Genomic DNA, 121896 nt, shown 5'->3' on the forward strand with positions numbered 1-121896 from the left:
TTATTTATGCTCGAATACACCGAGCCTTCTTTGCGCGAGAACAAGACCTTTGTACCACAGACAAAGTCAGAATTACGCAAAAACAGCAGGCAGTTGCACATCAACTCGGACTTTCTTATGACGATATTTCCCTAACTACAGCAAATATGGATAGTAAACTTACATGAATCGATAGAGGAACATGTGCCCTTTCAGATAACACCAAGTTTGTCAGAATTGGATAAGTTTAAGATTATCTATTGTCGAATACACGGAACTTTCTTTGCGCGGGCACAGGTCCTGTATAGCACAGATAAACCAGAATTACGCAAAAATTGGAGAAGGTTGACAAGGATTGGGATATTCATTTGCAGATATTTCATGAAATAAGGCAGATATGGATATGAAACTTACAAGAATCGATAGGGGAACTTGTGTCCTTTGAGATAACACAAAGATTGCCAGAATTGGATAAGTTGTAGATTATTTATGCTCGAATGCACAGAGCCTTCTTTGCGCGGGAACAGGACCTCTGTACCACAAATAAGTCAGAATTACGCAAAAATTGCACGCAGTTGCACATCAACTCGGACATTCTTATAACAATATTTCCCTAACGACAGCAATCATGGATATGACACTAACATGAATCGATAGAGGAACATGTGCCCTTTCAGATAACACGAAGGTTGCCAGAATTAATTAGGTTTTAGTTTATTTATGCTCGAATACACGGAACCTTCTTTGCGCGGGTACAGGACCTGTATAGCATAGATAAAGTCAGAATTACGCAAAAATTGGAGAAGGTTGAAAAAACTGCGAGATTCATTTGCAGATATTTCATTAACTAAGGCAGATATGGATATGAAACTTACATGAATCGATAGAGGAACACGTGCCCTTTGAGATAAAACCTAGATTGCCAGAATTGGATACGTTGTAGACCATTTACAATCGAATACACGGAGCCTTCTTTGCGCAGGAACAGGACATGTGTACCACAGACAAAGTCAGAATTACGCAAAAATTGGAGAAGGTTGAAAAAACTGCGAGATTCATTTGAAGATATTTCATTAACTAAGGCAGATATGGATATGAAACTTACATGAACCGATAGCATAACATGTGCACTTTCAGTTAACAGTAAGGTTGCCTGAATTGGATAAGTTTTAGATTATTTATTCTTGAATACAAGGAGCCTTCTTTGCGCGGGAACAGGACATGTATACCACAGATAAGTCAGAATTACGCAAAAAAGGAGGCAGTTGCACATCAACTCGGACATTCGTGTGACGATATTTCCCTGACTACAGCAAATATTGATATCATACTTACATGAATAGATAGCAGAACATGTGCCCTTTCAGAAAACACCAAGTTTGCCAGAATTGGATAAGTTTTAGACTATTTATACTCGATTACCCGAAGCCTTCTTTGTGCAGAAACAGGACCTGTGTACCACTGATAAGTCAGAATTGCGAAAAAATAGCAGGCAGTTGCACATCAACTCGGACAATCTTATGACGATATTTCCTTAACAACAGCAAATATGGATATGAAACTTACATGAATCGATAGAGGAACATGTGCCATTTCAGATAACACCAAAGTTGCCATAATTGGATAAGTTTTAGACCATTTATACTCGAATACACAGAGTCTTCTTTGCGCGGGAACATGATCTGTGTACCACAGATAAGTCAGAATTACGCAAAAATTGGAGAAGATTGAAAAACGGCACCATTCATGTGCAGATATTTCATTAACTAAGGCAGATATGGATATGAAACTTACATGAATCGATAGGTGAACGTGTGCCCTTTGAGATAACACCACAATTGCCAGAATTGGATAAGTTTTAGACCTATTGTACTCCACTATATGGAGCCTTGTCTTTACAGTACCGGATTTGCATTGCGCAGACAAAGTTAAAATTACGCAAAAATAGCAGGCAGTTGCACATCAACTTTGACACTCTTATTACGATACTTCCCAAACTACAGCAAATATGCATATGAAATTGCCATAAATCGAAAGAGGAACATGTGTCCTTTGAGATAAAACCAAGATTCCCAGAATTGGATAGGTTTTAGATTATTTATGCTCGAATACACGGAGTTTTCTTTGCGTGGGAACAGGACATGTGTACCACATATAAGTCAGAATTACGCAAAAATTGGAGAAGGTTGATAACACTACGACATTCATGTGCATATATTTCATTAACTAAGGCAGATATGGATATGAAACTTACATGAATCGATAGGTGAACGTGTGCCCTTTGAGATAACACCAAGATTGACAGAATTGGATACGTTTTGGACCTATTCTACTCCAATATATGGAGCCTTGTCTTGACAGTACTGGATTTGCATTGCGAAGACAGGGTTAGAATTACGCAAAAATAGCAGGCAGTTGCACATCAACTCGGACATTCTTATGACGGTATTTCCCTAACTACAGCAAATATGGATATGAAACTTACATGAATAGATAGCGGAACATGTGCCCTTTGCGATAACACTAAGTTTGCCAGAATTGGATAAGTTTTAGACTATTTATACTCGATTACCTGAAGCCTTCTTTGTGCAGAAACAGGACCTGTGTACCACAGATATTTCAGAATTGCGCAAAAATAGCAGGCAGCTGCACATCAACTCGGACATTCTTATGACGATATTCCCCTAACTACAGCAAATATGGATATGAAACTTACATGAATCGATAGAGGATCCTGTGCCCTTTGTGATAACACCAGGATTGCCAGAATTGGATAAGTTGTAGACCATTTATACTCGAATACACAGAGTCTTCTTTGCGCGGGAACATGATCTGTGTACCACAGATAAGTCAGAATTACGCAAAAATTGGAGAAGGTTGAAAAACGGCACCATTCATGTGCAGATATTTCATTAACTAAGGCAGATATGGATATGAAACTTACATGAATCGATAGGTGAACGTGTGCCCTTTGAGATAACACCAAGATTGCCAGAATTGGATACGTTTTGGACCTATTCTACTCCAATATATGGAGCCTTGTCTTGACAGTACTGGATTTGCATTGCGAAGACAGGGTTAGAATTACGCAAAAATAGCAGGCAGTTGCACATCAACTTGGACATTCGTATGACAATATTTCCCTAACTACAGCAAATATGGATATGAAACTTACATGAATCGATAAAGGAACATGTGCCCTTTCAGTTACCACCAAGGTTTCCAGAATTGGATAAGTTTTGGATTATTTATGCTCAAATACACGGAGCCTTCTTTGCGCAGGAACAAGACCTGTGTAACACAGACAAAGTCAGAATTATGCAAAAATAGCAGGCAGTTGCACACCAACTCGGACATTCTTATGACGATATTTCTCTAATTTCAGCAAATATGGATATGAAACTTACATGAATCGATAGAGGATCTTGTGCCCTTTGTGATAATACCAGGATTGCCAGAATTGGATAAGTTGTAGACTATTTGTACTCCAATATATGGTGCCTTGTCTTGACAGTACCGGATTTGCATTGTGGAGACAAAATTTGAATCACGCAAAAATAGCAGGCAGTTGCACGTCAACTTGGACATTCTTATGACGATATTTCCCTAACTACAGCAATAATAGATATGAAACTTACATGAATAAATAGCAGAACATGTGCCCTTTCAGATAACGCCAAGGTTGTCAGAATTGAAAACGTTTTAGACTATTTATACTCGAATTCCCAGAGCCTTCTTTGTGCGGGAACAGGACATGTGTACCACAGATAAGTCAGAATTATGCAAAAATTGGAGAAGGTTGAAACAACTGTGACATTCATGTGCAGATATTTCATTAACTAAGGCAGATATGGATAAGAAACTTACATGACCCGATAGGTGAACGTGTGCCCTTTGATATACACAAGGGTTGCCAGACTTGCATACGTTTTAGACCTATTGTACTCCAATATATGGAGCCTTGTCTTGACAGTACTGGATTTGCATTGCGGAGATAAAGTTAGAATAACGCAAAAATAGTAGGCAGTTGCACATCAACTCGGACATTCTTATGACGATATTTCCCCAACTTTAGCAAATATGGATATGAAACTCATATAAATAGATACCGGAACATGGTCCCTTTCAGATAACACCAAGGTTGCCAGAATTGGATAAGTTTTAGATTATTTATGCTCGAATACACGGAGCCTTCTTTGCGCGGGCACAGGACCTGTACAGCACAGACAAAGTCGGAATTACGCAAAAATTAGAGAAGGTTGACAAGGATTAGGATATTCATTTGCAGATATTTCATTAACTAAGGCAGATATGGATATAAAACGTACATGAATAGATAGGGGAACTTGTGCCCTTTGAGATAACACCAAGATTGCCAGAATTGGATAAGCTGTAGTCCATTTGTTCTCCAATATATGGAGCCTTGTCTTGACAGTACTGCATTTCCATTGCGGAGACAAAGTTATAATAACGCAAAATTAGCAGGCAGTTGCACATCAACTTTGACATTCTAATGACGATATTTCCCTAACTACAGCAAATATGGATATGAAACTGACATGAATCAATAGAGTAACACGTGCCCTTTGAGGTTAAACCACGATTGCAAGAATTGGATAAGTTTTAGACCATTTATGCTCGAATACATGGAGCCTTCTTTGCACGGGAACAGGACCAGTGTACCACAGATAAGTCAGAATTGTGCAAAAATAGCAGGCAGTTGCACACCAACTCGGACATTCTTATGACGATATTTCCCTAACTACAGCAAATATGGATATGAAACTTACATGAATCGATAGAGGAACACGTGCCCTTTCAGATAAAACCAAGATTGCCAGAATTCGATAGGTTTTTTATGCTCGAATACACAGAGTCTTCTTTGCGCGGGCACAGAACCTGTATAGCACAGATAAAGTCGGAATTACGCAGAAATAGAAGAAGGTTGACAAGAATTGGGACATTCATTTGCAGATATTTCCCTAACTAAGGCAGATATGGATATGAAACTTACATGAATCGATAGAGTAACATGTGCTCTTTGAGATAAAACCAAGATTGCCAGAATTGGATAAGTTTAGACTATTTATACTCGAATAAACCGAGCATTCTTTGCGCAGGAACAGGACATGTGTACAACATTAAGTCAGAATTACGCAAAAATAGCAGGCAGTTGCACATCAACTCAGACATTCTTATGACGATATTTCCCTAACTACAGCAAATATGGATATGAAACTGACATGAATCAATAGACATTGTTATGACGATATTTCCCTAACTACAGCAATAATGGATGTTAATCTTACATGAATCGATTGAGGAACATGTGCCCGTTTAGATAACACCAAGGTGGTCAGAATTGGATAAGTGTAAGATTAATTTTGCTCGAATACACGGAGCCTTCTTTGCGCGGGCACAGGACCTGTATAGCACAGATAAAGTCAGAATTACGCAGAAATAGGAGAAGGTTGACAAGAATTGAGACATTTATTTGCAGATATTTCATTAATTAAGGCAGATATGGATATGAAACTTACATGAATCAATAGAGTAACATGGGCCCTTTGAGGTAAATCCAAGATTGCCAGAATTGGATAAGTTTTAGACCATTTGTACTCCAATATATGGAGCCTTATCTTGACAGTACTGGATTTGCATTGCGGAGACAAAGTCAGAATTACGCAAAAGTAGCAGGCAGTTGCACATGAACTCGGACATTCTTATGACAATATTTCCCTAGCTAGAGCAAATACGGATATGAAACTTACATGAATCAATAGAGTAACATGGGCCCTTTGAGGTAAATCCAAGATTGCCAGAATTGGATACGTTCTAGATTATCTTTACTCGAATACAAGGAACCTTCTTTGCCAGGGCACAGAACCTGTATAGCACAGATAAAGTCAGAATTACGCAGAAATAGGAGGTTGACAAGAATTGAGACATTTATTTGCAGATATTTCATTTATTAAGGCAGATATGGATATGAAACTTACATGAATCAATAGAGTAACATGGGCCCTTTGAGGTAAAACCAAGATTGCCAGAATTGGATAAGTGTTAGACCTATTGTACTCCAATATATGGAGCCTTGTCTTGACAATACTGGATTTGCATTGCGGAGACAAAGTTAGAATTTCGCAAAAGTTGCAGGCAGTTGCACATCAACTAGGACATTCTTATGACTATATTTCCCTAACAACAGCAAATATGGATATGAAACCTACATGAATCGATAGCAGAACATGTGCCCTTTCAGTTAACACCAAGTCTGTTCGCATCGGATGTGTTTTAGACTATTTATGCTCGAATACACGGAGCCTTCTTTGGGCGGGAACGGGACCTGTATAGCACAGACAAAGTCATAATTACCCAAAAACAGAAGTTTGAAAAGAACTGGGACATTATTTTGCAGATAATTTCCTAACTACAGCAGATAAGGATATGAATTTTACATGAATCGATAGAAGAACATGTGCCCTTTCAGATAACACCGAGTTTGTTCGAATCGGATGTGTTTTAGACTATTTATGCTCGAATACACAGAGCCTTCTTTGGGCGGGAACAGGACCTGCATAGCACAAAGTCTGAGTGAAAGTCAGAATTCAGAAAGAATTGTCCGTTAGATGATAGCTGAAACATTGAAGTCAACTACATCAAGTCCTTGACTGATGTAGTTCTTCACACAGACGAAGCACTGACGACAAAAACCCCTTACAATATGTGCAAATTGAGTCGCTTGAACGTACTGTCTCGAGTCGAGTAGGGTCATTACACCAAAACATCGGGTCGAGTCAAGTATTTAGTTCCAATCACTTTGAGTCCCAAATAATTTGGAACAGCAAAATCTTCGAAAATAAATATCGAGTGTCCAGAATTATGTAAAATGGTTGACACAGGCTTCGATTTTTAATACATTCATCTGGAAAACGTCACACAATACATTCTAATTATTTTGACTCGAATCATTACGACTCTGCTCAACCACCGATGTAGAATATACATAATACACCGCTTGAAATAAAACTACGCTGGCCCTCAAATTGCGGTGTAAAATCTCGATAGTAAGTTACTGGAACAACATAATTCAACTGATTAAAAACACATTACGTATTGCTGGTGTCAAACTGTGACTAAAATACCGAGATCTAGATATCCGAGACCAAACCCGACACTGATACAAGCAAAAACTGGTCTCGAAACCGGTCATAGACCTACATTACTAAAAACTATCATACGACTGGCCTCTTCGTTCCATTATCTGTTATTTAGAGGGTACAATATATATAGGCCGCATTTATTACATTATTGGTCAGTATTACATTATTTATTAGCCGTAACATAACCCAGGATGGGATACATTTTGGTACGACTTTTCCAGATAAAGAATTTGAGGGATTTTTTTTAATACTGAAAGTGAAGGTTATGCACCACGATGCATAAAAATCACTGTTTGCCCACACACATCTGCAGTTCGTGAGGCGGCGGCAGCCGCCATTTTGATGCTTGTGCGTTCATTTTCAGCAATAAACAGCCCTCAGAAATGTCGAACAACAATAACTATTAAATGACAACACAACCATAAAGCTAACCCCCAAACTGCTTAACAGTTGATGAGAGTAGCCTACTATATCTAGGATATAGTTATGTATTTATTAGGTTTAGTTCTTACCTGTCCTTCTGAAGCCTTATTTTCTTGTCTGGGTAGATTTAGTTTCCTTGCCGCATTGAAATTGTGAACGGTTGGTGCGGTCTTGCTGTCTTGTGTGCATCCCGGTGTTCTGGCTTTGAAGTACGAGTTTTTCACAGCGCCACTTTCGTTCATATATAAATGATGAACACCGCAACTACTTCAAGGGAATGGTACCAAAATGTACCTCATTTAACATCAATGCTGGACACGACTAGATCCCGTGCGGTAGGGAGCTGTCGCTACCACGAGTTTAATGCTTACACGGTCGACGTGGCGGTTACGGCAGTGATGGATACTCGCACGAGCGGCACAGTTGAACTTGTGCGATGCGCTGGACAGCATGCATGCAGGCAAGCCCACAACTCATAACCCCAGCCACTTGCAGTCATGTCAAACGAAACCCGGTACCGGTTCTCTTGAATTCATTGGCCAATACATATCTCTTACCAGGTAGGTTCTTCGCTTTACGTGTCTGCTTTTGCTTGTACATGTATTGTATTTTGCAAGTAAGGACCAGTTCATGCTTGGTAGTAGAAGAGAGCCGTCAAAGTTGAGAGGGGTGAGTACGCGTACGCGTGCGAGGCTTGTTCTTCAAAGGAACTCTAGCAAGAAATGGCGCGTGCTAGTCATGTCAATCACTGTTGCTCCTGCAAAATTGAATTCCATTCCCATTCCGAGAGTATTAAAGAATTTAGGGAATCGGTGCATTGAAAAGACTCTCCAGCTAATACTTGAAGAATTTTAGGATACTGTTGAACAAAAAGACGGTTGGCCCCAGATTGTGCATATTTTAAGCTAAAAAAACGCCGAGAACACTAGCTTTCGCAGAAGACATATGAACGAGTAGATTGTGTTTCCAAGGAATAATTGGCGTAATGAAATGAAGTTTAAAAATGATCGTACGCAAAGACACCCCATTTACATGGACGAATTGGTGCATTTATATGGACTGTTTGATGTAGCCTATATAGTGCTGTGTGATTGACTAAGTTTCTGGCAATAATTAGATGCATTTTATTAGTTGATATCGACTACCATCAGATTTTTGTCACGAAATCTCAGACTGAAAACTCAAAAGTGTTGTAGCTTAATTAAGTTTTGTAAAGTGAAAGAAAAGTCAGACGAAGCGAGCTTTTAAGCAGCCCTTCCTTGCTAATATCAGGTTAATTCAATATTTAATAATATTTCTGACCCTCACACTATTGACGTAAGCCTACTCGATTGCAGGACATACATTGCACCGCTAGGGGTATACATGTAGCCTACTAAAGATCAATCACATTGCTTTTACGTAACCTGGTTATTTAACGGGAATTGATCATTGTTACCCATGTCATGACTAACGTGGCAGCTTTTCTTCGCAATTATCAAAAAATAAATCGTCATTTGGGGCGGTCAGTCCTACTGCGAGAATGCTCAGAGAACAAAACTGTTCCCCAAGAGGTTCTTGCCCTTGCGACCCTAAAGTGTTTTATAGCACACGAACAGATAAAAAACTGTGAAACTTAGATGTCATTCTTGGCAAATGACCATGGCCGTCTGCATGAAATTCACCAGGACCTTCATCCGGTTCAAACTGGGACAGTTCAGTAACTTTATTATACGATCCAGTGTTGGTAAACGTTGTCGCTGGAAAAGCAGTTTCGCAAGTCGCTCTAACTCTTCAACCTGCAGTAAGTCTTTGAATGCACAGCGCTCATGCCCGCAGGCGCGTTTGCCCTGAAATCGTTACAGTCGTATAATTGCGCAGCCATAGTGTGACGTCATCAAAACAGGCGTCTATTTGATGCCCCGACGACTTTTTTTTCAGTTTGCCTGGTATGAAGGAGGACTTCAACTCAACAGCATTTTGGTTTTTATCTCTAATAGATAATGAAATGTAAATTTCATAAAAAATGAAAATTGTAAATTATCTATGTGATTCATCTTCATAATCCCAAAATTGACCTATCATTGTTTGCGAGGTAGCCACATCCCTTAGATAAACTCATGGATTTTTTATATATTTGTTTATAAATGTAATTTATTATAAATAATATTACAATTACATGAATAAATAAAATTTTATATTAAAAATTTGTCTGTCTCTCTCATTTGTGTCATTATTGATTTGGGTGTCCTACGTGTGCCTTTTCTATCCTCGGTACTGTAACGATACACCTACCACGCCCTTTAACTCGAGCGGCTAAGCAAAGAACGTGCGAGCAGTAGAGGCCGTCCGTTTTGAGAAAATACATCTCGGTGGTCCGCAGACTAGATTCAGGAGGGGGGGTAACATGAGAGGTAGATGACAACAGCAGTGATGATGTCTAGACAAATAAATTACCAGTAACAAAAGTTTAATTAGACTCACTTACAATCACTGTACAATGCATGGACCCGGTTTGCACCTCCCGCACAATGAAGGTGCTAGACGAACAAACATTCCAGAACACTCGCACTGATGCGCGCTTCCTGCACGAACTGCAAAGCGATCTGTCTTAGATGGTGCGCCGGTGCCTACTACATCCAGGGAGCATCTGCCCCGCACGCTCTGCGTGCGGCTGTACATGCATGCGCATGGCGCTCTAGGGTCACGACACTCTAGCTGTAATCTATGTATTCGGTACAGTACCTTACGTGTGTTACGTATGTAATTTGGGATTTTATCGTCCAAATTGACTTCCATTGTGGGTTGACTAGTAATTTGCAATTTCATTAATCTTTCTTAGAAATTAGGTGCTCTAACTTTAATCAGAAGCTAGGTGTAATAGCTAGGGACAAGGGAAGGGAGTAATTAAGTTCTCCAGATTAATGCAACGACAGATTTTACAAGCTCATATACGACAATATTTCACTAGCTGTGTTGACACGTTTTTACCACCGCCTGAACGGATAATTGCCTGAACGGTGGAAGTAAACATGAAAGGGCCTAACACCACATTACAAGCAATCTCCTCTGCCAGTTTGTGGAGTTATGTTCGCATGCCACCTGTTCTTCATCGTTGCCAAAGGAGGATAAACCGTTCCATCGGTTATCAATAGTGAGTGTGTATCGAGGGGGGGGGGAGCAGACAGTGGGGGATGTATCTATGGCGAGCGGTAGGCCTACGGGTGGTTATTAAACATTTGTATCCTTGGGGAATTCTCATTGCTCTCACCTTGTAGCAGGGTAATTCCAGATTATAAGGTCTGTGTCCCGAAAAGTTTTGTAAGTTCAGGGTACATTTTCTAATTTCCAAGAGAGATGAATTCATGCAAATTACCTGCGGCCAATAGTAATAGTTCCAGTTATATTGCCACGTCAAAAAACAAAGGTCGGATGTAACGAGACAAAACTAATTCTTTTGGACCCCTAATTTCTAGAACCACAGATCGTGCAAATTTTAGGACCGCGGCTCTGAAATTTTTTAGTTCACTCCTTCTCCTGGAAAATCTTGGATTCGCCCCCGGGTATGTGAAATTTATTAGCATTATTTTTTTTTTAATTAATTAATTTTTTTGTGAGGAGAAATTTCTCTGGGAAGGATCCGGCAAGTTCCGACCATGGAGACCCAACAGGGCAAGATATGGGACCAGGCAAGATATGGGACGGAAGGGGACCCCCTCCCTTACCTGTCCACTCCTATACACACTAAAGACTATTGTTACCTAGCAAATCACCCCTATAAGTCTGTAACGAATTCCTGAGATTCCGATCAAACCGTGACCAACACAAAGGCGGGGGGGTCTCTCCGTCCCATATCTTGCTTTAAATGCTGACAGGTCAAGTTCTGCTCCTCCGTCCTTCGGCATGCTCGTTTCTATTGACGCCTTGGAGAACAAAGGCAGGCATTGCCAGGCAAGCTTTGTATTTGGCTCGGTAAAATGGCCGCGAGTGGATTTAATGATCTCTATAAGCTGATTATCCGTGCCAGGTCATGCTTGCACCTATGCTTGCACTGAGCCCGGCCGGCCGAGCCGAACTCTTTTCCTAATCGCCCCATAATGATAGCGCCCTCTGTAGTTTTTCAAGAACGTAAACATTGACCCATACCTTGGGCGCCGGGCGTGCGATGAGTTATAGAAATTGTCGAAATACAAGTATACGTACGTACGTAGGCCTACGTTGGAACTTTTGACTATTTAAAAATGTGCTGGAAAGAATACCGCTGACGTGTTGAGCGTGTGCTATCAATCATGACGTTATTGTTGATGTGAACCCCAGTGTTAAATTGTCACTCGTGTCGAAGGGGATGACAAAAGCCGTCCAAATTAGTGCGTAAACACGGTTGTGACGGTGTGAACACGATGACGATGGACTTGAAGGAGTAATTTCACCCGGCAGTACATGTGTACGCCTACAGATCGGTGATACACGGTGACGGTGTGAACACGATGACGATGGACTTGAAGGAGTAATTTCACCCGGCAGTACATGTGTACGCCTACAGATCGGTGATGTACAGTTAGATGCTCATTTGACATTGCCTAGCCGGTACATGTATATGTAAGCATAGAACAAGGACACAGTGGAGCCTGGAGGTAAAGTTGTTTATATATATTGTCTAACGTGTCAAGGCAGGCCTGGGTAGACAATTGTTACTTCCAGAATTTTTGAGGTTGTACATGTACCGGTATGCTGTCACCAGATTTTCACCATGTACCCACGTAACCAGTCATTCCGGGGTCGTTTTGTAGAGTGGCAGGGTATTCTGCAATTTATTCTCATGAGGGAATAGGCCTACATGGAATAAGAGTTCCATATATGGATGCCAGTATTTCCGGTTTCGAGTCAACTCGGACCCAAACCAACTCGGACCCATGCCAACTCGGACCCATGCCAACTCGGACCCACGACCAACTCGGACCCATGTCAACTCGGCCCCAATACTAACCCGGACCCACGACCAAGTCGGACCCATAACCAACTCGGACCCAATACTAACTCGGACCCACGACCAACTCGGACCCGCCCTGAGTCAACTCGGACCCAACCCCAGGAGCGTGATTAACTTGTTAAAAATTTTTATTTTGTCCTTTTTTACATTTTAGCATTTGGTAAATGACACTTTTGCACTGCATGCTGCCAAGCTGTAACGTCCTCTCACGTTATGCAGGGAGACAGTGGCACAGGTTTCCCAGAATTTCTCCGTTTTCCAGATCCAGATCACCAGCAGAAATCGAATCAACTTTCACCAAACAGCCCCAAAGTTTTTGTTGCAATAAAAAGCCACAGATAGGCCCTTCTGATGTACATAAGAGATGCTGCATACGTACAACAGATACTGCAGATATGCATCAATGTCATGAACATTGACCTTGTACAGTGTCTAATGGTGTTATCCCCCACCTCACTTTTCAATTTTTTTTGCCTGGCAAGTCTTACACCTTGCCCCATTCCCCCCCCCACCCCAATACCGGCAAGATTTAGGCAGATGGAGGAATTCATCCATACAGGCCTTAACTGACTGTCCAAATAACGCAAATAGGTTGGTAATTTCGAATAACACTGACAAATCAAATCATTTTAAAATAAAAATGTGGAATATTTCCTATTGGCTTAAACTTGGAGACGGTTTTGAAGCATCGTATGTCTGCTCGCGAGCTCATTATTAATATTTTGTGATCCCACGGTTTCCTATTTTCTACAATAAGACGTGCCATAATCACGAGGGGTCATAGAATTATTTATACAAATCCCGAATTTGGGATTGATAAATTCCGGTTCAGAGTATTTCTTTCACAAAGAGCCCCACAATGTGGGCCTATTTTGGATAGAGGCAAGTGGCTACATTCATATGAGCGCATAGTTTTACTACTATTGGGGGGTATCTTCAGGAAAAGGCGAATAAAAAAGTTCATAAAATTGAAACGAAAAGTGACCGATCTGTCCATAATCTTGAATTTCCGGTCTACGGGCGCGTATTTGGTGTGATGCAACCATAAGACTCAATGGGTCCGAGTTGACTCGAGGTGGGTCCGAAACGGCGTGGGTCCGAGTTGGCATGGGTCCGAGTTGGAATGGGTCCGAGTTGGTTTGGGTCCGAGTTGACCTGATCCCGTATTTCCTACAGTCTGACAGTGAGCTATAGTTTTATTAGGTATCAGAAAGCTAAAACTTCCAGGAAAGGTCAATTTAGGAGAGAAAAAGCCAAGTCGTTTACCGAGAAAAAACTTACAACTTTTCATACCAGTCTCATAGAGTTTGTGCATAGGGTGTCAAACTCTTTCCAATTACTTAGAGTTCCATATTGTTGGACCATCCCTAGTAAGCTTAAAAACTGGCCATGGAGATGTGTGTTTAATTGAAGGAGGAATTTTTTTTTTCAAAGAAATGGGGTACATTACCAGGGGAACAAGCTTACAATGCTCGGTAAAATTGTCGGTGTTTATGGTGCCAGAAAATTATGGCCAACATGGCCAACCACATGGTCTGATATGGAATTTGTGACCCACACGTACTGGAAACTGTCAGATTGTCAAGCAATGTCAGCGGTAGACACTAGTCAGGTGCTGGTAAATGACATGTAAATAGAATAAAGCTAAGAGAGCAACGGGTACATGTACATGTACATGGGGATGTCATAGATGTACCACAACCCAACTACAGCATCAGTTCCAACCATGACCATCCCCTCTGCAGTGCTCCAGTTGGGTAACCCAACTTTAGTTAGGAAGTATTCGCCGCAGGGCACTCGCCTCACACCACAGAGATGTGGTAATTGTGTCCGGTCAACACAAAATTCAGAGGCCATGGAGACGATTATCTAACTCCTCCCAGGGAAAAAATGCTGCTGTTGTTGCTATTGTTACAAATTGGCTGTTGTACATCTGATCTGTGTTACTGATTTTCAAACATGACAAACCGATCGCTGCAAAGGAAGAAGCAGCTGTTATGGAGTGGTTTTTAGACTACAATTTAGACAATTACAATTACATGTAAACTACATGTATGTCACATTGATGGTGCAGCTGAGGCATTTAATAGTCAGATGCATTCTCCCAAGCCAGTCTTAAAGCATGTTTAAGACTGGCCAAGCACATACACGTACATGTTCCCTTCAAGCTCATTCACAGGGACAAAATAATTTAGTACAAAAATGTATGTACATGTATGTGGTTGAGTAGGCAATTTTTAGCTCCTTTTTCATTAAAAAAACTAACATCTGGATACTGGTAATGTATGATACCAGCAGTACAATGTACATGTACCCTTAACACTTCAGCTCATCTGTACATTTGCTGCTGCAAAGTGCTCCTTTAAACTTGAATTTAGCACTAGAAACTAACACTGATCAGGTAATTGATCACACAGGAATGCCTGACTGAGATTCCTTGCATTGCTGATATTGACTAGGGGGTTGCACAGTGATGGCATATCAATTATCGATATCACTAGGGCTGTCAAGAGCTGGAGCAATGTCTTCTAGATGTAGGCCTACTTTCATCTTATCAGTCAGTCCTACTGCTGTACATGTGACACAGCATCTACTGAAAGATCAGAGTAGACCTCTACATGACACACATACATGTACGCTTTGTGTACACCCTGTACACGTACTTTGTATTTTGGATTTCAGTAAAGTGATAATTTTTTATCTCATTCTGCAAACAGAATCAGGATTTTATAGAATGACTTGCTCTGTTTAACAAAGGGGAGCTTATTCCAAACATTTATAATTTTACAAAAAATGAGACTAAAGTTATCAAAACACATCTGATTTTGCAAAAATGATTTCTATAAGGGAAATTTGATTCAAAATGTGGGAACTTTTGGGACATTGAAAGTGGTCTCACAACTTTTCTTCCTTTGTAGGCCTACATGTACATGAAAAAAAATTGTACCAGTGTGTGTATGAACATTGCATTCATGTGTACATGTACATGTACTTGTACATGTATACATGTATCCGGTACAAGGTTCATGTGCTTCCAAGTGCAAAATACCGGTATTTCATTTTGAGGGTTTGTTCTGTCACAGGAAGATTGCAGTGAGTGCATGTCTTTGAGTCGTGCGTTGAATACTACATGTAATTTGCAAATTTGTCAAACACTTTTAAAAAGGAAAACCAACCTTGGGCTGAAGAAAAGATCACAGATGAGTACTATCAAAGCAGATGATGGAGTGATGACTGAATGTGTCTGTTAACAAGTTTTGTGAGCATTTTTGAATGCAGCAACATGGCAGCAGGAGCACTTAAATTCTCAATGGTTATTTACAAAGAATCATGTACTTGTATGTATAGTACATGTACATTATGTGCTAGAATAAAATAACAGTATGGATACCATTTAAGGTAAAGATGATAAAAGTTCAAAGTCTATTCGTACATGTACCTCCATCTCTACATGTACTTCTTTCATTTGAGCAAAGAGTGAGAATACCAGAGTGTGTACTCATCACCCTGGATGGATATTCTCTCCCTCTGATGAAGTGCCAAGTGTGAAATTGGAATGTTCCTAATAATAACAAGCAAAAGGGTGATTGACACTTTTAATGTGGAGAATGATTGCCCCAAGCAGGCGTGGGAAGTCATGTGCTGACACATGCCACAACAGCCATGTACATGTACAGTTGGCACATGCACATGTACATGTACGGTATGCATCTTGCACATGGTGTCCTGTGGCGCTGAGGGTTTTCTTACGTTGTTGTTCAGTAGGCAGGTGTAGTTTTACTTCATCAGCTACATGTATGTATGTATGTAAGTGCCCAGGTTTGGTTTCATTCATGTGCTAGCCAAGTTGCACATGTGCAGTTGTTTCATGAACAGATTGCATGATACGGGTACATGTACATGAATTTATTTTTCTTTCTGAGTTCTATGATGACATACATTCTCAGTTACTGAATGCTGAGCAAGCTTCAAGCTGTGAGCGGTTCAGTTGAATAACACGAATACCGTACACGTATTTCTCAAAGCCAAAAACCCCACGGGACACATTTTAGATGAAAATGATTCTGACAAGCTGCGACAAGTTTTTGACTTGAAATGTTGCTTAAGTGATGACATGCTGGTACATTTTAGCTGAACCAAAACGTGCTCGGATTACCACTATGTGGGTTAAACCTGTTGTTTTGGTGCATTGCTGACAATGATCCATCTCATCTTTCCCCTACAGGATGTGTGTGTATGGCTGCAGATTGATAGGATCCAGGCAGCACTGTTCAATGGCGTGTCTTCATGCATATATTGTAGTGAAGACTAAATTTTTATGTGCATTATTCATATTCTCTGTGTATTGCATTTCATTTCACCAAACCAGGTGATGAAAGACATCAAGAATCTGCAGTTTCTGATGGGGATCACTTGCAAAGAGGAAGTGCAGCTTGTGAAGCCAAGTCTACACGTAGTTTGAACCATGATGTCTCACCAAGGTTGCTGCCCATTTGTTTGCTGCTGATTGCCGGTGCGTGGAAATCTCCCATAAGAAACTACCAGTAAGCTTTTTTGGAATTAAATTGCATTTCACTTGTGCGATCAGTTTTACCAAGTGAGTCGATGAGGGAAAATACCTGATTGGTATTATGGAGAAGGACAATGCAACTCGATTAGGGTCTGTAGAAGACTTCATTGCGGGGATCAAGTCCTATTACAATAACCCAGAGCTAAGTGATGTGATTATCCGCGTGGATGGCAGCGTCTTCCATTGCCACAAGTTCTTCCTGGCGTCATCCAGTGATGTTTTCCAGACCATGCTGACAGGGTCCCAGTGGGTGGACTCCCAGCAGCAAGAAATCATCCTGGAGGAGAGCCCTGAGTGTACTGCCGTGTTCGGTGAGTTCCTGAGGTACCTGTACTGTGGGCAGGTGACGGTGGACATGCGGACCATCATGCCCATCTTCACGCTGGCCGACAAGTACAACATCCACCGGCTGCGCTGCCAGTGCGAGCGATACATGACGGAGCAGATCGGGCAGGGCAATGTGCACGGCGCCCTGGACTGGCTGTCCTTCGCCGAGACCTACAGCCTGGACCAGCTGGTGACCCACTGCTACGAGGTCATCGCCTGTAACCTACCCAAGATCCTGGAGCTGGAATCCTGGCTGGGCTTATCCGTGGACCAGATGTGCCGGCTCCTGGACAACCCCCAGCTAGTGGTGGCCGACGAGTACACCCTCTTCAAGGCCATTGAGCGGTGGCTGGTGCACGACCTGCAGAAGGGCGGTATAACGGCCAACCTCCGGCGGGTCCTGCCCTTCATCCGCTTTGCCCAGATGACCTCAGAGCAAATCCTCACCATCGAGAAGTCAGAGTTTGGCCAGATCTACGACAAGCAGATCAAGGACTATATACTGGACGGTTACAAGTTTCACGCTCTGGCCGGGACAGGGAACATGTCGGAGCTGTTCTCGGCTGAACGCTACCTGGCCCGGCTCTACCTAGCCCCACCGCATTGCCATGTCCTGTACGTTCACCCAACCAGCACGGTCATGGCCAATGCCATGACCCAGGGTTACCGGCCGAAGAGCGGCTCCCCATGGTACCTCCTCTTGATGCAGAACTCCAAAGCAGATGCTGTGGCGGCCGCTAGCAGCAGCAGTGCCACCAGTGATGTCACCAGCGAGCGGGGCATGCTGACCAATGTCACATACAAGCTGCAAGCGCCCAACACCGACATTGGGAAGTCCTTCAGGCTCGCCATATCAGCGTATGACGGAAACGATAGATTCCTGAATGCCGTCACAAAGAGTGGACTTGTCTATAAGCCGGACGGGCCCACCGCCAATGTGCACTGGAGCTTGACAACTAACGTCACCACCATCCACTCCCAGGCATTCTTAGACAAGAAAGGAGGCAAAATCAAACTCGGCGTAGTCATTCAAGTGTTCCAAGCTTGATCAAATTTGATTCGGGTGTCAACTTAAAAATTCCTAAGGGTGTGCATTAGGTCTGGGTAAATGGTTTTTGTTTACAGATTATACATGTACGAATGTTTTAATTTAATCAGGTCAGCAGTTATGTGCTAAAATGTACCAGTAAAATACTGCACACCACCAGAATTGTAAACATCAAGGACGTGAGCTTGCCTTGCACCAAATTACATACATACATGTATACGTACTTCCTGCATGTACATGTATGTAAATCTGGCCATAAAGAACTACTCTAGTATCCAAACCAGGCTAACGTTTACTTCCTCAGTGCTTAATTAGCATAAATGCACTGTCACTATACGTACCGGTATATTGGCCAAAAATTGCCTGTGGCTTCTGTGCACATGGAGGTACAGGTACTCCTTCATGTGACAATTGAGAGATATTCGCTCTTTGCACGCTGCAGCCAGAGCCTCAAAATGGCAGCTTATACAATCACATCAACGCAGCTTTTTTAAATATTGTCCAATCGCATGGTATGCATGTACGCATGCAAAATTACTAAGCATACACAGGATTCACTGAACCAGGTATATTTAATGTGTAAAGCTGCCAGATCGAGGCTCTGCATGCCTGTGGTGGCAGCATGCAAAGAGCAAATTGCAGTCATTTGAATGCACTGTTCTTAGACAGTACAGGTTTGTGCACATTCAAATGAAAATTAGGTTTGCCATGCTTATAAATATGTGAATAGGCTTGACAGCACCATGCATACGTGAGCACATCAGTTGAGTAGCTTTGTATCGGTATCATCCAGTCTGCAAGCACAGTGTACTATGTAAATTTAGAGGCAATAAATTACTGGTACATAAGATACATGTACTGTGTAAACAAACCTTTCAAAAAATCCTTTAAGTAGAACACTTTGCCACCGTACCAATTAATGATGGAGACTGTTTTTTGCACATGAGCCTGCCAAAAATCCCACAGTTAAATTCTAAATATTGCAACAGTCATTTGAACCACTTGGCAGAATTTCAGAGAATACAGTATGTATGTATATGTACGTGTAACTGCGGAATCCCTTTTATAAGTAGCTTCATTGAACCGTATCTTTGTGAGTGAGCTACTCAGTACTTACTGGATTCTAAAACTCTAAAATTACATGAACATTTGTACATGTAGGTTAGGTGGGGGAGGGGGCGTAATCCCAAGTGAAGGTCTGTGCCCTTACATGTGCATGTATATGTACATGTAGGTGCCCCCCCTCCCCATTTGGAATGTGGAACCTCTGTACAATGTACAAGCCACAGTTCCTTGGCTTCAGGTGTGCCTCTCCCCCAAAAAGGTGTGTTGCCCTGGGTGTCCCCTAGAAATTCCACCCTAAATGTCACTGTCTATCCCCATTATGTAAAAAAGTATCAGAACATTATAGACACTAAGAGTATGCGTAAAGGCACATGTATGAGTTACCCTGTGAATAAAGAACAGTATAAATTTACATACAGGTAAAATGATTGTCAAAAATACGTTATAAACTTCAAGTTGCTCCATTTTGTTCAGAACAGTGTCTTTGTGATGAATGTATAATGTGTACTGTACGTGTATGTGCTGGAACTCAAGACTGTGTAAACACATTCACAGTACATGTGGCAGCGTACCATAAATTATGTCTGGTTTACATATTCATGTTCTATTCAGCATACGGTATGTAGTTACGCTACTCATTATTCAAGAATTCCTGGATGTCAGGGATATCGGCCATTCCAAACTAGGGCGCATTCCATTAAATACGCATGTACATATATACATGTACAGAGTATGTGAATGTGCTCAGTGTTTGCAAACAAATTACAGTTAAAACTGTAAAAGATTATAAACCACACTACATGTAGATCTTAAATGGGTAAAGCAAGCCAGTTGTACGGTAAACTTTTTTTGGAGTTCTTTGAAACTGTGTACGGTACATATGTACATGTATACATGTACATGTATGTTGTTACAGCTACATGTACACGTATATGCTTTATACGTGTCATGAATACGTGTACGGTACATTACGTGTTAATGTAATCACATGAAAGTACATGTACATGGATAATTTAAATGTTTCAAAATGTTCCCCCATATTTGTGGTTGTCAGAGTGCATGCAGTTGAATTCAACTTGCAAAAGTGTATGTGAACATTGAATCTTGGCATTTTCATAAAGTTTGAAAACCTACAATGCAGTTGCAGAAAATGACTTTGAAAGGTGAAAGTTGTGTGCATGGAAGCTAGAGTGGAGTCTGCATGTTTACCTCAATACAGAGTTGCCAGTGAAATTACATGGTGTGTTAAACTTTGGTTCATATTGTTTGAACTCGTTAGATTTCCCATACAGTTTAAGTGTATCAAGAACAAAAGTTGTACAATGTGAACAAGACTGAAAGTTAAGGATGCAACATGGAATAAAAGAGTATAAACAGATCGCTTTTTGCTCCAGGAATTGTGCTTTTGTTGCAAGTTACTATGCAAACTTACAAGTTCCAAGTTGCCAGACTGCGTTTGAGTTTAGTAAAGGCCTTAAATGGGATCGATCTACATGTACTACCGGTATCTAGCATAATTTACACTGTACATGTATGTACAAAATTGCCAATTCCTCAATGTTTTTCACACTGATGTCCCTTTTTATCAGATTGCAAAATGAAGTGATGCGCATCAAAACAACCCAGGGTAGTTTTCTCTTTCAACCTGCATGTACTGGTGAATGTATGTACCAGTATACATGTATATACATATATAAATGTGAGCTTAAATAAGAGCACTGAAAGCAATGCTGTCTCAAGACCAAATAATTTGATGGGGATTTGAAGAAGTATGGTACATGTGTAGATGTATGAAAGTTTTGAAGTATTGGCTTTCATATGATGTTATTACAGCGAGTGTGTTTGTGGATATGATCACTTTATATTTGCCAAGGACAACAATGGTTTCCCCTTCCTTTAATAAGGTTTGTGTTCAAGACTTTCAGCTTTGCTATGGATAAACCAATTTCCTTGTTCAACTTCCCCAATATTCAAGTACTGTAATGGTCACACAAAAAAGTAAGTCTTGTGATGAAACTTTGGTATTCCATGTTGTTTTAGGCTTCTGTACATGTGCTGCCTACTTCATTGTTTAAAAGCTGGCTTACATGTACATTTATTTCAATGTTATTTCCTTAAAAAAGGAAGGGTATCAGGATTGGTGGAAATATATCCAGCATCTTTATCTTTTTTTGGATTTCTGTCATCTGTTACACATTTGGGTACATACATGTATACGTTTACATGTACAACCCTTACATTTGTGGATGATTATAAAAATCAGAAATTTATTGAGTGGCCTTGATGGCCAATATTCTGTAGAATGTTAAACACAAGCATACTTCCGGCAGATGTTAACAGTGCGGGTACATGTACCATACATGTACATACAAATTACGCACGGACAACAGACCACCCTCATGGATCTATAAATGTCAATTCTAAATGTTAACTCCAACACCAGGGTGACATTGGAAGAAAATGAAATATCCGCGAAATAATCACCAAAGACTTTGATCATGTCACCAAAGCTGTGTAGGATCTATGTTCGCTTCAAGGCATTCCTTCAAACACCCATTTCTTATGTTCGATATTAAGGTTACATGTAAACACACCCTAAAAGTAAACTCAGGATTTTCCAAATATCAAAATGGATTTCTTGAACACTCCTGAAATCAGGAAAAAAACCTGACAAATCTCATCCCTGCGACATTCCTAAATCTTTTGGAGGATTGGGGACTTTTAAAGGTTAAATTGGGTCTTACGTGGGATACCGGTACAAGATACAGTCATTTGCAAAATTTAGGATCAACCACATAAAATGCGTTAACCTGAAGAAAAACCAAACTTAAACCAATCAACCATGGCAACTTAAGTTTATTTTCAATGTGCAACCTTAGTATCTTGGTTAAACAGCTATTCGACTACATTTCCAAGGTGTGAAATGTTAATTAACAGTCCAATATTGAGTGTGCCCGCCTTTATTTCTGATTACTTGTAGACTGGCTTTTTTAATTTGTTTCCCCATGCTGCCTTACAGACAAGATGTCATACAAGACCTGCCTTTGCAAAATATCTTTCAAATGAATATGTACATGTACCAGTAAGTAAAAACATGTTAAGTAATCATTCAACGAGACAATATAATGCAGGCCAGTGGCAGAAATACCAATAAAATTCCAGGTGGTCTGAAACTTTTGCAAATGACTGTATATAATGTGTTTGGTAGAAAGAATCCAAACTCAAAATGATAACAATCGCCCTTTGCACATACACTTATTCAAGTAGATAATTTTATTTGAAATTCAGCGCCAGAAAGTAGACCAATCATAATTGTACAGCAGGGTACATAACATTTCCATTTGCAGACATGTTTACAGAACGTCCAGGGGCCGACTCATCCGCTACACTTGTTTTACATAATAAAAAAAATGTTGCGGCATATACAACGTGTGTACGTTGTGTGCAAATCATTATAGGCCATTCTAGCACGGTGGCATGCAAAATGTCTGCAGGACAAATATAACATTCTGCTTTTTTGCAAGGATGGATTTGCGCCAGGGAGATGTTAATTAATTTAAGATTTTTTTGTCCTGCCCGACGTGTATTATAACACTTTATACCAAGTGTTGCCCCCGAAGGCTTATAAAAAAAACCACAGGCGTAGTCGGGTGGGACTCGAACCCACGACTTCCTGCTTACTAGTGCAGACGTCTTAACTACTCGACCACCGAGCTTGCCAGCTTGTCAGCAGGCTGGTTTGAGTCAGATGTTGCAGCGGGTACCGTGAACAACTACGTTGGACAGGGCAAAAAAAATCCTAAATTAATAAACTATTCTACTTGTTGAACACATGGGCATCATTGGGGCCAAGCACTCATCAGCAGCAACCTTGAAACTGTAAATGGTGCCGGTATTTAACCAAATTTTAGACTCTCGTTCCCTGTCCTTTTCTTCTGCGCAAAGTTTGTTGAGATGGTTAACTGAGGAGGCAGGGGAAACCTGAGACCAACGTACATGTAGTTCTACGTAGAACTACGAAATATGGTATGTTAGCAATGGCTGTGTCCAAATCCCTTGGCTACGGCTGGCGCTAGTCTATGGGAAATGGCTCCTGACTAGCCGCTAAGAACTTTTAGCGGCTTCCATTTGTGTGTACTCGTGATGTCTAGCCATTACCAAGGGATTTGAAAATAGCCTTTGAGGCCCAACGTCCACTGAGATCTTCAACTTTACTGTCGATGAGAACGTGCCGGTGATGCACAGAGTCCCTGCTGCATTGAATGGAAATGCGAAACAACTCGCTGTAGTGTCGTCTGTGCTCAAGAAGTTGCTGCTGCGTTGAGAACGATTCATATACGCACTGAAACAGCAACCAATTGCCACTGATGGTGCTTTCGATACCATGCCTGGCTATCTGCAGCTGCTGTCAGAAGGAAGCAAGTCTAATCGAGGAAAATGTTCGTTAAAGTTAGTCAGTTTTGATCAAAAAGCTTGCTGTCGGAGGATGGTACATGTAGGGCAGTGTCGTCTTGTCGGATCACCCAAGGCTGGTCATGACATAGGCGTAACATCAGTCACGAACCAACTGCTAGGCAACCAACAGCCCTTGACTGAAACAGGGTTGTACATGTATGTGGTAATAACACAGTGGTGGAAGGAAAAGGACACGTAGGATGACATGCGTCAAAAGCATATCCTAAATATTTATGTTTTATTCAATCAAAAACATCACATTCACATTGGAGAAACATGACATGGAAAGTTGAAAATTGGACTGCAGAAGAGTTGATGGAATAAAGTACAAATATTTAGGATATGCAAATCACATTGTTGTATGTGTCCTTTTCCATCTGTACCTAACACAGCAGAAGCATCAGGAACCAAGACTAGCATATGCACGGCTTCTCATTTATCGACCATGTACAAAGCCTGACTGTAGTGTCAGATGTGGTCACTGAAGGTAAGGCAACTTATACTGCCACTCCACATAATCTTTAATCACTACAAAAATAAGAGTCTTTATAACCATGTAAATACATTAACAAGCAAGAAAAATGTTCAATTACAAATACATAAAAACCTTACATCCGAACACAAAGAATGAAACAACATCTAAATACACTCCTTGAAGCACAAAACCCTTTGACTATTAATGTTATTAGCACATTTTATGCACAATAAATGCATCCAGGAAACAGGCACCAGGAAAAAGATCACAGTCTTGTTAATGAGCTTAGATTGATCTGCAAGATCTAAGTAATGACGTATTAAATAATGACAAGGCTGTAACTGTTAAATTTATACATAATTTTTAACAACCTAAAAGATATATCCAAAAAAAAAGGAAAAAACCCTACAGTATTTAAGAATGGCTGCTGACTGCACAAACTACAGTACACACTTCTTCCACCGGGTGTATTCCCCACGATGGCACTTGACACAACGTTCAGTATCTGCCTTAAGAAAATGCCTTGCCCAATGCACATGTACCAGTAGCAAGGGAATCCCTGGATGGGAGGACAGCCATACTTTCTAGAGGTTTTCATTAGGCCAATGTAATGTAATGGGCAACCATCCGATTCACTCCATTTATTAGTCCTGGTTGTATACACCTTTTTTGTTTTGCCTACAATATTGTATGTACAGCCAAAGTGTACAAAATTTCTTTCTCTTTTTTTTTCCCAATGAAGTGCAATTTTGTCTCATTTAGGGTATTGGGGAGTAATTTTTATTTGGATTATTATCTAGCATTTTGATAGGTGTGTGAGATGTTTAACACTTTCTGATTTATTTTTGCTATCTGTTGTACACAGCAGCAGTTCTAATGCTTAACCATTACAAGAGACAGTCCTGAGGTACAGTGATCACATGTCCAAATTAATTCATTTCAAGTCAGCCAACCATTAATATGTACCTTAACCATAACACTCCTCGGTCTCCAACAGGTGAAGGATTGAGGAGGGTTAGGGTTAATAAACTATACAATGGTTGAATAAATCCTTGTCATCTGACAGGTGGATTGTTGATCACGTGCCAAGAATTACGAGTACTTGTCTGATGCACAGCGCACGGCCAGCCTGTAAGAATGGAATGATCCATTCTGCCAATACATGGACCGCTTCATCTGGCTGACTAGAACATTTCATATGTAACTGAATGAAATTATTCCCATCAGTGCATAACCATGATTTATAGAGCACTCCAAAAGCAAGAACTAAGGCAGAGCGGACAACTGCAAGAGCAAGGAATCTGCACATAATGCAACCCTTTTCCAGTACCATGAATAACACTGTTAACTTTAACAAAATGAGTACAACCAGGGACCGCTTTGATCTGTAAGACATCGGTCATAAGAGCGCAACAGATAAAGGCATATGGGGCTTGATTCAATCACACCTGCTTTTGCTTCGAGTAACCAGATTACCGTGCACTGCGTTGCAAACCCCATGCGGTGTGCATTGCTTTGTGACTGGTGCTATGCTCATTTTTTTTGCTTTCCTTGCTACTGCTGTGCAACATCCTCCAACACTAGTTCTTGCTATGGCACCAAAAAGACAGGAAAGGGGGCCAGTAAGTTACAGTGTACAATCACATTAGCATGCATCCCCTGATGATGTCACCTCTTGAGCACTCTACAACCTGTTCTTTGAGTCAGCTTGGAGGCTGTTTGTTATTGGACTGGAGCCAGAGCATAATTTCTGTTTTGAAATAAAAATCAATTCCCATCTCAATGTTAAAACTGCTATTAGAAATTTCGTTCCATCTACACATATTTTTGACTGCAAAAGGGGATAACCTCTTTGAAAGAGGGTAAAGTGCAGAAATGTTTCATTCATACTACAGTCTCCCTCCCTACTCATGAGGGGTCAAATGTTTTTTGGGGTGTTGACAACCGTTGAAACACCTGCAGAAATCAGGGATGCCGGTCAAGTTTTTGTCCAGAGCCTGATAAGGGGGTAGGGAAGCCTCAACTTACATACATGTACACAAACCTTGTCCGAGGCCTGATATTGGCCCAACATTTTAAATAAGAGTCTGAATTCAGGCTTTTGCGTGAGGACTGGCATCCCTGAGAAATCGATAACCTTTGGAGAAACATGCCAAGGTGACTGCCCCCCCCCTTAACCTGTTTTTTGTGTCTTATGCTGTTTGGTATTAACCAACATGTCATTGCACAATATATAATAAACAGCTTAATGTTTTGTGATTACATACTGTACAGCTGTCATGGCTGTACAGCTGAGGGTTCAATCGAAATGTGAGACAATACCCATTATTTTTTACATTACAGCAACTCATACATATTTACAAAGCTAGGCTTAAGGCTGGAAGGGGAGGGATCTTCAAAACTTAATTCATCATAAACAGCAAGGTCATTCCATACAGTTTCAGAACTACATGCACAAACAATTGTCCACAACTTTTCTTTTACGTACATGTGTGCCATGTGATGTCAGACAAAAAAGCAAAGTGAATACATGTAATTCCGTGAATTCTGCCTTCCCATTGGAAAACATGCATCCGGCATCAAACAATGACAAAGAAAACAAGCAAGTCTGGACACAAACTGTACACAAAAATTACTTAAGCTGAAAATGTTCTGCATCTCAAGAGCACAAACTCTCTTAACTAGACTTCCATTTCAGAAGGGCTGTTCCAATGAATCTGTGTGCTTTTCAAGACACAAGCCATCCACAAGTCTTACGCTAAGGGCGGGAATTTATGTTTAATAAATTTTTGAAAACTTTCCCATACAGTTTAAGCATTTTAGCCAACGCGTTACAGAGGCTGCCGCTGCCGATCTCGATGTTTTCATATTGCATACTGTACATGTACAGTGTAGTTAAATGATGCACATGGTCCCACCAATTTAAAAATGCAGATTGATGCTGAGGCGTTTAAAACAAGTTATGTTTTATTGTTTTAGAATCCACTTTTTTTCTCAGAAAGTACCAGATGCCAAACAGGAAAAGTGTTCCGAGAATCATATTACATTTAACAGGCATCGTTTACAATAAAAATGAATGCTACACTGAATCAATCAAAACATCAAACCTCTAAAAGGGGCGGTTCTGTTTAAATGCTTGGGAAAATCTGTAAACAGATTTGAAACTTGTTTTGTTCGAACGTTTAACCGTGTAAACATCCCATCCTTATCCTACACACAATAGTGCAAAAAACACTAGGCAGGTCAATATACATGTAGTAACTATCACCAAGGAAGTTGTGCTGTCACAGCAAAACAAGGGCCCCAGGCTTTCATTTTTTTTTGGGGGGGGGATCAATTAACCATTCCCTTTTTGGTTAACAGTTCAATCAATCACGTGGCAGTTTTTTTCCATCCAAATAACATGCGAGGCTTTATGAACTACAACCAAGTGGTCTGTCTTGAGGAATTTCTTATGTGTCCTCAAAAGTCATGTCATGTCATTCACTTCTGGTTTTCTACTTCAACCTATTTCTGTATTCACATTGCAGCTTTTGCAGGAGAATGTTTGAGTTTTCGATCAACCCAAAGATCAATTAAACCAACTCCAGCAACATCCAGCAACTATTCAAACATAAACTGATTCATTTCCTTGTGGTCCTAACCAAAACATCAAAACAATGTGAAAATAAATTCTTAAATCTGGTCGTAATTTACCACGACATATTTAAAAACAACAAAACCTCATCCCACTGTTCACACGCTGCCTTTTTTCATTGCTGTCGCAATGACAAACTGTACAAGTGAAATTCAAACAAAGGAATTATACATCCATTTTACGAGGCCTAGCTCAGTGAAACATCTAAAAGTTCCTAAGCCATCTAAAAAACCAAACCCAACCTATCCCCAAAGAAATGTGCATGGCAAATGTGCAGTGGAAACTCAACGCCTCATCCAACTTCAGGTTCACGTGATATATTGTTTCTGATGAACTTTTCATAATTCACTGCTTTGAAGATTGTACAAGACGAAAACTTTTTACAGTACTTCATGTGCTTTTTTTTTGGGAAAATGAGAGATGCGAAAGGCATCCATTTGGCTAATCGTGTGTCTGACAAAAAAATTATCAGCAATGCACGTCACGTACTGCCGTCAATAATGAAACACATTTTAAGTTTACCACTGCGGCACAATGTATACTCTATCTACTTTGACCAGTAAGAAGAAAGGTCCCTCTTGCAGGGAAAAATGGAATCTATTCACAAACTTTCTACAAATTCCTCTGGGCCTGTTGGCTACTTATGTCCTTTTTACTTAAATCACAGGCAAAACTGGTTCCTGGGTGAATCTTACCCCCGAACTAAACTAAAGTATAGTCTGACTCGAGAGTGTTGAATTAATAAAGCATTCTCTGCCCACCAAAAGAAAGAGAAAATCAAACACGACTGAACCTTGTTGGTGGGATCAAGCTTGACCACAGCGGATCACCAACCCAGAAGCGATTTAATCCACTTTCACTACGCTGTAGATTTTGCTGACGAACCAGAAACAGGAAAAGAAGCCCACAGCTCCTGCAAGAACACATGGAACAGGAGGAGGAAATGTTCAGCCTGTTTTGCTACATGTACATCCTTCCAATACACTTCCATATTTCCCTCTTGAACACTGCCGTATACTTTGAAACACCGCTGCCGAGGAGGTCGGCAGCGGGCTGCAAGGCCGGCAAGGCCAAGCTAGCACTATAAAGCCAACACTACAATGCCCAACCCCTTCCCTTTTGTTCAGGGAACCCTGCTGAACCAGACAAAAACCAACAACAGGAAACGGGTGAAGCCTGCTGAGCCCAACAGAATCCAACAGCTTGAACATAAGGCTTTCCGTTTGCGTCGATAAAAACCCACAGAATGTGACCACTCTTGGATATTGTTGGGTTTAGTGTGGTTAAGGTAAACAATCAAATGGTACCCTCCAATTCACTCCATTTGCGGATACGGTAAAAGGTATGGTGAAGCCAGACGGAATGAATGATGGCTTGATAAAACAAGTTGGGTCGGCTGCACGATGTACTCTCAATGAGACTGTCAGGTTTTAATACCTGGAACGCTAGAAAATGTAGGGCCAATTGCATGTAGTCCTGGGCTGCAATGCAGGTAGAATTGGGGGAAAAAACACTCACCGGTGAACAAGAAGAACAAGAGGACCATGATGGTAGTGTAGCCGAAGTACAAGATGGTGCTGGTCGTTCCCTGGATGGTCAACTTGGACACGAAGTAGTGCAGACAGTAGATGAACAGGTAGACGGCAGTGAAGCCACTGGTCAGGAAAGAGCGCCACCACCAGTGATAGTCCTGTAGGGGAGAGAACGCACGTTACTTGAATCTGCCCTTAAGCACTTGAGTCTGAATGACAGTGGCCTCTGATAGACCACCCCCCCCACCGACTTACAAAACAGCTCTCAAATAATGGGTTGGATAAGAGCCAGCTCTGAGTTCGAAACCTTTGACCCTAAAAGAGCAGAGGGGGGCAGCATCCTCCCCCCAGCCCCGACATTTTTTCCAATATCACCACAGTGCATTTTTTCCAGGAGTTGAGCATTTAGGAGTTTTAGAGTAATTCTTTGCAGTCATTTTGATACCAGTTTTGCAAAAATTGAACTGTTCTTGCGCTGCGTGCATTTTTCCAAAACAGGTCAGCAAAATATGTATACTTTTTCCACAGTGATGCTCAATGCATATGGGCCGGCAAACGTGGAGACTTGAATTTCAAATAACTGCAACAACAATCTTTGTAATGATAAGGAGTGCTTTTACATACATGTACATGCAAAGTTTAGAAAAAAATCAAGTGTGGCGCAGCTGAGTTCTAAGAGGGGGCAGAATCCCCCACCTCAGCTGTGAGATGGGCCAAAGTAACCCGGCTCTTTTAGGGTTAAAAGATTCTCGGACAATGTTAGGTAATGGCAACCCTACACATTTTCATTAGGGTGCAAACCCTGAGAGATGCATCAGTGCAATAACATGAGTTGCTCTTTCTAGTGCATACTGCAACACAATATGGGCGTTACCCAAGAGTTTGCAACACGTTGACCAATCACACTGCGCAAAATCTGTCAAAACAATGCACGTTTCGAAAGGGTTGAAAGATTTTGTGCCTAGTGATTGGTCAGCATGTTGCAAACTCTTGGAGGCACACTGTTGTAGAACTCCCATGTTACTGAAAACAAAGACTCAAGACTCATTTTCATGGACCAGATAACAAATATCAGTACTGGTATTTTCATCCTACATGTGCATGTAAACCCTAAACATCTCTGATAAGGTCTGCAAACTTGGGTAAACAATGGAACCTGCCCACTCAGTCTACTTTTGGTCTGCAAGGTCAAAGACTAAACTTTCAGTTCCTCTGCCGCAGTGCTGAGTCCTTCCATAAATCCCTTTACAAGCCCAGCCAAATGCATGTGCACATCAAGCTGAAGATTGGGTGGTGCCACCACAGTTAGGGTATCCAATCGGATTAGTCTACAAAAAATGTGCTTATACAATGACACATGGTGTACTCGCACATTACATTTAAAAGTACATCATCTGGAATATACACCAAATTATTTCAATATCCCCAACAAATAAACACATGAATTCAACATGTCTGCACCCAGGAGGCATGACAGCTACTCCAGGGAATGACTAGTAAGTATTCGAGTTCTTATGTAGCTCTGTGATTTCTCAGCATTTCTCTACACTAGGAGCAACTCACCTCCGCACACAGGTGGAAATAGCACAGCAGGATGGTGGCCTCCGAACAGGTGATCACCAGGATGATGGCCACAAAGAATAAGAAACCAAACATATAGTAGAACTGATGGGACCTGAAGGAGGGAAGCAAATCACCACAGATGACAGCAGTGGCTCAACTACTCAACTACTTCCCCTATGGCTGACCTGATGTCTACGGGAGTGGATGACAGCAGTCATCAAGAAAAATCTTGAAAAGGACCCGGCATCTTGTCTTGCTCAAGAAAAATCTACCCGGCAGCAAGTGGTTAATATCTTTTTACAAACAATTGCATACATTCAAGTTTATTATTCAGATTTCGAGGGCACGCACTGCTACTCACCAGATGCTGTTGAGGATGAAGAACAGCTGGATGAAGATGCAGCCAAAGGGCAAGACTCCGCCCATCACGATGCCGGGAAGGGGGCGGGTGTAGAACGACTGTTCAGGGATCTGACGGGGAATCTGATTGGTGCGCACAGGGAACTCAATCGGCTGCAGAAAAAAAGAAGCGAGCCAATCAGGTCGAATGTATCAAATGAAATAACGTTCCAGTGGCAAACTCCCGTTCAGGCGTGAGGTCAAAATACAAACGCTTTTGAAAGCGTTTAACGCTTTGTAAACGCTAAGCCCCACCGACGGTCAACATCGAACAGACGAACGCTTCGGCAAGGCTCGCTAAACCGTTGCGGTCGAGTACACCGGGCACTCTGCAGCTTCCAGTAAACAATGGACAGCTCATCGCACAACCGCATCATAATAGACTTCTGCGGTCTGGTGGATGAGTCATAACAATAGCTCTTTACTTTGCAGCCTCGCAGGAGGATTTAGATCGGCAGACTGTTTTAATTTCCTGATAAAACATGTGCATTGAGTACTTGTGTTGCGCTGTCGGTTTCCAGACCAGTCTTGTCAGGACTCGATACCCTGTAATCTTGATATTTTGTCTCAGTATCGTGAGTCAAATACACACCTAACTGTATACCTGCAAAATCGATTATACTAACTCGAAATAGTATTTACCTGAATCATACATGACGTAGTGTTCTGTTCGCCAACATGTAGTTATAGATCAAACCTCCTTTTTTTGACCGTGTGCAAAAGCTGGGACTGAGCATTGCGCACTAGCAGGTTTTCATGTGTAGGATCGAGGAAGACACATACGCGACCTACGCGCATTCCACTTCGCGGCTGCATCTGCATGCACGATTTAAGGATACACGTTTGTCCTTGAAGTCAGGAGTACATACATGCACGTTGCAATATGTTTTATACGTACAATTCTTTTGTACTCTTTGTATACTTTTTGGCTGCACAAAATTCATGTTGGAAAACAAACATGTCGGGTTTTATACTCTGGTGTTTGACTTTATTATTAAACTTTAATGCACAGTACATTAAAACAATAAACTCAATTCAATCTAGTGCTGCAGGCGAACTGCCGAACCGAGGCGAAAATCATCAAACAAGGCACTTTCAAACCGAACCAATCTGTTCGGTTTGGATGTACGGCTTTAAGAAGGCATTTCACTTATGGCACACGGGAATACAGACAAGAAAACTTTGTAAAAAACAAACACAATGAAAAATGGATAACGAGTTGTACAGCGTGGTCCACACGTGCGTGAACATACCGAAACTTACAACCCCCCGCATCATGAGATGGTTGTAAAAAGCATGTGGTGAGAATCACTCAGAAATCAACCAAGAACATGCAACGTATGGCATTGTTGCTGCATAACATTTTTAAATTCTCCCTACATCCCATCGTGCTCATGTATATTCAGATTTATTATTATTATTATTATACTTGCCAATCTCCGATAGCTGCACCCATACGTTCCATACTAGGGTAATGACGTTCCATATTAGGCCAATTGTCTCATAAATGATTGTGCAAAACAAATTTTGATTGGATACTGATCACAGTCGGACTTGTGCTCGATCCAAGGCATCCCCGGATGAAAATTTTACCAAGCAGTTCAGTGCACGCTGTGCTTCAGCGCAGCATGCGAGGAAGTTTTTGTTCACGCGGTGGCCTAACTTGCCTTACATTTGACCATTAAGTGTTTGATCGTAGTGCGAATGCGTTGTAGTGGAATTTCGCCAGATCTCAAAAAACAAAATGCTGTTATCCCTCCAAAAGAGGCTGATGGAAAATCGCCCCCTTGGTCAAGTGCACGCCGTTCTTGGAAAGGTTCCTCCTCAAATATCCAACGAAAGCCATTTTCCTAGTTGAATCTATTTCGCCAAAATAACCAAAAACACAATTCGCTCGAAATTTGTTTTTTAATCTTGTATTCTGTACTGAAGGAGAGAAGTCTTATTTGAGCAGGCTGTTTTTTCTATTTGCACATATTTTACTATTGTTTTGTTGAGTCAAGCGTGGTCCGAACACAACCATCTCTGGTTGGCAAAACACGGTCAGAAACTGTCACCCCTCCAGCGGTAACTTTATATGGAATGTACTCGTAAACAAACTCTTGGGAAACAGTTCAGAAAAAAAATGTATTCAAATCAAAGTTGCTCGTGGATAGGGAGAGATGGGACTATATAGGCCTATGCGGCACGATCCTAGCAAACCTTTCGATGTCTCACTGTGCATTGTACGTGTACATGTCCGACCCCCAACCGATCCGAAGTTCGGCACAAATTTTCCAAGCCTCGTCTGAATCGAACCAAACCTTGACACATACTTGCAGCGCTATTTGATGCAGAGTTTGACTATTTTTATTACCTTCAAAGAATATGGTACACCTGACTGAAGTCCAAAATAAATTCATAGTGTGTCTATGTGGATATTTCCTTTCAGAGACGATAGATCAGTTGGTAAAATGAGGCAACCGTGTCTGGCATTTCCCGTCACTCCCGTATAAACATATTTATTTTCCAGTCTAAAAAATGCTGAAAGACGAACAATGATATTGTGGCGATGTCTTTTCGTCATGAAGTACCCACCCAAAACATTTCCGAAGCTAGAGAAATGTCTGTAGCCTAGAATGCAGTTGATTTTGCATCTCTATCACAAGGTGTTAACCACTAATCCTTACGGCCAGCCAAGGAGGGCTGACCGGACCCACTGAAATTCTCCTTGAATGGGATCTATTGTTCACAACTACGGCTGTGTGAGTCACAAACTCCATTGTTGTCAGGGTTGCTTGTGAAGATAGACAGTCCAGGCAGACGACTCTTTTCAAACCGTTGAACTGTCCCACACCAAAACACGAACGGAACGGAATGAAGGGGGATTAACACCAACTGTTGAACTGTTTCTAAACCGTTTGTATTTTGACCTCACGCCTTATTCAGTTGGACTCATTTTTTCTAAGAAGAGAAAAACGCTCACCCTCTTCTTGAAGCCAAAGTAAGCCCCCAGGAACACCAGGGGCACAGAGATGCCGAACCACAAGGCTAGTAGAGCCACCAGTGTGGAGAATGGTATGGCCGCCGAGCTGTGCTTGGTCCAGAGCAGGAGGTTCAAGATGAAGAAGATGCCAAAGACGATGCCCGGGATCAGGAAGCAGGTCAACAGCAGGTTGGACTTCCACTTCTCACCGCCGAAGGCTGATCCAGGAAGGAAACGGGATCGGAAAAAAGAGAAAAAAAAAGGGGAGGGGAAGAGGGGAAAGTGACAGTAATGGTGCATCTCATAATTATTAAATGTTTCCTCAGTTTGGGAAAGTTCCAGTTGGAATGCAGTGAATTCCCAGTGAACATCATCAATATTCAATGTCAACAGAATGATTCTCAAAGTGGGAAGGGGGTAGTTGTGAGCCCAATCAGGCATCAACCAATGATAGACCAATCCATTAAGCCCCATCCCCAAGCTGGGATTCTGAGGCTGGTTGGTGTCAGGATAACTAACCAACTGCATCTTCTTACACTTCTGCTGAGTTTCTGGCTACAATAAGGTGGAGTATACAGGGCAAAGAACTCTAAGACTTTCCTAGGCAAACCAAAGCCAATTTCATATATCAGAGCAGGTGTTTTTCTGTATAGAGTGCAGACTGAGATCCACAGGGCATACTCACTCTTGTACATCCTGGCTGAGATGTAGCCCGCCGGTGTGCCAAGACTGACAAAGAGGACGATGACACACGTCATGAGGGAACCACGGTTGGCCGGGGACAGGAACCCAAGGCAGGCAAACACTATGTAATGGACAGACAGAAACAGCGACAAATTCATTATGTCAGAATAGTATAAATTACACACTCTTTGTGAGGGTTTTGAGGCAAATTTGTAGAATGAAGGTTCAAAACCAGGTCATGGGATTGCAACCTCACACCGGTGAATGGAATTCTTGTTACCTACCCAAAGTGATGAAGGTCATGCAGAATATCTGTGACCCTGACCCCAGCAGCACTGACAGCAGCATGCCCTTGCGTGGTGCTCGGAAGACGTCCCCATGCACCAGCTTCCAGCCAAACTCCTCTTGGGCCTCCTCCTGAGTTGAACAACGGTCATATTAATGGCGGTTAGACTTCGTGCATATTATCTTCAAGCCCGAAATGGTGGCAAATGAGAAACCAATATTGGTTGAGGACAGGGAGGCCTTGAAAAGGGGGCCTACTATCTTCAGTGTCCCAAGCACAATCTTCTTTGAAACTTGGTATGAACGTAAAGATATTCACTTTGAAGTTTCAATTTAACCACTTGCTGCTGGGTGCCTTTGGAAATGCAGTGTCTAAAACTGGGCAATTTTCAATATCTTCGGTTTTCAAAAATCTTCAAAAATTCATATCTATTTTTTTTCCCCGAAGGCTTAATCCCATCGAGTGACTGTCTGGTGGCTACTCTAATCTGACAGAGAACATCTATTGATGCCCGGGTATTTCAGCCAAGCCTGCCGCCTTGTAAAAAGAGCCCAGATTGTGTGGTGTAACATAAGTGTCTTTTTGTTCCCGAAACTGGCACAGTGCACGGCTGGCGTCTTTTCAATACGGGCCAGATTAGCGTGCAGCGGCACTGAACATGTACATGTATCGCCCATCACTGGAGTGCTGGAGCGCTTTTGTCCCCAGTGGTAATCTGCTTGAGCTGAATGCCACAAACAGTGGTATCATCTTTCAAAACAATGACGAATTTCCTCCGCTATTAACATCTGAAAAAATGTTGGCAATTCCCAGCAGCTTGGTCTTTTGTTCTGAGTATGATATTTTGTTACAAGGCCAAGCTCTTTCATCCAATTTCGGGCACTCGGGCTATGCGTCCAAACCCAAGGTACCCAAAATGGGCTCCCTGGCAGCAAGTGGTTAATCTGATGTACATGTAGCATTCTGTTGCTACGGTCATTTATGATTTGCCTCTTCAAGTGTGCTGGCCAGCGTCCATTGGGCACAATTTCTCACTGACCTGTCTCAGAAATATGACAGTAAAAGACAGCACTGAAAAAACACCCGTAGGTTTGACACACACACAAATGCATTGGGGCAATAGTGGAGCAAATGTCACAGGAAATCTGCTCCCAGTTCTTTTAGGAATTCCTATTACTTTCTGTTTTGCACTGTTGTACCGGTAATGACAACATTCTAAAAGAATTACTTCAGAGTTCCCCCCCAAAAAAGACCCCCACATGTGCCCAGGTATTGTGACTGTACACAAACTTGTAATTATACAAATGGGTCTTTCTATAAATTAAGGTTCCAATTTTTTTTTTATATCCCTGTCACATTCGACATATGTTTTGTAAGTTCAAAACACATTCTCTAATTTCCAAAAGTGATGAAGTAATGCAATTAACCTGCACGACAAATCGATAATAGTTTGAAATCAATTTCAGTGACATTTCTATGTCAGATGACACAGGTCAGGTGTAACAGGGACACAAAACTGTCACAATGTCACCCCGAATTTATCAAATGACCCAAACACAAGGCAGTGGCACACAGGGACTTAGACAGGTGAGTAGTTCAGGTTTCAAGTTCATTTTCCATACCATATATAAGTTACATGTATACATGTAATATAGAAGTTAAATGCGACTTGGGGGGGCTTTTACGAATGCAAATGTGGGGAATTTCATGTCTGTTCAACTTACCGTGTCCATCTGGTTGTAGCGAGCGATGTCCTTGTGCAGTGTGCGCAGCATGATCATGGCCACCATACCAGAGAGGAACAGGACGATCACCAGCGAGTTCATGATACTGTGGCAAGGGGAAAGCACAATCAGACAATTATATCTGTGGGTATGAAGAACATACAATAGGAATGCTGCCTCCGACATCATCTGCAGAATTACCACAAATTCATATCTGTGATCCATTTCTGTGTAAAGTATGGCCTTCCTGTACAGAACAAAATGGAGTGTCAAATGGCCTCTGGTGTTTTCTCACAATTTGTCATTGATATGAATACCTTTGAAAAAAGCATTAAAGTACTGCAAAGGTACGCCTTGAAAAGCTGAAGATGGATTAAAAATTTATTCATTTCACTTTAAACGGGAATTCTGCACAGAACAAAATGAGACTGTTTATATTTAGAGCATATAAACTTCCGTCTGGAACCCTAAGAAATTTTATAGCACCATCTAGCAAGTGGGCATTCTCGTTCAGTGTGGCGTCATGGATTGACTGGGATGCTTGAGACTTCGAGTGCTTCCATGTACGCAATGCCTTCGATTCTTCTAGTGGGGTGGTATTGTTATTGTGGTAAGTCAGCATCATATAACAGGCATACATGTATATGAGGGCATGCAGTATAGCTTCTCATGAACAGTTTCCATAACTGATCATTGTTGTAAATCAGCCGTAACAGTCCTAATCAAATATCTGGAAGATGGAGGACTACGGGAATTACTCCAGAGTTTTCTAAATTCCCCCCTCCACAGAGGGAGGGACGGGGAATTGGCTTAAAGAGTGATCTCCTTACCTGAACCACTGGATGTTGGAGTGAGGCATAGATTCCAAGATGTAGTCCCACCTAGACGCCCATCGTGTTGTGGAGTTGGACTGAGGAAGGAGTGAAAATGGACAGTGACTTGCTGTGGAATGGTTAACTCTAAGAAAGCTACGAGGGGGCCCTAAACATTTTCTTCCAATGTCGCACCAATGCTTATTTTTCATGACCCACGCTTTAAGGACTTTTTTCAGGAACTCTTTGTGGTCATTTCAACACCATTTTTTGTGAAACTTGAGCCTGCTGTTCTCACGCAGCGTCGATCTGTTCGAGTCAGCTGATTAATTTTGGATTTTTGCCCTGCCCGACGTGTATTATAACTCAGTGTTTGCCCCGAAGGCTTGTGAGAATAACACAAGCGTACCCGGGTGGGACTCGAACCCACGACCTGCTGCCTACTAGTGCAGACATCTTCATCACTCAGCCACCGCGCTTGCTGGTGTTAGCTGGCTGGTTCAAGTCAGATGTAGCAGCGGGTACCGTGACAAACTATTTCCAAGGATGGATTTGCACCAGGGAGATTTTACAATGTAATTAATATTGGATTTTTGCCCTGCCCAACGTGTTTAATCAGTGTTTGCCCCCAAAAGCCTTCAAACACTGAGTATACAGTGTTATAATACACATCGGGCAGGGTAAAATCCCACATTAATTAACATCTCCCTGGCACAAATCCACAACTGTAGCCTTGAACTTCAAAAGACTGTCACAACAAACGCCACACTTCAGGTTGAGTTGAAACTTCACATTTATAGTGACAAGGAATGCATTAACAAGTTTTGAAAAAAATGAAGCAGGCATGGGACAGCAGAGTTCTTGCAGGGGCTGACACGATATCGTCCAAAATAACACTACTCATCTAGGGTGGAAGTTCATTTGTAAACAACTCTCAGCTGTTGCAGTGTTAATTTCTCCCCTTGTAAATAGAAAACCTCCTCGATAAAAAAACCTACAGCCAGGTTATTTGCTGGCACTGCGTGAGGTTCAAAAACAGAATGCATAACTCTGCTCACAGGTGGCTTGGATGTTAGGCCCACATGAAAAGTGCTGAACGGACTTCAGGGAGTAATGTGATCAAGAACAGCTTACCACAAAGTGAATGGCATAGCTGTAGCTGACAGAGATGGATTCCTTCAGTTCAGCCGGGATGGCCATGGGAAACCCGGTTTGACTCTCGCTTGGGGTGATCTGGCATTTCCCACCAGTTTTCTTGTGGTTGAGGCTGACAAAAAAATTGAATAATCAGATAGATGAAAGACAAAACAGTAACTGAATCTGACATGATACAACACTTGCAAGAAAAGTCTCAGGGGATACGCTGGATGTTCTTATGCCTTGTGAATTTCAAAGAGCTTTTGTTTGTGCCTGTTTTTGTGTTTTTGCTTTTCCTTTTGGAATAGGAACCAGCGTAATCTTTCCTGCATGTCACATCTGATTTTTAGCTGTAACTCAAGGATAATTTGATTTCATTTTGTGATTCTACCTCGCAGTGAGGACTGCCTGAAATGTGAAACATGAAAGGTGATTGACATATAAAAAAAATACATAACTATTCATTTTTGTGTTGTGTTTTCACCTTTTTGTGCATACATATGTAAGTTTTGGCCCCAAATCCTCATACCAAAACATTTCTGGGGCGGGCTGTGACACAAATTTTTAATATAGACCCTAGTTCGGAATGGGTGCATGCATCTGACTGAAAATCGCTATACCGAACGACTGCTATATCGAACATTGTGCATTTTCTTTATAACAACATTCCACTATATACATGTACATGTATGCAATGAGTTCTATGGAGAATCTATGCAATGCTTTCCATCTTACTTTAACCTTTGAAAATACATGTACACTACTGTTCTTCAACTGTCCTTATTTTCAATTTGTGTTTCTTAAATACAGGTAGCTTTGGCATCCTTTTTATTGTTATGCTGAGGCAAATTTGTAATGTCCTCTCAGGGAGAGATTCTCTATGTTACTTTTAGTGCACAAAAACTGATAGGATTATTGATATTTTGCTGTCCATAACCCTAACACCCCCTAACCAGTCAAACTTAAAGGTGTTTGAATTCGTGGAATTAGGTTCTGGGAACTTGCTATAATATGGAGTTGGATTTTGACCTTATAGGTACTGTGGGCCTGCACATACCCTGTTGAGTTTTGACTCAACGGGTACGGTGGCCCTCTCACTTTTTACCATCAAGAATTTCAAATGAGTACTGTATTTTTAAAGATTATGTAATGATAGAAAGCTTCCCACTGAAATGATAAGTATGTAATATGTAAAAAATTATCATAAGAAGGACAATCTTCCTTGTTTCTGACCACAATGATCCCAGCAGCCGGGGATGGATATGCAACATGATGGTGTGTGAGTTTGTTTGAATAGGTACTGCCTGTCAATACTCTTTGTACTGTGCAACGGGCCTGCTGTATCCAATCAAACAAAATCACACAGATATCCCTGTTGGACTCTGGATGATTGGGTACTGTTGCAGCAAGAGTACTGTTGGAGTCTGTGTGATTGGGTACTTTTGCAGCAAGAGTACTGTTGGCGTCTGTGTGATTGGGTACTGTAAGTTAGGAGTTTTGATTTCAAGGTGTTGGAGTTTGGTTTGGGACAGATACCAACAGCAGCCCTTGGACATTTAGGGTTAATGTCCTCTTAGGCAATTCAAGATTGTATACATGTACGAGCATGGTAACAAGCCACAAATGTTTTACAGGGTTCCTGCACCTACATGTACAGTAAAGGACAATTAAATTCCAGGACTTTTCCAAGACTTTTCCATGACCAAATTATAAAAGTCCACGACCTAATAATGCAATTTCTTGAACTATTCAGACTTTTAAAGTTGCAAATAAAAATGCATTTATTTCTGACAATAGAAATCATACAGTGTTTGAACAATTCCATGACTTTTCCATGAGTTTATTCATATTTTCCAAACTTCCCTGCCTTTTCGAGGCCTGGAAAATGAAAACAACTTCCCATGACTTTTTTATGACTTTCCAGGCTGCAGGAACCCTGTATCAATGTGCAAATGTTGGGTTCTCAATGTGTACAGAAAAGCACAAGGCGAACAGCACCCTCCCTCAAAGACCAGTAAAATATGGGCATTTTTAAATGTGCAACCAAAAAAATTCATTTTTGTTCAACACAATCAAGTGCAAACGGATGTCAAGGACCGGTAATTTTCACATTCGGCAAGCGCTAGTCTTTCTTTCCACTCCCTACCTGTACGGCTCAATTTTGATGGAGACAATACGAGCAAACTCTGGGTTCTCAGCCATGGTGTGATACGTGATGGTGAAGTTGATGTGGTTGAACAAATAGTAGGTATCTTTCTGGTCGAAGCTGGCCTGCAACACGTACATCAAACAAATAATAGATGGGTCAGGGTCTGCTAAGAAACAGGGGTTGACCCATTTGTGACAATACGGTCACGGATAGTGTTAATCTTGAACTGCTATAAAAAGACAACCTTTGTAGCATTTCATCAGACACTTTGATTTGTCTGTATGTCGTTCATAGATGATCTTCTTACTGAGAAAACTGAATGTCTAGATTTAATGTGACACTGCGACTTATGTGGACATGAAACGATTCAAGTAGACACACATATCAACCACTTCCTGCCGGGGGATTCCGGATCCGGACACGTATGCTTTGTATTCGTGGCCGGGGTCTCCGAACTCGGACAAAAGGAACAGGGCCTTGTAACAAAAGACTGTACTCAGAACAAAAGACCAGGCTGCTGGGCATTACCGATATTTTTTCACTCTCAACGGTGGAGATAATCCAGCCTTATTTTGAAACAGTATACCATGGTTTGCGGAATAGAGCGAGCAGATTGCCATTGGGGACAAAAGCGCTCCACCACCGCAGCGATGAGCCACACAGCACCGCTGCATGCTAATCTGGCCCCTATTGAAAAGAGGTCAGCGGCACACTGAGCCAGGTTTGTGAACAAAAGAAACTTACATAACACCGCACAATCTTGTCTCTTTTTTGCAGGCCTGGCTGAATACATGTACTCAGGCATCAATTGATTTTGTCTGTCAGACTAGAGTCCTTCAGTCTTCACGTGTTTGTAAGTGTCCAGTGAATGAAGATAGGAATTTTTAAAGAATTTTGAAAACAGACAAAAATTATAATTATCCCGGACCAGCATCATCAACATTGATAACTGCCCCCAGCAGCAAGTGGTTAACTCTTGCTGCCAGGTGTAATTTGAAGTTGCATGACATAAAACCAGGAGATTTTCAAGATTTTCCATTTTCAAAATTCTTTAAAAAATCGTGACTTGATTTACTGGATGTTTACACCCACAGGAACGACTGTTCGGTGGCTACTCTAATCTAACAGACAACATCTATTGATGTCAAAGTATTTCAGCCAGGCCTGCCGCCTTGTAAAAAGAGCCCAGATTGTGCGGTGTTATATATACATGTACATATAAGTTTTTTTTATTCCCCAAACTGGTACAGTGCGCGGCTGGTGTCTTTTCAATAGGGGCCAGATTAGCGTGCAGCAGTATTGTATCGTTTATCACTGGAGCACTCGAACACCTTTGCTCCCGGTGGTAATCCGCTCACAAACATTTTTATAATCTTTCAAAACAATGATGGATTTCCTCCTCTATTGACAACTGAACAAATGTTAGCAATTACCAGCAGCTCAGCCTTTTGTTCCGATTACAGTCTTCTGTTACAAGGCCTAGCTCTTTTGTCCGGTTTCAGACTCCCCGGCTTCATGTATAAAGCCTGTTTGCCTGAAACCGGGCTCCTCAGCAGAAGGTGGTTAAGGGTATTCAAATTTAGATTACAGTCATTTAAACACCATCACCATCGGGTAGTTAAAATTGTTCTGTATTCTTTATATTCACTTGAGGAAAGTACCGCCTCATATTTTTTGATAGAGTTAGCACAGTTTGAGGTGATCTTCTATGCTAGTCAGAATCCTTTGAAGCCTTCCGTGTGCTTCACATTGACTAAGAGGTCTGATAATTCTACAAACGGAAATGTTTGAAATGTTCAAACCCTTTGAAAACCCTTCAGTGTTAGGGTTTCAAAGGGTGAAATTGACGCTGTCAACAATTTACAGCTCGGAGTACATGTACATGTAGATGGGCTTTTGATCATGGATACTCACATCGATAACGCAGGCATCTTTGTGCACGCCCTGCTTGTCAACATAGCAACCGACCGGGAACCCTGGGGAGCAATACTTCTGGTCTCCCTCCACTTGATAGCACCAGGTCACCGGCATGTTGTCAATAATCCTAAAAACAAGCAATAAGCAAATCAACTTTTACCACCTTTGAAAAATGCTTACAGCCACTGTGACATACTGTATATGACTGCATGTAGAGAGGCTGATAAAAAAAATCGCATTGCATACATACACATGTGTGTAGGTGCTAGATGTAAACGACCGAACACATTGCACAGTATTCAACGGCCATGCACCGGTACAACGCACTCAAGCCGATGTCCCATAAAATCTTTACCCTCATCATGCTCGTACTCGTAGTCCATTCATGGACACTGCCTACTGCATGCAAATCTACATATGTAAAGATGCCTCAAAGTGCAATCTGACGCTTCTTGTGTGAGGAGCACAATGATACGCTACACCATTCACTATGTTCAAAGCGCTTGCAGCATCGACCCCATTCCTTCATCAACGTGGCAGTTGTGGCAGTATATGATGAAAGCACCTGCGACAGGAACGATATTACTCATGTGACGTCGTGTCACAAGGGGAATTGGGCGACACTTCGGTTTTCACTTCGACACTAGTCCCCATCACCTATTCACTTTAAGATACTACATGTACATGTACATGTAGTTGACAGGGCCATCGCGGAACCAGTCTATGTGTAATGTGCGCCATGTGCTGCAACCTGGTATGACAGAAAAACTACAATCAAAGGTTCTTTTTTAAGCCAATCATGTCAGCGGGCAGCGGGGAGGAAAAGCCAAAAGTAATTGAAAAGGCCACCTTTGAAGTAAAGTCACATGTGGAGTTATCTCAAGTCAAATTTCACTGAAGTTCAACTACATTTTACCACAAGTGTGACTTTTTCAGAACAAGTCATGTACAACTGGCTGTCTGCCCGGTTAACTCTTCTTTTAGTTTACAAGTACCCCAGTATTATATGTACTACATGTGTATTTTATTATGTCAACGTTTTGTCCTACTTCGTATTTACTTGTTTATTTTTTGTTAGCGTCATTTGTTTCAACTGTTCTCAGATGGTTACTAGATCCAGGAATTTACTCTACCGGTACACATACATGTATGTCAATATAATCATATTACATGAAAGAAGCAGAATCATTGATTTTGCCAATGTGTTAATGTGCTCATATCAATGTGTTTGTGTCTGACATGTGGAGTGACTTATGCATGAGAAAAAGCAGTGGTCATTTAACAAAATTTTGCAAAAAGCCCACTGAATCAGTCTCATTTTGCCAGTAAAAGAAAGCAACTGAAAAGCTCAGGAAATGCTCCCGAATGCACAAGAGAGCATGTAAGGTTCAAAATTTCCGGGGCCATTAAGCAACCCTGAACCCCACGCCATGGCTTCGCAATTGTCAGTGAACCATGACAAATGCCCCACACATTTTGGAAAATCCTGGGGAGAACCCCGTTTACATGTATGTACATTACCAGTATGCCTATTATATTAACATTTGAGACAGTCCCCATACGTGTGTATGTACATGTACATTTACGGTAGCTGTATATGAATACAACAAAGCAGTTGTAAACAAATCAAGTGAACCGGAACATTTTTAACCATTCCTTATCCGCATCCATTGCCGCATTTCACTCCACTACAACTTCAATGCATCCTCTCCCATAGGGACTCAATGCACAGAAAATGTGCACAATGAACAGCGCCTCAGTAGGACTAATGATTGGGAAACCATTTGGCAAAGGAATGCAAGCAAAATTTCAGAACTTGAAAAGGCTAGCCTGTTTCAGTTCTCCACTTTTAAATGGGAATAATAGATAGAAAGATTCGCAAAATACTGGTACTTTTCAGAAATTAAACCTTAACCATTAACAGAGCATCGTACCAGAATAATTCTTAGGGGAAAATACTCAATGGAATTGACAAATATAACAGTTCTCTCAAAATGTACAGATTTCTTGGGATTTCACACAACCAAATTGCAAACATTGCAAAGCATTTTTACAATCCAACACTGCCACATTTCGACCGGTCACTTTTCTTGGGTCATCACGGAAAAAGTAATAATATGATCCCTTTATGTAAATGAGCATACACTGTGACAAATTTCATAAACGATAATTTCACATTTCAGAAAAGAAGGACATTGTATCAGGTTGATATAACCTTATTCAATCGATTTCTGACTAACCCACGTTGAAACAGCCACTCATGTGTACATGTACATGGAAATGAAAGCAGAGTTTTTTAAAACTGACTATTAAAGGGCAAAACAATCACCCTTGCTGGATATACAAACTGAAATCCACTGAAAAAGCACAATGCAAATCCATGTATAAAGTACATGTACATGAGCAGCTTTGTACAGCACAATTTTGCACATCATAATGTGTACACACTTTACATACATGTACATGTACATGTCCATGTCTGCATGCACATGTACATGTAGATACATGTACATGTACATGTATGTACATGTACATTTCAAAAACGTGGAGGCTACATGTACATGTACACCGTACACGTGTACACTTTCCAGAGGATCACCTGTATGAAATCGCCTGATCAATACTTCAAAAGCATGTATTTGTTCTTAAAGGCACACAGATGTTTGTGCACAACAGGTGGTAAAATGGCAAAATGGCTCTAAATGCTGGACTGCTTGGCCTGAACGTGTACTGGTACATGTACACTGTACCTATGACATACCGGGTTTGTAATGCATACGGTAGAAAGTGTACATGTACTTGCATGTGCATGTACATGTACATATACACACGAGTGCTTGCGCACTGCACCATCATGGAAGGAAGGCTACTGTTTGCGTGTGATTTGAATGAATAGACACTTTGTACTTTCATAATCATTCAATTCACATTGTGAAAGCACCCTATACGTGTAGCAGTGAAAAACTTCATAATCTGCTTCCTAACAGCACAACATCTACATGTACATAAATTTCGTGGCTGCAAAACCCAAGTCTGAATTAAACAGAATAGCGTACCAGGAATGTTCTGCTACATGTACCGCACGAAGCAAGGCTTGTCAAGCTAAAAGGTTTCTGCAGGCCTTAACCACAACATTTTGACTGACAAAGTCAGTTTTACTCGCAAAGAACCAATGCTGCCCTGGTCTGTGGGTACTGGATTACCTACATGTACATGTAGCATGTAAAGATGGCCATGTAGACTGGCCACGGTGTGCATCCATGTGGGCAGATACAAAATCAGTGAATCAGAAGCAGTGGATTTGGGCCTTAAAATAAATTCAGGAAAATGCAAAATACAAACAAGAACAAAAGTTCAGCTTTCGCGGCTTTACTTGAAAAATCGTCAGGGGTTTGATCATTTCAATGTTTGCACGGTGTAATGAAAATCTTAACAGCACATTAGCAGACACAGTGATGGCTATGTCAGACGTGTTTTCTCGGATTTCGCTCGATGTGAAGGGCATCACAGCCAACTTGGCCATTCGGAGGGCACTGAGTATCGCAGCAATGCCCACTCATGGGCACTGTTAGGGAGAAGGCCTGTCTCTGTGTGTAATGGAATGATCCTGCATACAAATGTTCTGCTACACCACATGTACCCAGCTTCTGAAATATTCCCCAATGTCTACTGAACTTTTTTAATTGCATTCTACGTGTTCGTATTTTCTTTGTTCTATACTGAAAAATTAATCACTTAATGCAATACAAGGACAACATGCAATTGTACATGTACATGTACACAGGTTAAAAAGGGAACCTCAGGGTACACACAGACGCGACCCTGCATATTGTACGTGTACATATGGCTAACTATTTTGTCTGAATTTGCCCCTTACTTCCAAGTGGGTGATACTCACCAGTGCTGCTGGTAGTTCAGCAGGATGGCCTTCCGGAGGAAGTTCAACTTGTCCACTTGCTCCTTGACCTTGGGGTCATACGTCTTCTCACACACCGTTATGCAATCGTTGGATTCGCCGAAGGTGAAATTGTATGGTGATTGATCAATGCGCTCCCCGAAAACCACCTGGCCCAGGTTCTCGGCGGGACGCACGTCTGCCAATTTTGGCACCTGGCAGAAATCAAATCTGAAAGTGGAAAATAAACGCACTCATGTACATACTAACCCTTCTCACTCAATTTTCATGAATGATTACGAGTGACACACGTAATGAGTATGACCTCTGATTTTTTGTTTTTCTGAAACTGCCTTTACACTGTACAAAAGGACTATTACATGTACCGGTACATGTAGTTGCTCTCCATCAAGACCAGCCATTTGTGGACTGGGAAGGATACACATATTCACAGACAAGTAAATCAATGTTTATTACCCAGTCTGTGTCTCAACAAAACTATTCCACTGAACAATGAGATTTTTAAAATAAATCTGTGAATGCGACTGCATTCTTATACAAAGAGGGCAGGGTTTTCTGAAGTGCAGAACCATAACTTTACAAGGCACAATGTAAGTTTTACATAAGATGCATGTACGTGTATAAAATTTGCAGCTTTAAGTTGTGCTTATCCTTAATTTGCTGAGGCTAGGCGAAAAACTCTGCAAATGCAGTCAAAACTCATGATTAAAAGAAATTTACCTGTCATACTCGAAAGGGATGACACTCTCTACCGTGTCCAGCCGATTGACGTACATCTCAATTAAGCTCTAATAGGCAAAAATGAGGACATGACAACAGTTCTAATTAATCTGAATGGCATTGACCATCAACAGGGTCGCAGCTAGAAACATTGACCAGCACTGGTGTAGTATCAGTGGTACAAAATTCAGCAGCGCATGCATGTGGACTGAGTAACAACATGTATGTATGTCCATGTTTTTCGGTGAAAAAATTACTACTGTCCAGTGTTTTCTGAGGAATTTTTCCACTGTAAAAACTTCTAAACTGCCATTTACGCCCGCACAAGTGTCGCTACAAATAAATTTTGAATGGGAACTTTTGCAATCAGATGGCTGGGCCAGTTGTAGGTCACCCCATCCTATTACCGCTTTGCCCCTAATGATCACTTCGCCAATCACCCCATCTGCACTTCCACTTTGTCATTTAGAACAAAAGACCTTACCATCATTATTGGAATCTCTGATTTTCCCTTAAAAGTGAAGCCGAATTATAAATGTTTTGTCCTAGTATCAGCTCGACAAGAGGGAGCATTTGACTTTACACAGCTTGTTTAGTAAAAGTAGGAACCTATGAATGATCAATAGGGTGGTAGGCCTGGGTAAGCGTAGTCATGGGCATGGTTGGGGCAAAACGACATAAAGGAAAGTACATGTAGCTGGGGTGAACACGGTGAAGTAAAAACGGAGTAAGGGTTATGGTTTGGATTGAGCGCCATAATGTCCAGTAGCTGTGATCACTTCAAAACTGTACATCAGACACTGCGGCACTCAGGAATCAGTTGTCGGCAAGCATGTGCCAACACAGCATGCTTTTTGTGAATGGTCCGCAAGGCCGGCGCACTGTGACGTCATCTCCAGGACATTAATATACAGTTTACATCGCTGTTTGAACAAGATGGTGACTTTGAGCTCGACAACAGGAGCATTTCCAATTTGAAGTGGACATTTTCTCTTTCCTTTCCAAATGTGAGTAAACCTTACCATCATTATTGGAATTTCTGATTCTCCCTTAACCTAAGCTGGATGCATTACACAGTTTCAGGACCATGAATTTGGTGAATTTGGAAGATTTTGATTTGGGGTACGAGCTACACTGTATGGGGCAAGCGCGGACATCTGGGAGTTTCACAAAATTGCAGGTAGCAACGACACCGCTCCGATGAAAACAACTGCTACAAGTGCGCGTGTACTTACTGACCAAAGAAAACATGGTGTAACCTGAACCTCGGACTGGTTGGTACGTGTGTACATCGCCATGGTTCCTGTTTTCACCGGTGCGGTATCTACCATTTTGTGAGAATCCCAGATGTCTGTGCTGCCCCATTCTGAGCTACATGTACATGTACATGTATGTTGAGTAAATAAATTGATGGGATGGTAAGCTTATGGAAGCTACAATGTACATGTACTTGGACTCTACCATGACCATGACCAAATGTCCAAATGTTAAAAAAGCCATGTCCAAATGTTAAAAAAGGTGATTTGTAGTGTCCAAGTTACTCGGACTAGAACTAAATGATGTACATGTAGGCTAGCCCAGGTTGGACGTCGTCTACATTGCATTGCAACTAATGTCCAGGGTATAAACGTCCTCCTACAATGCAAATATTTTTTCAACATTTTTTTCTCACATTTTTATCCCAAATTCCATAAATGCTGTGTTGAAATTACTAAATTCCTCCACGGACAACATATTTTGGGGAAAAATTAGCACAACTCTCCATTTTCCATCGTGAACGACCTATGTTCGTCTAGTACACGTGCTTGCACATGCACAAAATGTACAGTAACCGAACGCCCTTTATGCATGCACAGAAGAGCTGTGGGCATCAAGAAGTGGCAGACAAGGCCGTGTCCGAAATGGACTTCCAAAGCTATGGCTAGGTCTGTTGTCTGGGCATCTCCATGCATTTCCTATAGAGCGAAGATCTTTAACTGACAGAATGTGGGCCAAGCACAGAGGCCACTTCAAACATGTGCACATATGCTACCAGATGAACATAGATCATTCACAAATTTCGTACTGTTGGACGACTTATATACCGTGGACGTTAGTCACAATGCAATGTAGATGGCGTCCAACCTAGGCTAATGTAGGCCTATCATTAGGCGGGTATCGGTCACTTGGCCCAATTTCCACTTCAGCCCATTACCACTTCGCCCCATCAATTATCGTTCATTCCGTCCTTAGTAACAGAGGCATAGGCCTAGGTGCAACAAGTACATGTAAAAACACTGACGTTTGAGTACCCATATAACGATCGGAGAATCCAACTTGCAAAGACCAAAACAATGCTTCTGATTTCCTGACTGACCCAAATTTTTTTGGTGAGACCCTAAATGTTTTACTGGCAAGTTAGAAAAAAAACGTTCTCTTCGCATTTTGTTGTCGTTGTGGTAAAAACATGTGCGCAAAGTGCTGGTTCCCGCCGCACTGCACCCATGTAAGAGAATGCGTGATGGAGTATGGCAACCCATCTATTCGTGCCGCGGCGACTGTACATGCACATACATGTACACGATCACACGCATCGAAAAAACATCGATGTTGCAAGATTTCTTCATGTTAATTCTTAGTATTTTGTCCATGTGTGTGTTTTCTGTGTTGATCAGTTTAATTTTAGGTTGTTTTGCTCGTACTCGAAGCGAGCATGTGACACTGAAATGGGGCGAAGTGACTGTAATTAGGCCTAGACAATCAAATATGACAATGCATGTCTGATCATGACCACCATGACCACTGATGCTGACGTGGCTGATGACAATACATTACACTTAAAGAAATCAAAACGTGAATCAAAGGCCTACACTGTGCACTACACACCTTACACTGACTATCCAAAGCATTCTCTGAGGTTTTGTATCTACTTTCAACATCCTTTTTGCAGAAGCTGACGGGTGCCATGCCCGGGAGGTAGAAAGCAGAGGCCCACCCAGTAAGACCAACCAACATCACGGCAACGAAGAATCCACGCATCACGTATCCACCTGCTGAAGTTCCTGACATTTTAGACCTTTTTACTGAGACAAATGAAAAATATAACCGCAACTTGATGATAATGGACAGTGACTGAAATTTTGCGTGAAAAATCACATAAAAATATCTGCACGAAATACGCTATAGCTAATAGTATAGGCCTACACAGCATGTACCGGTACACTGGTGCAAGTTGAAAGTTACAACCTAGACCTAGCCACGCTGGCAATAACGCAATGAACAGAGCGCTGGCGGTTACTCACTGTCCAGTGTATACCAAAACATGTACATGTACGATGCACGTTTTTACATGTACATGTACAGTACATGCACATCGCATGTACATGTACGTTGCGTCTTGCAACATGTACAGTGCATGTTTGTAGCTCGACGAAAGCAATGTACATCTCAGACGGTAGCTAGAAGGCGTTAAACAGCTGCGAAGCTTGTGGCAACTGAAAGTTTATAAATAACAATCATTAAAGAAAAATATCAGAAGTACTCCAGTTTCTTTCATATTGACGATACAATTTGATTCTAGTTATTTCTAGTTTTGTTAGATACATATATCCTTCCAATTATCGTTCTCTGTGCAAGTGGCAGACTAGACTGGAGACCTTTCCCTAAACCGGAGCGCTGTGATATGCTGCGCTGGCAAGTATGGTGTACTCTTTACTGTGGTGTTCTATTCCCGCCAAATTAGCGTGGCGTCGTGCCATCGCCCCAACGGCACGACGCGACGGCACGACGCGCCGGCACGGTGAGACATTAACAACAAATAGCACGACACGACGGCACGACGGCACAACGCGACGAAATTAGCTTAGCATGAACTCAATGAGAAAGGAGGCGACGGCACGACGTCGTGCCGTCGCGTCGTGGCGTCGGAGGAACGGTACGACGCGACGCCAAAATGGCAGGAATAGAACACCATACATACCATTGTGCGTTGCGTCGTATGGTGTTCTATTCCCGTCGTGCCGTCGCCTCCTTTCTCATTGAGTTCATGCTAAGCTAATTTCGTCGCGTCGTGCCGTCGCGTCGTGTCGTTGGGGCGATGGCACGACGCGACGCTAATTTGGCGGGAATAGAACACCATACGATGGTACGACGCGACGGGTGACGGAAGGGCGACGTTTAGGCGGGAAAAATGAAACATGGAAAATACCTGAGACAACACGACGCGACGGGCGACGACACGACGTGACGCGACGCGTCGTGTGTGTACAAACGTAATGGCAAGAAGGCAACGGTTCGATCTGACGGCACGACGCAAGGGAGCCGTCGTGCCGTCGCGTCGCCCAGTGGTTGCGTCGCCAGGAGGGAGGCAAGGGAGAGAGAGAAATGTCTGTCGTAAATAGTACACCATACCATAGCGTCGTACGTTGTGTCGTGCATCGCGTCGCCTATTACGTCGCCTGAAGCACGACGCGACGCACGACACGACACACGACGCGACGCGTCGTGTGCTGTCGCCCTTTGCTTCATGGTGTTTATTGAGGGCGCTTTTACTGTTTTCTTTCATTTCTGTCCCCGTGGTTGCAAAGTACATGTGATTTACTCTTTAGTGTTGATTTGTTCTTGTTTTTATCTCATCCATTCCTCGATTACGAATAATTTCTGTCATGTTTTATTAAGAAAAAGAAAAAACAGCAAAAAGAAAATCGGCATATGTAGCAACTGCCCTCATATATATGCGGAAGCCCAGAATTCGTCACTCTTTAAACCCAGCCAATGATTTCTTTTTAATACCGTCGATGCAGTTCCCATTTGTGGTAGATTTGTAATCTTATAGATACCGGTTCCCCATGGTCCATCCCGGTAATTTCTAAGTAGTACTCCCAATTCCTCAGACAAATTGTCTACAACCGTATGACCGCAAGTTTGACCACGGGTTTAAGATGTTACAACCGAGCCTGCTCTATAATACCCTCAGAATATTCCGTTTTAGTCTTCCTTCAGGTCAGTCAACCTCGTTACCTTCATCAGCACCACACTTTCAATGATGTTAGTCGATGTTTCTAGATAAAACATTATACAGATGCTATTATCATTGTGGCCATGTCTTTTTTTCAACTCTGTTTGGCCGCACACATGTATAATTTCTCCTCTGACCCACATCTTACATTAGCAAGCACGTTATAATGAGTGATTTATTGTATCTTAGAACAGGTTTTGAAACATTGTAGCGGACATAATAGGAGGATCATGACACCTGCTTACATTATTTATTTGTTTACTAGTTTACGCCTTTTATTATCAGCTAACCAGTGAGAATTAATTCGTTTCCGGTTATTATAGTGAACAGTTTTCGCACGGTGTACGAAAATACAAATACCCTCACGTTAGAGAAAGCATCTTTTTGATAATGAGAAAAAAACAGAAAAACCTTGTGAAATAGCAATGAAAATAGATAAAGGGCGTCGCTAGAAGACGATCTATTGAAGTTGGGGACGACTTGGCTTGTCTTGACTTGGCAAGTAGCTGTAGAGTTTGCAGTAGAAAGGCTTGCAGTAAACAGAGCTCGAATGGATGGCGAAGATGTGTGGGCTAGGCCTATATGATGTTTAGGGTTCAAGTACACAGTCTTTCCTTCCCCTTGACTAAATCAGGTTTCGGAACGGAATTCATGTGGCTCTGGTCCAAGCCACCCACTGTCCAGCAACGTATGCATGTGTGGTTCAATAGGCTTGCACTGGTAATGTTTTTGCCTAGAGCAGGACAGGGACGAATTTGCAAGTATGGCAGGTTCGATAGAGGGAGAAATCACAGAGAGACAACAGAACAGTTCTGTTAATTAAGTCCAGTACCCAAGTGAAGTGGAAGGTCACTGGCTAGGGAAATTATCAGCTACTTCTCAAGGACTCTTGTTGCAAGTTCTGCTACCAACTGCCCACACACACTGTCAAGCAACCCACACAAATTGTATGACCTAATTCTGGGGGAGTTAGGATTTCCAAAAGTAGGGAAACAAAATCAATTCTATTACATAAGTATTAGGAAGATAAAAACTAGAGCAGGAAAAGTTAAAACAACGTTGTGGCTCATGTTATTTATTTCCTGGAGACAAGGCTGATAGTTGGTAGTGACGCTCTTTCTAATTACATTTGATTAGAAAAACAAACAAACCTTTTCTTCAACAACTCACTCTTAATGAAAACACAAAGTTAGAAAGTAACCTTGAAAAAGAACAATAACAGAAACAAGACCTGCTACCTCTTCGCTCTAATTGTACGCTACCGCCATAGGCATGCAGAGCCTCGATCTGGCAGCTTTTTTCGTGTATGTTGGTGAGTAATTTTGGGCATGATGTTGTTAGTTCTTCTACCATCAATACTATACGATTTGATACTATACGATATTTCAACAGCTGTCAGTTCAAGGCTCTGCATGCCCATGGCGGCACTGTACAAAGAGCGAATACCATGTACTAGGTGAATGCAATCCACTATTTAAGTGACAATTTCTGGTCAGCTCATTAGCATTAAAAGTAGCAGCCCAGCATTTTTCTGAAAAAAAGGGGGATTGTTAGCATTAAAAGTAGCAGCCCAGCATTTTTCTGAAAAAAAGGGATTGTTTGGCCCCTGAAATGGTGAAAATGTGTAAATCGTTGCCAGGATAAACTGCCTAGGTCCTTGAGCTATCCTATGAGAGCAGAATGGCTAAAAACTACAGCTGAAAAATGGTCCTCAGTGCCCAAGAAGGTTGAGGGTTGCCACTTGAAAAATTACTGCAATCAGACTTCGGGAAAATTACTTTTCGAGGGCTGATTTTGTTTAGTGGGAATAATTAAAAATGTAATTGGGTAACCCACAAATTTAAAAAAATTGAAAGGAAATCGAAAGATTAGGGACCAGACATTAATTTCATTTGTGTTTCAGCAATCTCAAGGAAGTTGGTATCCTTGTTATTGGGCCCCGAACAGTGCCGATTTTACACTCTTTTCAATGGATCTTAAATTAGTGGACTGTACCGTACTATGCAAGTACGGGGGCGAAAATGAAAAAAAAAAAACAGTAAAGGCGCCCTCTATGAACACCAAGAAGCAAAGGGCGACACGACAAACGACGACGGTCTCGTCGTGCGTCATGTCGTGCGTTGCATCGTGCTTCAGTCGACGTAACAGGCGACGCGATGCACTACACAACGTACGACGCGACGCACGACGGTACGACGCGACGGGCAAGGGAAGGGGCAACGTTTAGGTGTCAATAAATGCAACATGGAAAGGACCTAAGGCAGCAAGACGCGACGGGCGACGGGCGACGGCACGACGCGACACACGACGCAAGGGAGCCGTCATGCCGTCGCGTCGTCTGGTTGCGTCGCCTGGATGGAGGCAAGAGAGTGAGAGAAATGTTTACGGTAAATAGTACACCATATGATCAATAGAGGGCGTTTTTTTCCCTACGGAGGTTCCTTTGGTTGGGACTGAACTTCGGTGAGTTACGAACGAGTAGGAAATGCACGTGTCACGGTTGCATCGCTGGCAACAAAATAAACACTCCCGACGAACGTGGCTCTAGCTTTTCAACAGATGAGGGGCACTTTTGCTCAGGGCGGATAGCCACGCTATATTTTTTTATTGGCCTTGCGCTAGAACATAAGTCCTACCTAAAATAGTACAGTAAAACCATGCACAAGGGCCGCCCTGCCCTATGACCTATACTGATTGAATTTTTTTATTTTTAGTGAACAACAAACCTCACAGTGGAAGCCACGACTCTCACAAGTCTGCAGCCTCTGGTGATGGTTGTTTGAAATGCTAGAGTTTATTACCTTGTCTCTCAGCTGTGAATTCAGTGGCGTATCAAAACAGGGGTGGGGGAGTCTCCTCAAACAGATTTTAAAAAAATAATGCTTCATGGGTGAAGTAAGTAATGGACATAATCAAAATAGCACCAAAACCCTACAAAAACAACACCATTTGATGTTGTCCCCCCCATCATAACCAATGAGCCTGAAACTGCATGAGTCGCTTTTGAATTTGCCCCCCTCCCACACACACCCAAAGCTGGATACGCTGCTGTGTGAATTCATTTTTTCGGGAATCTTATTTACGCAAGAACTGGGCCTACAAGTAGGTAGTTGGGTACGTCGTATCAGTGCTGTCTTGATTAGGTGATATTTGTTCCATACATCTTCCACTGCTTTTTTTTTCAAATCGGAGCTGGCTAAAGGCTGCAGTTAGTTCATCTTCCTAGTGGACCGGTCCTCTCTTCTCCTCCTCAACCCCTACACAAAATGGGTCCCTTGGAATTTATCCAAACCCGACCGGGTAATAGACGATAATTTGGCTAATGTCGTTATGAAGGAGTAATCACGTGGCTTCGTGTTCTTGTGTAGCAGAATAGGCCTATGTGTGCCGTAAATAAATACAGAAAAGAAAACAGTTTGTTTTGCAAAACATAATAAATTGATGTCTATCATGTCTTTTAATGCATGAACTCCGCTTCTGAACTCACAGCAAACTAAAACACTCACACAAAACGAACAATGAACACGATAAAAGCATCTTTGCAGTAGCGTCTGATGCTCGAACAATGGTTACACTGGATTGTTTTGGCTGAGATGCAGTTTTCTTCCTCACAAGAGATAATTAGCATTAGCACAAATCAAAGCATTCTAAATCAAAAGGCCGTGGAAAGCACGGTGGACGCAAGGGGCATTTCGAACATGATTGTTAACATTACATGGATCTTTTAAGGACTTCAAAACACTTTAGAATTAGTATAGCTCAATGAGTAATTGACAGTAATTTAGTAGACAAATCATTAACAATTGCATGAATTTGAAAAGCCCTTTTGAATACGATTTTCAGTTACCGAGACATTTCATTTAAATCATTAATCATTATGACGTCATTACGCTATAAAAACGGAGGCTGCAAAAGTTTGGCCATTGTCATTTCTTTCGTTAAGTAACCCATGAAATGATTAAAGCAAGTGTTAGGCCTAACTGAGATGTTATTTGACAGTAAAATCTTGTATTCAAGATTTAAATCTAGATTAAATTGACGTATGATAAAATTAAACGGAGGGTAATATCAGGAAAATTTATTAAAGTCAATAATGAAGTCCCTCACTGCAAACTCCAAATGGTCCCATTATATATATCACACAGCAATTTAACAGAATTTCAGTTTCATATACTAAAGGATTTAGGTTGATTCCAAACAACGATTATGGATAGCTTGTCTGCTACTTTTGAAAATAGACTTCATAATTACCTCCTTACACAAGGATAAAATCCTACATGCTTTTATTACTCTGAAACAGTGAGAGTGAAATAAGACGCGTTACATGTAGAAAATAAAGCAGGAGAAAGCAGACTTCGGCTAGGATACGGATGGCATCAACAGCAGCGCAGTCGTCATAGTGGACCAATAGCCTCAGGCATATTGTCGTGGAGGACTGTCCCGTGCCGATCCCCACGAAGACGGTTGTTCCAAACTTCCAATCTTCTAGACAATGGTCTTAAAGACATAACCTCCATCAAACCTCGGGCCACTCTAACCCACATAGCTGAAAATGAAACATAAACACAGTTCTTATAACTTTGGCCATGGTTCGTGAAACAAATCGTTGGGTGTTTCATAACTTGTACATTACTGGAAAATAGTAAAATGGATGGCCCCGAATTAATACTGTTTATTAATTAATTAACCGATGAAATCAATACCAAATAGAAATGTAATGCATACGGAGTCTATGAAGGGGGGGGGGTACACGGTCCATGTTACGTTCCCTAAAAATTACAATTTTAAGTATGTGTCCTTGCTCTATGTTAGAGTAAATGGTCAGTGGCGTATCCAGCGGGGACAGGGTGGCAACTTGCTTTCCCCCACCGATGGATATTATTTGATTTATCTATTTTTGCACAAAGGATAATTCATAGGTGAGCATGAACAAAAGTAATCGGTGCATTTATTTATCGAAATAACAGGACCAAAAACTTAAGAACACAATGCCAGGAAATAAAAGCAAGGATAACGGAACCGTGAATAGGCTTTGGCCTTTCTTTCCCCCAAAGCTGGTTACGCCGCGGGAAACATTTTACGTCTTTTGTACATGTATTTCACAAGTGTCAGGGCTCACCCTGAGCAGCCATGTACCGGGCGGTAACGATAGCATGTGCTGCAGTTAGCTGAATCAAGTTTTCCATCGCAGCAATGGTCCCAAGGCCAGACATCATATCGCAAATGCTTGTACCAGCCAAACCAGCCATAGTGCGGGCTGTAACGGTCGGGGGTTCCTCCTCCAGGGGGAGTAGTGATGAGGTCCCCAAAGGCATCGTAACAGCACTGTTGGCCTGATCCGCTAGATGTAGCACTGACAGACCTGAAGCAGGCATCGGCGCCAGGGTGGTATTTAGCCATATTAGACACGTTTGGATCGGACTCTTCAAATTCCTCATCACTTCTTGCCTGTCTCACAGAGCAAGGGCATGGACCCAAACCTGATGGTGTATCTCGTAGCTTATCGAGGTAATCAGAGCATTTGCAAGAAACCAAGGCCAGAAGGGCAAAGGCCTAGAAAGCCACCGGCCACAGATTCTTCATTTTCTGTGGATGAAATAAACAATAAAATTATTTCATAATATTTTATCAGTTGGCCCCCTTTTTCTTTCAAACTCTGCATACGACAGGGGCGAAGTTCACGGGGGAGAAACTGGGATCCGTCGAGAGCTCTTCTTTATACGGAGCTCTGGAAGTGTCATCTGACTTGTGAGAACAGTGCTCGGTTATCCCTATCGCCCACCGGGGGAAGGACAAATGCATTATGATCAAAACTTACGCGTGCATATGACACGACGTGTGCCCTGAATGTACATGACTAGGACTGACCGCAGGTATTGCTCTGCGCTTAGGAATTTTGACGTATTTTCCTCGACAGGATTCTGTGACAGGCATCTGTCCTTCTGAGTGCCCGAATTTTACAAAAGGCGTTGGGAGACGAGCGAACAGTCTGGTCACTGAATATGACCTGACTGAAATAGTCTTATTGGTCCTGTGAAGAAGGTGAAGTGCTGAACAGACATCGAGAAGAGTTAAAAGCTGAGGACAGAAGAATCTATTCTCACAAACATTGGAGACATCTTGGGAATAATGTACATCTTGCACTGGTAATGAAAAGAGACGCCCTCATAGTTTTAAAATTGCCTTTACGCAAAACATGGCAGCACTTAACCACTTATGATGTATAACCCTGAAAGGGAATATTCAGTATTTCTATCACTGCATACCTGGTGGAATAGCGAGATGTATGGGCTTACCTTTTGTTTCGTCCTTCGTCCTTACACAGCAGTGACAGAGTGACTGAGAATCAGACAGCTTTGCCAGCTTTTATATAAGTCAAAGCTGACGGACGACAAACCCTCTGTTTAAATATGCAACTCGTGTGCAACAGGTGTTTCACTGGCGCACGGGGGGAGGGACATGTGAACGTGATTTAATTTTACAAGAGTAGTAGGGATTAGCCGGCTCCTTCTCCACTCTCTTTCCTCCTCTTCGCCGGGGTTGGTACAGACGTCCCAGGTCAAAGGTCAGGGTAAGTGAAGTGGAAAATCCCCGTGCTTCTACTGCACAAACAACCTCCGCTTTCAAACAAAAAGGGACCTCTCTTTCCCAACCGCCCGGCCTAACTCATGACTTCTACCTTCTCTCTGCAATGAAACTCTGAGAAAAAATGAGATTTCTTTTGGAGATCTGTAAAAAAAAACAGAAATGGAAAACAGAAAACATATTTTACCAATAAATTTAAAAAAGCTTTGGCTGAACGAAACGTCAATTTCCACTTTTGCAAAGACGTGACAGCGGGCCGTAGCTTATTAGACTGCTAAAATTGCAAAAACTGCCGCGATTCAAAGTTTATTGGTTCATGTGAAGATTGCTTCAATGTCGATTATTGTTTTGATTGCATAGATTGTTTTGACTGCACATATTGCCAATTTTGCGATAGCTGCCTTGTGACGAGTGCCAACTATGTGTTGAGTGCTTTGGTTCAGTTTCCTCTCCAAATCCTAGTCACATGTATGTTTTAGTCAAGGTATTTAAACAGCAGGCGTGGTTCGGGGGGGTTGGACTTTAGCCCCTGCCGACTCCCCCCCCCAAAAAAATGGCTCAAGAACAGCGCCTGTTCATTGGTGCAGGTCCGGCGTTTATATTACACAGTGTAATGGGGTGTTAAATGGTATGCTTGTAGCCTGACATTTATTATTACAGAAGGTTCTGTTGATCGTTAATCGACCGAACACACATTTTACCCCACGGTGCTGCATGCGTGCAAGTCTCAGCTTCCCAGATTCCTTTAAGATCAGAGGTCACGTAAAATGACAATCTAATAAACTGTTATAAGAACATATCGTCTGGTCCCTCGATTCAATGACAGACGGATTTAAGTTTCTCTTCCGTCCTTTATACTGCTCAGTTCGAGACAAATTACTATCAAACCACATGATTATCATACAATTCATCTGCAACAGGTGTTTCAGTGGTTTGTCCAACGGAGGGGAGACATGTGTACGTGATTCTGTAATTTTTTTTTCAAGCCTTTTATGTATGTCTCAACCCCCAGGTGGGCTCAGAGTTGTTTTCCTGACTTCTGTGTAATTGCGGGTCTTGAAACCGAGACTGGCAGCGCAAATTCATGGCGCAGGAACTGTGGAGTAAAACGCACAGTTTAGTAAGTCCCACTGTACTTTCCCTGCCATTAATTAGACTTCTTTAGCAAAGTTCTAGGCTACATGCAGTTACCGGTAGTATGATTGTATTGTGTAATACAATCGGGACTTACATATATACCAATAAGCGACAGAAACTTTCTGTTGAACAGACCGGCTTCCTATTCGCTCTTTGTACGCTACCGCCATTAGGCATACAGAGCCTCGATCTGGCAGCTTTTTCCATGTATGTTAGTAAGTAATTTTGGGCATGATGCTGCGTTAGTTCTTCTACCATCTATATACTCTACAATTGGACAATATTTCAAAAGCTGTCAGTTCAAGGCTCTGCATGCCCATGGCGGCAGTGTACAAAGAGCATATACGTGTACTGGGTGCATGCAATCCACTATTCAAGTGAGAATTTCTGGTCAGCTCATTAGCATTAAAAGTAGCAGCCCATCATTTTTCTGAAAAAAGGGAGATTTTTGGGCCACTGAATTGGTGAGATTGTGTAAATCGTTGCCAAGATCAACTGCCTGGATCTTTGAGCTATCCTATGTGAGTAGAGTGGCTAAAAACTACAACTGAAAAATAGTCCCAAGTGCCCAAGAAGGTTGAGGGTTGCCACTTGAAAATCGCTGCAATCAGACTTTGGAAAAGTCACTTTTCGGAGGTAATTTTGTTTTGTGGGAATTATTAAAAATGTAATTGGTTAGCCCACGATAAATTGAAAGGAAATCAAAAGATTAGGGGCCAGACAATAATTTTATTTTTGTAGATTTTACACTATTTTCAGTGGGGCTTGAATTAGTGGACTGTACTCTACTATCCAAGTACCGGGGGCGGAAATGAAAGAAAACAGTAAAGGCGCCCTCTATAAACAACAAGAAACAAAGGGCGACAGCACACGACGCGTTGTGTCGTGCGTCGTGTCGTGCGTCACGTCATGCTTCAGGCGACGTAATAGGCGATTCGATGCACGACACGACGTACGACGCGACGCACGACGGTACGACGCGACGGGTGACGGAAGGGGCGAGGTTTAGGCGGCAAAAAATGCAACATGGAAAGGACATAAAGTAGCACGACGCGACGGGCGACGGCACGACGCGACGAGTCGTGTGTGTACAAAAGTAATGGCAAGAAGGCGACGGTTCGACCCAACGGCACGACGCATGGGAGCCGTCGTGCCATCGCGTTGAGTAGTTGCGTCGCCAGGAGGGAGGCCAGACAGAGAGAGAGAAATGTTTGTAGTAAATAGTACACCATAGGATCAGTAGAGGGCGTTATTTTCTGGCTACGGAAGTTCCTTTGGTACATGGTCGGGACTGAACTTCGGTTGGTTACGAACGAGTAGGAAATGCACGTGTCACGATTGCATCGCCAGCAATAAAATAAACACTCCCGACCAACGCGGCTCTAGCTTTTCAACAGATGAGGGGCACTTTTGCTCAGGGCGGATAGCCACGCTATATTTTTTCATTGGTCTTGCCTCAGAACATAGGTCTTACCTAAAATAGTACAGTAAAACCATGCACTAAGGCCGCCCTGCCCTATGACCTATACCGATTGGATTTTTTTTTTTTTTAGCAACAAACCTCACAGTGGAAGCCACGACTCTCACAAGTCCCCAGCCTCTGGTAGTGGTTGTTTGAAATGCAAGAATCGATTACCTTGTCTCTCAGCTGTGAATTCAGTGGCGTTTCAAAACAGGGGTGGGGGAGTCTCCTCAAACAGATTTTTTAAAAACAATGCTTCATGAGTGAAGTAAGTAATGGGCATAATCAAAATAGCACCCAAACCCTACAAAAACAACACCATTTGATGTTGTCCCCCCCATCATAACCAATGAGCCTGAAACTGCATGAGTCGCTTTTGAATTTGCCCCCCTCCCACACACACCCAAAGCTGGATACGCTGCTGTGTGAATTCATTTTTTCGGGAATCTTATTTACGCAAGAACTGGGCCTACAAGTAGGTAGTTGGGTACGTCAAAACGGGGGTGGGGGAGTCTCCTCAAACAGATTTAAAAAAAAAAATAACGCTTCATGAGTGAATGGGAAAGAAAGTAAGTAATGGGCATAATCAAAATACCACCAAAACCCTACAAAAACAACACAAATTTTCTGTCCCCCCATCTTAATCAATGAGCCTGACACTGCATGAGTCGCTTTTGAATTCCCCCCCCCAACACACCCAAAGCTGGATACGCTGCTGTGTGAATTCATTTTTTCGGAAATCTTATTTGCTCAAGAGGTGGGCCTACATAACATAGATAGTTGGGTACGTCGTATCAGTGCTGTCTTGATTAGGTGATATTTGTTCCATACATCTTCCACTGCTTTTTTTTTCAAATCGGAGCTGGCTAAAGGCTGCAGCTAGTTCATCTTCCTAGTGGACCGGTCCTCTCTTCTCCTCCTCAACCCCTCCACAAAACGGGTCCCTTGGAATTTATCCAAACCCGACCGGGTAATAGACGATAATTTGGCTAATGTCGTTATGAAGGAGTAGTCACGTGACTTCGTGTTCTTGTGTCACAGAATACGCGTGCAGTAAACAAATACAGAAAAGAAAACAGTTTTTTTTTGCACAACAGACAAACTGACGTCTATCATGTCTTTTAATGCATAAACTCCGCTTCTGAACTCACATTGGCATTAGCGTAAATCAAAGCGTTCTAAATCAAAAGGCCGTGGGAAGTGCGGCGGACGCAAGGGGCATTGCGAACATGATTGTAAACATTACATGGACTTCAAAACACTTTAATATTAATATAGCTCTATAAGTAATTGACAGTAATTTAGTAGACAAATCATTAACAATGTATGAATTTGAAAAGCCCTTTGGAATACGATTTTCAGTTAACGAGACATTTCATTGAAATCATTAATCATTATGACGTCATTATGTTATAAAACGGAGGCTGCAAAAGTTTGGCCATTGCCATTACTTTCGTTAAGTAACCCATGAAATAATTAAAGCAAGTGTTAATTGAGATGGTATTCGACAGTAGAATCTTGTATTCAAGATTTAAATCTAGATTAAATTGACTTATGATAAAATTAAACGGAGGGTAACATCAGGAAAACTTATGAAAGTCAATAATGAAGTCCGTCACTGCAAACTCCAAATGGTCCCATAATATATCACACAGCAATTTAATAGAATTTCAGTTTCATGTACTAAAGGATTTAGGTTGATTGCAAAACAACGATTATGGATAGCTTGTCTGCTACTTTTGAAAATAGACTTCATAATTACCTCCTTACACAAGGATGAAATCCTACATGCTTTTATTACTCTGAAACAGTGAGAGTGAAATAAGACGCGTTACATGTAGAAAATGAAGCAGGAGAAAGCAGACTTCAGCTAGGATACGGATGGCATCAACAGCAGCGCAGTCGTCATAATGGACCAATAGCTTCAGACCTATTGTAGTGGAGGAGGACTGTCCCGTGCCGATCCCCACGAAGACGGTTGTTCCGAACTTCCAATCTTGTAGACAATGAGCTAAGAGACATAACCTCCATCAACCTCGGGCCACTCTAACCCACATAGCTGAAAATGAAACACAAACACAGTTCTTATAACTTTGGCCATGGTTCGTGAAACAAATCGTTGGGTGTTTCATAACTTGTACATTACTGGAAAATAGTAAAATGGATGGCCCCGAATTAATACTGTTTATTAATTAATTAACCGATGAAATCAATACCAAATAGGAATGTAATGCATACGGAGTCTATGAAGGGGGGGGGGGTACACGGTCCATGTTACGTTCCCTAAAAATGATAATTTTTAAGTATGTGCCCTTGCTCTATGTTTCAGAGTAAATGGTCAGTGGCGTATCCAGCGGGGACAGGGGGGCAACTTGCTTTCCCTCACCGATGGATATTATTTATCTATTTTTGCACAAAAGATAATTCATATGTGAGTATGAACGAAAGTAATCGGTGCATTTATTTATCGAAATAACACGAACCAAAAACTTAAGAACACAATGCCAGGAAATAAAAGCAAGGATAACGGAACCGTGAATAGGCTTTGGCCTTTCTTTCCCCCAAAGCTGGTTACGCCGCGGGAAACATTTTACGTCTTTTGTACATGTATTTCACAAGTGTCAGGACTCACCCTGAGCAGCCGTATACCGGGCGGTAACGATAGTATACGGTGCAGTTAGCTGAATCAAGTTTTCCATCGCAGCAATGGTCCCAAGGCCAGACATCATACCGCAAATGCTTGTACCAGCCAAACAAGCCATAGTGCGGGCTGTAACGGTCGGGGGTTCCTCCTCCAGGGGGAGTAGTGATGAGGTCCCCAGAGGCATCGTAACAGCACTGTTGGCCTGATCCGCTAGATGTAGCACTGACAGACCTGAAGCAGGCATCGGCGCCAGGGTGGTATTTAGCCATATTAGACACGTTTGGATCGGACTCTTCAAATTCCTCATCACTTCTTGCCTGTGTCACAGAGCAAGGGCATGGACCCAAACCTGATGGTGTATCTCGTAGCTCATCGAGGTATTCAGAGCACCTGCAAGAAACCAAGGCCAGAAGGGCAAAGGCCAAGAAAAGCACCGGCCACAGATTCTTCATTTTCTGTGGATGAAATAAACAATAAAATTATTTCATAATATTTTATCAGTTGGCCCCTTTCCTTTTCTTTCAAGCTCTGCATACGACAGGGGCGAAGTTCACGGGGGAGAAACTGGGATCCGTCGAGAGCTCTTCTTTATGCGGAGCTCTGGAAGTGTCATCCGACTTGTGAGAACAGTCAATGCTCGGTTATCCCTATCGCCCACCGGGGGGGGGAGGACAAATGCATTATGATCAAAACTTACGCGTGCATATGACACGACGTGTGCCCTGAATGTACATGACTAGGATTGATCGCAGGTATTGCTCTGCGCCTAGGAATTTTGACGTATTTTCCTCGACAAGATTCTGTGACAGGCATCTGTCCTTCTGAGTGCCCGAATTTTACAAAAGGCGTTGGGAGACGAGCGAACAGTCTGGTCACTGAATATGACCTGACTGAAATAGTCTTATTGGTCCTGTGAAGAAGGTGAAGTGCTGAACAGACATCGAGAAGAGTTAAAAGCTGAGGACAGAAGAATCTATTCTCACAAACATTGGAGACGTTCTGGGAATAATGCCCATCTTGCACTGGTGATGAAGAGAGACGCCCCCATAGTTTTAAAATTGCCTTTACGCAAAACATGGCAGCACTTAACCACTGACGATGTATAACCCTGAAAGGGAACATTTGGTATTTCTATCAATGCATACCTGGTGGAATAGCGAAGGTGTATGGGCTTACCTGTTGTTTCGTCCTTCGTCCTTGCACAGCAGTGACACACTGACTGAGAATCAGACAGCTTTGCCAGCTTTTATATAAGTCAAAGCTGACGGACGACAAACCCTCTGTTTAAATATGCAATTCGTGTGCAACAGGTGTTTTACTGGCGCACGGGGGGAGGGACATGTGAACGTGATTTAATTTTACAAGAGTAGTAGGGATGAGCCGGCTCCTTCTCCACTCTCTTTCTTCCTCTTCGCCGGGGTTGGTACAGACGTCGCAGGTCAAAGGTCAAGGTAAGTGAAGTGGAAAATCCCCGTGCTTCTACTGCACAAACAACCTCCGCTTTCAAACAAAAAGGGACCTCTCTTTCCCAACCGCCCGGCCTAACTCATGACTTCTACCTTCTCTCTGCAATGAAACTCTGAGAAAAAAATGAGATTTATTTTGGACATCTGTAACAAACCAGAAATGGAAAACACTGAAGATTCGGGGAAAAATGAAAAAAGATATTTTAGAAACTAATATAAAAACAGACATGGAAAACAGAAAACATATTTTACCAATAAATTTAAAAAAGCTTTGGCTGAACGAAACGTCAATTTCCACTTTTGCAAAGACGTGACAGCGGGCCGTAACTTATTAGACTGCTAAAATTGCAAAAACTGCCACGATTCAAAGTTTATTGGTTCATGTGAAGATTGCTTCAATGTCGATTATTGTTTTGATTGCACAGATTGTTTTGACTGCACATATTGCCAATTTTGCGATAGCTGTCATAATTGTGACGAGTGCCAACTATATGTGTTGAGTGCTTTGGTTCAGTTTCCTCTCCAAATCCTAGTCACATGTTTGTTTTATTCAAGGTATTTAAACAGCAGGCGTGGTTCAGGGGGGGGTGTTGGACCTTAGCCCCTCCAAATTTTGTCCAGCCGACTCCCCCCCCCAAAAAAAAATGGCTCAAGAACAGCGCCTCTTCATTGGTGCCGGTCTGGCGTTTATATTACACAGTGTAATGAGGTGTTTAATGGCATGCTTGTAGCGTGACATTTATTATTACAGAAGGTTCTGTTAATCGTTAATCGACCGAACACACATTTTACCCCACGGTGCTGCATGCGTGCAAGTCTCAGCTTCCCAGATTCCTTTAAGATCAGAGGTCACATAAAATGACAATCTAATAAACTGTTATAAGAACATATCGTCTGGTCCCTCGATTCAATGGCAGACGGATTTAAGTTTCTCTTCCGTCCTTTATACTGCTCAGTTCGAGACAAATTACTATCAAACCACATGATTATCATACAATTCATCTGCAACAGGTGTTTCAGTGGTTTGTCCAACGGAGGGGAGACACGTGTACGTGATTCTGTATTTTTTTCAAGCCTTTCATGTCTGTCTCAAACCCCCAGGTGGGCTCAGAGTTGTTTTCCTCGCTTCTGTGTAATTGTGGGTCTTGAAACAGAGCCAAGAAACCAAGACTTGCAGCGCAAAACTGTGGAGTAAAACGCACAGTTTAGTAGATCCCACTGTACTTTCCCTGCCATTAAAAATAATGAGACTTCTTCAGCAAAGTTCTAGGCTGCAGTTACCGGTAGTATGATTGTATTGTGTAATACAGTCGCCGCGGGACTTACGTCTATACCAATAAACGACAGAAACAGACCTGCTACCTACTCGCTCTTTGTACGCTACCGCCATTAGGCATGCAGAGCCTCGATCTGGCAGCTTTTTCCGTGTATGTTAGTAAGTAATTTTGAGCATGATGCTGCGTTAGTTCTTCTACCATCTATACTCTACAATTGGACAATATTTCAAAAGCTGTCAGTTCAAGGCTCTGCATGCCCATGGCGGCAGTGTACAAAGAGCAAATACCGTGTACTGGGTGCATACAATCAACTATTCAAGTGAGAATTTCTGTTCAGCTCATTAGCATTAAAAGTAGCAGCCCAGCATTTTTCTGAAAAAAGGGGATTGTTTGACCCCTGAAATGGTGAAAATGTGTAAATCGTTGCCAGGATCAACTGCCTAGGTCTTTGAGCTATCCTATGAGAGCAGAATGGCTAAAAACTACAGCTGAAAAAATGGTCCTAAGTGCCCAAGAAGGTTGAGTTTTGCCACTTGAAAAATTGCTGCAATCAGACTTCGGAAAAATCACTTTTCGAGGGCTGATTTTGTTTAGTGGGAATAATTAAAAAATGTAATTGGGTACCCACAAAAAATTGAAAGGAAATCGGAAGATTGGGGACCAGACAATAATTTCATTTGTGTTTCAGCAATCTCAAGGAAGTTGGCATCCTTGTTATTGGGCCCTGAACAGTGCCGATTTTACACTGTTTTCAATGGAGCTTGAATTAGTGGACTGTACCGTACTATGCAAGTACGGGGGCGGAAATGAGAGAAAACAGTAAAGGCGCCCTCTATGAACACCCAGAAGCAAAGGGCGACAGCACACGACGCGTCGCATCGTGCGTCGTGTCGTGCGTTGCGTCGTGCCTTAGTCGACGTAATAGGCGACGCGATGCATGACACGACGTATGACGCGATGCACGACGGTACGACGCGACGGGTGACGGAAGGGGCGACGTTTAGGCGGCAATAAATGCAACATGGAAAGGACCTAAGGCAGCACGACGCGACGGGCGACGGCACGACGCGACGCACAACGCGACGCGTCGTGTGTGTACAAAAGTAATGGCAAGAAGGCGACGGTGTGACCCGACGGCACGACGCAAGGGAGCCGTCGTGCCGCCGCATCCTTTGGTTGTGTCGCCTGGAGGGAGGCAAGAGAGAGAGAGAGAGAGAGATAAATGTTTGTCGTAAATAGTACACCATAGGATCAATAGAGGGCGTTATTTTTTTTAGTTACGGAGGTGCTTTTGATCGGGACTAAACTTCGGTGGGTTGCGAACGAGTAGGAAATGCACGTGTCACGGTCGCATCGCTGGCAACAAAATAAATTTAAACACTCCCGACCAACGTGGCTCTAGGTTTTCAACAGACGAGGGGCGCTTTTGCTCAGGGCGGATAGCCACGGTTTGTTTTTTCATTGGCCTTGCACCAGAACATAAGTCCGACCTAAAATAGTACAGTAAAACCATGCACTAGGGCCGCCCTCCCCTATGACCTATACCGAATTTTTTTTTTATTTTTTATTTTTTGGGTGAACAACAAACTTCAAAGTGGAAGCCACGACTCTCACAAGTCCCCAGCCTCTGGTTTTGGTTGTTTGAAATGCAAGAATCGACAACCTTGTCTCTCAGCAGTGAATTCAGTGGCGTATTAAAACGGGGGTGGGGGAGTCTCCTCAAACAGATTATTAAAAAAAATGCTTCATGAGTGAAGTAAGTAATGGCCATATCAAAATAGAACCAAACCCTACAGAAACAACACCATTTGATGTCCCCCCATCTTAATCAATGAGCCTGAAACTGTATGAGTTTGGAATTTTGAATGAAATTGATTTTGAATTTGCACCCCCCCCCAAAAAAAAAAAACACCCAAAGCTGTGTACGCTGCTGTGTGAATTCATTTTTTCGGGAATCTTATTTACGCAAGAACTGGGCCTACAAGTAGGTAGTTGGGTACGTCGTATCAGTGCTGTCTTGATTAGGTGATATTTGTTCCATACATCTTCCACTGCTTTTTTTTTCAAATCGGAGCTGGCTAAAGGCTGCAGCTAGTTCATCTTCCTAGTGGACCGGTCCTCTCTTCTCCTCCTCAACCCCTACACAAAACGGGTCCCTTGGAATTTATCCAAACCCAACCGGGTAATAGACGATAATTTGGCTAATGTCGTTATGAAGGAGTAATCACGTGACTTCGTGTTCTTGTGTAGCAGAATACGCGTGCAGTAAATAAATACAGAAAAGAAAACAGTTTGTTTTTTGCACAACAGATAAACTGACGTCTATCATGTCTTTTAATGCACGAACTCCGCTTCTGAACTCACAGCAAACTAAAACACTCACACAAAACGAATAATGAGCACGATAAAGCGTCTGATGCTCGAACAATGGTTACACTAGATTGTTTTGGCCGAGATGCAGTTTAGCATTAGGCATTAGCATAAATCAAAGCATTCTAAATCAAAAGGCCGTGCAAAGTACGGCGGACGCCAGAGGCATTTCGAACATGATTGTTAACATTACATAGATCTTTTAAGGACTTCAAAACACTTTAAAATTAAAATAGCTCTATAAGTAATTGACAGTAATTTAGTAGACAAATCATTAACAATGTATGAATTTGAAAAGCCCTTTGGAATACGATTTTCAGTTACCGAGACATTTCATTTAAATCATTAATCATTATGACGTCATTACGCTATAAAAACGAAGGCTGCAAAAGTTTGGCTATTGTCTTTTCTTTTGTTAAGTAACCCATGGAATAATTAAAGCAAGTGTTAATTGAGATGTTATTTGATAGTAAAATCTTGTATTCAAGATTTAAATCTAGATTAAATTGACTTATGATAAAATTAAACGGAGGTTAATATCAGGAAAATTTATAAAATTCAACAATGAAGTCCCTCAATGCAAACTCCAAATGGTCCCATTATATATCACACAGCAATTTAACAGAATTTCAGTTTCATATACTAAAGGATTTAGGTTGATTGCAAACAACGATGAGGCCTATGGATAGCTTGTCTGATACGTTTGAAAATAGACTTCATAATTACCTCCTTACAAAGATAAAATCCCACATGCTTTTATTACTCTTAAACAGTGAAAGTGAAATAAGACGCGTTACATGTACAAAATGAAGCAGGAGAAAGCAGACTTCAGCTAGGATACGGATGGCATCAACAGCAGCGCAGTCGTCATAATGGACCAATAGCTTCAGACCTATTGTAGTGGAGGAGGACTGTCCCGTGCCAATCCCCACGAAGACGGTTGTTCCGAACTTCCAATCTTGTAGACAATGAGCTAAAAGACATAACCTCCATCAACCTCGGGCCACTCTAACCCACATAGCTGAAAATGAAACACAAACACAGTTCTTATAACTTTGGCCATGGTTCGTGAAACAAATCGTTGGGTGTTTCATAACTTGTACATTACTGGAAAATAGTAAAATGGATGGCCCCGAATTAATACTGTCAATTAATTAATTAATTAATTAACCGATGAAAACAATAACAAGTAGGAATGCAATGCATACGGAGTCTATGAAATGGGGGGGGTAGACGGCCCATGTTGCGTTCCCTAAAAATTACAATTTCAAGTATGTGTCCTTGCTCTATGTTTCAGAGTAAATGGTCAGTGGCGTATCCAGCGGGGAGAGGGGGCAACTTGCTTTCCCCCACCGATGGATATTATTTAATTTATTTTTTTTTGCACAAAGGATAATTCATATGTGAGCATGAACGAAAGTAATCGGTGCATTTATTTATCGAAATAACAGGACCAAAAACCTAAGAACACAATACCAGGAAATAAAAGCAAGGATAACGGAACCGTGAATAGGCTTTGGCCTTTTTTCCCCCAAAGCTGGTTACGCCGCGGGAAACATTTTACGTCTTTTGTACATGTATTTCACAAGTGTCAGGACTCACCCTGAGCAGCCATATACCGGGCGGTAACGATAGTATATGGTGCAGTTAGCTGAATCAAGTTTTCCATCGCAGCAATGGTCCCAAGGCCAGACATCATATCGCAAATGCTTGTACCAGCCAAACCAGCCATAGTGCGGGCTGTAACGGTCGGGGGTTCCTCCTCCAGGGGGAGTAGTGATGAGGTCCCCAGAGGCATCGTAACAGCACTGTTGGCCTGATCCGCTAGATGTAGCACTGACAGACCTGAAGCAGGCATCGGCGCCAGGGTGGTATTTAGCTATATTAGACACGACTGGATCGGACTCTTCAAGGTCCTCATCCCTTCTTGCCTGTGTCACATTGCAAGGGCATGGACCCAAACCTGATGGTGTATCTCGTAGCTCATCAAGGTAATCAGAGCACCTGCAAGAAACCAAGGCCAGAAGGGCAAAGGCCAAGAAAAGCACCGGCCACAGATTCTTCATTTTCTGTGGATGAAATAAACAATAAAATTATTTCATAATATTTTATCAGTTGGCCTCTTTCCTTTTCTTTCAAGCTCTGCATACGACAGGGGCGAAATTGACAGGGGAGAACCTGGGATCCGTCGAGAGCTCTTCTTTTTACGGAGCTCTGGAAGTGTCATCCGAATTGTGAGAACAGTCAATGCTCGGTTATCCCTATCGCTCACCGGGGAAGGACAAATGCATTATGGTCAAAACTTCCGCGTGCACATGACACGACGTGTGCTCTGAATGTACATGACTAGGACTGACCTCAGGTCTCGCTTAGCTCGCTTAAGCTCTGCGCTTAGGAATTTTGACGTATTTTCCTCGACAAGATTCTGTGACAGGCATCTGTCCTTTTGAGTGCCCGAATTTTACAAAAGGCATCGGGAGACGAGCGAACAGTCTGGTCTCTGAATATGACCTGACTGAAATAGTCTTATTGGTCCTGTGAAGAAGGTGAAGTGCTGAACAGACATCGAGAAGAGTTAAAAGCTGAGGACAGAAGAATCTATTCTCACAAACATTGGAGACGTTCTGGGAATAATGCACATCTTGCACTGGTGATGAAGAGAGACGCCCCCATAGTTTTAAAATTGCCTTTACGCAAAACATGGCAGCACTTAACCACTTATGATGTATAACCCTGAAAGGGAATATTCAGTATTTCTATCACTGCATACCTGGTGGAATAGCGAGATGTATGGGCTTACCTGTTGTTTCGTCCTTCGTCCTTGCACAGCAGTGACAGACTGACTGAGAATCAATCAGCTTTGCCAGCTTTTATATAAGTCAAAGCTAACGGACGACAAACCCTCTGTTTAAATATGGAATTCGTGTGCAACAGGTGTGTCACGGGCGCATGGGGGGAGGGGCATGTAAATGTGATTTAATATTACAAAAGTAGTAGGTATGAGCCGGTTCTAGCGCAACCCCCTTCTCCACTCCCTTTCCTCCTCTCCGCCGGGGTTGGTGCAGACTTCGCAGGTCAAAGGTCAAGGTAAGTGAAGTGGGAAATCCCCGTGCTTCTACTGCACAAACAACCTCTGCTCTCAAACAAAACAGGGACTTCCCCTCGCTTTCCCAACCGCCCGGCCTAACTCATGACTTCTACCTTCTCTCTGCACTGAAGCGCTGAGAAAAAATATTTTGGAGATCTGTAAAAAGACAGAAATGGAAAACACTGAATTTTGGGGGCAAAATGAAAAAAATATTTTTGAAACTAATATAAAAATAGACATAGGAAACAGAAAACTTATTTTACTAATAAATTTATAAAGGTTTTGGCTGAACGAAACGTCAATTACCACTTTTGCAAAGACGTTACAGCGGGCCGTAGCTTATTGGACTGCTTTAATTGCAAACACTGCCACGATTCAAAGTTTCATTCAAGGTTCATGTGAAGATTGTTTCAATGTCGATTATTGTTTTGATTGCACAGACTGTTTTGACCGCACATATTGCCAATTTTGCGATAGCTGTCAAAATTGTGACGAGTGCCAACTATGTGTCGAATGCTTTGATTGCTCTTCTTGCTATTGTTGTGTAAATTGTACAGACCTGCAACACCAAGAATTTTTAATATTTATTGACAACCGAAATGACGGCTATTATAAAACAAAAACTAACATTTATTACAGACGATGACTTTAAACCCAAAACAGATTTAGACAAGAGTTTGGAAAAATTAGGACTAATGATCGACGAAAACGCAAAGGTGGATCTAAACGGTGAAGAAGAGTCTGAAGAAGAGTACTACGAAGAAGAGGAAGCATCAAGGGTCCAAAGCGACTGGTCTCGGCAATATTGGAATGAATTTACGACTTTAATGGACGCCTTTAACGGGTTTGGAACTATCTGAAATGAACAGATTATTATTAAAACAATGACAGAACAAGAGATTTATCATCTAATCGGCTCTTTGCCTAAATGGCCAACCCGCCACCACGACCAGAAAAAAACATGCCAGCACTACACTGCCAGCACTACATATTAGAAATAGATGACAGATATGCATGCCGACATTGTGGTTTAGTATTTGGGTGGGTTCCTTCACACGCATACGTTCCTTCATACAAAAATATTATCAGCGTTACGTTTGGAAAAAACCACCACCACCAAAATCGAGAAAAACTTTAAAAGAGTTTAACGTTCAATTGGAGAATGGTAAAGCGGGCACCATAGAATATAAATTAAGCCGAGTTTTAGATGGTAACATCTCTAGAGGTAAACCGTTGAAGGCTTTAATTGCGGTACATAATCAAGACGTGACAAAAGAACCTACAGAATCTGTAAAATACTTAGTTCAAGTTTTGGATAAGCACTGGAAAAACGCCTTTAAAAAAATTAACTCTCGCTAAAAAAGATCTCCAAAAACATATAGATTGACCAAACAAGATTTTTTCAAAACGTATTTAATAAAATGGAGACTCAGAGGTTTACTTGACCAAAAGCGAGCAGACGTTTAAATTAGAAAAACAAATCGACAATTGAAAAAACGATAAACAAATAAAAGTCAGAAAAGTAAGCTTTCGCCTGGGTTACTTCAACATTACAAAATCCACCGAAATTGAAAGGCAAACTCAAATCAAAGGAAGCCCCGCAAAAAGAGCTTCTGATGGGCATAAGTCAAGGCGAGCGGCTAACCCTCTGGCACCTGATGCAACAATCAACATGGACGTTGTAAGATCAATTGGAGTGACCGTACCGTTTTCAGAATTAAAGACAGAAACTGTGGTTTTGCTTTACGACGTGATAAGAGGTTACATATGAGCTCATGAAGGGGGGACTTTAGAAGAATTCAGTGCCTCAATTAGTCAAAAAATAAATGACCTGGAGAATCAAATATAAACGTTAATAAATCGGCATGCACGGTTAAGATCAAGTTCAACACCGCCCGAAGCAAGAGACAAAGAGCAAGAGTATGCGTTAATGGGTCTCGAATTTTTATCCCAAGGCCAAGTCGATACTTACAAAGAAGCCCGCCGCATCGCTTTAGAATTTACTCAAGAAGGATTTTTAGGCAACGACAACGAAGAAAGAACGAGGACCATCAGAGCCGCTCAAACCGAACCCAGGCCCACTCTTTTTGTCATGGGTTCTGGTTCAAACGCTCTGGTGATGCATCGATTTCACAATAGAGAAACAGTCGCGGATTTTTTACAAGGTGGTGAACAGGGAAATGTAATTATTCCTCCGGGGTTTTAGAACATGGATTGGTTTGATTTTATTTTAAACGCCATTCCAGGTGTGAGTTTTTAAGTTCACGAAAAGTCAAATTTGGTAACGATAATGATAACGGGTTTAAATCTCAGATTAAAGTTGGTAAAAAAGTTGGCAAGCTTTTAAATCTGCCGAGAGGTAGGCTCGTGCCAAACGTGATTTACAAGGGAAAGAAAAAAATCCTTGTGACGAGCTTTGCATACACTGCCGAGAAATAAACGACCATTTTAATTACTTTAACGGACGACCTTCGTACGGCTTTATTACTTGTAAATAAGCGAATAACAAGTTTTGAATTTTTGTTGAGAAACGAACGGCAAGAGGAAGTCAACATCAAAGACGGTAAGATTTTACTCGAAATCGACATTGTTTAAACGTGCATCCAATAAAATGGAGACTCACACTTTTCACTTGACCGAAAATCTGCAGACTGTTAAATTGAAACACGAAATTGATAATACGAAAGGTGCCAAGGCAATTAGGGTGAAGAATATACAGTTTGAAGCTGGGTTTTTAACATCACCAAATCCGCCGGAATTGAGTGGGATACGCGCTTGGGTGGTAGTGCCGCCCGTTATAATGACTATGACTTGGCGACAAGAGGAAAACCATACACTAAAGAAAGAATCATTAGAGATTTTTTAGATGCAGATGAAACCGGTACAATAGATTATGTGGTTGAAGCAGAAAATGAAAGAATTAAATTAAACGTATTTACATTATAGTGAGGGGATTTATAGAAGCAATTACGGAGGCAAGAAGCTATTTTGGGGACCAAATTAATCGCAATAAATTGGCTGAATGGGAGCTAGAAATAGAAAAAGAACGCAAAGCTAGAAGAATTGCCGCCTCTAGGTTGAGAAATAACATTGTGCCTCCGTTTCCCGAGCCAGAACCTACCTTTCCAGAACTTCCCGATCCCATTCCACCACCAGAACCCACTTCACCAGAATCTACTTCACCCGAACCTACTTCACCCAAACTTCCCGAACCCACCTCCCCTCCCAAACGGGGCCAAAACCAATTACTAAAAGGTGTGGCAAAAATACTTCGTCTCACAGGATATCCTTGATCGGCTTCGTGGTCAAGATTCTCGAGCACTACCCGAAGGTAAAAAAGGTTCCATCGCATTAGAACCTGGGTTTTATAACGTGGATTGGTTTGACTTTTTGTTAAATTTGATCCCGGGTTTATCTTTCAAAGTTCATTCCGAGTCAAAGAGGGTGACTTTGGCCATTACGAACCCCAGCCTCAAGTTGCGGCTAAATAAACAGCAGGCTAATTTATTAGATTTGCCAGCGGTTAAACTTTTACCCCTCGTCATTAATGAAGGCAAGTATGATTTAAACCCCTTGAAATTTGTGGTTATTCATTTCGCCCAGTTGAATACCGGTATTAGCCTTTATAACGGTAAATCTTCGGATATGTTGAGCGTTTTAGATGCCAATCATTAATTAATTGCAAAATATAAAACGCACAAACAGTTAATAAACAGAAACATAGGCGAGCTGACTTTCTCTTTAAAAAACATTAAAGGTGAATCGGTAGGTAACAAGGGCGACGGGGTTTTAATCGAGTTAGACATTTTTTAAAACGTTAATAATAAAAAGATGACTACTACCAACATTTACCCCGATTTAACAAAATACCCCTAGACAGCTAAACCGCCAGATTTGACTTTAAAATCGGCCGGACAAGCGGAAACTAAAGTTTACAGGCTCAGAAAGATCGAAGAAATCAAATCCCAGATCCAAAGAGAACGTGACGCGTGCGAAACTACCTACAAAAAGATTAAACAGATACTTACCGCACTCGATACGCATAGAACGGAGTAGAAGCATTAGGTGCTACCTCGGCAGCCGTCGGAATTCCCGCTCTTTTGGGCAGCGTGTCGGCATCCGTCGGACTAGTGATAGAAGGCATTGCTATCGGTGCAGTTGGTGCCTACGCTTTGGTGAAATACGCCAGTAGCAGGCTGTCTCACAAAACAAAAAAACAAGACCAAATTCGAATGTTGGCAGACGCTAAATTGAACACCATCGGGGAATACGTCTCACACGCGATTGAAGACGGTGACATATCGCAGGAAAATTGTACTGATTTTATCCGAGCAGAACAAGTTTAATGAAATGAAAGAAAAGATCAAATCAAGTACGTCTACCAAACTACAAGAAAGTAAATCGACGAGCAAAGAAGAATTTGAACGACAAGTCAACGAAAGAGCGAGAGCGCTAGCCAACGAAAGAGCAGCTGTTTAAAAAAAAGATCTTATGAAAAAACTTGGCGAGTAATTTTTCTCAAGTCAGTAAAATACGAAGACCCCCCTCCGTCGTACCACGAAATACAACCAACGGCACCTCCCTTTTAAGCGTAGTGCAACAAATAAAGACGTATAAAATAAATGGGAGCTAACTTTAGTCAACAAAGACAACTCGTTTTTAGCCAAGTTACCAAATTTAAAGCACGCATATAAATTACCGAGAGTCACCACGAACAAAACTGTCAATCGCTGGATTACCGATCCAATTTCGTTTTACCAAAATCAATTTAATTTCGCGGTCTATTGCGGGACGACGGCTTGCATCGTGGTTTTTGATGTACTGTTTGACCCCGATCCATACGTGTCGCCTTATTCAATTTTCACGTATATTACACAGTCCCAAAAATATTTTACGACTGCATGATGCCAAACCCGGACAACAACATATTTGACGCGTTGCACAATAATTACGATCATCGGATATTTGCAGGCACTTGTCTACTGTACGACGTACACCCAAATAAGTCCTACAAACAAACAAACTCGCGACAAGGTATCAAACAGGTTGGGAGCTGCTTTTTATACACCGGGTAAAGGAAGCGGTTTCACCGAGTTAAGCACAGACAAAATTGCAGCCTTTAGAAAATGTGCAGCAAGCTCTGTGGAATCGCCGGCCAACGAAGAGGATCGAAAATAGAGCAAAGTACAGGAACCAAATTAGTCCCGGGTAAATATTATGACAAATGCGACATGCACATAGTAAGCGGGATAAACGCGGGTCTGACATACATGTCGATAGATTCCGATCACCCGACCGCATACAAAGTATCTTTTTTACAACAGTCGGGCGCGGTCACTCTGGCTTGGTGGGATTTTATTCCTAAAAAGTCTAAATTAACAGACGTGGGAATCGTAAAGGACCGGATTAGACGCGAAGCAAGAATTTAATATGATCGTAGAGAGTCTAATTAATTCAACCCCCGATCCCGATCAGTCGATTACTAATTATCAAAATTCGTTGCAATACGCCGAAACGCCTTTAGACTTTGTAGTCGCGCCGGGGTTATATCTGGTGCCTTCTGACATGGATTTAGGCATCGGTGCGTTTGAAGGTTACAACAATAAATTACAAATCGCGACCGATAACATGCAGACTGGTTACATACCGAGTTTAAATTTGGAGCCTGAAGTGGAAGACGATCATGACCAAGTACCCGAACCAAAGCAACCAGAACCTTTACCCAAACCGACGCAACCGGAACCAAAGGAGAAAAAACCGTTAGACAAACACAACGAAAAAAATTTTAAAAAAAAATCTTTAAATAGAGGAGTCATTGCCGTAGGTGGTCTCGGTTTTATGTTTTATAACGTTTTAACTTAAACGAAATAACTCAATGCGTAAAAAAAAATCTCAAATTTGAGGGGTTAAATTTTTTGCCTACTTACCTTTCCCTCTGCACGTACGTCAAAATCAAAACACCTACACCTACAAACAAAGTCCACATGTGCTCTGCGATCCACCCCACCACTTTACTTGCCACGTTGAAGAGCCAGCTCAAAACGCTACCAACGATTCCGGGCAAAGCGCACAGAGCAGACACACCAAGTTTCTTCAATACGTTCGCCAAGTTCCACATTTGACGTTACGTCCCCTTTACTCGGAGGTTTAGGCGTCGGGGTCGGTTCTGGCTTGGGTGTAATATTAGGAGGTTTGGCAGCTCTGACAGCAGCTACGATGCTACTTACGATCGTACTTACTGCTAGTGAAAAAGCCGTTACGATGCTTACGATGCTTTCCCTCTGCACTTACGTCAAAATCAAAACACCTACACCTACAAACAAAGTCCACACGTGCTCTGCGATCCACCCTACCACTTTACTCGCCACGTTGAAGAGCCAGCTCAAAACGCTACCAACGATTCCGGGCAAAGCGCACAGAGCAGACACACCAAGTTTCTTCAATACGTTCGCCAAGTTCCACATTTGATGTTTTATCCAATCGTTACGTCCCCTTTACTCGGAGGTTTAGGCGTCGGGGTCGGTTCTGGCTTGGGCGTAATATTAGGAGGTTTGGCAGCTCTGACAGCAGCTACGATGCTACTTACGATCGTACTTACTGCTAGTGAAAAAGCCGTTAAGATGCTTACGATCATTACGTCTTGTTCTCTGAATAAAATATTAATTCCTTCGCGTAAAGTTAAATCTTTGTCTGGAGCTGTTTAAATCGTTTCCTTTGACATTAGAAATTGATTTCTAAATCCCGTGTTTAAAATTTCTCGCTGCTTATTTACTGCATCTAACTCATAATAAAAATCTTTAAGTAATTTAAGCTCTGGGTTTTTTGTTCTTGTGTGATACCTGGTTCTTTCAATGCATGCTTAGTTATTTGAATATTCTCTTCTACTCTTGCAATCTGAGCTTCTGTAATGCGTAATTGGCCTCTTATCGTTTGCAAGCTTTTGTCTAACGCAAGAAGCTCTCTAATGGGATATCCTTCGTTTTCACCCCGTGTGTTTGGGTCACGCACGTAGTCTTCTGCAATTTCCTCAATTTTATCGAGTGCTTGATCAAGTTTGTCGGGATTGGTTTGGTCTGTTATTTTGTCTGGCCATTTATTTTCCACATTGCTTAACTCTTTTTCTGTTTCTTGAGCTTTCATCTTGTACATTGTGAAGCCCAGTTCTCGAATAAAATTTACCCCAGATTTGTATCGAGCTTCTCCAGCACGACCTCCAATCGTTGATAAAGCTACAAATTTATTTGGGGCTTTTTATTAGTTAGTAATACTTCTTTGAAGGGTCCGCTTGATTTGTTGTAACGTTCGCCATTGATATAATCAATTTTTTCGTACGCATGTAAATTTGGTACGTCAGTTCGACCTTCATTTTTAAAGAGATATTAAAGCGGATCTACCTTTGGGGTCAATTTAAATATTCTTCCCGCTCTTTCTAACGTATTGCCTGTAGGTTCTACCAAGGTTGAACTTTGACCTTCTACAAAAGTCGTCTCTTCCTGCGGTAGGCTCGCCTCTTCGTCTTGTGGGTCTTCTGGTTCAGCTTGGTCATCTAAACGATTCATTGCAAAGTCATTAAATCCGCCTTCTGCCATTTTACTTTAACTTCAAAATAAACGATTAAAACTTTAAGCGGTCGGCAAACTTGCTGGCAGCACACCTTGCGCCACGAGCCACCCCTGGGTAGTCAACGCACCACTAGCGACCGCGGTCATTTTTGCTACGTCTTCGATACTCAACCGATCCAAATCTGGTGGTTTAATTTTCAACAGCCTTTTACCTAACATGGTGTATCCCATGGAAACTGCAGAAACTACGGCACCGTGGTAAATCGTGTTTGCGATTCCGTTTGCGTCAATTGATTTTGCGTTACTCATTTTTATTATATTACTTTTGTTATATTACTTTTATTATATAGTATTTTTAAACTTACCTCACTCCATGTCTAAAACCTCTGGGTCGCTAGCTACGCTCTTCTTTGGCGTTGGTTTTGTTTGAATCGGTTCTTTTGACTCGGCAGGGTTTCTTTTGCTAGTAAAATTTCCCCGAGAACTAACCCGCCCATGATCAAGTACTGGTTATCTTTAAAATTATGAAGCACGTCTGCGTAGCTTGTTGCACTTGGTTCATACGCCGCCATTTTAGCAGGCTGTTGTTTCCTCTTTTTGTTATGTTCGGCTATTTTTTTACCCTGCTTTACGCGTTTTGGGGTTTTAGCTTTAGTCACTGTTTGTACCTGCGTTTTGGCTGGACTTGTTGTCGTTTGTTGTTCTTCCGTTGACATCTTCTTTTATACTACGATTTAATATTAAAGGACTTTTGTCGAACTCCAAATGTTTAGTCGTAATTAACGTTGCTACCAGCGGTGAAAGGTACACGCCGTACTTGAAACAAAGTTCGCTTAAAAAATGTCCCATGGTTTGGCTAATGATCGGGTCGTCGTTTAAGTCCTTACTTAACGCTTCTTCAGATTTCAAGTCCACGTTGAAGCCCAAAAGTTCAACAGAGTAGCTATTCCTAGTAAACGCGCGTATAAACTGCAAATCGAGTGACCTAAGGTTTTAACGATTTCTTTGCCGAATTTGACTTCGCACAGGTTAAAAAGCTTTTCCTGTTCTGCCGGGGTTAATGATTCGATGTCTTTGATGGTAAATTCTTTGCCCAGGTATTTCTTACTTTCACCCGAGGCCACTACTGAACAGAGACGGTCTTTGACGTTTTGTTTGGGTTCTGTGGTTTAGTCAGTGAGGATACTCTTGACAGTTTCGTGATTTGTTTGGTCCATTTTAATACAGAGGATTTAAATTTGTTGAACGTTAATATCATTCTTAAATATTCGTAGGTGAAGTAGGTTACATTAACTGCGATAACTAGCTCGGTGACAACCTGAATTAACTGCAACATTGCTGTTCTTTGATTATAACTAAAATTAAAATTGGCTCAAACTAGCTATCAAAGTGTATAATTCACAGGCTGCTCGGTGTTTAAAACCAACTTACTAAACTTCACGTCGCGTAAATGCTGTTTCAATAGATCACACTCTTTATCGGGAACTACATCATTCTCGGTTAAACATTGTGTTACCAGGTTCGGAGCTGTGAGATGAAAAGGAAGATTTTCTTTGGTCCTTTTGTTTCACAGAAACTTTGCTCATTGACTTTTAATGACATGTCAATTCAGATTATTAATAATGACTGAAAAAACATGAAAAGGTACAATTAATTTGTGTGCAGCAAGTGTCCTTCATGACCCAACACAGTAGCATCACTTGTACTGTACTTTAGTCCTTGAATAACCTATAGGTACATGTATCCAATGCCTGCTCTTTCAATACACAATTATTTACTTGGTCATGACTATGAACTGGAATAAAGAATTTCCTCACTACACTTGAGTCTTTGACTTTAACTCAATTTCCATGTACATGCATAACTCTTAAACTTCCATCTCATGTGTCTGGTACACACATTATCTTGAACACGTACATGAACACATATACATCCATTTAAAACAAGCAGTCCTTGTAATTCAAGAAAACTAAAAATGCACAAGCACCTTCGTTCATCATAGATTCTCATGCATCATATTCTTATGTGGCAACTGAACTTATCTGCCAAATTCTGCATTTCTCACTAAGTACATGTGCGTATTCAGTCCATTCATCTGGAATTTCCAGATTGTTGCCATACTCTAAACACTACACATTTACATGTACATCATGCTGTCCAACCCTTAAGATCCATCTAAATAACCGTTCATCAATTCACACCTCTTGTAGGCCTGCACGTGGTTTATCATTTCTACTTGGCCACAATCAGAGAGGGACACTGGTCTTAAATGAATAGAAATTACTAACATTATCTCTATAGAATCTAAGAAATATCTTCTGTCACTCGAGGAATGTGCTTATTTGTCCCCAATGTCTAAGTGCAATACATACAATGTGCTTGTCACATGGTCTGAGAAACATTTTTCACTCCCTTTTCAATCCGTTTCAATCCTCAAATATCAGACAATCCCCAACACAAATAATGAGCTCTAAATGAACTTGAATATATGAAGATCCCATATTTGATAACAGAAAATGGAAAGTACATACCTGTGAGATGAAAAAGGAAGATTTTCTCTGAACCTTTTGTTTTACAGAAACTTTGCTCATTGACTTTTAATGACATGTCAATGAGACAAGATGAAGAGCGCCCTCTATCTTCCAAAAGTCACAAGTATACCTAAAAAAAGTTGGGGGGGCCTCAATTCTGATATGATTTTGAGAGAATTTGATGTACATTGTTCAAATAAGGCAAAATACATAATTCATAGCACATTTTAGCATAAAATACATTTACTCAGGAAATGAGAGGCTGGTGAAGGAAATGAGGGGGTGGTAACAATTGGTCAAAGCTTTTTCGATCCTTGTAATAAAACAAAGCAATCCACGCCGTATTCTCGCTGTAGTCTTTTAGTACCGAGTTATACTTTTGCGTTATCAACCAGCAGCTGTGTAAATAATGTCTACCGCTAAAAGCCATCTTACTCAAAGCGCACGTACTGCCTCCGTTGGATTTTTTACGATATTTGATGAACTGGTCAGCTGCGCAGTCGTGCATTATAAACAAAGTATACACGCCGTCAAACACTTTTTGATAAAGTTCAATTGCCTCGTTTAACTCTAGTCGTTCCCGATCTAAGTCGCATAAATTAACGTTGTCGTCTGCATAGACCCACAGCCACTCCAAATAAGTTTTATTTTTAGACAACGTGGGACATATAATCACAATTGCTTCAAACGCGAACCTATATTCAGTTTCCAATAAATCAAGCATCCATTTTGTTTTACCCGACCCAGTTTTACCCACGTTCAAAGCGCAGTGTGGACTTTTATACATTTGATTCATTTTAATTTAAAATCGATTTAATCAGTTTTATCCACTTTTAACACACAGTGTGGACTTTTATACATCTCGTTCATTTTAATTTAAAATCTATTTAATAAACCAAGCTCTTAAAATTCCCGTCTTCCACCGTCTACGGGCCTGCAGTTTCAGCTTCACGTTCCATCTGTATCAATATGTCGCCACCTCCGCCGAGTGGTCTACCCGACACGTGAGCCAAGTTATCATCAGAGCTCCTAAAATTAAGCCACAAACCATACTTATCTTTCAAATAGTCGGCCATGTCTACTCCAGTTAAGTTTAGGTCTTTGGCTACCGCGCGAGCCGATTCAGTGTCCGAGTCACCAAAATGCTTGTTGACTTTGTTCCACTGTTGATATGCAAATAGCCCTTGTGAATAAAGTTGATTTGGCTTGCCTTCGACCGTTACGACCGTTTTACCTATATGCAGATTGTGAAATCTCTTGGGGGTTTTAACGGCCGGATCTTTGAAGAGGATCAAGACGCCTTTTAGACTTTTAATCGTTTGACCGATTCTGATGTTCCATAGCGTATCAGACTTGTTTACCGCTTGTTTCTTCCACGAGTGAATCCTGTCAAATAGGTAATAGACGGCATCTTTGTGCTTGGCCCGCAGGGCCTGCGCCAGGTCTCAGTTTGTGACGACTTTGCATTCTCAGGTCAAATCAGAGGTTGCATATTCTGCGGCTGTGTCTGCCGAGTTAACCACTTTGTCGTGTCGGTTAAAAGTCGACTGATACGCCAGAGGCTCTTTAAACCACGACGGATAAAAAGGTCCGTGGCCCGTCAACATCGGCGTGTCTAACAAAATCGCTTATCGATTTTTAAAAGCGTCTGCAATTGCTTTATCTTTACCATTGTTCGCAGCTTCGTTTTTGTCGCCCGCACCTAAACGCAACTTGGCCACGTTTTCACGTGTTAGGCTAAAGTACGCCATGTTTTTCATCTGTGAAATTGGTAGCCAATTGTCCTTAACATTTTGAAGTATATCTGCGTCTCTGTAACTGATGATTTTGTTCCCCTGTCACCAATGTGATCTACGTCAGCACGCTGTCACCAAGCATTTGCTCGATGTTGCTTAGGTCAGCTTGCAAGTCTGCCAACTTATCTTTAATTTCTTGTTCTTTTCCTTAAGTCATTTCTGAGTTTAAGTTCTTTTTAAAGTAAACTTCTTTTTAAAATAAAGTAAACTTAACTGTACCGGTAAACCAAAGAACCAACTACAGCAGTTCCGCCTAGAATCCATACTAATTCTCTAACCTTTTGATCTCCCGAAGGGACGTAGTAATTGGATAACTTTGGCTCAGGAGGCAACGCCGGCAACTGTTTACCCGTTAATTCACTGTAAGCTCGTAATGCTTCGTCCATGTTTACAGATGTCTGTTGACTCGCTCGCTATTGGCGCATTCGCTCGTTTAGCAAGTCTAACATGTGTAGGCGATTTTGCTCCCACTCTTGTTTTGCTTGCGCCAGTTGTTCTAACGCGAGGTCGTGGCGTTTACGTTCCCCGTCGATTTTACTTTTTGCCAGACTACCAAACAAAAACTTTGAGCCCGTAAATGCCAGAGCATTTACTATCGCTCCCGCTACCATCATTAAAGCGCTCACCGTTTTTTTTTCAAGTTTTCAAGAAAAGGAACAAGAATTTTTAAAGTTGTTTTACAGCCCCCAAGGCTATTGGAAAGGTGAAAGCGCCGTCGACCATTTACACGAAAAGACTGGTGCAGACAAGTCAACCCTGCGATCCAGGCAAAAAAAAAACAAGCCATTTGGCAAATTTATTTACCCGCACCTACGTACTTGCCGAGGCCTGTAATGTCGCGAACCGAGTTTGTCAAACCAACCGAAGTGCATCAATTAGATATTTTGTACTTGCCTCGAGTTAAAAGAAAAGCGTTTAAATACGCTTTAACCGTATTAGACGTCGGTTTCCGATATAAAAAAGCATAACCGTTGACCAGTAAAATTGCCGAGCAAGCGTTAGAAGCCGTGAAACAAATTTATAAAAGATTACCCTTGACTTGGCCCATGGGTACAATGGTAGACTCGGGGTCAGAATTTAAAGGCGAGTTAGGAAAGGCGTTTTGGTTCAAGTGGGAGAGTCGGGTGTTCATAGGTAGCAGGGGATCGTGGAAAGGTTTAACAGTACTTTAGCTGAAAGGTTATTCGGTCATCAATACGCGCAGGAAATGTTAAATGTAGGCGAACGTAAAGTAGAATGGGTACAGCGTTTGCCTCAAGTCGTGAAATCGTTAAGCGAAGAAAAAACGCGTTTAATCGACAAAGAGCCCGCAGAAGCCGTCAAAAACAAGCACCGAGTGCGCCTCCTAAAACAACTCAAAGAGAACTTCCCCCAGACGTTTTAGTTAGGTATGTGTACTACCCGGGTGAACAGGAGGGAGGTACCACCAGAAAAGATACCGATCCAATTTGGTCAGTGGACGTTTATTAAGTGGAGAAGCGCACCAGTCAGTTTAAGCGAGCAGGGGGTAAAAAAGTAAAAACGGGTTCAACATTGTACTATCAGTTAAACGGGACAAATAGAAGTTTCTTCAAAGAAGAGTTTCAGGTAGTACCCGAGGATACCTAATTACTAGCCGAGACCTAACTGTGCAAAAACTGAATTAAGAGCCTTTTCTTTGTCTTTAAAATTTGAGTTGTACACCCAGGAGTACACCTTTGCACAGCGCTTTGCACCGACGCTCGAGATACCGCCTCGTTTTGCCCTTCCCAAGAAAAGGTGCTTATCAATGTCTGTCAATAGTTCTAATTTTATACCTGAGCGCTTTAACAATGCACCCCACGACAGGCCCAGTGATGTGTAATAGTTGGCCGGGTCAAGGCAGTAGTTCTTTTTACAGACTTTGTGGAAGTTCTTAAATACACCCGCTTGTAACAAAACGCCCGTTTCCACGTATAGGTGGTGGTAGTCACCTAGGTTTTTACAGTTAAACGTGTGCCATACTGTTTGTGCACGGGCATGTTTTTTCTCGGTCACGGTGGTCTGTTTCAGAGAACTAAAAAAGACGTCTCTAGGTGGTAGGCTCCCTTCTTCAAAACGGTCAAAGGAGTCGATATATTCATAAGGGTAAACGCCCTTTTCCAATAATAAATCTGTGTTTTCTGGGAATCTTTTCCGAAGTAAGTTAAAAAATTGGGTGAGCAATTCTTAACCAGTCAATCTAGCGAAGCTGCCATGAAATGAAAGGAGTCTAGGAACCTAAGATTGCCAAATGAAAACGAAATGTAGTTCTCAGTATTTTGAGCGATTAATTTGATTTCTTGGCCCTTAAACTCGCAAGCGCCCTGCATGATTAAATGCACGTCGTATTTCTCCAAATTGTGTAAAATAACCGGAATGGGCGTTTGTTTGGGTACGACTCTTAACTTGAGATTACAACTGGCGTGCGCTGGACCTCGGTACTTACCCGTCAAGTGACAGTGATCTCTGACCTTTCTAAATTTGTTGATAGGCTTTGTACACGTCATACGTACAGAGCAATTCTCTGAACCCAGCTTTGTTTGCAGAACTGTAAGCAGCTTTTTCGTCCTTTGTTTTTGGTTCATTTGGAATTGGGCACTGACACTGAGATTCTTTTGTCTTGTAAATAAGCTTTTCACAGATCCAACAGCGATTACAACTTTCGTAGATTTTTTGTAACTCGCGCAATCAAATCAAAGGCTTTTATTTTCAAATGTTTCGTTGGTCTTATCTGTTTCCTGACAAAATCACCTGCCGCATCTTGGACTCTGTTTGTCTTTTGACTCGTGCATTTACCGTCTCATCTCACGACTGCGTAAGAATAGCCGCAAGGCTTGTGGATCTGGGTTTTGACCGTGTTAGACGAAGTCGGTGGAAGGCGTTCTAATTAAAACCGACTCAAAATCTGCGCATTTGGCAAAAGGTGCATCTTGTTTGTTTTTATAGTTTTCAAATTGTACAATTTTTTACCTTGGGCGGGTAATTGACTTTACAGGAAGCCGCATCTAACCCTTGGCAATCTTCTTTGTTCCCGCTTAACTTTTCTTCTGTTTGGAAGTGTGACATGCAGTTAAAGCAGCAGTATTTCTTACCATCGTGTTTATTCATATCACCCGTCAACCGAGCTAAGTTTTTAATCCAACAGTAGTGGCTCTTTTCACCTAGGGTAAAATAAAGTAAATTGATCGGTTTGCCCATGCGCTTAGTTTTGTAAAGTATGTAAACACCGTCTTTTTTGTCGTAACCAAATACGTTGATTGCTAAGTTGTTTTGTGATTCGATACATAGAATTTGTGAAATGGGCGTTGGAAAGCTTATGTTTGTAAAATTTAAGTTGTTTGCTTCTGTGTAAGTCGAGGTACACTCGTTGTTTTATTCTAAAATTTGGTTTTGTTTCTATCTGATTTTTGACGTAGCCTGAATATAATTTTAAAGCTGCTCTCAGTGCCCATCTGATACACTGCTGGTCGTTGTTTTGGACGTTGGTGATTGCTTTTTTATACGCCAATTGCACAGGTAGTGCGGATGGCTTTAATGAGCTCAGGTTTGGTGTGAGATTTACGCTTGGGTGCCGGTAATGGAATGTTAAACTGCTTGATAAAATCTGCTAAAAACGCTTTCTTGAATCGGTTAAAGGTTGATAATAGTGGTCTTTGTTTTGAGTTGCTCATGTCCCTATTTATATATAGGTTTTTAAAATTTTTCTCATTTTTTCCCGCGACTTGACATGACATGTTTTTTATATATTGTTATTTTTATATATAGTCCGTTTATATAAGGCGCTTGTGAACATAGCGCATTTTGCTTAGAACAGAGCCGCGCTTTAAGGGTGCAGTGTCCCAATTCAAGGAAAATTCTCCGCCAGGCTGAGGCGCACAAAAAGTACCCCCCAGAGATTGTTTCAAAAAGAGGGGTCTGTTTGGGCCAAGAAATGGTGGGATTGTGTCAATATTGCCCAGGATCATCTCTGTAGATTCAGGGGCACCCATCTGGGGGCAAAGCAGACAAAAATGGGATTGAAAATTAGTCAGAAGAGCCCGAGAAAGGTGAGGGATGTCATTTGAAAAATGGCCGCTGGGAAGGCTTGGCAACATTCACTTTTTGGGGGGTGAGTTTGTTTTGGGCGGATAATTAAAAAAATCATTGGTTAATCTACTAAAAATTGAAAATCAAATGAAACCTGAAGGACCAAACAACACATTGGTTTTTGTTTGAGAGGCCTTAGGGACTTCAGTTGCCTGCCATGGGCTCCAAACTTGGTTGATTTTACACTATTTTCAATGGAGCTTGAATTGGTTCAGTGCACCTTTAAGTAGGAGTCACAAGTTCTGGCCGGGCGGTTGGGAAAACGAGGGGAAGTCCCTTTTTGTTTTAGAGCCAAAGTGTTTGTGCAGTAGAAGTGCCGGGGTTTCCCCATTTCACTTACCTTGACCTTTGACCCACGACGTTTGTACCAACCCCCGGCGGAGAGGAGGAAACAGAGTGGAGGAGGGGAGTGTGCTAGAACTTTCTAATCCCCACTACTACAAGAGACCTTTTTTGAAACCTTAAACCCTTCCTCCTATAGTGATTCCTAGACATCCGCTATTTCAAGTTTCCACATGACCTCTGGGTGGGCTTCAATTGTTTACCAGTTTTTGTAGGATCTTTCAACGTGAAATAGGTCAGGGAAATCCAGATTCTCACGAAAGCATCGTGGAGTAAAACGTGTGTTCAGTCAATGTCAATGTATGAGCCGAGCTGGACCAAGAGAGGTACCAATTTCCTAAGCGATGGAGGCTCCTTTGTTACGGAACTGCACTTCGCTGGTTCACAAACGAGTACAAAATGCAGGCAGTAAGGTCGCATCGCTACCAACAAAACGAGCACTCCCGACCAACATGGCTCTTTTCAACCGATGGGGGATGATTCTACTCAAGGCGGATACCCACAAGTTAATTGATTAACTTCTTCATTGAAATTCCATGCTATATTATGTCGACACGATAAACTATATAAAGCAAGGCCAATACCATTGAACATATTTCCCTTGAAGAAAACACACGTATATTGCTGAACAACGGAGAGGAAACTCAATAATTCAAAACTACCCCTTTTCAATTAAATAAAATGTCAAATTACAAAATGAAGTGAACCTCAATACATATCTTACTTCTGAAATTGGCTGCAAACTATCCGGTCCCTCGACTGAGTAGCAGACAGAGTTCGGTTTCTTTTCCAGCGTTTTCTTGCTGCTGGGTTGAAAACTAATTGTCAACAAACGAATGATTATTCAATTCACGGGTAACAGGAGTTTGAGCGGCGTGTTAGGGGGGGGGGCGTGTTCGTGGTTTATTTTTTCAAGAGACCTATTCCAAGATTTCCCCCGACTGATGTTTAGACATTCCTCGGATTCTTTTTTCCGTACATCCGCCTCAAAGTCGTCTCTGGTGGTTTTGAAGATTACCTTCCACATTTTTATGTAACCTTGGGTCTTGGACTGGGCCAGGAAAGTGAGACTTGCACGGATGGCAGGAACTGTGGAGCAAAATGCTTTGTGTTTCAGTCGATCCTGCAGAACTTCCCCACCACTGCTAATGGGACTCGTCCATTTATCCATTTAAATTCTAGGCTTCAAGTATTTACCAGTATAAAGATGATTGTATTGCGCAATAAAGTTGGTAAATATAATATCAATAAAAGTCTTTTTCCCATGAATGAAAAACCTGGTCGCTACAAATTGGAGAGGACATTATTCACTCAAAACAATACCCTTTTACATATGAATGTAAAATATAAAACTTGCACCTAAAACACTAAAATCACAAATATTAACTGAGCACGGTGTTCAATCCCAAAAACAATCGTTCCTTAATTTAAAAGAGGAAGCTAATTTTTAACAAATTAATAATTACGTGTCAAAGAGTCATATCTCAGACCTGCTGAATAACAGCGTTACCTATTCCACGAAAACAGTACCGACCAAAACCTGCACCTTCTCCCTCGTTTGTTTTTAGGTCAAGTATGACGTAACAACGGTGTTTATGCCATTGTGGTACAGTATAAAATTTTTAACTGGGACGATTATATGTTGCCGTAAATGCTTTTTAACGGAAGTTGGCAAGTCGGATCGGATGGAGCCTGCGTGACGTCATGCACATAGAACATCGATGACAGCTGTCTCCCTGTGGTTTTCATGTGCGTTTTATTTGCTTTTTATTTGGGAGAGCCTTAGTTGTGTGATTGGCTGCAAGGGTTATACAGATAATATTAGAATTCAATGTCCATTAAAAATATTCGATTCCAAAAGTGTTTAATCTGTAAAAGATGTAATGCTTGATTATTAAGATCTACTGGAGACACGATGTTGAGCGAGATGGCATTTTGAGAGACGTAAATTATTTTCACTCGCAGGACAGAATTTGCTGTACATTCACAACGGTTGGATTTACAATACGAGGGATCGGGAAACAAATAAAACAAACCGTAAACAAGACCAGAAGAAAGAATAGGCCTCATAAGGGACCGTCCATTAAGTACGTACACACAAGATGCTAACTTTTAAGGGGTGCGTATCGTAAGTCCGACGCCTCATAGGTTCGACACCTCAAAAGTCCGAATTTTCGGACTTATAAGGCGTCTGAATTATCAGGCGTCGGATTTATGGGCAATTTTTTTCAACCTCATAGTTCCAACGCCTCAAAGGTCCAACGCCTCATAAATCCGACGTCAGACCAACAAGCTGTCAGATTTAATATGAGGCGTCAGTGCGATTGACTGTGAAACATGGAGGAGTGCGGGACGGCTCGACGCGACGTTGCGTGTCATAAATAGTACACCATACTTGACACCGTCTTCATACGCTCGTCAAATCAAATGTCGGACTTTCGAGGCGTCGGATGTTTTTAGGCGTTGGATCTATACCATGGGTAAAAAAAAATAAAAAAAAAACCGTTGGAACTTTCAAAAGCATCTGTCGGACCTATGAGGCGTTGGACCTACGGTCGGACTTATGGACTTTTTTAAACGCTTTTTTTCGGACTTATGAGGCGTCGGAATTAGGGGCGTCGGACTTACGAGCTGCCCCCCCCCCTTTGGGACGCTCCTCCCTCTGTACACATGGCGTACGCAACGGCACCCCCTCCCCCTTCGTGTGTACGTACTTTATGGACGACCGCTAAAGGTTGCAATTAACTGGTCATTTTACTATGTGCACCACTTACACTAAATGGCAAACCTGTATAGCAAATTTAAGCTGTACAGTTGACACAAAAGAAGACAAAAGGAGAAGTTCAGTGGAGATATTGTTCGAGAGGAATAGTGTCTGTGATTTGAATATTCGACATGCAACTTTCATTTCAATCTGATTCCTCTTTGAAAATGGTGTAACTTTTGGGATTTACAGATTTTAGATTTACTGTCGTATGTCAAATAAGTTTTGTATTTGCATTCCATATTTCTGGGAAAAGATTAGTTTGGAATGATTGTGCAGTTTTCTCTCCGAAATGTAGCGATAATATTGTTTTTATTCAAGGGAACAATACGTTTATTGGTATATATGTAAGTCCCGACTGTATTAGACAATACAGTCATACTACCGGTAACTGATTGTAGCCTAGAACTTTGCTGAAGAAGTCTCATTATTTTTAATGGCAGGGAAAGTACAGTGGGATATACTAAACTGTGCGCTTTACTGAACAGTTCCTGCGCCGTGTATTTGTGCTGCGAGTCTGTTTCAAGATCCGCAATTACACAGAAGTGAGGAAAACAACTCTGAGCCCACCTGGGGGTTTGAGACAGACATAAAAGGCTTGAAAATATTACAGAATCACGTACACGTGTCTCCCCTCCGTTGGACAAACCACTGAAACACCCGTTTTGTATGATAATAATGTGGTTTGATAGGAATTTGTCTCGAACTCAGCAGGAAAAGGCCGGAAGAGAAACTTAAATCCGTCTGCCGTTGAATCGAGGGACCAGACGATTTGCTCTTATAACAGTTTATTAGATTGTTATTTTATGTGACCTCTGATCTTAAAGGAATCTGGGAAGCTGAGACTTGCACGCAGCAGCGTGGGGTAAAATGTTTGTTCGGTCGATTAACGATTAGCAGAACCCTCTGTAATAATAAATGTCAGGCTACAAGCTTGCCATTTAACACTTCATTACACTCTGTAATATAAACGCCAGACCTTCACCCCTGAACAGGTGCTGTTCTTGAGCCATTTTTTTTGGGGGGGGGCAGTCGGCTGGACAAAATTTGGAGGGGCTAAAGTCCAACAGCCCCCCCCCCAACCACGCCTGCTGTTTAAATACCTTGACTAAAACAAATATGTGACTAAGATTTGGAGAGGAAACTGAACAATAATTCAAAACTAAACCCTTACCCAAAAGTATTGATTTAAAAATGGAAAGGCATCCGATAAATTCCGATAAAGATTTAAACTACCAGCTTAAAGTCACCTTTCCATGTGCGCGTCAACAACTGCGCAATTCATTGCGTATCCGTCAAAATTGCTCCCACGGCGATTTTGATGGCCGGACGGAACGTGCACATGTGTTATAGGTTATGTTAATGCAGGGCTTCATTTGAAAGGAGCACCATCGCGCTCGCGATCCTCCGCTCTCCTTAATGTTTTCCAAGGACAGCAAAAAAAGCGCTCCTTAAAAATTTAAGGAGTGCATGGTTTTTTCAAACTATCAGAAGTTGATTTATGACAAGCCCCTTGAATCTCGTTGAGTCGACAGCAGCAAACGAGTCCAAGAATTGAATGTATTAAAACACAAGGGCTGGTGATCAAAGTCTTTGAGTTGTGCGCGCGTTTGATGAATCCCGCATCACAACACACAAACATGATAGTGCGTGTGGGCGGGCCTATGGAATTCCATGGACGCACATAGCCGCGCCTGGCCGACCTCTCTCCCAGATCAGAACGGGTAGAGCTCAGGCGCTACCTTGACGTTCTCGGCCGTTTGTGAACAGCAGAAGTGAGTTTGGGAAAAAACCCTGTAGTGGCTGGAGATGGTGTCTGATCCTGTTACGTGTTCGTGTGGTTCGAGCGTAAGAACAATGTTCGCTTGTCGAGAACAGAAAGTATGCCACAGGAAAGAAAAAAGTCTCTGGCGGGTAATGTGCCCGGTGTTCTATACGAAAATGCACTGGTCGAAGTAGTATTGTGAGCGCAGCAAGGGATGATGAATACAATCTGCAGTGGACGTGCAATACGTTTTAAAATACCAAAAAGAAAGGATGTACATACGCAGTAAATTCAGAGCCCCCTGTAGCGGCGAAATGGATTGTCGGGCGAGCGAGGAGACTAGTCAAGTTATGCACCTGTCAATTGTCATCCCGGCCCTGGGGGACCCGTGACTATATAGCGGGGATTAGCGGGGCACATAAAACACGGCCATCGTGATAGTCCCGGCCAAGTCTCCATAATTTGCCCGGCCAGAGCGGGGCACCTTTGTTTGGATTCCCCATCCCTGTTGTGACCATCTCTGCCCCACGATAATGGCATCATGCGGGGTTGTGTCGCAACAGCCGTACAACTAAAAATAAATAACTAAAAACTTTCATTAATTTCTAAAAGTCCCCTACTCTTCTGGGTCATTGCAAATATGACATCGAGTCGGTCGCCCTAATTGCTGGTAAAATGCCATCGAAATAAAGCAAAGCAAGGGGCAGCTGTTATAATTATCCCAAACTTTGGCAAAACATTCGTCCGCATATCTGAAGCACCGGAATCAGAGGGCCGACGACCCAAATCACTACAATCCTTCTTTGCAGGCGTCTCAGAAATAATTTTGGAAATTTATCCAATAGCAAAATTTGTTACGTGCTGTGTGGAGACCAATTGACCAATTGAAACGCTCGTTATGTACATGTGGCCATAGCCAGTGCCAGCACATGAGACAATTAACAATTACCACAACACTTCATTCGTTTATTGAAGATTGATCTAGAAGATAACCAATGATTTGAAATGTATCGCCAAAACAGACACGTGACCAGTGCTACTTGGTTGAAAGATTAAATTACACACGTTTTAATCATTTAGCAGTCCATACAAAGTGGCGACAATATTTGTAAAAAAAGAAAGAAAAAGGTATACATGTATTTTGCACACACTGATCCTAAAATGAGGTGTCATCTTTGTCAGGTTTTCATCTGTCAGGATAGGGGAAACACTTTGGATTTCACATCTAAGCTCAGTGCAAATTGTGCAACCCCTGCCAAGTCCCTGCTATCGTCCCGGGTCAGCGGGGCAGCCATTACATGTACAACCCCGGGTAAGTCCCCGCTATCGTCCCGGCCGGCGGGGCACTTTTTTGGGACATCCCCGGGTACGTCCCCGCTACATTTCGAAAGTCCCGGGTCCCCCGGGGCCGGGATTACAATTGACAGATGCATTAACTCATTGAAATCAGTAAAAGAAGTTAAATTGTGTTAATTTTATTGAGTATGTTTTACATTAACTTGGTTTTTGTCAGCGAGAGCAAATCGCTCCCCTTAATTCACTTTGTTGATTTAAGGAGAGCAATTTTTAATCGCTCTCACATCTTTTACGCAACGCTCCCCAAAACAGACAGAAAGGTGCCTTAAGGGCCAAGAAATGTACAAGTCTATAGAAATAACATATACATAGGGAAACAACCAAAATGTGGAGGTGAATTATGGGAGTCAGTATTTTCAACGTACTGACAGCTAAATAACATGCCGTACAATAAGATGCACGGTTATGCTTCCATCAACAAAGTGAAACGGTAAACGCAAAATACTGACCAATCAGGGAACAGTAAGATAAAGAGCGGACACTCTTTCGAACCCGACGGTGTTTTACACAACATAACAGCAGCAAACACCCAAGGACACTGTTTTGTTCTGTCCTTTAATTAAAGAATGTTTCAGATTAGGCTAGCATAGTGCGACAGTTCAGGATCACTTTTTATAGAAACGGCTGTATGATCGCCCATGGTTGGCATTTTCGTGACCGACTTACATAATTTCGTAGCAGAATTCTTCCCCTCTGTCTTGCAAACAAATATTCACACAGACTCAGCTTTAGACGAAATTAAATCCATGCAGGCTTTCGTATGGAGTTCCATATCTGCCGTCGTGCGTCGTCCGTCGTGCGTCGTCCGTCGTGTGTCGCCCGTCGTCTGTTTTTTTTTCCTCGATTGCGCAGTGGTATTTTTAATTTTGACCCTTGATCGTTTCACATGTCCATGTACTTGATCGATCAATCCATCGTGCCTGACTCTCATTTTAGCAGTAGAACCAGGAGATGTATTCGTTCTTGCAGTTGCGCCGAACTCCACTTGAAAGAAAAATATAATATCCTTTCATTTTTAAAGACTGACATCGGTAAAGTTACGTGTATATGAAATAATACCATTTTTGTTACATCGATAACTTAGTTATTCTAGACGTAACTTTACTCGTTAACGGCCTGACGTTAGGTCTATAACCTTGTAATATTTCTGTCTGTCCCTGCGCGATATCCCACAGAACTTAATGTAAATAAAATATTTACAATGCTTGATTTCTTAATAGTTTTCATAATAGACGAACTGATTCAATATTATTTTAAGGGCAGGTATACCTTTGATGAAATCTGCTGTTTACTCCAAATTAGACATGATTTGAGTTGCAGGTAGGCTCACAGAAGTCTTTTAAAAAGTAACGTTACTTGTTAGACCCATGAATAATGCTGATGTGCTGGGCAACCTGTTCTAATTGGTCTATCCACCATAGCATACACACCCACAAAAACCAACACGTCACATTTTCTGAAACTTAAACCATGTGGTAATTGCCACCTAACAATACATTTAATAAACAGTTGTTATCCACAGCACTGTCTAGTATTTCTGTATTTAAAAGTGAAATTGAGAGGACAAAATGGAATATCTGTATCGGCTGGCAGATTTCTTTCTGGAATTTGATGAAAACAAGTCGACACGTTTTTACAGTATGCAAATTAGAATAAGACTGGATAAGTGGGTCTGAACATTTTTGCTGAAAATGTTTTTCCCCAAAAAACACTTGGCTGAATTCTCATAAAGACGATATTTTCTTATTCCAAGGGGCAGGGGTAGTCTAGCATTATTGACATTAATTATGGGACTCATATATGCTTTGCAGGTGGGATTTGTACGTTGATTTGATTTGTATATGTCAAACCCCGGCTTTTTTCAGGCCCTATGCAACCCATTTGATGGACGACGCACGACGGGCGACGAACGACGACAGATAATAAATTATGGAATTCCATACCACTGACCCTCCACAGTTCATGTTGGTTGCCCATCTTCCCAAGGCCGTTCCATTCTGAGCGTAGGGAGCGCAGCGGTGTTTCAGTTTTCAACTTGTCCACTTTTGGACCACCCCACCGTCGGCAAAGTAAAATCCAAATTTCTGCTAGCAGAAAATTCGGTTTTATGAAAAGGGGTGGTGCAACTTCAAAAAACCCAAACATCTACGATACTTGCAGAAAATGAGAAAATGGGGTGGTCCTCTTTGGAGCAACAAATAAAATTTGATGTCCACTTTTGACGCGCTACAAAGACTTCTTTAAGTAAATTCCCAATATTTGCTAGCAGAAACGTAAGTTTTTGAAACTGCTATACGCAAATTCCCAAACCCGAAAATCTACTAGCAAAAATGAGAAAATGGGGTTGTCCACTTTTGGAGAATGACAGTAATTTTGCCAGTGAGAATTTGAAGTTTTTAGTTGTCCACTTTTGACGCACCACGAAGAGTTGTTAAAGTAAAATCTAAATTTCTCCTAGCGGGAAATTGCGTTTTTGAAAATGCTTTAGGCAAAGTCCTAAATCCCGAAAATCTACTTCATGTAGCAGAAAATGAGAAAATGAGGTTGTCCACTTTTGACGCTCCACACTCGAACGCACCCAAAGAGTTCCAAAGTGTGATATCACTGCGAACCAGAAAGTGCAGTGCAAGCAAATGGATTGCGCCCGCGTGTTGGTTCACTCACTGGTACTCGCGCTAATGTCTTTTACACACACACTTGCACGTGTGACGTATCAGTATTCTATGGTTGTGTACGTTTAGCCATCAGGTGATAATATACTCGTGCCCGAAGATTGTATAGCGCCGCGCATGCAGTGCCTGCCCGGCCAGGTGTCAGCCACCACTCCGTTCCCCGGCTAGCGAGCGGGTCTCTGGAGGCTGCTTTTGTGAGTGTAATGATGGACTGTTCGAGCATTGAAATGATGGAATGTGGCGGGGACTTGACCTTTTTCCCGGAATGCCTTGGCGAATACACTGCAGTGTTCGATTAGCCTCATTTCGATGCTTCCCTTAGTGTAACCATGGAGGAAGGAGGGGTGTAACACTGGTGTATTTAGGGAAGTTAATCGAACACACCCTATGTGGCCCTCGTGCGTACTGTGTTCCTGGATGACCTGGACTTTTTGAAACACTGAACGGGTTCATTTTATTTACAGCAACACAGCACTTAAGAGCAATATCTGTCTGATGAATTGTCTTTTTAGTTATTTGTACAAGTCATGTTGTGCATCACTAACAATTACATCTCAGCAAGGGTCGAGTTGAGCTGTCTTAACAGCGGGGTGATAGTATAAGTTCCATATAATTTCCCCTTGCAGTACATGTACGTACATGTAGTTCGTCAGCCATCCGAAAGGGATAACATGTGTAAGTTAAAAAGCCAGATTTGATTAGCAATGAAAATGTTGGAAGCTTTTACTTAGAAGACGGTCGCATTGGGTTTTCTGCATCATACCGGTAGCGGTGTCAAGTGATGTCCAGATACAATTAACTATTTCCTACTACTACATACATTTGCTGTAGCTGTCACTCTTGCAGGTACTATGGAGGAACGAAGTACTGTAGGCTACAGTAGCTTATCACACGAACAAACTTAAGCCAGATGTACGTGTAACTTGTCAGTGTTGTGAGACTTGTATTTCCATTTGCATGCTGCTGGAATAGAGTCAAACGTGTTTTGTATTGGGCGATCAAGGCAGCTTTTCGATTTTTAGGGTCTTAACAAATTATAACAAGCAGTAAACTCTGTTTTATGATTTTTTTCTTTGTGTAGACAGTTAAATATCCTGTTATTAAGAACATGCTGTCTGCAGCACGAAGGTGCCAGTCAAGATGGGGACACATTCTTCGCCTGACTGCCAGCTCTCTCCCCTCAGCAACAAAGGGCAGTCCACGCCGTCATCTCACTGGGACAGCAGTCTGCAATCACTACAATCAACCCTTGAGTGGGCATGATGTCCCGCGACCTGGGGGCATTGCGACTATGTTCAGGCTTCCCTATCAGACAACTGCCGAAGGTACAGTGTGTAAGCTTTATTGCATGCGTATCTTTTCGTACAAGGGAGTACCCGGTAGAGCAAATTTTCTGACATCAATACTTCTTTGCAAAAGTACATTTTGATGTTTGCTCTATTACTCAAAGTCAAACAAGTTTGGTTTATGATAAAAATTTGCATAATGCATGTACAGGTGCATAGAAAGATTGAGTACTGTTCTTTGAACTGAAAGTTGTGAGCTTATTCTTGTAGTTTGCGGTGCATTTTGGGGGTTACGTTCATAGTCACAACTGGTTGATAATTGAGAGTGACCGCTGATATAATTTTTCTTTTTATTGAATTTAAAAACAGGGCTTGACGCGTGCTTTGTGGGTATCCCTTTGGATACCGGAACTACACACAGATCGGGGGCCAGGTTCGGCCCAAGGCAGATCAGGACCGAGTCATGTCTGATCCGATTTTACAACAGCCTTGGTAAGGCTAGCCCAGATCATTTTCGTGTTTGAAACATTTTGTATGATCGTTCCTGAGTGTCATAGGATATGTCATTCTGTCCAAGAGTGCAAATGAAAAACAATTGTCAAAGGTGGAAGCATATATGAAACTATCATGTATCAGCTGTCCAAATGGGGGAACATTGGCCTCAAGTCAAACAAATTGGGGGGGGGCACTGCATGGCTCCTCTGGCCTTCCTGCTTTTGCTGCCATTGGCCTCTCTTGTAGAAGGAAAGAAGAAACTTTAACAAAACACAAAAACCAATTGGAAGCCTGCCTGAATGCTGTAATGTTCAACAATCCTGTATCCAAAGCCTCAAAGAATCTCAAGAATGTGACTATTAGGGCTGATGGTGGCATTCTTTGAGTCCCCAAGTATACCAAAATGAAGTAATGTTGACGGAGTACAACTGAGACATAAGTACATGTAACTGTTTGGGTTTGGTGCATACCAGACACTAAGCAAGGATGTTTTGCAAATATGTCATTTTCAGCGTAACTGCTTTTTTACAGGAGACCTTGCTCGAGCACATGACTTTAATTTAAAGTAAACAGTTTTTCCTGGAACATTCAGGTGCAGCGCCCTTTGAAAGCTTACAGGTTGCTGACATTGGAGACGTCAACATCAACCTGTATGACCTGAAGAAGGCCGTGCGCATGATCAAGGAAGCCTACTCAAAGATCCTCACGACTGGCTGCAAGCCGTTAACTCTTGGCGGTGACCACACCCTGTCGTACCCAGTGCTTCAGGCCGTTAAGGTGGTTTATTTGTCACCATTTGTAATGATCTTGAGCTAGTGGGGTGTGCATCACATGACAAGTGGATCTCTCTCTGGGGTTTTCTGACAAGAAAAGATCCTGAGGACTGAAAACTCCAGATATGCTCGACACATGGTGTTGTGTTCCGATTTGGCAGAACACTATGATGCAAACTTTCTCTTACTGCTCCTTCTGTGCAAACCTTCAAATGTCATCCTTCCCTTTTTTCCGATCAGTGCTGGAGTTTTAGGATTGTGAGTCATTGTTAAAGGCACCTCTGAGGAAAACATGTTTTCTCGGATTTTATCTGTTCAAGTAAATATGGAAGCATCCAAATCGAACGCAGTGTCATTTTTTCTTCAGAGCTAAACTATAACAAGCTAAAATGGGCTTTATTTCAGTTCATGCCAAGATGTGAATTCTGAATGTAGATTGCATTATTGAGGAGAAACCAGAGAAAATAAGGGGAACCGTTGCCCTGTGTTTGTAGTGGATAATCCCTTGTACATGCCAACCAATGCATTTAGCCATTGTTTGGCATGCACAAGGGTTTATCCACCACGAACACAGTGGGGGTTCCCATTCTTTCTCTGTTTTCTTCTCAATGACACAATATATATTTCAGAATTTATTTATTTGAACAGATAAAATCAGAGAAAATTCTTTTTTCCTGAGAGATGCTCTTTAAAGAAAATGTGATAACTCTGAAAATAAGAGCTGGATTTACTGCAGTTATTCTTCTTTGTTTATAACCACATAGAAGTGGTTGTGTGTAATTTCACACCCATTTTAAACCATACACTGTCATGTGATGGCTGTCTTTAATACACTGTATGGTACAGGGATGCTGCTGGCTGAAGTTGCAGTTGTTCACATTCATACCTACCTGTAATGCTTAAAATGGGGAATCCATTTGGCTTATGTCTAACACCTTTAAAATTAAAAGCACCAAGGTTCAGTGGCATGGATGCCTTGATTTCCAGTTCAGGGCAAAAATATTTGCTGTCTGCTTAATGTTGATGCCGATTATGAAATCGCTGGGTTCTTATTGACTGCCTACCACAGGAGAAGCATGGCACAGTGGGGCTGGTCCACATAGATGCCCACGGCGACACAGCGGATGAAATGCTAGGGGAGAAGATTGCTCACGGCACTTCCTTCCACCGAGCCCTCGAGGAAGAGCTTGTCGACCCGAGAAAGATGGTGCAGATCGGCCTACGGGGGCCTCAGGATGCACAGGATGACACTGAGTGGCAGAGAAACCAGGTGCATAAATTTCCCCTGTGTTTGGTGTGGCGTTTTATTTGGGTTTGGTTTTGGTTCAGGTTTGGTGTTGGGGTATCTAAAGTAGGAGTGTTGGGGTTGGGATGTTCGAGTATTAGATTGGTATCACACGTTACTGTTCAGCAGAGTTGGTGACTTGAGTCATTTGACTTGGAGTCAAGTTGTTATTTTTGTGACTTGTTACTTGACTTGTAAATACCAGCTTTGACTTGTGACTTGACTTGCACTTGCAAAAATTGACTTGTGACTTGACTTGGACTTGCAAAATATGACTTGCTGGCACCTCTTCTGTTCAGTCCACTTTATAGATATTGGAGTTCAGCTCTTGATGTACTCTCTTTACAGGGAGTGTGGGTGGTTCGGATGGAGGAGTGTCATCACAAGTCGCTCCTTCCGCTCATGTCAGAGGTCAGGCAAATGATGGGAGACACCCCTGTTTACATCAGCTTTGATATCGACGGCATAGATCCAGGTTTTGCTCCAGGAACAGGTTGGTAGAAATATGTTGGTCAAATTAAATCTTTTCTTTGGAAGTACACAACAGTACACTATTCTTAGGTTGTCAGTCTCATGTGAAAAGAAGCACACCACATAACCCCGTGCATCCATCGTAATTTCCCTACTTCAGGAACTCCTGAAGTCGGTGGGCTGACGCCAATACAGGGCATGGAGATCATTCGTGGCTGCCGCGGGCTGAACATCATCGGTGGAGATCTGGTCGAGGTAAGTATGACCCGACAACCTCATGCTGAAGTGCCATCTCAATGGTGATAATTGACTTTTCAACCAGTTAAAGATATTCCTTCTTTCACCGGGCCCCTGGATGGGATGCAAGTCCATGGCAGGTTGCTCTCCAGCCAATGCTGGTAGCCTTTTATACTCCTGGCAGAAAGGACAGTGAGGGTGAGTGACTTGCCAAAGGCTGCAACTTATGGCCAACAGCTGTATCTGAACCCCTGACACTCTAATCGTGAGTCTCACCCTTCTAGGAAAGTGCTTATTCCCTTGTCAGTTTTGTCTGTCGAATTTGTAACCGTGGATGACAGCTAAATTCATGCATATTTGGTTTATAGGTGTCACCTCCCTATGACCCGTTTGGCACCACCGCGTTGCTGGGTGCCAACCTGCTGTTTGAGATGTTGTGTGTGCTTCCTGGCGTCAAGTACCCATCCAAGTAATCTCTGTGTTTTTGGATGTGTGTTTGTGTAGCTGATCTTCTGGCTATTCATTTAAGACGGTGATATCCCCACTTGTGCCTAGTCAAATTACAAATGCTAGTGAGCCAGTTCGGTATTCCCACAGCGCAGGCCAAAAATAAAGCCTATCCAAGGTCATTCAGACGCGCGTCTGCCAAATCACTGCGGCTGTACATGCACTCGCTTTGTTTCCGAATGACCTCGCTTTTTTAAATACATGTACCGAACCAGGTCATTGAGAGCACATTTGAAGAGTATCAAATGAGTTTGTGTACAGAGAGTTGTGATAGGTTCAGATCAGAGACCAATATTGGTGCCAAAGTCTGCCACAATGACTCGTGCCCATTGCATCATGCATAAAACAGTCAATCATCAAACCTTGAAATGTTTGTCATTTGTCATGGAACAAATCATAGAGGGAAACTGGCTTGTTTGTCATTTGCTTACACATTAATGCAACCTCAATTGGAAACATCATACTTAAGTACACTCGCCTCATACTGCAACTCTTTGTACATGTATATATGGCTCTGGCTAAAACATTAAAAAACATAGTTATAACAATGAAAGTTTTGTTGAGGAAATTAAGCCATATACTATATATTTTATCTATAACAGCTGAAAACTTGTCAAATTGAGGTTTAAATGATTTAGGACTGCAGTAGAGTGTCCTGCTATTTTACTTTTTGCTTGTTTCCTGCTTTTTTATAATATCATTTTAGGGGATTTGTTTACAACTTGCTCTGACCATTCTTGGTAGAGGTTTGTGTATGAAACAAAACCCACAAAAACTCTCGGTAACCCAAGCTTTTTTTTGCCCAGGATGACATTACTGTTTAGCTCATAAATGTGGAAATCAGCATGGGCAAAATTAGCAATGGGGACATTACTAACAACTCGGCGATTATAAATGAAATTGAAAGGCTTTGAATCATGCAAGATCTGATCAACATCAATTAAATGTCAACAAAGGTTAATGCAGCCCCATTGTATGCCCTTAAAAATTGGCAGAACACAGGATGGAACTCACTGTACACATTCTGAGGGCAAAGTGTTGTGAAAACTGAAAAGAAAATGATACATTAGGGATGATTTTAGATGTATTGAAAATTGGGGTCAGAAAGCAGCCAAGCTGCACTTCCTTGCCAGTCAATTCAAGTGTAGTCAGTTCAGTTATACTATGTTGCATGTATTCTGAAAATGATATTTTTGGGGCTAAATTTTAAGGCTTTTTTTAAAATTTTTGTTTAATATGTATCCGGCGGTAACAAAATAATGATCAGTGTTTTGTATTACAGTACAGGTGTATGTCAGTGTGCCTGTTTGCAGTACATCGTGACTGCAAATGATTTTTTTCATAGAGGTAGGCAAGATCTGCTACCTTGTTTACATTTGCAGTTGTTTTCATTCGCTTCAATCTCTTTATATGAGGCTAAGCAACCATGATACATGTAGACTGCATAACCTATCAGCCTAATGGTCTATTTCCAAAGATGATATTCTTGGGCGTAATGATTCTTTTACAAGCTATGTCAGATCATTGTTGACGGCATTTCCAGAGGGGGGGTGTGCTAGAGTCGATTTGCTGACTTGTAACTTGTTCTCCAACCTCATGTCGTGTAAAATTTACAAAATGCAGAGGACAATTTACTCCCATTGTAATCTTTCATCTGGCCGAGACTGGCTCCATCCGAAATACCATAAAAAGTGCAGTTTTTGAGAGAAAGTGACAAGTGTCTCCTATCTCACTCTAGAATAGTTCAGAGCAATTGAAGACACTTGAAAAAAAATCAGCCAGCACCAACGCCCACTAACACCCCAATCCATCACCACAAATAGTGGATTTCCTTTACTAATTCTTCCAGTTTGAAATTCTTCAGGGAATATCGTGCCCATTTTTGATACTTCACTCTCATTGACAAACTTGTGTGTCGTTTATGTCTTTATCCAGCAATTCTCTGTGTTTTCTTAATGCCAATTCATCAGGCGAAAGCGAAGTGAATTTGATGTCACGAAAAATTTGCAGGTGAATTTCGCTCGAGTTAAAGTGTATTCAACATATGCAAATTCGTAATGCGAATATCTGATCTGACGTTACAAATTTGTATTCGTTTTCTCTCTTATGCGAAAGTATGAATATGAAGTATGAACTGGCCTATAAACAACATACTCCTTTAATGTATACATCAAAACTGGGAAACAAAGGATTTTTATCCATGAGTTTTATTCCCCTGCATTGCTGATAATTCCCTACATACATGTACATTTGTAATACATATTACTGCATCTTTCTTAAAACTCCCCGCAACGCTGCACTATTAAGTGGTACTTTACCAATGATTTATTATTTGTGTTATTGTTATTTGAGAAATCATTAAGATGTTTCAAAAATATTTTCAAGTAATTTTTCAATTTCTTTGCAAAAATTCTCAAAGTGACTTCTCGAGTTTTTTTTGAAAAGCAAGTTCATATTTTTATATTGGTAAAAGATTTCTAATCAAGCTATGTTGTTACAAATCCAAGGTTGATGGAAGGGTATTATTGTTTTCTCTGGCATTGTGTTCTGAAAGAAAGCAGTGGAGCAGTTTGAAATGAATTTTATTTTATCAGAGAATTTATACAATTTCAGTATTATTCCATGTGACTTTTAAATATTTGAAAATAACTTTTCAAGTGATTTACAAATCCTTATCTCAGTAACACGTTTTTAAACAGATTCTTGTACTTGTACAGCAATTTAAATCAATGAAAGAGTAGACTCGAGATGTTTGCGTTTACTCAAATATTGTAGAAGGGATGAATTGATTTTTCTAATGGTACTGTAAACTGTCAAAGATAATAATAAATTCCTCTATCAAGCCAAAAAGAAAACCCCAGTTGCCATTTCTAACAATATAGTTTCTGTCCAATTTCTATTCACACAACTTGATTCATATTAAAAACCCACTATTTCACATCATTAACATCGAATTTTCCATGATTTGATATTTGCACTTGTCCCTAGAGATGCCAATTAAAACGCTATGTTATGTTCTTTATCGCAGAAGTTTGCTTAAATATCCAGTGGAAGTCTTTCCTCTTTAAATTTCTTTTGGAGTTAATGATCCAGTAGAAGTGAGTATGCTTGTCTGGTGGTTGTAAACACACAGCAAAGATAGATGTGGTTTTCAGAGTCAAAACTTCAAGCAAAGGTATAGTGTCATTGTACACTTTTTGTGTGTTGAGGTGTTACGCCCACATTTTCATAAGCAAGAGAGCTTTCTCCATTTGACCAACTCTAACACAGAACTCCATTCAGCTAACTGAATAATTTGTAATTTTCCATAGTTTGTTGATAGATGTATTTGTACATTGTCAATATACAGACAACAGTGAAGTGAAAGCAAAGGAAAGACTGGCAGACAATCTTCCGTCACACATCTCCACATTCTCAAAATTCGGGTTAAATTTCCTTCTTACTGTTGCTTTCAAGATGTGTACACGTACATCCATAAACTTCTGTACCTACACCTTCTTGACCTTCCTGTCTGCCACAGAATTGAATCTGACCATCCATCACAGATAGACTCTAAAGTTGAGTGCGATATCTCGAGATATATCAGATGTTTGAATGATGGCCTTGATTGTGTCCAAGACAAGAGCATGGAAGAGAATGGCAATGATGGTAGTGAAGACCCATTCCTAAAAAGTATTCCAGCAGAGATCGTGGAAGGACACAGACCACAGGATGGCTTGAAGGGGGGACATTTTCAGTAGGACTTGGCCGAACACTGTCAGGAACAGGGTGTCGCATCTGTCGCAGTGCTTGTTGATATCAGCCGACTGGGCTTCAGACACCGGCTGGCTTGTTGGAGAGCTGCCCCGGCTGGTACCGGCCAAGTCTTTGTCAGGTCTGGCGATGTCATTCCTGGTGGAATCAGACTTTAGGAAAGCCAAGTTGGATGAAGACTCAGTGGAATCCATGGCAGCAACTGCATCTGATGAGGTAGTGGCACTGGCAGACACGTTGGCAGTTGGTTCATCGTAAGGCTGGACTTGGATGATGGTCACTTGATTGTTGTTGTTCTCGTTGCTGTCATCAGTGAGGATTATCTGCGTGTTTGCATCTGGAGATGTGATGCTACTCCAACTGCCCGAGGAGAAACTATGCACATCAGGCTGGTACTCAATTAAACGGCTTGATGATTGAAAGAAAGATCGCTTTAGATTGTCACCAGTCATCTGTGAGCTGAAGTTGTCAATGTCGGACATAACTCGCAAGATCTTGTTGGTATATCCTGGAGAAGAGTTGGTGTCACATCTGGCCTCTTCATCGATCGCGATTTCTATAGCGATGTCGTGGCTCCAAGGCAGGCGGTTGTTTTTCTATGAGGTCTGTGTATCACTTATCTTGTGTCTATGATCCATGTTTGGGTACCCAGAGAACAAACCTGCTAGCTGCATCTTCTGGGTGGCGATAAAAGTGGCCAGCAGCTCTCAGTCTGCGGTCTCTTATTTTTGAAGTGACTTTTGGGATATCTCCATACAGAACTGTGTTTGGTACCTTGTCCTTCCAATTGATGTTCAGTGCAAATCTCAGTAATCTGGTGTGACACCCGTCCAGGCTTCTTTCAAGTCGTTTACGAAGCATATTTTGGGTGAGATTGCAAGCTATTTGGGTTGACTTTGGCCGATGTAATTAGTGGCTCTGCACTGTCTGTAGACCTGTCAAAGCCAGACACTGCTGCCACCACACCCCAATACCTCTACATAATTACTCCGACGTTGCGGCAGCATAAACAGGTGTATATGCTGCAATCCAAGAGTGGTTCTCTCAAATCCATCTAAGGGGAAGTTTTATGACCTCTGCCTGTAGTTCTGTTGTGATGTGTCATACATGTTGCCAGTGCTTCTTTCTTGTACGTTGTCCGTGTGTACAGGAGTAAGCATGGCTCTACATAGGCGTATTTATGAAACTAACATGATAATAAAGGTTGTGACTCCTATGGTAGTTATATGTAGATCCTGATATCAACTTTCAATTTCCTACCATTTTTCATGGTCTGTGATCAAGACGAATCCCTTTCAACATTTCAATACTGAATTACTGCATATCATTGCACGTATAACAATCGTTAACATTAGGCCTCAAATGTTTTTAGTGATTGTGATGTCCAAGATCCTACTGAGCTACAGCAATGGGCTTGATAAACCAAGTAGCTCGTTAAATATGCTTTTATGTAACTTGTGGAAGGAAAAATTGGAATATGTCAACAACAACCCATAATTTATCGGGCTTCATACAGTACCATGGGCGACTTCAATGTTTATGACGGTGCAGTATGACACAGTGCTATACATGATTTATGCCAGTGGATACTTCATATTCTGGATCATTTTTAGTGGCACTTGTAACAGTATGGCACTTGTAAGTCTTCCTGGCAAACTGATGGCATAAATAAAAAATTCCACACAGATATAAACTAAAGTCTCAGATATCCTAATTCCCCAAAAGAAACTGCTCATACTACATACAAAAGTGAACTGAATACCTTATAGCAAAGACAAACTATTTTATGAAAAGCTTTACTGGGAAAAAAGAAACGTAAAGGAGCATGGATTTTAATTGAATTCTTTAATAACTAAAGAAAATCAAAAATCTTGCCCAACTGAACGGTTAAAGTAAACTGTATGAGAGCTTAAGGATCTTTACCGAATTGTGAATGTTTCATAAACTTCATGTTGTAGGGGATGCTTTACTTTAAAATGGTAAAGCAAATATCAATAAAGTTTGTAGTAGTATTTACTAGTTTTCTTCAAATGTCATACCAAAAACAAGAAATCAAACCAAAACAAACAATAGTTGGTGGGGACAATCAAGCTTATTGTGGCCGGGTATATTTAATCGAAGTCGCCTTCCAGAAAGCAAAGTTGGTGATAGGCCTTTTGAAGACACCGCCATGTGTCAGAATTTCAACTGTGCGTACGAGTCCATCTACCTCAGGAAAAGCCCCTGTAACATTAGCCAATGGCCAATGGCCATGAGGAGTGTTGTCGTCACTGATCAACACGATATCTCCAGGCTTAAGAATCCTTTGAGGCTCAATACATGTTTGTCTCTACTGTAGGGTAGGTAGGTATTCAGAATTCCAACGTTTCCAGAACATCTCTGCCAAAAATATTTTTCTCCTTCCGTGAATCCTGTTAGCGGAATTAAATGACCAGGTCTGAGCTTGAGCAAATGAATCGGCGAGAGGGCTTCCAAATCATTTGGGTTGTCTGAAGCTGTAGTGATAGGCCTATAATAAACTATGGATTTTGCCTCACAAAAAAGGGTGTACACAGACGTTCATTGTCCATGACTTGCTCCTTCATCAGTGCTCCAAGCACCTTCTGTACGGTGCTTATTGGCCGCTCCCAGACGCCACCCATGAAGCACCAGGTGGGTTGAATTTCCACTCTATGTGTTTCTCCACGGAGAATCCATGCAACTTTCTATCCTTTAACTGAGAGATAGCCTTCCTTATCTCTTTCTCGCCTCTAGCAAATTTGATCCTGTCATCTGACAGCACCTTTTCCGGGGTACCTCGTCTGGGTGTAAACCGCACAAAGGCGTTCAGGAACGAGTCGGTCTCAAAAGAATGTAAACTTTCAAGGTGTATGGCTCTCGTGGGGAGGCACGTGAAAAGGCTTCGGTATCGTTTCTCTTTACTTCTGCCACGTGTTACATAGAATGGCCCAAAGCAATCAACACCTACATAACTAAATGGAGGCTTTCCTGGGTTACTCTGCAATCAGGAAGATCTGCCTTCTTTTGTGTCCGGGGAGTTCCATGCAGTCTATTGCAGAAAACGCACGCTTTGAAGATATTTTTGATCAATGACAACAATGTTTGACTCCTTCGGAATCCATTACTGCCGTCTCACCACAAAGAGTAGCCTACATGACCCTACAGGGTATCATGTGCATGACGAGCTATCACCGTGGATACATGATGATACCTTGGTAGAATCGCTGGTTACCTTCGATTCTTCTATATAGGCGCTCGTTGAAGCCTACCACCCAGTCTCAGAACACCGCTCCCATCCAAATATAGTCTTGGACCAAGACGGCAGAACTCGATCGAGCATATGCCGCGCGCACAGATTTCTATTGCGTCCTCTCGAGGCTTCATTTCACCAATCGACGGCTCGTTCTACAGTCTTAGGAATCTCCTACAACCGAGGCGTGGGCTTTGTATGCAAAATAGTAGTTTAATGTGAATATTCACAATTGACCCTAGGATGCGAAATAGGATACAATACAGACTATGGGAGTGTTGGAGCGGGTTCGCATCAATAGCGTAAGCTTGTTATTTCTTCAGTTTTGTTATAGGAAGTCTTTTACAGACTCATTTCTACCCTCCTTGTTCCAATGCATTGACCGCAGCCATTATCAACAGTAACAGTTCTGAGTACTTTAGTACCAGTGCGGTCAGCGTCGCGTATAGTAACGCTTGCGAAGGTACATCATATCGCGTGATAGGTCATTTGATGCAACCCATTGATCTATATTCATGAAATAAAGATTCAACTGGAATTTCCTGGGCGCTGATTGGTTCCTCTGGAAATCTGGAGGAAACTAAAGACAAAGATAAACAGTTTGTAGAAGATTCCCAAGACGGTAGAACGAGCCGTCGGTTGGTGAAATGAAGTCACGAAGGGCGCAAAAGAAATCGGCGCGGGGCATATTTTTATGCTCGATCGAGTCCGGTATCGAGTTCTGCTGTCTTGGCCCAAGACTAATCCAAATAGGGTTCGAGACTTTAGAAGGTACTCTGCCTTAGGACTGATTGCCTCACTTTCTTTAAGCTGTCGATCTCTAATTGCTTGTAATTGGTGCTCTGCGTGTATTTGATTACAACAGGTTCTGCATCTTCTTCTCTGCTGCTGTCAGGTGAATTCCACTCACCAAAGATCGAAATCTGCGTTCGATCAGCCAACTTTTGAAACGCAGAATCCATGCCACAGCTTTCTTTAGACGGCCCCAAGTAGAATACTTGCTGATGAGTCGTGCCACGGGATCATCTTTCACTGTGGCTCCCGTAGCTCGTGACACTGCTACTTTTGTATTGTAATTCCAATCAGTACAGAAATAAACCACAGACTATAAAATCAAAACGGAAGAAATAGCCCCAAACTTGCAGTGATTAGAACCATTAAATTGTGTAACTGGCGTTACAAAATGTGTCTCTGACGGTTCATCAAACTGCTCCTGAACTGAACACTGAGAGATCTTCTCAACAAGCTCCGTCAAGCGCTGGATACCTGCAGGCTGGGTGGTGTAGGCTTTCTTCGACTGCAGGCCACTGGAACACGGGTGACGTGAAACAGCAGCTAGGAAGTCTACCAGCGTGGAACCTTAAGGAAGAGCGGGACTTCGAACCAATCTCCGGGAAAGTGTGGAATATTGGACTGCATCCAAACTCGCATTGGTGCTCAAAGTCATTAAACTGTAGAGATTTACGGCGACATGACGGTCGTCGGTTATGCTACGATCGGTTTCTACACATTGACCTTTACTTGTGACAGCCGGCCACTTGTGATGAGTTCTTTTAATCTAACTCAGATCAACACGAGGTTACCAGGTGAAATCAACCTTGGAGTTTGGAGACGTGAGTTCGGAGACGTTGATAACAATGATCATGGTGGAAGTTGCAATCAAGGGAGTTGAAACTTTCCCAACTAATACTATCCGGTTCGTAAATTAAGTGACTTCGTCACAAGGGACGGGTGGATGCGCCACGATTTGCGGCCTTTCATTGGACAATCGCTGAAGTTGCGCGTTAACTTCCGGTTCCATGTAAACGACGATCAATGCATGTAACCCTATGTGCAGCGCACGTGTACAGTGGGCGTGGTTTAAACTGAAGTGACGTCACACTACGAACCGGATAGTCAAGATAGAAATGGGCGTTACATCAGTCCGGGAAATGTGTGAATCAGGAAACCTTTCTCGATTTGAAAACCCCTGTTTCCTATTGGGAAACGTTTCCCAATTATAGTAATGACAACGTTTCAAAATTCGGAAACACAAAATTCAAACTCGTTGCGCCGGCGCAAAATTCCACGAGTTGGAGCTAAAAGAAATTACTGAAATGTGATTTTCATTTACTTGCCTAAATTTCTGTCTGTGCAAATCAAAAAGTTATTTGTGCATTTTCTTTTTTAAGAAGTCAATAACTTTCGACCATGTAAGCCTGGCTGGGAAACAAAAATTTAGACCGTTTTTCAATACTCTACTTCGTCCCCGTTTCACGCTTTGTTTCCGAAACCAATCCCCAATAGTGGGCCTGAAGCATTTACATTAAATTGAAGTACTGTAATGTTAGGCTCTTTTGCATCTTACTTGATGTTTTGTGGCACTATCAGGCTTACCCTCACACCTCAAATCGGGTAGTAAAACACAGTTGAAGCCTGAACGGATCAGAAGTCAGGTATTGGAAAACGGCGAATTTGAAGTTCAACTTCATTTGAAGCTTGATATTAGCCTCGTTTGGAGCCGTTATTTCAAAAATAAATAATTTAGCAACAATGTAAATTTTAAATATAGCTACAATGGAAGTAAAAAATATACCCTGTTATAAAAAGGAAATGTAAACGGTTAAGATTAGTTTCATTGGTTTTGTTATTGGTTTAATTGCTTATATCAATTATTTTGCCCAGTTGGCGCGCGGGACTTAAAGTCGGGAAACACTGCATTGTGTTTCTCGGCGTTCTGCCGGACCGTCCTTATGGAAGGGAGGGCCCTGGCCACCGCCGCTTTGCAGGAGGAAGTCTCCTGATGAAAAACAAACATTCGGTTCCTATGACATGTTGCTGAGAACTTTTTCAAGGAAGTAACACTACCACTTACAGTTGTTGCTCCATCCAGCATGTGCGATGTTTTACTTCCAGATGACCACTTCAACAAAATAAAAGTTACCACAACTGTTGCTGCCCGCTCCCCATTTTTCCCCTTTACTTAGAACAGCTACCACGCACTACAACGTGCCCCTCGAAGGCCACAGGTTTGCTATAAATAAAGCCACAAGTCCAGCCGGTTTGATGATGGGGTTCTATAGTCACAGCTCCTCCCCTCCAAGAAATATACGAGCGAATCTGGACCACCCATTACACAGTCCACAAAGACAACTGTGAAAGATGGGGGACATGGCCGATGGTGCTGCAGCACCATCGGCCATGTCCCCCAAAAGATTTTGTCGCCAAAGTTCAGTATTCCATTTAGCCTGTTCATAAAATCTTCGGTTTCATTTTGTTACGAACCTGATCACCTATGTACCAATGCTGTTCATTGATGTGTAACCGAGTTTCATTTTATTCAAAAAGTCACATTTTAGGAATATTTTTATTCGGATGAACCTGGTTTGGGACAACGTTTTAAGTGCTCGAGAAGTCACTTCGTAGGAGAACAGGTTAAGGGACTTTGTATAAGATTCAACTGTTTAAATTAGACAAAGCTTCAGAAAATTATTTGAATTAGTGGTGGAGGGAAAAATAGTGATTTAAATTGTGTAATTAAATTTACTAGATCATCTGGTATTGTAATCCCGGTTTTACTTTAACGACAGCATCAAACTTTTCGACGGAGTGGAATCACAGATAACAGTGAAATCACTTTAATATATATTTTTGAGGGGAAAAATAGCAGGGATTACAGTGTTCTGTTTAAGTGCAAACGTCATCACACAGGGAGGGGCTCCTTTTACTGTCCATGGAACCCAGTTACCAGCAATTCTCATGCCCTGCGGCGAGCTTGCAGTACACAGTCATGGTGGTACAGAAAGTCATAGCCGAGAATGCCCTTATCACTAATGGAGGCGACAATCGCATCCCATTGATAGTGCTGCCCACCAATCAAAATATCAACCGTAGCAACACCTTCAATGGGAATAAGTTCTTTGTTTGCGGTTTCCAGTTTTGTATTTTCGCGCAGGGGTTTGAGTTTAAGGCACTTTTCAGCGGGTATTTGGCTAAAAAGTGCTGATGATATTATGGTTACCTGTAGCCAACTACAGCTACCTTGACAATGAAATTATGATTGGTGCAGCAGGAATGTAATTTCGTCCCTTTGTACAAATACACTTCCTTTATTCATGGAATAATAATGACGATTGGAGCATAGAGCAATTGTAGATATTAGGAGTTACGGCGTATTAAGACAGGAGATTATTATGATGGAGGGTCGGAAGTTGAAAGTCGGAAGTTGAAGTTGAAAGTCTGAAGTTGGAAGGTTTAAGCCGGAAGGTTTTGCTGTAACAAATGAACAAAACTCAAGCTATAACTACGGCACATGTATAAGAAAAGACACATAAATGTAAACTGAAGCAATAAGCTGTCTGAGCAATAAAAACAATATCACAACAATTAAATGTAGACTAAAAGAACTATAAAGTGTACTTACTACGCTGGGGGGTGTTGCCTAACAAAAGTGATCAATTCGGAACTTGGAAACTTGGAGGAATGATGCAAAAGAAGAATAGGGACTTTACTCTATGGGTGTCGGCAACAATATGATGGTCAGTCCAGAAAGGAACTGTGGCCAAAGCACAGTCAGGGTCCTTGCAGGGGGGAGATTTATAGCCTAAGGGTACATGTGGTCTGGAGAGGGAGAGAGTTACTATGGGAACAGCCACCCAGGCCTGGCAGAAAGGTATGCAGAATTCAGGGATCGAGAGATAAGGACAAGGGACGGTCAAGAAAAGTTGGGTAACCAGGTCTAGACTGGGTCTCTACAGTGGAATAAAATAAACATACATGAACTTCTTAAAAAATAAAAGGAAAACTGGTACACGTATATTTAACACATGTAATCAAAATTAATGGTTAAACTTATGTCAAACACAACGTCCGCTACACCGACCCCGATGACATCTCTCTAATGAGTGTCATCCACGAACTTAAGGACTGTTGTGAGCTAAATCTAACAAAACAGAAACTTGAACTGAAAAAACTAGTAAGCTGGTAAAGATAAGAGCTGTCTACAGTTCTGAGTTTGGCTAGTATCAGTTGTCACAAGTTGCTTCAAGAAGACAGATCTTGGCTGTTGGTCTATCATAGACTCCGGCTTGAGTCTTAACTTGCACAGAACGGACACGCCCATCCTTCCCGGGACGTGTAGCCACGATGAGGCCCAAGGGCCATTTGCCCCGAGGGGTGTTCTCATAGCGAACAAGAACGAGATCGCCGACTTGAAGATTTCGTTTAGGGTGTAGCCATTTCTGACGATGTTGTAGTAGTGGTAGATACTCCTTCAGCCACCGGGTCCAGAACACATCTGCTAGGTACTGTACTTGTCGCCAGCGTCTCTTGTAGAGGTCATTGGTGGTGAAGTGCCCAGGTGGTAGGGATTGACCCGATCGAAGGAGAAGTAGGTGGTTCGGGGTAAGCGGTAGTGCATCCCGTGGATCTTCGGACAATTTGGTGATGGGGCGGCCATTTACTATCCCCTCCACGGTGCACATTAGAGTGGCTAATCCCTCGTCATCGGTACGTTGTTGGTGAAGTAGACCATTCAGAATGGAACGGATGCTCCTTACTTGTCGCTCCCAGACACCCCCCATATGGGATGCAGCCGGAGGGTTGAATTTCCACTCTACTTCATGTTGGTGCAGGTAATTGCGGATCTGGTGTTGATTCCAATCTTGTAGTGCTCGTCGAAGTTCGCGCTGAGCTCCTACAAGGTTAGTGCCATTATCCGAGCGAATCTCAGTAGGTTCTCCACGGCGACTGATAAATCGCTGAAGGGCGTTGATGAAAGAATCGGTCTCAAGACTGTGACAAACCTCGATGTGGATCGCTCTGGTGGTGAGGCATGTGAAGAGGCACCCATACCGCTTTAACTCACTGCGGGCTCTCTTCACCATGAGAGGCCCAAAGAAGTCAACACCAACAGTGCTGAATGGTGCTGCCCCATGGCTTACTCGATCATCAGGCAGGTCTGCCATCATCTGGGTTTCAGGAGGTGCCTTTCTCTTCCTGCAGGCTATGCAGCGACGAAGGACGCGCTTGACGGCAACCCGCCCCTTTACAATCCAATACCTTTGGCGAAGCTCAGCAAGGATTCTCTCACATCCGGAATGACCGAACTGATGGTGGTAATACTCGATGATGAGCTTGGTCACATGGTGGTTGTTCGGCAGGATCCACGGGTGTTTCGCCTGGTGTTTGATGTTGGCGTTGGTAAGGCGTCCCCCGACGCACAAGATTCCTTGGTTGGATGTCATGGGGGACAACTTCTGAAGGTGGCTGGATTTCAGCTGCTCATGGTCTAAAGTAGCCTTCTGGATGTGGCGTACAATCGCGACCTCAGCACTCTGGAGTTCCTTGACCGACAGAGGCTTTCCAGCAAGGGTGTCCGTCTGCTTGAGGGACCTCATGCGTAACAATTGCTTCACACGAAGGACCCAAGCCACGGCTCTCTTTAACTTGTACCAAGACGAGTAGCGGGCAATGAGGTTATCAATAGGATCTGACATCGGTGTGGTATCTGTGGCGTACACTTGCTGTTCCCTTTTAACTTCTGCATCCTGTTGGAGTTGGAGGGATTCAAAGTCTGGCTGAGCTGGCCAGGCATCTTCTTCCTTCAGCAGGAATGAAGGCCCTCCAAACCAGCGGTCAGAATGGACGAGTTGCAGGGCGGTCATTCCCCTTGACACATCGTCAGCAGGGTTCGATGCCGAATCCACATGTCTCCACTGGCTTGAAGTGGTTTGCTCTTGTATCGCGGCAACTCGGTTTGCAACAAAGGTGTGGAATTGCTTGTCTTCGTTTCGCAGGTATTGTAGAACAATCATGCTGTCAGACCAGAAGATAGACTCTGCCAATGGTAACTGTATATGGAGCTTGATCAGCTTGTCCAGCTTCACCGCCACAACTGCAGCAGCAAGCTCCAATCTGGGTATTGTTGTTGTCTTCAGGGGTGCGAGCTTAGCTCTAGCCATCATGAATGTGCAGTGGTTGTGCCCATTGGTGTCGTTGATACGCAGGTAGCTGACAGCCCCATAAGCTCGTTCAGATGCATCGCAGAAGTGGTGTAGCTCAGCCTTGATGGTATCACAATGTGCTGGGATGATGCATCTGGGAACGCAGACTCCTTCTATCAATGGTAGATCTACCAACCACCGCTTCCACTGCTCCAGTATGATGCTTGGAAGAGGGTCGTCCCACCCGATCTTCAGGCGGCAGAGAGTCTGAAAGATCATCTTCGCCTTCAGGACAAACGGGCTGACAAATCCGAGTGGGTCATATACTGAACTTGTTATGCTCAATAATCCTCTCCGGGTGTCTGGCTTCTCCTTGCGATTGGTATCGAAACCAAAGGTGTCAGTCTCGACCTTCCAAAGTACTCCCAATGCTCGCTCAGAGGGAAGTAGTTCCTTATCCAGGTCTATGGTTGTGACGGCCTTTGCGCATTCAGCCTGAGGTATTGACTTCAACACGGTGCGAGAGTTACTCAACCACTTAGTGAGTCGGAATCCTCCACGGGCTAGCAACTCGCGTAGTTGAGTGACCAGTCGAGTAGCTTCTTCTTCGGTCGCGACAGATTTTAGACAGTCGTCGACGTAGAAGTCTTGATCTATGGTCTTAATAGTGGCAGTGTCGTACAGGGCATGGTGATGTTGTGCTACATGCTTCAAGGCAAAGCTGGCGCAACTTGGACTCCAAACTCCTCCAAATAAGTGGGCTGTCATCCGGTACATCTGTGGTTGTGACTCCACATCATCCTCCTTCCACCAAAGGAAGCGAAGAGCATCTCGGTCAGGTACGGACACACGAACCTGATGAAACATACCCTCAATATCAGCCATGAGAGCTATGCGTTCCTGTCGAAAGCGCAGAAGAACCCCGATCAACTTGTTTGTCAGGTCGGGACCTTGGTAGACGGTATCATTCAGTGAGGTACCTTGGTATCGGGCGGCACAGTCAAATACGATGCGGACCTTGCCTGGTTTACGCGGGTTTATCACAGGATGGTGGGGAAGGTACCAAACGCAGCCATCTCTTCTGTCGATGTCCTTGGCAGGAACTGGCTCAGCGTATCCCTTCTCGAGCAGATCGTGTATGCCACTGATGTACTTCTCTTTGAGTGAAGAGTCCTTGGAGAGGCGTTTACCCAACAGTTTGAGTCGGTGTTCTGCCATCAACTTGTCATCAGGCAAATGTGGCGGCCTTTCTTTGAATGGAATGTCCATGGTGTAGTGAATCCCATCACGATGTAGTGAGTTCTCCCATATTGAAAGAACCTTCCTTTGGCTGATCGACATCGTCTCATCACTGCTTGCATTCTGCACGTCATCAATTCTCCAAAATCTCTCAACTTGGTGTTGAAGGTGCACATCTGGTGTCGCAAAGAAAGAAGATGAAGACTTGGGCTCCATGTGCTGTGTTACTGGACCATTCAGGGTCCATCCCAAGGCTGTCCTCATGGCATATGGTTCGCCCTTGGAGCCGGTGCGTACCTCCCTCGGTATCAGTATATCTGGGGCATCTTGCCCAATGAGAAGGTGAACGTCATCGATCTTCACATCTGGTATATCCAAATCACTAAGGTGTGGCCAGACGCTCAAGTCTTCCTGTACTGCAAGACTGTTGAGGCCTATGTTCAGATGGGGCCTTGTAAGAACTCCTGGCAATGAAAAAAGGTGGGCGTCGTCAAGGTCGGCTACTTCGAGGTGCACAGTGCTGGTGTGTACCTTGACCTCTTTCTGGTCAAGCGTGGTGAGACGGATGGTATCCTCCTTCCCACAGATGCCTAGATGCCGTATTAGGTCCTCTGAGCAGAAGCTCTGTGTGGAACCAGTGTCGAGCAGGGCGTATGTTTTCACGAAGTGATGTTCTCCATGACCTTTGACCTTGACAGGAACGATAGGTAATGCAACCTTTCCAGGGCCGACCCCAGTGGAATTACAGACAACCGTAGGATTATCTGGAGGTTGTGCCTGGGATGCGCTGGAAGACCCACTTGATGAAGACTGGCTGTCGTCAGCAGCAGACCCTGAGGTGGGAGAGCTGTTCTGTGGGCGCGGGAGGTGGAGGTACTTGTTGTGTTTTTTGCCGCATCCTTGGACTGAGCACACATAGGGCCGTGGGCAGTCCTTACCGAGGTGTCCTGGCTTGTAGCAGTTTACGCAGAGCTTCTTACGCTGCACAAACGCCAGCCGGTCCTTAACTCTGAGCGCCTTGAATGCGTTGCATTGGTTGAGGTGATGGGTCTGTCCACAGCTGGGGCAGGGCTCAAGGGGTGATGAGGTTGGCTTTATTTTGGGTTTGTCGTCAGAATTCGTTGCTGAAGACGTGGTTTGGATGCCAAAGTTCGTTCGTCGGTCACTTGCCTTATTGAACTTTGGCCTGGTGTCTCCCTTGGTTGATCCTTTCTGAGTGATCTTGCCAAAGACAGGGTCTCGAACTTCCTCGGCTGCCGTTGTCACAAACTGCATGACATCATCAATATTTGGGGGTCTCAATTTGGTGCTCTTGATCTTGTGTACCTCTCGTAGCCATCTGGCTCTCAGGTGGTATGGCAACTTGTCAACAATAAGGAGTAGACTGCTTCGATTATTCAGTTCATTGAGATACCCCATGGTGTCGAGGGTCTCTCGGCAACATCTCAAATCGTCAGCGAGATCTTGCAGGGATTGATTGTCGACGACGTTAGGCCTCGTTGTTACCTTGTCAATCCATGCTTGTGATATGGTGTGCTCATCACCATATCTCTCCTTGAGTAGTCGAAGTGCGAGGGCATAGCCCTCTGTAGGTTCCGTCACGGTGCAGCACTGGAGGAGTTTCTTTGCCTTACCAGTGCAATACTGGAGCAGACGCGTCAGTTTTGCACCATTGCTTATTGTCTCCCTTGCGACAGTGTTCTCGAACGCTCGAATGAATGTCCAGTACTTGAGGGGATCGCCGTCGAATGTTGTGAGCTCTGCCTTGGGGAGTTGGAGTGCGTCCACCAGAGATTGTTGATGAACACGCGTGTCACTGATCAGTTCACGTAATAGATTTCCCATGTTGGGTTGGTCTGATGCAGCAGCAGCTGCAGGTGTGGGAACGAGGAATGGTGTTGGTGTATAGCTGGGCTGTGCAGACTGGGATGGGATGTGATCATAATCCAGAGGGCGCTTCGGTGTGGGTTGAAAGGTAGTATTGGGTTTGAAGCACACGTCTGAAGATGCGTCCACAGCCTCAGCATACGTTTTGGCCAGGGCATCAGCTCTGGCGTATTTAACCTTCAGCTCCATTTCACGCTTTCTTTGTTGCAACTCGAGCTGACGATGTTCAATCTCCATTTGAACTCGAAGGGTCTCAAGTTCAAAGGCATTTTGCTCCTCAATGGCCTTGGCCTCCGCCTCAAGCGCAGCCTTTTCTGCTCTGGCTCTTATGTGGGCGCTGGAAGTTGACGACTTCACTGATGAAGTAACTGACCCGGCACGTGAGGGTTGGCGTGATCGGTTACCATGCTGGAATGCAGAGTCACCGACCTTGGTGTCATCCTGTCCACTTTCTCCATGTTCTTGTGGGGGATCTCCATCACCAATATTTACATGTTCATAGTTATCCATTGCGATGTAGACTCATAGAATTCCAGTGATCGTACAAAACTAATGTAGCCAACTACAGCTACCTTGACAATGAAATTATGATTGGTGCAGCAGGAATGTAATTTCGTCCCTTTGTACAAATACACTTCCTTTATTCATGGAATAATAATGACGATTGGAGCATAGAGCAATTGTAGATATTAGGAGTTACGGCGTATTAAGACAGGAGATTATTATGATGGAGGGTCGGAAGTTGGAAGTCGGAAGTTGAAGTTGAAAGTCTGAAGTTGGAAGGTTTAAGCCGGAAGGTTTTGCTGTAACAAATGAACAAAACTCAAGCTATAACTACGGCACATGTATAAGAAAAGACACATAAATGTAAACTGAAGCAATAAGCTGTCTGAGCAATAAAAACAATATCACAACAATTAAATGTAGACTAAAAGAACTATAAAGTGTACTTACTACGCTGGGGGGTGTTGCCTAACAAAAGTGATCAATTCGGAACTTGGAAACTTGGAGGAATGATGCAAAAGAAGAATAGGGACTTTACTCTATGGGTGTCGGCAACAATATGATGGTCAGTCCAGAAAGGAACTGTGGCCAAAGCACAGTCAGGGTCCTTGCAGGGGGGAGATTTATAGCCTAAGGGTACATGTGGTCTGGAGAGGGAGAGAGTTACTATGGGAACAGCCACCCAGGCCTGGCAGAAAGGTATGCAGAATTCAGGGATCGAGAGATAAGGACAAGGGACGGTCAAGAAAAGTTGGGTAACCAGGTCTAGACTGGGTCTCTACAGTGGAATAAAATAAACATACATGAACTTCTTAAAAAATAAAAGGAAAACTGGTACACGTATATTTAACACATGTAATCAAAATTAATGGTTAAACTTATGTCAAACACAACGTCCGCTACAGTTACCGCCGCTCCTGTGTCGACTAACGGTTCGCTTGGTGTGCCGCACATCCGCACTTTTAAAAACGCAGATATGCCCTGAATTTGCTGTTTTCTTAATTGGATAGTGTTCTGTTCATTGGGACGGACCGATGCCAAGCCGGACGGCACGGTCCTTGTTAGTTTCCCGGCTGTATGACGACGACATCTTTTAAAGAAGCCGCTGTTTCAGCCTGAGGGCACTTGTTCGCAAAGTGGCCGGGCTCGCCACGATGTGACTTTCCAGAGCTCGTGGTGTCACGGAGGCTCAGGGAAGTTTCGACTGCCGTTGTAGCCTCCTCGAGGGACTTGGGATTTGTCATGCCGATGGAAACTGCCGTCTGCTGATTGGAGAAGCCTTTCAGAAAATGGCGAAGAGCAATGTTCCCCCTTGTAACTGGATCCGCTGTCGGGTAGCCACGGAGGACGAGACGGCGAATTTCGGCAACAAACTCCGTCAGCTTCTCCTTGGGCTGGTATTTCCTAGCTTCAAGCTTAGCGATGTAGTACTTTGGCAACTAGCGTTCGCCAAACCGCTTGCCAAGCTCCTT

General features: G+C 42.2%; 7 protein-coding genes across 14 annotated transcripts; 2 read left to right on the forward strand and 5 right to left on the reverse strand.

Annotated features, from left to right (window-relative positions):
- The first annotated feature begins 11947 nt into the window (after positions 1-11947).
- On the forward strand, positions 11948-20923 carry LOC110988418 (BTB/POZ domain-containing protein 17-like). Its single transcript, XM_022251882.2, has 2 exons — positions 11948-12178; positions 16904-20923. Exon 2 carries the CDS (start codon positions 17166-17168, stop codon positions 18477-18479), a length of 1314 nt encoding a protein of 437 aa, XP_022107574.1. The 5' UTR covers positions 11948-12178; positions 16904-17165; the 3' UTR covers positions 18480-20923.
- A 6881-nt stretch (positions 20924-27804) lies between these two features.
- Positions 27805-51334, reverse strand: LOC110988412 (transmembrane 9 superfamily member 2-like). Of its 4 annotated transcripts, none has more exons than XM_022251864.2 (16): positions 51197-51334; positions 50781-50977; positions 47916-47983; positions 47178-47405; positions 43277-43406; positions 41360-41484; positions 39211-39343; positions 38095-38174; positions 37265-37370; positions 35539-35671; positions 35256-35375; positions 34571-34788; positions 31568-31719; positions 31207-31318; positions 29630-29801; positions 27805-29024 (listed from the first exon to the last, which is right to left on the reverse strand). In XM_022251864.2, exons 1-16 carry the CDS (start codon positions 51222-51224, stop codon positions 28957-28959), a joined length of 2070 nt encoding a protein of 689 aa, XP_022107556.2. In that variant the 5' UTR covers positions 51225-51334; the 3' UTR covers positions 27805-28956. The 4 variants fall into 4 exon arrangements, with proteins under 4 accessions (XP_022107556.2, XP_022107558.2, XP_022107557.2 ...); XM_022251866.2 differs by having other exon boundaries at positions 51110-51310; XM_022251865.2 differs by having other exon boundaries at positions 51099-51310.
- Positions 51335-56349: 5015 nt separating this feature from the next.
- On the reverse strand, positions 56350-59410 carry LOC147796751 (sushi domain-containing protein 2-like). Its single transcript, XM_087145974.1, has 3 exons — positions 59208-59410; positions 58031-58497; positions 56350-57457 (listed from the first exon to the last, which is right to left on the reverse strand). Exons 2-3 carry the CDS (start codon positions 58309-58311, stop codon positions 57445-57447), a joined length of 294 nt encoding a protein of 97 aa, XP_087002100.1. The 5' UTR covers positions 58312-58497; positions 59208-59410; the 3' UTR covers positions 56350-57444.
- Positions 59411-63198: 3788 nt separating this feature from the next.
- Positions 63199-66073, reverse strand: LOC147796752 (sushi domain-containing protein 2-like). 2 transcript variants are annotated; one of them, XM_087146052.1, is made up of 3 exons: positions 65916-66073; positions 64728-65194; positions 63199-64154 (listed from the first exon to the last, which is right to left on the reverse strand). In XM_087146052.1, exons 2-3 carry the CDS (start codon positions 65189-65191, stop codon positions 64142-64144), a joined length of 477 nt encoding a protein of 158 aa, XP_087002178.1. In that variant the 5' UTR covers positions 65192-65194; positions 65916-66073; the 3' UTR covers positions 63199-64141. The 2 variants fall into 2 exon arrangements, with proteins under 2 accessions (XP_087002178.1, XP_087002179.1); XM_087146053.1 differs by having other exon boundaries at positions 65885-66015.
- A 3725-nt stretch (positions 66074-69798) lies between these two features.
- LOC147796753 (sushi domain-containing protein 2-like) lies at positions 69799-72810 on the reverse strand. Its single transcript, XM_087145973.1, has 3 exons — positions 72653-72810; positions 71455-71921; positions 69799-70873 (listed from the first exon to the last, which is right to left on the reverse strand). Exons 2-3 carry the CDS (start codon positions 71916-71918, stop codon positions 70861-70863), a joined length of 477 nt encoding a protein of 158 aa, XP_087002099.1. The 5' UTR covers positions 71919-71921; positions 72653-72810; the 3' UTR covers positions 69799-70860.
- A 25040-nt stretch (positions 72811-97850) lies between these two features.
- On the forward strand, positions 97851-105723 carry LOC110988422 (uncharacterized). 4 transcript variants are annotated; one of them, XM_022251889.2, is made up of 8 exons: positions 97851-98008; positions 98896-99139; positions 99470-99592; positions 100188-100372; positions 101438-101638; positions 102002-102146; positions 102285-102379; positions 102730-105723. In XM_022251889.2, the coding sequence occupies exons 2-8, from the start codon at positions 98923-98925 to the stop codon at positions 102832-102834; spliced, it is 1071 nt and encodes a 356-aa protein (XP_022107581.2). In that variant the 5' UTR covers positions 97851-98008; positions 98896-98922; the 3' UTR covers positions 102835-105723. The 4 variants fall into 4 exon arrangements, with proteins under 4 accessions (XP_022107581.2, XP_087002094.1, XP_022107583.1 ...); XM_087145968.1 differs by having other exon boundaries at positions 97872-98008; positions 98900-99139; XM_022251891.2 differs by lacking the exon at positions 97851-98008 and adding an exon at positions 98015-98489.
- A 9151-nt stretch (positions 105724-114874) lies between these two features.
- Positions 114875-120430, reverse strand: LOC147796754 (uncharacterized). Its single transcript, XM_087145785.1, has one exon. It carries the CDS (start codon positions 120428-120430, stop codon positions 114875-114877), a length of 5556 nt encoding a protein of 1851 aa, XP_087001911.1.
- Positions 120431-121896: the final 1466 nt, after the last annotated feature.

Source organism: Acanthaster planci, linkage group LG14, assembly GCF_054643075.1.
Source record: "Acanthaster planci isolate LZ-2023a linkage group LG14, COTS_SCS, whole genome shotgun sequence".
Classification (NCBI taxonomy): Eukaryota; Metazoa; Echinodermata; class Asteroidea; order Valvatida; family Acanthasteridae; genus Acanthaster; species Acanthaster planci.

What these genes read in the sequence shown, in the direction of transcription:
- LOC110988418 (XM_022251882.2), top strand. Translation starts at nt 17,166, where the DNA reads ATGGAGAAGGACAATGCAACTCGATTAGGGTCTGTAGAAGACTTCATT.
- LOC110988412 (XM_022251864.2), bottom strand. Translation starts at nt 51,224, where the DNA reads ATGTACATGTTTTGGTATACACTGGACA. An exon ending in GCTATGCCATTCACTTTGTG is followed by an intron (nt 38,175 to 39,210) that starts GTAAGCTGTTCT and finishes CTCCTTCCTCAG; the next exon opens with TCCAACTCCACAACACGATG. An exon ending in TCCAACATCCAGTGGTTCAG is followed by an intron (nt 37,371 to 38,094) that starts GTAAGGAGATCA and finishes CCCTTGCCACAG; the next exon opens with TATCATGAACTCGCTGGTGA.
- LOC147796751 (XM_087145974.1), bottom strand. Translation starts at nt 58,311, where the DNA reads ATGGCTAAATACCACCCTGGCGCCGATGCCTGCTTCAGGTCTGTCAGT.
- LOC147796752 (XM_087146052.1), bottom strand. Translation starts at nt 65,191, where the DNA reads ATGAAGAATCTGTGGCCGGTGCTTTTCTTGGCCTTTGCCCTTCTGGCC.
- LOC147796753 (XM_087145973.1), bottom strand. Translation starts at nt 71,918, where the DNA reads ATGAAGAATCTGTGGCCGGTGCTTTTCTTGGCCTTTGCCCTTCTGGCC.
- LOC110988422 (XM_022251890.2), top strand. Translation starts at nt 98,444, where the DNA reads ATGTACGTACATGTAGTTCGTCAGCCATCCGAAAGGGATAACATGT. An exon ending in CCGATTTTACAACAGCCTTG is followed by an intron (nt 99,593 to 100,187) that starts GTAAGGCTAGCC and finishes TGGAACATTCAG; the next exon opens with GTGCAGCGCCCTTTGAAAGC. An exon ending in AGGTTTTGCTCCAGGAACAG is followed by an intron (nt 102,147 to 102,284) that starts GTTGGTAGAAAT and finishes TCCCTACTTCAG; the next exon opens with GAACTCCTGAAGTCGGTGGG.
- LOC147796754 (XM_087145785.1), bottom strand. Translation starts at nt 120,430, where the DNA reads ATGGATAACTATGAACATGTAAATATTGGTGATGGAGATCCCCCACAA.